Source organism: Ochotona princeps, chromosome X (genome assembly GCF_030435755.1).
Source record: "Ochotona princeps isolate mOchPri1 chromosome X, mOchPri1.hap1, whole genome shotgun sequence".
Lineage (NCBI taxonomy): Eukaryota > Metazoa > Chordata > Mammalia > Lagomorpha > Ochotonidae > Ochotona > Ochotona princeps.
In genome coordinates this window covers 91,839,295-91,983,473 of record NC_080865.1, presented here as the reverse complement: position 1 = coordinate 91,983,473, position 144,179 = coordinate 91,839,295, and the positions used below count along the sequence as shown (strand labels likewise).

At 43.7% G+C, this 144,179-nt stretch overlaps 1 protein-coding gene across 1 annotated transcript; it reads left to right on the top strand.

The window, feature by feature from the left end:
* Positions 1 to 30,735: 30,735 nt before the first annotated feature.
* On the top strand, positions 30,736 to 142,917 carry GPC4 (glypican 4). Its single transcript, XM_058658866.1, has 10 exons — positions 30,736 to 30,975; positions 31,308 to 31,495; positions 105,976 to 106,134; positions 121,511 to 121,902; positions 134,480 to 134,645; positions 139,335 to 139,465; positions 139,555 to 139,701; positions 140,292 to 140,428; positions 141,308 to 141,483; positions 141,570 to 142,917. Exons 2-10 carry the CDS (start codon positions 31,336 to 31,338, stop codon positions 141,770 to 141,772), a joined length of 1,671 nt encoding a protein of 556 aa, XP_058514849.1. The 5' UTR covers positions 30,736 to 30,975; positions 31,308 to 31,335; the 3' UTR covers positions 141,773 to 142,917.
* Positions 142,918 to 144,179: the final 1,262 nt, after the last annotated feature.

Here is a 144,179-nt window from a genome sequence, read left to right as displayed (position 1 = left end):
TCCATCACTTTCTGCTTTATAATAAGAAGAAAAGTAAAAAATACTAAGCCGGGCCAGGTGCGGTGGCCTAGCAGCTAAAGTCCTCGCCTTGAACGTGCCAGGATCCCATCTGGACGCCGGTTTTAATCCCGGCAGGTCCACTTCCCATTCAGCTCCCTGCTTGTGGCCTGGGAAAGCAGGCTCCTGGCTTTCAATCAGCTCAGCACCGGCCATTGCAGTCACTTGGGGAGTGAACCATCGGATAGAAGATCTTCCTCTCTGTCTCTCCTCCTCTCTGTATATCGGACTTGCAGTAAATAAGTAAATCTTTAAAAAAAAATATTAAGACTTGTGAATTATTGTATACTTGCTCCATACAAAACATTTGACCCACACAGTCACATTTAATATACCTTCTTTTTAAAAGATGTATTTATTTTTATTGGAAAGTCAGATTTATAGAGAGGAGATATAGAGAGGAAGATCTTCCCTTCACTGATTCACTCCTCAAGTGGCCCCAATGGCTGGAGCTGAACTGATCCAAAGTCAGGAGCCAGGAACTTCCTCCAGGTCTCCCACACAAGTGCAAGGTCTAAAGGCATTGGGCCATCCTCGACTGCTTTCCCAGGCCACAAGCAGGGAGCTGGATAGGAAGTGGGGCAACCAGGACATGAACTGGCACCCGTATGGGATCCTGGCACATGCAAGGTGAGGACTTTAGTCACTAGGCTACTGTGCTGGGACCTTTATACATCTTCAAATGAAACATCTTTTAAAAATTTAGAAAATGTTTCAAAAATTAGAGAATGTATTTTTAAAAATGATGCATAGAGTTCAACTTTTCTTTTTTGTTTTTCTTTTCTTTCCTTTTTTTTTTTTTTTTTGCACCAAAATAAAGTGATCTCCATTTCTTTTTCCCAGGAACTATTTGAAGCATACTTACACCTTGATATTCTAATAGAAAGGACTATTCATTGTATGTGTGTGTGTGTTTTTAACATTTATTTTTCTTGGAAAGGCAGATTTACAGAGAGAAGAAGAGACAGGGAGAAATATCGTCCATCTGCTGATTCACTTTCCAAAGGCCACAAGAGCTGGAGCTGAGCCAATCTGAAGCCAGGAGCCAGGAGTGCCTTCCAAGTCCCTCACACAACTGCAGGATCCTAAGCACTTTGGCAATCCTATGCTGCTTTCCCAGGCCACAAGTAGGGAGCTGGATGGGAAACGGAGCAGCCTGGATGCAAACCGATGTCCATATTTGATGCTGCTGCCCCTTGCAGGTGGAAAATTAGCCAGCTGAGTCACTAGCCCAGGGACTGTTACTTTTACTGTAGATGAACACAAGGCAATTGGAGGTCATTTGATTCAGAAGCATTAATGTGAGAAATAAAAAGGCATTCTCTCATTTCCCATGTTAATGATGAAAACCTTAAAGATCTGTGTCCAGGTTGGAGCTCCTCTGTGGTGTGGTGAAAATAAATGTGAACAGGTCTCAGGAAAAAATTCTGACCTTCCTTCCCCTCCCCCCCAAAAAAGCAGAGAGAGAGAGAGAGAGAGAGAGAGAGAGAGAGAGAGAGAAACCCATCCAATGATTGAAAAGCTCCCAATATATGGATGAGGTCCTGTTAGAAGACTTGCCACCATAGCCTCATGCTGTTAGGCAGTAACCTATTTTTGTAAAATATTTATTGTATTTATTGAATGAAGAGAGAGAGAGATTTTCTATCTCCTGAATTACTCCCCAGATAACTATAATGGCTAAAACTGGGCCATCTGCAGCCAGGTACCTGGAGCTCCATCCGGGTCTCCCACGTGGGTAGTGTGGGTGGCGTGGGTGGCAGGAGCCCAAATATTTGCGCCATCTCCTGCTGCCTTTCCAGGTGTATTAGCAGGGAACTGAAGGGAAGAGGAGCAGTTTGGAATGGAATGGATGCTCCTATGAGATGCATAGCAGGCAGTGGCTTAACAGCTGCCGCACAGCACAGACCCTAGCGCAGTATTCAAAGCAATGTGCAGAGCAACAGAAGCTGAGAAGCTTGATGGTTTTGGAAATTTTAGCAGTCTGGAAAGTCCATCAGGGTAAACTCATGAACGGAAGTACCATTTGTCATCTCTGCATTATGAGTGTACTTCAAAGCATCCACTGAAACCAGAATGAAACAGTAAGTTTATTTTGGGTACTAAAGAGTTTTGAAATTCAGCTCCAGCTTTTCCTAAGAGAAACTTTGCATGAACATTTTCAAGAACCCATGTATGTTCAAGATACCTTCCCTCTTCACCACGGCCACTGATGGAAGGCTCTGGTTTTTATTCACACTTTACATTTGAGGCAATTGAAGCCAAGTGAGAGTCAATAACTTTCTCAAGATCCTGTGCGGACAAACCAGCGGAGCAAGAATGCAAAGACAAGCTGATCCCATTCCAAAGCTAGAAGTCTTCCATTCAATCACATTGCCCTTTAGCAGTTGATGGGTGCGCGTGCCTGTGCGCGCACATAAACACACACACACACACACACACACACACACACACACACAACCATGGAACACAACCCTCAGTCTTGTCCACCAAGCCCCAGGCCAAATGCTGTGTGTCACTGGATGAGCCACAACCACAGACTACACCAGGAATGCTGGGCAGCCCCACCCAGCCATCACCCCAGTGAAAGAGCCAGGGGTTGTCCAGCCTTGGGCCAGTGCTCAGTCAGCCACACTGTCTCAGGTAAGACTCCTGTGCTCACTCTTCTCCCAGGGCCTCTGCAGCCTGGGGCCCCCAGCTCCTAGCCACAAACAGGAACAATAGGCCAGTGGCTTCCCTGGTCCCACCACCAGGCACGGGGGAAGAAGCTGCTGGAGCCTGTGAGGCTGGGTCAGCCCTGAGCCTGGGGCCTGTTGGGGCTGGAGGCCTCCTCTCCGCCTCTTGACCTGTCTCCCTGTCTTTAGCCTGGTGGCAAGGGAAGCTCCCTCCAGTGCAGACTCAGGCCTCCAGAAATCCACATGGCCCAGGGGTGCTGGCGGCTGTGCTGGGACTGGCTAGGAAGCTGGGGCTGGCCTGATAGGCATCCAGCAGGTGCATGGAGGATGGTACAGCCAGAAGAGAGGGGCCCCGATGGTACTGCTTCTCCTTATGCAGAGTGGGTCATAAGGGTGCAACTGGGAGTGTACAGGGGCCTGCTTTCTGGAATCTCAAAGCCCAGTAAGGTGGTTTGTCTGTTTCTCACACCCAGATGTGTGTGCGCGCACACACACACACACACACACACATTTTAAGGAGCAGGCCAAAAAAGTGCTATAAATAAAATTTGAGAACATGAGTGGGAGGAATAAACTGAAGAATTTCCCTGGGAGGGATGCAAGGCACTGACTCCTTGCGAACAGCTTCACTCTGACAACTCACAAGTGTTCTATTACTCCCAAATGGGGCCAGATGCATTGATTGTTGCTTTGCTCAGGCTTTTTCTTCTCCCTCCTTGTCAATACATGTGTTAAAGATGGGATAAACATTATCGCTTTACAGGATAAGGCTAACAGAACAAGATCCTAGTCTCGGTAGGTATGGTGGGAACAGGAGCTGCTCAGTTCCCTGTTTCCAGGTAGCCTTTGCATGCAGCCAGCCAGGCCTCTTGGCTTTGCACCCAGGGCCTCCATCCTCTCACTTCCCTTATCTCTGTTTTCATTCAGCCTCCACACAGAAATATCCCACTGTCCTTCCTCTGCCTGTTCCTCAATGTTCCTCAGCCTCCAGACCTTGGTTCAAGGGCTTCTTTTTATCTGGTACCTGTTGTGAATACTTCTTGCGGTCAGGCATCACCTGATCATGACCTCTAACTCTCGAAACACAACACCCACTGACTGCCTTGAGAGTTAACATTTAGGGCCCTGTCAACAAGTGGATGCCCAGGAAGGAAGGATAGGCCAGGATTGTGGCTTATTCCTTGCTTATAGTATGCTTGACCTCAGATTTCCCCTACCCACCCCACCCAAGCTTCCAAAACTGACAACGAACGGAGTATTTGGTATAGTGGTTGAGATCATGTATCAGAATGCCTGGGTTCTAATCCTGGTGCTGTTCCAAATTTCAGTTTCCTGCCAAATTAGTCTCTGGGAGACACTCAAGAACTTGGGCCCCTGCTACCCACATGGAGGCCCCATTGGAATCCAGGTTCCTAAAAAAAAAAAAAAGAAAAGAAAAGAAAGAAAGAAAGAAATCCAGGTTCCTGGTTCTTCAGTCATCAGAAGTAGATAGAAGATTTTTCTGTCTCTCCTTTTCAAATAAAATAAATACATAAATACATTTTCTAAAAGCAGAAGAGTTTCCCAGGAGGTGGTGTTTGCTATGATAGCCGAATATACGATTTATAACTACCAGGGTAATTCTTGTACAAGTTCATTCAGTTCTTTTGAAAAAAGATTTATCTGAAAGAGTGACACAGAGGGGAGAATCAAAAAGAGTGATCTTCCATCTGCTGGTTTATACCCCAAATGCCCACAATATCAAGTTCTGGCCCAGGCCAAAGCCAGGAGTCAAAAATTCCATCCTGGTGTCCTTCAAGAGTGGTAGGAGGACTTGGGCCTTCATTTACACATTCTGAATGCCAGGATAAGTACTCCCAAATGGCGCCTGAACAAGATAGCTATAGAGGCGGAAAAAAAAAAAAAAAAAAAGAGGAACAGAGGGAAGAGCCACCAACTGCCTGTTACAATTACAATGCTTAACAAGAGTAGCAGAACCTGCGGATTGACTATTGTTTACTTCATGCTATACTTTCCGTTAAAAAAGAGTGATAAGCAGGAACATGCACTTTAATTGAGTTTTCAAAGAGAACATACACTTTGTGCGTTTGCTGTTCCAATGATGTCAGCAAGCCAGCAAAAATTAACCAGTAATTCAGGGTCTTATGTGACTGTGATCTATCATGGTTTGGATATCTCCCGAAGGCTCATGTATTAAAGTCTCGATTATGGTGTCTGAGAGGTGAACCTGGTTGAAGATCCTTAGATCATTGCAGACATGCCCTCAGAAGGCAGTCATTGCAGAAAGATTGGTCATAGAAACAAGCTCAGCCCATCCTTTCTTTTTCTGCTTCCTGGCTTGTCATGTGACCTTCCCTCTACACCGATGCCAGACTAACGGAACAATTCAATCTTGGACTGTGAACCTCCAATACAATGAAATGATATAAACCTCCTCGCATCCTAAGTAGTTTTTCTCAGGTATTATGTGCCACATAGAAAGAAAAGGAAAGGGACAAGACTGTGATTATAGGCCAATGCTAAATCTAGAGGTACAAGTGGGAGCCTCTTGATTGGATGGGACCTCATATTTCTGTGACAATAGCAGCCTCTTGGATCATTTATAACTTGTGTCATGATCACAATTTTGATCTGCATTCACTTTCTTCAGCAATTATTTATAAAGCAGGTATGTTTAAAAAGAGTACTAGAAACATCCCTTATATTTGAAGTAATCATTTTGGGGTAGGGAATGATTTGAAAAAGCAATTTATCTGTCCGTGGAATCTTTATTATTTCATTTGCACATTCAACTAGTCCAGAGGTCTTAGAAAAATAGGCATAATAGCAATGTTGAAAATTTGACCCTACATTGTAACTAGAATAAATTATTTGGTCAGTGAAATGTATTCCTAAGTTACTATAGAATTTGAAAGGAACTCTCTGGATGGAATAATGTATTTTAGAAAAAAAAATTTCTACCATTTGGGTCATGACTCTATAACATGGGAATGCTTCTACTCAATGAGAAAGCATATAAATCATAATTAAAACATATTTGTAACCCTGAGATGGTGGTAAATGGACAAATTCCAATTGCTACATTTCTAAAGGTCCCAAGGGCAAAGGAAAATGATCCTGCAATCCATGAAGTGGCTTTCCAAGATTGTGTTTAGGGCAAGTGGTACAAACAGGAATGCACATTTTAAGCAACTGTAGCAAAATTTGCAGTCATACTTTTTACCACAAGTTAACATTTTATTGGTGTCCTAATGAGTTGATTCTGGAACATACCATAGGAAGGTTGACTGAAGTTCTTTAGAAAGTATTGCCTGCCATTTGATTCATACCATAAACCTATCTCAAAAGATAATATAAAATAATATCTACCTCTTATTTTTCCACATTTGCAAGTCCTTCTCCTGTGCCTCCTTCAGTAAGGCTTTGAAAGGGGCATGATGAGAAAGGTCCATTCAACAATTGGCTCTTTGAAGTGGGGTGTAAAGCTCAGTGTTTAGCTGCAGCACCCACAAAATGATTATTTTTACTCTCCAAAGTATTTAGTTCTGAATGCCCAGGATTTTTTTTTTTTTTTTTTGATAGCAAGATGTTAGTTTCTGAGTTACCTGAAAGTCTGAGACCTACTGACCATTTTCAATGGGTTGCCTTGAAGAAGTTAAAATCTTGCATTGTTTTAGGAGCATCCCTAACTGAGGGGCTACTCCAAATACATATCTACTGTTTGTGTAAATATTAGCCACCTTATCGTCTGCCACTTGACAAGCCCAATGATGGCAATCAGTTCTGTTTCTTGGGCTGATTTTGCAGTCAGAAGGGATAGCTTTTTATGATTCTGTTAAAGTGACAACTGCATATCCTGCATTGTATTTGCAGAAGCCATCCCTTAAATGGACCCATAAACCAAACAACATCTATATTATTTTTTCTGGGGAGGTGAGTTGGTCATTCAAGGTAGCCCAGTCATGAGACTTCTTATAAAAGGATGATGGCAGGAGAGTGTTCACATTAAACTTGTTAAGGTGAGCAATGGTCAAATAGGGTGAGAGAATTCAAGCAGGACTTCATATGATGGATGCAAGGCTACTGAAAGAGAGGAGTTTAGCATGATGAGGGATGAGAAGAGTTCCCCTAAAAAATGAGACAATAAATGGTAAGAGGAAAGCATATAACAATTTCTTCAACGACCTCGAGGAGGTGAGCTAACACTGTGTTCTTACAAGGTGTCAATCCCTTAATCACAACATCTAATTGTTGACTATACTATCTCATAGGTATAGTTAGTCTGTCTATTCTATTTAACTTGCATTTATTTACTTTCATTTTGTTGAAAAGAAAGAGATCTTCCATCTGCAGGTACTTTCCAAATGCTTGCAAAAGACAGGGCTAGGCCACACTGAAGTTGACAACCAGGGTTTCAGTCAGGACCTCGCGTGTGGGTGTCCGGAGCTTAAGTAGGTGTGTTGTATCCTAGGGTACACATTAGTAGGAAGCTGAAATCAGCAGCAGAGCTGACACTTGACCCCAGGCACTCTGATAGGGGAAGCAGTCTTCCCAAACATCATTCTAATTGCTGCTCCATACACCTGTCCTGGGCTCTGTTTTTGAGTTGGGATTCCTGAAGCATTTCTTTGCCTTTATACATAAATAAGAAAAAATCAAAATTATAATTATGATATCCCAGTGCTGTGGCATTCATCATTTTCTTTTATGATTTAGTTTTTTAGAACTTACTTATTTTACTTATTTCTGGGAGACATAGCAGGGGGAAGAGGGGAGATATAGAGAGATCTCCTATCCTTGGCTTCATTCTCCCAATGCCTGAAACAGCCAGGGCTGGGTCAAGATAAAGCCAAGAGCCAGAAACTCAATTAGGGTTTCCCACATGGGTGGCAATGTCCCAACCACTTGAGCCATAACTTGCTGTCCCCCAGGATGCTAGCAGAAAGCTGGGATTGAGAACACAGCCAGCACTTGATCCCAGTCACTATGATATGGGATATGGCTCTTTCAAGCCTTGTCTTAATCACTAGGCAAAACAATTGCCCCACTTTTGTGATTTTTTATACCGGACTGTGCAAAGGACCATGTAATGGAATCAGGTTGATCTTTCTTTAGGAAAACATATATATGGTGAAATATGAGAGAAAAATGAACTCTGGGTGTTGTAACATCCAATCACTTCTAGAAATACTTGATGTTGGAACCTGTGTTGTGCAGCAGATTGCTTGTAATGCTGGCAGCCTATAGCAAAGTGCTGCTTCTAGTCTTGGATACTCTTCTTCTGATCCAACTTCCTGCTAGAGCACCCGGGAAAGCAGCAGAGGATGGTCTAAGTAAATTGGATTTCTGGCTCCTGGCTTTTGCCTGTTCTAGTCTTGGATGTTGTAGCCATTTGGGTTGTGAATCAAGAACCAATGTGGGGCCTGACCTGGTGGCCTAGTGGATAAAGTCCTCACCTTGAACACACTTGGATCCCATATGGTCGCTGGTTCTTATCCCAGCAGGTTCACTTCCCATCCAGCTCCCTGCTTGTGGCCTGGGAAAGCAGTTGAGCACGGCCCAAAGCCTTGGAACCCAGCACTTGCATGGGAGACCTGGAGGAAGCTCCTGGCTCCTGGCTTTGGATTGGCGCAGCACCGGCCATTGCAGTCACTTGGGGAGTGAACCATTGGACGGAAGATCTTCCTCTCTGTCTCTCCTCCTCTGTGTATATCTGACTTTGCAATAAAAATAAATAAAACCTAAAAAATAGAATGCTTAAAATCTAAAAAACAAATGAAAAAAAAACAATGTGTTACAAGATATTACTCTCTTTTCTCTCTTTATCACTGTTTCAAGTAAATGTTTTTTTTTGAAGATTTATTTCTTTTTATTGGGAAGGCAGATTTTACATAGAGAAGGAGAGACACAGACAAAGATCTTCCATTTGCTGGTTCACTCCCCAAGTTGTTGGAATGGCCAGAGCTGAGTCGACCCAAAACCAGGAGCCAAGAGCCTCTCCCGGGTCTCCCACGCAGGTGCAGATACCAAGGCTTTAGGCCATCCTCGACTGCTTTCCCAGGCCACAAGCAGGGAGCTGGATGGGAAGTGGAGCAGCTGGGTCATGAATTGGTGCCCCTATGGGGTCCTGGCTCTTGTAAGGTAGGGATTAGGTAGTTGAGCATCAGGCCCTCAAATAAATCTTTTAAAAATACTTAAGTTGTATTTTTAAAGAATGCTCAGGAAAGGCCAAAATACCCTTGATCTAGCTTGGATTTATTATTAGTCCTGCCTCTGAAATTAAAGTTTCTAGATGTTTCGGTAGCCTAGTGCCTAAAGTCCTCACCTTGCGTGCGCCAGGATCCCATATAAGCACCAGTTCCAATCCTGGCAGCCCCGTTTCCCATCCAGTTCCCTGCATGTGGCCTGGGAAAGCAGTCAAGGATGGACCAAGACCTTGGGACCCTGTGCCTGTGTGGGAGACCCAAAAGAAGCTCTAGGCTCCTGGCTTTGGATTGACTCAGCTCTGGTCATTGCAGCTATTTGGGGAGTGAATCATCAGAAGAGCTTCCTCTCTGTCTTTCCTCCTCTTTGTAAATCTGACTTTGCAATAAAAATAAATAAATCTTTTTTTAAAGAGTGAGGTTTATTCTTATAGACCATGTGCTTCTTTAAAGAAAATGATGTAAAAGAGCATGCTGTCGCCTTAGAAAGCTTTTAGTTCCAGAGGACTTATAAAAAGACCATATATGTGTTGAATAAGTATAGATCCCCTTGGGAAACTTGAATCTGCTAAATCAGATTTTAGTATCTGAGAAAAATAAGTAGGGTTTCAGTGTAGCCCTGAGGCATTATACTCCAAGTATACTGGCAGTTGCTTCAAGGAAATGCAAACAATTTTGGGTATTAGAGCCCAGTGGAACACTAAAAAAAAGCATTACTAAGGTTGATAAATGTGAATGCTTTACTTGCACTGAGAATAGCTGATAAAAGTTTATAGAGTTGAAAACTACAACATGTCCAGGACTTATGACATTGTCAATTGCACTGAGATCTTGAATAAAATTCCAGGCCTTTCCATTTGGTTTCCTGACTTGTATGACAAGAGCATTATAAGTGCTATTACAAGAAATGATTATGCTTTCTGTATACAGCCTTTTATTATCGATCTGATTCCTTCCATAACTTCTGGTTTTAGAGGATGTTGTTTTATGTTTGGCAGGGATTTAGATGGATCTACTTCAACATTAAAAGGGGTTGCTGAGAGGGAGTATGGTTCCAAAGTCGGTAGATGATGGAGATAACAAAGGATTTGGCAGTGAAGTATGAATATCATTCATTAAATCTGGATTGAAGAGATTTCATTGGAATTGAATATGTACCATTTTCATTTCAACTTGTGCTTTTTCTTTTTCCTTCAGTCTCATATGTGAAGTATTTTCTCCCTTTTGAGAGAAATAAATGTAGGTGTCACAGATTTTTGTTTTTAGATTCCATTTATATGACATTCAGGAGAGCTGATCAAGAATGTCATAGATTTTCATAAAAGTCTCTACCAAGAAGATATGTATAGGGATTGAAGGAAAGACCATTCACACTTCTAGCTGCAATTAAGAAGCTTGAAATCTGTATAGTCTTGTTACTCTAACGAAGTGGCAATTTCACTCAGTGGAGTTGAGAGAAGAGAAAGTGCCATGAGTATTAACAAGGCCACGAGTCTGTTCTCCATATATATAATCTGCTGTTTCACGTAAGGTATTACCCGGGAGAAATGGAAAGGTGCCCTTGACCTTCTGAGGGTAGCTCTAATCCTCTTTCAGTTTTTCCTATTATTGTTGAAACTTCCCTTTAACCCCTCTTCAAATGGCCGGCTTTTAGAATAACAGCTAATTCCCTAATTTTCAGAAGGGTCAAGTTGTTTTTTCCTTATTAAAGAAGTTGGTTTGTGCCAAGAGGCCTAGTCCAGCTAGTTAGCTGATGAAGCTGTAGATTCATTATTTTAGCAGCCTTGCTTTTCCTTTCTGCTGGAGAGTCCTTGAAAGTCAATCAGTCAGATTTAAAAGGTCATACATTTGGTCACCCAATTAGGTGGGTGCCTTTTGACTAAAATGACCAATTCATCATCTAATCCACTTAGGAAGTTAGTGTTTGGAAGAGTATCATTTTGATGATTTTGAAAACTGGCTTCAGCCATTCCAGATTATTATTGGAAAGTTTTGTCAAAACCTTCATAATCATCAAGGATGGATTTGTCTGGATTTTGTTTATGCTGTTGGACTTTATTCCAATCTCCCATCCTTTGAGAAATTTGAAGTATGTCATCCTAAAGGCCCTTTGCCACATGGTGAGCATCAGGCTGATTTGCTTCAGTCACTTTGCCAGACCCTCTAATGGATTATTCCAATTGTCCTTCTTTATTCATTTTTTAATCTCTTCCCTCAGATACTAACATATGGACCAGCTGATAAATGTTAGAGAACCCTAGCTTGCACCACTAGTTGCATCAGAGAAATTCTTAACCATACTTTCAAGCTCAAATTTGGTCAAGTTCAAATTTTGTCAGTAGAGGACAAAACAAGGCAGGTTCCCTTCTCCCTGTGATTCGAATTTACAGATGGGAGCAGCTAGGCTAGCCATCTTGCTCAGCCAGCTTGAAGTAGATTGGGTTTTCTCTATTGGAGAAGGACTAAGAGGAGAATAAAAAGCTGCGCACAGGAGTTTTAAGATGAATATATGCTGAAGGAGCTGTTAGGGAAGAAATAGGAAAAAAGGTAGAGACAACCCAGGCTTCTGAAGCCTTCATTGACTCTGAGATAAGCTCAAGGTATCATTTAAATAGCATTTCCATTCAGTTTGGTTTTCCAATCATGCATGCAGATATAGCAGCTTTGGAATTTCCAAAGATCCCCATTTTCACCATTGTAACTTCACGTCACCCCAGATCATATGAGTCCATTTTCCTAAATGTCAACAAGGTAAAGTTCCATAGGCGTGACACACAAATCCAGCTAGAGGGTCTGTGGGGTGCGGCTGTTTGTCCCCAAGGAGAAGGCTCAGCTTTTTGATAGGCAGTTTCTCATCCTTTAGGGTCCTAGACAACACTATGTGTCGGGTTGGGTGTGACACTTATGAGTGACATTTCTCAAGGTGTCACCTTTGTGTTGACTCTGCCCTCACGTGGCTTGGGATTCTCTGAGTGCCTTTAGCAGCAGAGCATGCACAGTGCCAAGGGACAGACTTTGGTATGAATCGTTCAGCTGAACGCAGATCCCTGACAGGAGCTTCTTAAGGAAAATCTTGGAAGGCCACCGCATGTGCCACCAAGTGCTCATGACACCTCCGCTGAGTCCTGGTCAGTTACAGCAGCCGTCCATGATAGAAAAAGCAGCGTCTATTTTTGTTTTCCTCTGTAGTGAGACTCACCCTTATTTGTTTCATTGGCATCAGACTAAGAGGACAGGTCACCATCCAATATTTGAAATCACAAGACAAAAAGAGTAGCTGCAGGAACAAGTACTTATACTATTTAAAATTTATTTATTTAATAGTTTATTTTGGCAGGGGTTGGGGGTAGAGAGCTTTCATCCCCTGGTTCCTTCCTCAAATGGCTGTAAGGTCAAAGCCAGGAAATGAGCACTTAATCCAGGTCTCCCACATGAGTGGCATGAAACCAACTTGAGCCATCACGACTGCCTCAAAGGATCTGCATTAGCAGAATGCTGGAATCAGGAGCTAGAGCCAGGAGTTGAAATGTCGCACTTCAATGTAAGATGCAGATGTTCTAACAGATGTCTTAACTACTAAGCAAAATAAACCACCCCGTATAAACACACACACACACACACACATTGTAACAATAAATTGGCCAAACTTAAAACCTTAGAACCCTTGCCAGCAAGTAGACCTGTGCCTTATCTGAGATGCAAAGCTTTTTCACATCAAATCAGAAAAGCAATACTAGGTCTCCCATCAAAGGCAAAGGCAGAAATCTATTCTACAAGGAAGTGAGAGAAATGGCACAATTAAATTCTAGTCTCAATCCCAAAAGCTGGAAGGTTTCAGGATCTTGTGAAAACTCACCCTAACCTCAAACCCCTCTAAGTCAGAGATGGTGACAGATGCTGTGCTGCTACAAAGAATCTAATTCGGAGAGATTCCAGGAATAAGACCAAATCCTCTGAAAGTGCCTTCATGGTTGTCAACAATACCAACCCAGAAAGGAAATGCAGGCACACCAAATATGAGCATAGAAGACTTTATTCAGGCCAAAGTAAGGATGGCCACTTGGAGACACATATTTGGGTTGGCCAGACTATGTGCTTCATAGTGGCAGCTGAGGAGTTTGAAAATATAGGGGGAAAAGGGAGGGATAGGAACTGAATTATGACTTGTTATGATTGAATTGGTTAACAAGAATAGCAAAAGCTGCTGATTGTCTATTGCTAACCTCATGCTCCACATTCCATCAAGAAATAGCAATAAACATCAGCATGAACTTTACTTGAGTTACTTAAGGGAGTGTATGCTTAGCATCAGTAGCTCACTGTCCAAATAGTGTCAGTTGGTTGGCAAGACTGAATGAATACTTTACAGTCTGACATGAATAAGGTAATTTCATTTTGCCCTGGCTTTAAATACTGTTTTGGAGAATAACACATGAGCCAGCTCCATAGATCCAGATCGTTCAGCTCTTGCTTCAAAAAAAGTTGTTATTTGTTTATTTTCATTTTATTTGTAAGACAGAGACAAGGAAATAGGGAAAAAGAGATCTTCTAGCTGCTGATTCATTCTCCAAATGCCTATAACAGCCAGGCCTGGTTTAGGCCGAAGTCAGGAGCTCAGAACTCAATGCAAGTATCCCATGTGGAAGTACTAAGTATTCAGCTAGCAAGCGTTCCTTCCCAGGGTTCATGTTAGCAAGAAACTGGATCAGAAACAGAGCCTGAACGTGAGCAAGGTGCTATGATAGGGGGTTGGCGGTGTCTCAAACTAAATATTTTTTTTTAAGATTTATTTATTTTTGTTGGAAAAGCAGATTAGAGAGGAGAGACAGAAAAGGATCTTCCATCTGCTAGTTCACTCCCCAAGTGGCCACAACGGCTGGAAGTGAGCTGATCCAAATCCAAGAACCAGGAGCCTCTTCCTGGTCTCCCATGCAGGTGCTGGGTCCCAAGGCTTTGAGCCATCCTCAATTACTTTCCTAGGCCATAGACAGGGATGTGGAAGGAAAGTAGAGCAGCTGAGATACAAGCCGATGCCCATATGGACTGCTCACACTTGCAGGTGGAAGTTTAATTAGCCTGTTGAGCTACCACGTCAGCCCTCCAAGCTGAATCTTATTTGCGACAACAAATGCCTGCTCCCACTTTTATCTCTTACATTCTACAAGCCTTGGAAATAAATACACATAGAGGTTGCTAGAAAGTTGAGAGACCTTCTAGTTGGGCATCCACAAATTAGAAATAAAAGAGCCTGTGGAAAAAAGATTGGTTCTGGAAGGCTCAGAAGAACTCTTAGAGAATCTGCTAAATAATATTTTTGTCTGCTGTTTGTAAATGTGATTTGCTTTGAAACCATCTGTTAGGCAGGCCTTTGGCGAGAGCTGAGAAGTCTTGAAATCTGTGAAAATGAGTATATTTTTATAACTACCAAAGCAATGTTTTAATGGGTCCCTGCTGTACGGTGTCCAGTGCACCCTTTTAATTGTCAAGCAAGATTTGCAATGGCATTCCAAGTGGCAGCGTGGTGGTGCACATGGAGGGTATGGCACTGGGTGAGAGGCACCCAGGAGTTGCCAGGCAGGTAGTGGGGCCATGTCTCTACCTGGGTGTGGGGTGGCATCAGAGTTTCCACAGCTGATCCTTTAGCTGAGGGAAGCAGCCATTCTCCAGGGAGAGCAGAGGTTGGCGTTAGCCACTTCTCATTTCTCCCTACTGAGCTAGCTTTGTGGCAGTCGGGATTGGGCATCACTGCCAGTTTAGCAATTCAACCTTCACAGCATTTGTGTTTTCATCACTATCTTCAGTCCCTTGTGGGTAGTCTTACTGACATAGTCGTGCCCAAGACATTGAAATTATTGGCAGCAGCCACACCAGCGATTGCACTAAGAAAATTTGAAAATCATAGATGTTATAAAATGAAATGCAATAAAAAAGAAAATCATTAGAAAGTCTTCCTTGTGTTGTATGGAAGAGGTAGACAGAAAGCAAAACTCTTGTCTCCAGACACCTGTAAAACTATTGCCTGGGGACCTGGTGCAATGGTGAATTCTCCCCCTACAAGTGCTGGGATTCCATATGGTGCCAGTTTGTGTCCTGGCCGCTCCTCTTCCTATCCAGCTCCCTGCTTATGGCCTGGGAAAGCAATAGAGGATTGCTCAAAGCCTTGGGACCCTGTACCTGTGTGGGAGACCGAGAAGAAGCTCCTGGCTCCTGGCTTCAGATCGGCTCAGCTCTAGCCGTTGTGGCCACTTGGGGAGTGAACCAGCAGATGGAAGATCCTTTTCTGTCTCCCCTTCTCTGTATATTTTTCTTTCCAACAAAAATAAATAAATCTTAAAAAAAAAATGATTCGGGCCGACATGGTAGCCTAGTGGCTAAAGTCCTTGCCTTGCATGCTCCAGGATCCCACATGGGCGCCGGTTCATGTCCCAGCTGCTCCTCTTTCCATCCAGTTTCCTGCTTGTGCCCTGGGAAAGCAGTAGAGGATGTCCCAAAGCCTTGTTATCCTGCACCTGTGTGGGAGACCCGGAGCAGCTCGGGCTTCCTGGCTTCAAATCAGCTCAGCTCCAGCGATTGTGGCCATTTAGAGAGTGAACCACCGGATGGAGGATCATTCTCTTTCCTTCTCTCAGTGAATCTGATCTGCCTTTCCAATAAAAACTTGCCCCCATGTTTAAAAATCTTTTTCAAAAGACTAGTGACTGATGTTGCATGCATAGTGTTGTGGGTCACATGTTTTCTGCGCCTAGGAAATTTACCAGTTTCTTGAGGGCCAGGATCGTGTTTAGTGCAGCAATTGAGTGTCAGAACTGGAGGGAATTCCAGAGCTCAAACTGCCAGAGATGACAAAACTGGGGAAAACAAAGAGGTAAATGGATTGGCAATATGACACAGCCAATTAATTTACCATTTGGCAAGCCTGAATCCCATATCAGAGGACCAGCCCTTGCTACTCCACTTCTGATCCAGATCCCTAGTAATGTGTTAAGTGAAATAAGTCACACACAAAAGGCCAGTATTGAGTGAAATCTAGTGGCCTAGCGGCTAAAGCCCTCGCCTTGAACGCCCCAGGATCCCATATGGGCGCCGGTTCTAGTCCCAGCAGCTCCACTTCCCATCCAGATCCCTGATTGTGGCCTGGGAAGGCAGTTGAGGACGACCCAAAGCTTTGGGACCCTGCACCCGCGTGGGAGACCCGGAAGAGGTTCCAGGTTCCTGGCTTCGGATCGGCGCGCACTGGCCCGTTGCGGCTCACTTGGGGAGTGGACCATCGGATGGAAGATCTTCCTCTCTGTCTCTCCTCCTCTGTATATCTGACTTTGTAATAAAAATAATAAAATCTTAAAAAAAAAATAAAACATCTATTGTATAGGCTACTTATTAGAAACAGGATGTAGATTTGAAGTTAGCCAGAGTTGATAGGATAGTGACACAGGGAGGTTTTGCTTAATGAGTATAAAATTTCTGTTTGGGGTGAGGAAAAAGGTTGCAGACTAATTAGAGAGAGGATTTGTACAACATTGTGAATGTCTTAAATTCCCCTTAAATTGTCCACTTTAAATTAGTTAACTCTTCATGTCCAAAGGAAGAAAGGAAGGATGAAAATGTTTCATTCAATACGTTAACTCGAGGTCTAGGCCATGGCTGGCTGTTGGTTGTCCAAAACCAAACAGGATCTCACTGGGATGCACATAAAGTAGTCTCCATTGGCCGTGGTGTCCCCACCCACAGCCTTAGTTACCCACGGTTACCTGCAGCCTAAAAATATTAACTGGAGAATTTCAGAAGGAAGTGATTCATGAGCTTTGAATTGTGAGCTGGTCTAAGGTTCATATAAGCTCTGTGCTCCACAGTAGTTAATCTGAAAACCAAGGTGGCTATTAAGTGACTCTCAGGCGGGTAACATGCACAGGGTGAACACTTTGGACAAGGGATGGTTCACACCCCAGAATGGATGGAGCAGAATAGCAATGATGTCATTGCTCTCTTCAAAATGGCTGACTGAGCATCAGTGGAGGTCAGCAGCAGCCTAGCTATAATGCCTAAGCTATTCACTTCATCTCATCATGGGGGCATTTTATTATCGTACCATGTGGCTTTTTCTCATCTTACATCAACACACATAAAAAAGAATGAGTGTGCAAAAAAAGGATGAGTGTGATACAATAAGATATTTAGAAAGAGATCATATTCGCAAACCTTTTATGTAGTATATTGTTATAATGATTGCCTTTTACTATTAGTCATTACTAATTTATTTCTATGCCTAATTTGTTAATTCAGCTGTATCATGTCTATGTATGGATAGGAATAGCACAATTTATTATACAGGGTACAGTACGACCCATGGTTGCAGGCATCCACTGGGAATCTTGAACTTCTCCTCCATGGGATAAGTGAAGCCTATAGCAGTGTTACACTGAAAGCACGGTGGTCACAGCCTAGGTTTTAGTGTTAGAACTGGGCACAACTCTCAGCTCTTATGTTGGTTTTCTGAGTGTTCTAGGGTAATTTAATGTCTATGATTCTTAGTTTTCTTTAAGTGTGAATTTAGAATTTACTCAGGGAGTTGCACAAAATGAAATAAAAACGCAGAACTCCATCAGTAATACTATCATCTATGGCTAGGAAGCAACCTGAAAAAAAAAAAGGAACCATTTTTGTGTTGGCCCTTTAAAGTACCACAGCTGGTGGGCATTCGGTTCAGGGGTTCAGATACTCTTTGCTATGCCCACATTCTACATGGGGGCCTGACAGGTACCAGGACTGCTCCAAATTCCAAGTTCGTGTCCCAGCTGCTCCACTTCCCACCCAGCTCTCTGCTTGTAGCCTGGGAAAGCAGTAGAGGATGACCCAAAGCCTGGGGTCCCTGCATCCACGTGGGAGACCAGGAAGAGGGTCCCAGCTTCAGATCTGCGCAGCTCTGACCTTTGTGGTCAAGGGGGAGTGAATCAGAACAGAAGATCTTTGTGCCTCTCCCTCCATGAATCTGCCTTTCCAGAAACATTTTTTTAAATCTTAGAAAAAAAAATGAAATAAAATAACATAAAAGTTTTTATTTTTTGCTTTCTTTCTAAGCTAGCTGAGAATCCACTATCACCATGAAGACACAGTAACTATCCAACCCGAAGGTTTTCTAGCAAGCAAATGGTTGCTGATGGCCTTCACTCTGGGAAGGCAGCAGGCCCTAAGACTGAAATTTGGAAGAAACTACCAAAAAAAAAAAGTACAAGACCATACCAGATGTCATCCTCGCATTTACATTCAGAACCCCTTCTGCTGGTGATAAGACAACTGGCTTTGGCAAGATTTATGATTCTTTGGATTATACCAAAAAAAAAAAAAAACCCAGACATAGACTTGAAAGATATGGCATGTAGCAGAAGAGAAAGGCCTCAAACCAACAGGGAAAAGAATGGAAGACTAGGACGAACAGTCAGAGGCCAGCAAGGGCAATGCTGGCCCGGAAAACAGGACTAAGGGCTCTGCAATGACTTCATCAGCAGTGATCCTGGGAGTCTTTACAAGAGGATTAATGAAGTAGAGAAATGTCCAAATTCTATGTACATAGTTTTAGAGGGTTAACATCACACATCTTTACTATAAAATATAGGAAAATTCCCAAATTATGTAACCCATGAATTACATTATTATAAATTATACAAGGATGTTTATGGATATGTATGTATACACTATTCATAACTTTTCTCCTCAAAAATTCATGGTTGTGGTTCTTTGTACCTCCCCTCTCATTTAATATTAAGCTATAATATGTATATGTTAATGAATAAACCTGAAGGGATGAGCTTTCTTTTTTGTGAAATTTTCTTTTTAATATTTTATTTATTTTTGTTAGAAAGGCAGATAAGATTTATGGAGAGAAGGAGAGACACAGAGAAAGAGCTTCCATCTGCTGGTTTATTCCTCCAGCTGAGATGATCCAAAGCCAGGAGCCTCTTCCAGGTCTCCATGCAGGTACAGGGTTCCAAGATTGTGGGCTGTCCTTGACTGCTTTCCCAGGCCACAAGCAGGGAGCTGGATGAAGAGTGGAGCAGCTGGGATATGAACCTGTGCCTGTATGGGATCCTGGCACTTGCAAGGTGAGGATTTAGCCATTGAGTCATTGTTCCAATCCCTTGGTAAAGATTTTTATTTGCAAGGCAGAGTTACAGAAAGAGAACGAGAGACAGAGATCTTCCATCCCCTGTTAACTCCCCAAATGTTATCCATGGCCAGCCCTAGGCCAGGTAAAAACCAGCAGCCTGGAACTTTATCCAGGCTTGCCATGTGAGTGGCAGGGGCTCAAGCACTTGGACAACCTTCTGCTTCTTTCCCAGGCATGTTAATATGAAACTGGATGGGAAGAGCAGCAACAAGTTCTGGAACTGGCATCCACATGGATGTCAGCATGGCAGGAGGTGGCCCAGCCTGCTCTGCCACAACGCTGGCCCCCACATATCTTGAAGAAGACAGACAGAGAGAGAGAGAGAGAGAGAGAGAGAGAGAGAGAGAAAGTGGGGCAGCTGACACTTGAATCAAAACTCGTAAGGAATGCTGGTGTTGCAGTGGTAGCTTAATCCACTGTACCACAATGTTGACCACTGAAGTGATGGGTTTTAACAAAAATATACACCCAGGTACTCACCACCTGCATCAAGGTATAGAATATTTCTAGCATCTCAGATGTTTTTCTAACACTTCTCTCTTCAAAGTAACCAAAATCTTAACTAAGAACAGCAAACTTTTGGGCCCAGCGTGGTGGCCTGGTGGCTAAAGTCCTTGCCTTGAGCGTGCCAGGATCCCATAGGGGCACTGATTCTAATCCTGGTGGTCCTGCTTCCCATTCAGCTTCCTGCTTGTGTCCTAGAAGAGCAGTCCAGGACAGCCCAAGGTCCTGGGACCCTGAACTTTTGTGGGAGACCCGGAGGAGGCTCCGGGCTCCTAGCTTTGGATTGGCTCAGCTCCAGCCATTGTGGCCACTTGGGGAGTGAACCAGCAGATGGAGGATCTTTCTGTCTCTCCTGCTCTCTGTACATCTGACTTTCTAATAAAAACAAAATCAATCTTTAAGAAAAACGGTTTTCTTGGTGCTGGTTTGAGCTATTTCCTTCCCTTGATCATGGAGAAAGTCTGGGAACAAAAGCAGGATTTTCTTCTAGCCATGGGACTGGCAGATCCAGGGAAAGCCCCTCCACTCCTGCCACTTTGTGTACACCCTCCCCAGCCTCACACACGCTGCAATCAGGGCCCCCGTACTCCGTCTAAGAGCTATTAAGAAAATGGTAGTTAGAATTCTCAGGGATAGCAAGCCGGGCTGGGGGTAAGTTTGTATACGTCAGCGGAGTGCGACACAGGAGAAGGCTCCTCCCCTCCCCGGTTCTGCATGCGCAGCCTGGACGTGGCTACCTGCTTAGAATATCCGCGCAGCTTTCATAGTTTCCTTGCTCATTGAATGAGTGATGATCATAGCAGCAGAACAGCAGCAGATCCACAGACAGGGCCCATCCGTGATTAGAAAATGACAAATGTCACACTACGTCTGACCCTCCCTCCAGCTCTTTATAGCTGCCCTATCTCTTTGGAATAAAAATGCCTACTCCCTGCCGGGTCTTCTTAAAAAATACACATTGTCTCTCCACATAAAGGCAAGGATGATGGTGCTATGGAGATGGACAAGAGGAAGAAAAAGAGGGTGGGAGATGTTGAGAGAGAGAGCCAGAGGGAGCGAGAGAGAACAAGGTTGAAGGAAAGTCCAGCAACCTGCTGGAGTAAATTGGCACTTCGCCAGGAAGTTTCTTGCGGCTGTTGCAAATGCTCTGTTGCTTTTTAACTGGGCCTTGGCTTTTGTAGCTGTTTCCTAATCGTCACCGAAGGGCAGGCAGCAGGTTTCATAATGTTCGGGGCAGAGCTGGGGGAGGGTGCCCTTCAACTCTCAGAGCCCTGGGAGAGTGAAAAGGTTGTCCAATAATTGGTCCGTTTTTTCTAAATGAGGCACAGGATGTGCAGGGAACAGCACTATGCAGCACCTGTCTTCAGGGTGCTCCTGCCATCCCAGCCCGGATGCGCCTGATACCGGGAGGTGGGGATTCTCAGATGAAATCCTAGGGGGTAGCAGCATGGTTGGTGAAAGGGGTGGCTACTGCAGCTGCTCTAGGCTGACCTTGTGCTTGCTTCTGACCATTCGGATTGTCTCAGCTCCAGAGTCTTGCACAAAAAAGGAAAGGTCAAGGTTGAAGTGGATTGACTAAATGAGTGCCAAGACCCCCTCCAGATCACACATTCCTGAAGCCTCTGCTATTGGCTTCCTCGCCTCTACACTCTGTTTTACAAGTGTGATTTTTCTCAGCAGCTGGATGAGTAATAATGTTTGAAAAATGAATTTTCCAGGGCCAAGTGAGATGGCTCAATCGACTAACCTCCCCCCTTCCAGCCCCGCAAGAGCCAGGATCCCATGTAGGCACCAGTTCATGTCCCAGCTGCTTCACTCCCTATCCGGCTCCCTGCTTGTGGCCTGGGAAAGCAGTGGAGGATGGCCCAAAGCCTTGGGACCCTGCACCTGCGTTGGAGATCTGGAAAAAGCTCCTGGCTCCTGGCTTCAGATCAGCTCAGCTCCGGCCGATGTTGTCATTTGGAAAGTGAGCCAGTAGATGGAGGATCTTCCTCTCTGTCTCTCCTCCTCTGTCTCTCCTCCTCTCTGTAAATCTGCCTTTTCAATAAAAATGAATGAATCTTTAAAAATGATAAAGAATAAAAATGAATAGTCCAGAAATCCTTTCAAAATCTAAGGACTATATTAGGGTATTAGTGTTTTTATTTAATCAAAAGGTGATGTGTCCAGCACAGAAGCCTAGCAGCTGGGATCTTTGAGATACATGTGCAAGGATCCCATATGGGTGTCGGTTCATGTGCCGGCAGCCTTGCTTCCCATCCAGCTCCCTGCTTGTGACCTGGGAAAGCAGTCCAGGACAGCCTACAGCCTTGGGACCCTGCAACCATGTGGGAGACCCAAAAGAAGCTCCTGGCTCCTGGCTTTCGATTGGCTCAGTTCTGGCTGCTTGGGGAGTGAATAAGCAGACGGAGGATCTTCCTCTCTGTCTCATTCTCTCTGTGTATCTGGCTTTGCAATAAAAACAAATACATCTTTAAAATAAAAAGGCTATGGGGAAATAATTTGCATCCTACCGATGAATCATTTATGACACAGTGGGCAATTAGAGAGGGACCTCATTGTGCATCACATTGAAACGCACCTCTTACGTGGAGAGCTGCAGATCAAATTGTGTGCGAGAAGCTAGCAACAATGAGGATTGATGTTGACCATTTTGGCATCACATGGAAGTGTATTCACCAAAATTAGAAATGCTTTAGGTCCGTAAAGGTGGCCTAGTGGCTAAACTATTCACCTAGAACGCACCTGGATCCCATAAGGGCCCTGGTTCTAATCTCAGCGGCCCTGCTTCCCATCCAGCTTCCTGCTTGTAGCCTGGGAAAGCAGTCCAGGATAGTCCATAAGCCTTGGGACCCTGCACCTGTGTGGGAGACCCGGAAGAGGCTCCCGGCTCCTGGCTTCTGATTATTTCAGCTCCAGCCATTGTGGCCAATTGGGGAATCATCAGACGGAAGATCTTCCTCTCTGTCTCTCCTCTTCTCTATATATCTGACTTTCCAATAAAAATAAATAAATATTAAAAAAAGAAAAGAAATATTCTATTACGGGCTTGGCACAGTAGCCTGGTGGCTAAAGTCTTTGCCTTGCATGAGCCAAGATCCCATATGGGCGCTGGTACATATCCCACCTGCTCTACTTCTCTTCCAGCTCCCTGCTTGTGGCCTGGGAAAGCAGTCAAGGACAGCCCAAAGTCTTGGGACCCTGCACCCCTGTGAGAGACCCAGAAGAAGCCCCTGGTTCCTGGCTTTGGATTGGCACAGCACCAGCCATTGTGGCCACTTGGGGAGTGAACCAGCAGATGGAAGATCTTCCTCTCTGTATTTCCCTCTCTTTGTAAACACCTGGCTTTCTAATAAAAATAAACCTTAAAAAATTTTATCAGACTGTAAGGGCTTAAGTGCCAAAAAATACCAACCAGCTCTGTTTCTACATGGCTGTTTTCCTTTGTTCTCCTATGAGCATGGACTGTGAGATGCTACATACCTCATGCAAACTTTGCCTCAGTTTTGATACATGAGACTGTCAAGGCTGGTAGACATGTGGTTACTGCAGTAACAATGACCCTGTTACTCTTTGGGCCTCAGTTGTCAGGAAAATGGGAGTCATAGCAAATACCGTCCCTGTAATGCAATGGCCATACTGCAGCAAAGTAACTCAGATCCTGCTCCACTGCTCAAAAGCATATCCTTCAGTGCCAACTATGAACCAATACAGTGTAATTAACACACTGATATACAACATTATTAGACTAATATACTAGCATACTAAATAGCATTCCAGTGTGGGCGGGGCTGGGTCTGAGAAAACTGTGAAGTATGTGGAATTTATAACTACTAGAATATTGACATATTTACAGAGCCCCCATTTTTAGGTTCCATAAGAGAAGGTGCCTTGTTTTATTCATAACTGTATAGCCAAAGCGCACAGAGTGCTGATCATTAGAACAAATGCTTATTGGGCCCGGCGGCGTGGCCTAGCAGCTAAAGTCCTTACCTTGAACGCCCCGGGATCTCATATGCACACTGGTTCTAATCCTGGCAGCCCCACTTCCCATCCAGCTCCCTGATTGTGACCTGGGAAAGCAGTTGAGGACGGCCCAAAGCCTTGGGACCCTGCACCCACATGGGAGACCTGGAAGAGCTCCTGGCTCCTAGCTTTGGATTGGCGCAGCTCTGGTCATTGCAGTCACTTGGGGAGTGAATCTTCAGACAGAAGATCTTCCTCTCTGTCTCTCCTCCTCTCTATATATCTGACTTTCCAATAAAAATAAATAAATCTTTTCTAAAAATATATTTATTTTTATTTGAAAGTCAGATTTTTATAGCGAGAGGAGAGATGAGAGAAAGGTCTTTAATATGCTGGTTTATTCCCCAGCAGGCTGCAGTGGCTGGAGCTCAGCTGATCCAAAACTGGACCATGGGCTTCTTCCCAGTCTTCCTGTGGATGCAGAGGCCCAAGGACAGGTAAATATTTTCTACTCCATGCGTGGTACTACACGCACAAAAATGAATTGGACAGGCTCTAGGCCACAAAGGATTGTCTTTTTAAAAATCTATTTTATTCATTTGAGATACAGCATCACACACACATACCCCCGGTGGGAGGGGGGTTGTTGGAATGCTTTTTAAAGAATTTTTTTAAAAATCTATTATTTATTTGAAAGACACATAGATTTCCCATCTGCTGATTCATTACTCAAAAGCCAAGGCTGAGCCAGGCTCACATCAAGAGCCTGGAACTCAACTCGGGCTTGGACCATCACCTGCTGCTTCCCAGGGTACACATTAGAACGCAGCCTTAATCAGCAAAGCCAGCTTGCCTGTTTCCCATGCTAGCTCAAATGCTGGCTGCCTGGCCCAGGAATGCTTTGCATGTATGTTCTTTTCTCTAACCCTGGCAGTGGAAGTATAACATCTGAGAGGCTCAGGGAGGGTAAGTTATTTATCTAAGGACACACAGACAAGAAACACCAGGCTTCAACTCTTAGTTGGCCTGATCCCAAGGCTTCTTTTGCTGGACAACAGTGATGTTTTTCTTCTTCTTTCTTTTATTCATTTAGGTTTTGTTCTTCCTATGGAATCCCAGGATGAAGAAGTAACAGGTTCTCATCACTTTTCTGAAAATACTGTAGTGGCCTAACTTGACTCTCTTTAGTCTATGCCTCTCTACCTCACCTGCACAGATCACTCATTCTAAGGCACTGCCTTTATCTTCTCACTCTCTGCTGACAAATATTTAGTGCTTATAGGATCAGGAGAATAGTGACCCCAGGTTAATGGGCCCCCATTATCTGGCAACTTATTTCCTGATAGTCTCCTAGATAAATCTGTGCTCAATCAAGATAATGTTCTACTGCCTCTATATCCTTATCCTATCTTTTTGCCTAAGTGATTCCTTCCCACCCCACGTAGCCCAAAGGAAAACCTATTTTCTCTCCTCCTTATCCACTAACCTTGTGCTCTGCTACCCAAATTTTGCCGGACACACGCTGGGCTTAAAATATAGCAAAAAGGTAACCAAGTCATTGAACTTTGACTCAGAGGACTTCAATGTAAAATTCTCAATGTGCTCCATCATCCATACATCTGGGGAACTTTCCAATATTTGAAAATATTTATATATTATCTAATATACACGAAGGGCATCTTTCAACTCTACAGTATAGAATAAATACCAGTTATTGTTGTAACATTATCTTCCTAAGGAAGACCTTTTAAAATCGGAATGTAACACTTGCAAATGATGCTACAGGGAGACTGACCTTGTGACCATTCCTGGGTAGAGGGGTAGAGAGACACGATAGAGACCAGAAGACCTGTTAGATAGCTAAATCAGGCAAGAACTATTAGATAGTTAAGTTCAGGAAAGAGGTGAGAAAACTGGAGAAGGGTTAATGGCCGTGGAAAGGAAGAGAAGCCACAATACCCCAAGTAATTAATGAAGAGAGAGAAAGTGGGCAACCACTGTGCTGGGAAAATAGTTGACAGCCCTGGCACAAACAAGACAATGTGACACTGAGGTTTCATCTGTGAACATGGATGAGCTCTCTGTGGGACAAGGAAAGAAAGGGCAAACTCTACACAAGAGAGAAAGAATAGGGAAGGAAAATGTGCAATTGGGAGCCAGGTACAGCCTACACACATTAGCAACCATGAGGTGGCTGATCCTTTAATTACCAGTAACAATTTCCAGAATGCCCAAGAGGAGATCAGTCATCATGAAACAAAGATTGAATTGAGAGCTGTATCACCTTATGTGCCATCTTGGCCAGAGCCTTTTCTTCATGGCTCTGATTTGGCAGGAAGGAGAAATTGTCAAAGGAGAAATGAGGAGCAAAGGGTGAGTTCTGGGCTGTAGACTGGCTGAGTGTATCGGACAAACTTGTAAGAGGTCTGGTGTAGCTGCTAACATTTCAGAACCAAGAAGGCTCAAGTACAAACTGGAAGAGGCTTCTGAAAGTTCCTGGAAACGTTTATATAGAAAAAAATAGAGCTGGCACCATGGATCAACAGGTCAATCCTCTCTCTGCAAGTGCCAGCATTGCACATGGGCACTGGTTCATATCCTGGCTGTTCCATTTCTCTTCCAGCTCCCTGCCTGTGGACCCTGCACCCATGTGGGAGACCCAGAAGAGGCTCCTGGCTCCTGGCTCCTGGCTCCTGGCTTCGGATCATCTCAGCTCTGGCCGTTTGGGCCATTTGGGGAGTGAACCAGCAGATGGAACATCTTTCCCTTTCTGTGTCTCCTTCTCTCTGTAAATCTGTCTTTTGAATAAAAATAAATGAATCCTAAAAATTAATTAATTAATTAATAAAACCACAATGCATGGATTTCAAAATGTTTGTGACAATATAAGCTTACACTTAATTCCATTTTCCATGAACTGTTCGAAGCACCCTAGCATGGGTCTTCTGTTCCCCAGAGGAACTTCCCCACTAATAATGAACCTGACTCCAGCAGGCACTAGGCATGCAAATAGAAATAAAACTTGAACTCTTTTTCAGGGTTGGGCTGTAAGTCCTCTTAAAGGAAGCTGGGCCTCTGTGGGAGAGTAAAGTGTGGTTGTTATTTCGTATTGAGAGTGCTTTGGAAGCCCAGAAGCAGGACACACTAGCTCTGCTTGGGGGAATCCGGGAAGGCTTTCCAGAGGTAGCATTACAGTTGAGTCATGAAGGTAGGAGTGTGAAGTTCAAGGAACGACAGGGTAAAGAAAGGCTATTTCTCACAGGGGCAGGGTAAGGTTACCAGGAACCCATGACATGATAGAGAACAAGGTTCTTGTTAGACCAGAGCATGGAGTATATGATCAGGCAACTAAGAAAGCTGGTAGCGTTGACTATAGCCCAATAGCAAAGATTCAGAGCTACTGAATGACTTGGGAATTGATCTGTAAAGCAGTGGGGAACTACAGGAGGCAGGTGGCAGGGTTAAGCAAGGGAGGGGTATTTTTCAGAGGATGTTGTCAAATGGTCACGTTGATGGCTATGTAGGGGATGGGAGAGAATGGAGGATCGCAGGCCAATACCTTATCCTGAGGAAGGACTCCACTTTCTAGTCCTGTATGTGGTCACGAAGGTGGCCACCCAGAAGGCCAACAGAAGTGTCCCCAAAGCTGAAAGAGAAGATTTGACTCAATCACATGTTTTAACTTAAAGGACAGTGGCACATGAATGCCCACAAGCAAATGCTTCCCTCACCCAGTGCCACAGGAAACTTCTCCTGGGAAAACTATGCTCTAAGCACATTCCATGTGAGCACAGCTCTTGGTACACAACACTGCACATTCCTCCCGGCATGCACATCTCGTCTGCCTCTAGGACTGAGCAGCAGCTGGCACATAGTATGTGTTGAATGAACATTTATGCATCCAAAGCAGAGACACTTTCACAGCATCTGGGCAGGTCCATAGTACCTTGCTAACCAAAAGCACCCCTGAGATTTCAGTCTTGCTTCAAGGTCTTCAAGCATACTGCCAGCTGTAAACAAGCCATATAACCTTGTAGATGTGGTTTGCTTATCAAGAACAACATGGACTTCTAAAGCTATTAAGCACTTTGCAAACTTTCAAGTGCTCCCTGACCAAAACGTGATGTATCTGTACAGTGTATACGTGCTGCCAAAATGAGCACATGTATCTGTACAATAGAGTATGCAATTTGGCCACCAAAAAGGAATCAGGTAGTGCCAGACGCAACAGCAGGGATGCACCTTGAAAACATAATGCTAAGTTAAAGCAGCCAGTCTCCAAGTCCCCAGATTATATGCTTCCATCTATATGAAATGTCCAGAATAGGCAAATCCACAGGGAAGAGTATGAATTTTGAGTGCTTAATGGTATCATGATGTCATTATGGGGGGCAGTTGTACAGCATCCTGACTAGATTCAGTGCCACTGAACCACTGAATCTGAAATGGCTAACATGGTAAACTTTCTGTGTGTGTATTTTAGGCATATTGGCTCAACTGGCTAATCCTCTACCTCCAAGCACTGCCATTCCATATGGGTGCTGGTTCAAGTCCCAGCTGCTACACTTCCCATACAGTTCTTGCTTGTGGCCTGGGAAGGCAGAGGAAGATGGCTCAATGTTTTTGGACCCTGCACCCACGTGGGAAACCTGGAAGAAGCTCCTGGTTCCTGGCTTCTGGCTTTGGATAGGCTCAGCTCTGACCCTTGTGGGCATTTGGGGAGTGAACCAGCAGATGGAAGATCTTTCTCTTTGTCTCTCCTTCTCTCTGTAAATCTGGCTTTTCAATAACAATAAATAATTCTTTTAAAAAGAGAAAGATAAAACAACAACACCTACCAACCAACCAACCAACCAACAACCTGTGTTATATGAGAGCTAATGAGCCTGAGAAGTCATTGATTCTTGCATTCCCCACAGAAGCTTCCAATTCCGTGTTCGGCATTTGGAGGGCTCAAAAGGAGTGGGTGCAAGTTCCTCCCCAGGTCCTCTACATGCGAAGATGCACACCCCTTCCAGAGCCACAGACCCCGGGTGGGGGCAGGGCAAAGAAAGAAGGAGCTAGGGGCCATCTGAAAAGCTTCCCTTCTGGATGCTATTTGTTTTGTAGATTGCCAGTTGTTCGCCCTGTTTGTATTTAAATGAAAGGAGGCTTTGAAGTAGGAGCTGCCTCTGAGCAGGGCTTGGGGTTCCTGCCTCCTACGGTAAGGTTCAGACTTGTTTGGATCTGTTTGTAGCCAGAGGTTACTGTTTCTGGTGGAAAAGACTCGAGTTTTGGTTAATAATACATTAAGAGGAAGAGCAGGAGTGAACTGGCGTGGGGGTGTTGAAAATGAGTTTCCCCTGGACTTGTCAGGAGCTCCAGCTTTCTGATCTCTTCTTGCTTAGTAGTATCATTTGTTCACTTATGGTCACTAGGCTTCATCGTACTGTTAATGGCAGTTGCATCTCAGATACTCTCCTGCATAAAGAACACCTCGAACTAAACACAGCCATCAATGAGAGCTTAGCGCCCAGGGATCAACCCTAGAAATACCCTGAAGACCTTTGATGGTTATCAGTGTAGGGAAAGTCTTGGCCATTGAAAGTGGCTTGAAAATGGCAGGAAGTTCAATTGTAGTTTAGTTTGGATACTTTGAAAACACTGCTCTCCTAGTTTCAGAGTTCAATGTGCTGCCAGCCCACAGAAATTGGAAGTTCCAGTCTGAGACTGGTCGCAATGTGTTTATACCGATGGTCTCCAAGAGTCAATAAAATGTAGAAGAGCCTGCAGCAGGCATTCCAAACAGCTACAGCGGGTTTCTCTGCTTCTCCTAGCCAACCATGTCAACGTGGTTTACAAGCAACAGTGGAGGAAGTCGCCACAAACCCTCCGAGGGCGATAATTGTAATGATGGTTCATATCTTCACCCTATGTAATTTTATGGGAATTGAGAGTCTAGCCAAATAATAAGTTCCAGCTCTTTTTATCTGCCCAGTTCCCAGCACACTCCCGAGGTGTCTGAGGCGCTTCTCACCCTCACCTCTGCAAGCAGACTGCAACAATAACAACGGTAATGACAAGTTCCCAATCTGCGCAGTTCCCTTCATTAAAGGAGCCCAGGCAGCTTCAAAAACATTCATTAATGGAATCTGACAAAGCTTGCAAGGTGGGAAGGCTCACCCATTCCCAGTTTTCTGGTGGATAAGTGGAGACTGAGTCCCAGAAGGGTATCCATCTCTCTCCAGAAGCTTGGCGGGAGGGGGTGTCCTGGGTTACCAGCTGGGGAGTCAGGGCTCACGTTCCCAACCCGTCCCACCAAGTCAGGCGTGATGTTTAGTGAGTTGCTGGGCCTCAGTTCCCCTAACGGCCAAAGGAGGGGTGGAGCCCGATGGTCGGCTAGGTCTGCCATAGTTAACCATGACTCTGTCCCACGCCCTCACATCCCAGGAGTTACTGCTAGCCTTGTTGCAGAACCGGTGGCAGGATGAAGCTTGGAGTGTTGAGTGGGAGGAGGGTCAGGGTGGAGAGGAGTCCCGGACCAGTCGGTGCGAACCTTTGGGAGGTCAGCACGTCTGGCAAAGGCCAGGTGAGGCTCTTAGGGCCACAGCTGGGAGTGCCCCTGTTGCCTGCGGCGAAACAATGCCAGTAATGTGAGAGCTCTCCCCGCCCAGCCCCGGAGTCGGGCGGTTGGGAGCATCCCCCCTCCCCCCCACTCCCCCTCCCCCCCGCCACGCAGGGAATGGAAGCGGGCGGGCAGGTATCGCGGCGGAGAGCTCCGCGCCGCCGCTGACTCGCGCACAGCCAGTCAGGTGGCCGCCCGCAGAAGGCTTAATCGCTCAGACGTGGGCTTCGGGACAAATCCCAGGCCGCCTGATTCCCTGTGACTTGGGGTTTCTTCAGCGCCGAGAAATTGGCCTTTCCTCTTTGGGTGGGGGGCGGCGGGCAGGTTCCCCCGCCTCCCAGAAGGAGGGGAGGAAGGAGGAGTCCGACGGGGCGTGTCACGGCGAGGGAGCGCCGCACGCCTGGTGCGGGCCCCCCCACCCCTAGGAAGTGGATCTGGCCGCTCCGGATCCAGCCCGGTTTCCAGGTTTTCTCCCGGCCCGGCCCTGCGTGCTCCCGCCCGTCTCGGGCTCCCCCACCCCGCCCCCCTCGTGCCGCCCGCCCCCTCCCCACCCCCTCTAGTGCCTCCCGCTTGGCCAAGTTTGCCGAGCTTTGCCGCGCCAGCCGGCCAGTCAATCAGCGGCAGAGCTGAGAAGGGTACAGCCGTGCGGCCGAGGGCAGAGTCGAGCCAGGCAAGCGGACCCAGCGCGGGGCAGCTCCAGCAACTCGCAGCGAGCGGCCACCGCCGCCCACACCCTCCGCGGGTTCTGCCACCTTTCCTCATTCCTCGCACCCTACGCTGCCGGCCGGCTAGCCAGCTCGCCAGGTTCGCTGCCCCGCTGAGCCCAAAGGTCACCAGCCCTTGCCTCTGCTCCCCTGGGCCGCGCGCCGCTCCACGCCCTCCTCCCTCCTCTCTCCTCCTCCTGCCCCGACTGCGCGCCTGGCACCGGGAACCGTTGCCTGACGCGAGGCCCAGCTCCACTTTAAGCCCCGCGTCTCCTCCTCCTGCTTTCCTCTTCCTCCTCCACCACTACCAACTCCAACTCCTACTCCTTCGCTTTCTCGCTCCACTCGCGAGCCTCCCCCCACCCCGACGTGGTGCCCCTTGGCCCGCGACACCCAGCGCCGCTTTCCGTCCCATCTCCTCCTGTCCTAAAGGTGGAACGCGTCTACCCCGGCCCGCAGCATGGCACGGTTCGGCTTGCCCGCGCTTCTCTGCCTCCTGACCGCTCTCAGCACCCCGCTGCTGGCTACCGAGCTCAAGTCGAAAAGTTGTTCGGAAGTGCGACGTCTCTACGTGTCCAAGGGCTTCAACAAGAACGATGCCCCCCTCCACGAGATCAACGGTAGGTGGGAACCCCGGGCAGGCGAGCGCTCCGGAAAAGGGGCCGAAGCGCGCCCGGCCGCCCCCTGCGCGCGCCGCTCGCAGGTAGCTGAGAGGAAGAAACGGAAAGGCCGGTAGAGTGAGAGCGAGCCTGCGGGGCGCGGAACGTGCCATGCGGGCGCCGCGGCCACCCCCCATTCCCGGGCACTGCGAGTCGGGGGGACCTGTGGTTTTTCTTAAACCGGTGCCACTCCCGCTCTCTGCCGCTCCCCCACCCCTCCACACCAGTCTCAGGGTCCCGGGGAGCTCCTGAGGACTGACTCCAGCGCACAAAGTGCATGTCACCGGCTTCCTCGCCTTTTCCGGGTTAAGCTTCCTGGGCTCCCCGCTTTTGTTGTGTGGGTGACAAGAGATTGGGTATGGGGTACTGGTGGAGAGAATGTTCTGCGAGTTTGCCAGATTGCGGGAGGTTGGGGGGGTGGTGGCGCAAAACGTGCAAGTGGAATCGATGTTTCATTGATGTTCTTTTAAAACCCTCTCCCCGCCTCTCTTCTGCCGCTGACACGGATTAGGAGTTTGAGTAGCTGCAACGGCTTTAGAAGTCGCCGTTAAAAAGCAGACTCCCCCTCCTTTCCACTCCTCCATACCCTGACTTTTGGGAATTCTCGGGCTTTCCGGAAGGTGTTGGACAAGAAGGACACCCCTTCTCCCTTTCTTCTTTTTCTCACCTCATTTTAAGGGTTAATTGCACATTCAATTGCAGACCTTTGAAAGGACTGATTACAGGAAACCTGAAGCTGTGTTTGGGGATGGTTATGCAAATGGCAGTTTAGCTTGTGAAAAAAGTTGGGCCAGCTTTTCGGAGCTGGGGGTTAGCGGGTTGTTGTTGGTGGTGGTTGTGGTGCTGTGTGTGTGTGTGTGTGTGTGTGTGTGTGTGTGCGCGCGCGCGCGCGCGCTTACGTGCGCGCTTTGTGTGTGATGTATTTGCAAAAGCCCTTCGGCGGAGCGCTGGGGAAGCTGCTGAGCCTGCGGCGCCCTGCAGCCCTCCCCAGAGGCAGTGCCCAGGCGGGTCCCAGCTCCGGGCCATGCTCACTGGTTCGCTCTCCAGCCACTAACTGTTGAGCGCAGCCTCATGGGCCGCGCGGGTGCCCGAGGAGGTGCAGGTACCCTACTCACCCCGGGGGCTCAGAAAAAAACCAGGACTGCAGCTGGCTGCTGGCCAGCAAAACCTAACGGAGGAGTGAGCGAGTCGAGAGCCCAGAGGGCCAAGCCTCCATTCCGAACCTTTCATGGAAGTGTGCAGAGCATGCCTCTGCCTCGCCATGCCTGGTCGCCCGGGTGGGGCAGGTAGGGGCTGGCTGGCTGGCTGGCTGGCTGGCAGGCAGGCAGCCAGCCAGCCAGCCAGCCAGGCAAGGAAATACTGTAATTTCAACCAAGCAACTTCCAATGACTTGGGAAGACTTGGGAGTCATTTTGGGGGGAAGGGCTATTAATAACCTGGGAGATTAAGTGCTGTCATCAATTACATATAAATTACAAAGGTAATTGAGGGAAGTTGCTGGGCACTTTGTGCGAGTGCAACTGGCATCTGTCTAGAAATAGAACCGAAGAAGTTGGAGCAGCCCAGGAGCTCACTGCCCCTTGGTGGTTAGCATGTTACTGGCACACTCCTGGATCAAAGGCCGCTTGCCCTTCAGCCGCCTGTCTTCTGGGGGAGCTCTAGTAGGTCCTCGGAGTGGCAGGGGCTTACTGGTGGTAGAGTCCTGAAAAGTGCTCTTTTCCTTCCTCTTCCCTCCTGCCCCACTATAAAAAAGTGAAGTGAACTAGCAGCCACCCAAGCTTAGGAACTCTGCAGGTCAGAGCCAGAGCGGGCAGGGGTGTTCATGACCTGCATAGTGTTTGGGCCTGACCTTAGCAGAACTGCCTGGTTCAAGTTGTGGCTCTCACATGCCTATGGGATGGGTAGATGCAGGTGTGCTTTCACTAGGACGGTGGAAGCTCCAGCAAGCGCGCTGGGCCTTTAGAGGAGCTGTGAGAGCTTTCAGGGAGTGCTTTGTGAAGCGGCCCTCCTCTTGGGGTTTCTCCCACTGGCCAGGTGTCTTCCCCAGTCAGCATCTTTCTGAAGAAGAGGCTTGACGGGTGTTCAGCGACTCCTTCCAGGTGGACGCTTTGGTTGTCCCCAGAAAGCACCTGAGGGATATTTTTTGCCTAAATGTCTAGCAGGACACTTCTCCCCTCCAAAAAGACAGGAGAGTTGTTAGTGACTAGAACCAGGAAATGGAAGCTAATGTGCTCCCACCCAAAACATTTTCTTCTTTTTGTCTTGTCCTTCATCTCCCTCCCGGGCTGCTGCTTTTATTTCCCCTTTTCAATGACCTACTGGACTGCATTCTCCCGAGGAACAAAGGAAGTGCCTTTTGAGCTGGAATCCTTGGAAGACCACCAAGGACTTTAGCTCATGCAGTGCAATTTCGCACCACTTTCAACAATAACAAAAATGCATGACTGAATGGCTCAAAAATGTGGAGTGTTAGAGGCATTCATTTGAGTCTAGGACACTGTCAGAACACAGACGGACCCAAGTAAATACCTTTAGACGGCAAGGATAGAAGCAGGGGTAATCTTTCCCATCACTTTGGCCACTGTGGATGCTTCCATTGGCTTTAGCTTTCTCCTCTGGGCTTACTGTCAGATGATTTCAGTCATTTTGTCATGGGGTGATGGTGAGGCATAGTCAATCAGTGAATGACAGGGATTCAGCTTAGGTCAGAATGAATGAATTGTCAGGTGTTTTCTTTGGAGGTCAGGGGTAGGAGAGGACTGATCTTTATTCAGTCCAAAAAGAAAAAAAAAAAAACCCACCACACAACCAGCATTGTTTTCCAAGCAAAGATACAATGTCTGGGTGTATAGCTCATTGAGTCCTAGGCTTAGTCCAAGTTTAAGGTTTTATTCCTGATGTCCTTGCACTTGCCTTCTGATAGTCTTGAAAAGAAGCACCACGTGTTCTGAAGGAGGGTCTAGCTTACTAAATAGCAATTAGGAGAATTTGATGTGCTTCTCGTGGTGCTGAAGAGTGTATCATGCTGACAGGGCTTACAACGGAGGTCCTGCACCACCTAGGCTCTTGACTTTCCAAATAATGGGAAGCCAAAAGGCCGTGAGTAAAGGAGAGCTTCAACGGGAAGGGCATATTTTCATTTACTTTCAATGGCTATAGCATTCTGAGCGTTGGCATCGCTGAGAGGTAGGAAGAAGGGCAGGAAGGGTCCCTGTCTGGTTAGTAGTGAGATAAGCCAGACACCTACATAATTGGAATACAACATGGGGCATGATAAGCACCACAGGAGTGACAGAGATAAGAGAGTTCTAAGGGAGAAATGTTTGGGGACTGGAAAATGAACTATGTCATTCATAAAAATAACCACTAATGATCATTTACATAATCTAGCCATTTTCATTGTGCCTCCCTTAATAAAGACAGAGGATAAAGGACATGTGACAGTTGGCATTTCTTAAGAAGACACTCTTTACTGAAATTAACTGTAAGAGTGAGGCATTGGTTAGAAATGTTCCTGAGCTTGTCAGAGGTCCCTTTCACAATGATAGTGAACTACACTAAGAACTGTATCCCGTAGTGATTTTTGGCATTTTTGAGTTTTTTCCCCACTTATATTCACGAGTCACACACCTGTGAGCATGTGCCCACACACACTTGTGCACACACATCCATATCTATATCAAAGGAGGCTGTGAATCACATAAGTTATATTAGGATTACATGGAAAGAGTGTGTTCATGTGTGTTGGAGAGAGAATAGTACTCTTCCTTTCTGAAACATTCTTGATTATTGTGTGTAAGACACGCAGCACAGTCTTCAAGATTCCGATTCTTCATTCCCTACTTTTTGAGAACGAGTTGGCATTTTCCAATAAACTTGTAATCTCCTGTTTTGTTGGAGGTCTCATTGAGGCCCAGGGCCTGTCACTACAGAAATTGTCCCAAGTAGTCACCGAAACTATCTCTTAGATATGCTCAAAAAATAACTCGGTTCTTTTTTTTTTCAGGCTCAATTTCTACTTGGAACATATACATATAAAATGTTTGATTCAGCGTAATTATTATTTTCATTCTTTATTTGATTCGCATGAGGTTGCATGTAATTTCAGGATTAGCTGGTGACTAGACTAAGGAATGAAAAAGGAACATTTTTTGCTAACTGTACAAGGGCAACAACATCAGTGTTAATCTGAGTCGGTTGGAAGTCTGTCTTCTGGTTCCCTGAACCTTAACTGTTTTGTTACTGAAGTTGGTTCCCTTTCATCACGGTCCTTCCAAAAGTTCTTTGAAGAATGGAATTAAAAGGCAAAGCTATCTGGTCCAAAAATCTCAAAATCCTCATGTAGTTTTTTCATAACTGGCATTTCCCACAAATAATTTTGAAGGCCCCTTGTATGTGCACAAAAAAAATATGTAACCCTAACTCTCATGTAAAGAGCTAGTAGCTATTTCTGGACTTCTGCTAAGGAATTTATATGCTTTATTATTGAAAGTTCACAACAACTATAGGAAGTTGGAAGGAAGTTAGAATTAACATCCTCTACCACATTTTGACAAGTAGATTTCCAAAGAATTGGGAATTACATATCTTCACTCCTATAGCTAGTGAACTGCAGAGGTGGGATTTGAACCCAAGTGCTATGTGGTAGATATTAAAAGAAGTAAGTACCTTGTCTATTCTCATAGATTACCTTCATTTAACTAGCAGGAGACTGATAGAACAACACTGTTCTATGTGGTAGAGAGGGTGCTAGCACATCTTGGGCAGGGCTCTGTGGAACCAAGACATAAACCAATAGTGCTAACGGTGGATGGGATATAAATTGTATTTGCTGGACTGTGGGGGAGATAGTCAGGGTTCTGGAGGAAGAGAATGTGGTCAGTCTAGTTGTTTTAGGGAGTTCAGGATCAGTGAGGCAAGAGATCATGGCAGGGGGGAGATCTGTTTCAAACAGCTCCTTACCAGTTTGCTGTCCTCGTGGGCGTTGCCCACCCAGTTGCATACTGAACATCACCAGCTTAAGCCCATCACGTAGCTGCTTTGGATGGAGGCATCCTTCTGATTGAGCTTCACTGGGCTGCCAGGATGTCAGAAAAAGTGTGGAGTCCCTCCTGAACACTCTCATGGAGTCCCTTCTGAACGCTGTAGGCTTCTGTGCTCTGCAGCCTTTGTACAAAACTAACCACCTTGTATTCTAGTTGCCTGTGTGTGGCAGCGCTGTGGCAGTCTGAGGACAGAGGGCAGCTCCTGCCAGTTTCTGTGCTGACAGTACCAAGTCCAGTAACAACACTGAATGTTAAACAAATGGGTGATGATTATTGATTATTCTGAGGCATAGAGCAGACGTCTCCAAGATTTGTATCCTCTCCTTCCCTCCTCAAGTACATGGTTTGGATATGTATTTGAATTGTATTCACTGTCGGACCACCAGTGCTCTTAAGGACTTATACTGTCTAGATGATAGATAGTCAAACTGTGGTCTGTTGATTTCTCAGCAACTTCCTGGACCCAAACACTTGGAAACCAAATAAATTCAGAGTATGTCTCCATGATATGTTGCTATAACTTGATGAATATCTTTATTCTTGGAGATTGTACTTGTCCCTGCAACTTCATCAATGACCGAACCAATAAGAAATTTTCAGAAAGAATCATAGTTCTGTTTTTCTGCATGGTTTCAGACATGGAATACCAATTAAGCAATCAAGAGCCAATTTAGAAGTGTAATTGACCATATTAACGGTACCATCAGAGAAGGTATATTTAAAAAAACAAACCCTTAGACTTATCTATCTTTATTTAAGAGAGTTACAGAGAGAGAGAGGGAGGGGAAGAAAGGAGAGGGATATATCTTCCATTCACTGATTCACTTCGCAAATAGCTGCAGTGGCCAAAGCTGGGCTGGTCGAAAGCCAGGAATCGGATGTTTCTGGGTCTCACATGTGGGTACAGGGCTCAAGCACTTGAGCCATCCTCCACTGTTTTCCTAGGCCATTAGCAGGGATCTGGATCAGAAGTGGAACAGTTGGGACTAGAACCAGTGTCCAGATGGGATACTGGTGCCACAGGCAGAGGATTAACTTGCTCTGCCACCAAGCCAGCTGTCTTTTAAATAGCAACAATAACAATGAGGAAAAACCATGAAGTTTATTGTCTTTATTCTGCAGAGAACACAAGCTTAAGGATAGCAGAACAGAAGAAATACAATGAAAATATAAAGAGGTAGGAACTGGCATTTTCAATTCCACTTGGTTAAACATCTGTTGCTTACTATAGAGAACATGAAAGTGCAGAAAATTCATGAAGCGATTCCATCCTGGAGGTAATTTGAAATATTATATTTAAGTTCTGATGCATTTAATTCAGCAATCTGGTGGGAAAGAAAAATCAAAGAGCTCCATCAGCCAGGTATTCAACTTTTGAAAAAGAAACACTAAACAAATGTTAGAAATTAGAGGAAAAAATTGAATGGAAGAGTTAAAAAAGTCAATAACCTCCAGGAAGCCTGGAAACTATGTAAAAACATCTTATTGGAAGCCCAGATAAATGTGTGCCAGACATCAAAAAGACCAGCTGTTTGGGGAAAGAAAAAAAAAAAAAAGAACCCAGCATGACTAACTGGCAGAGTAAAAGAGGCTGGTTGGGGGTGGGGGCAAGTATCCTTCACAAAATGGAAAGAGTTTAAACCAGGAGAGGAGGAGAGGGAAGTCGGCTAGGTATGGCAAGGTAGGTACCAACTAGAAAGTGGGTTGAAAGACTGGGAGGTGAGCCACAGAAGGGATTTCAAGATTCATTTATTTTTATTGGAAAGGCAGATATACAGAGAGGAGAAACAGGAAGATCTTCCATCCGATGATTCACTCCCCAAGCGGCCGCAATGGTCAGAGCCTCTTCCGGGTCTCCCACACGGGTGCAGGGTCCCAAGGCTTTGAGCCATCCTCAACTGCTTTCCAAGGCCACGAGCAGGGAACTGGATGGGAAGTGGGGCTGCTGGGATTAGTACCGGCGCCCATATGGGATCCTGGTGCTAGGCTACTGCACCAGCCCCACAGAAAGAATTTGAAAGAGTGCTCATGTGATGATGATGGAGGACGTTATAGGCTGAATCCAGCCTATCAGGAAAAGCTGTGTGTCTATAAGAGGCACCGTGGCCGGTTAATCTCCCTGGAGTCTCTGCAAGAGAATAAGCATGTAGACGCAGGGATCCAGACCTGCATAGGTTAGGTGTTCAAAATTTAACGCAGTGACATTCCAAAGCAAAGTGTATTCAGAAACTGCGTTAGCTTTGGTCTTGGGTGAGGATGTTGGTTTACTGAGGATAGAAAATGATTGAGGGAGAGAGAAGAAATTGACCTGTCCCTGGTGGAATGGTTAGCCTGGAGAAGGACATGGTTTTTTGGAACCAGTAGGTTCTAGCCCAACACTGTGACAAATTAGTTGTCTGATAGGTTTGATTTTTTTCAAATATTTATTTTTTAAAGGGTATTTTTTTTAAAGATTTATTTATTTTATTACGAAGTCAGATATATAGAGAGGAGGAGAGACAGAGGAAGATCTTCCGTCCGATGATTCACTCCCCAAGTGAGCCGCAACGGGCTGGTGTGCGCCGATCCGATGCCGGGAACCAGGAACCTCTTCCTGGTCTTCCACGTGGGTTCAGGGTCCCAAAACTTTGGGCCGTCCTCGACTGCTTTCCCAGGCCACAAGCAGGGAGCTGGATGGGAAGTGGAGCTGCCAGGATTAGAACCGGTGCCCATATGGGATCCTGGGGCGTTCAAGGCAAGGACTTTAGCTGCTAGGCCACGCTGCCGGGCCCCAAATATTTATTTTTAATGAGAAGACCCATCCATTGGTTCAGTCTCCAATTAGACACAATGGCTAGAGATGAGCTGATCTGAAGTCAGGAGCCAGGAGCTTCTTCCAGGTCTCCTACGTGAGTGCAGGGTCCCAAGGCTTTCATTCACCCTGTATTGCTTTCCCAGGCCACAAGCAGGGAGCTGGTTGCATGCAAGAGGAGAACTTTAGCCACTAAGGCTACTGTGCTGAGCCTGCTAGGTTGGCTTTCAAGAGAAAGTTCTCTGAAAGTTGTGGGGAAATGTTTTAAAATCAAGAAACAGATATAAGCCACAACCAGTGATGGTTGCCTGCTAGTAGACATTAGGGCAAGGATCTTGAGGATACTTTGGGGAGAATGAGAAAGGAATCCAGTCTTGCAGCAATTTATTGATTGTCAGTACACCAGGTGATATTTCTAGCCTTTTTTCTCTTTATTGGTCAATTAATAATAATAACAAAACCCCTCTTCATCCCTTACTTTAATGTCCGCTTTGCCATGTGTTTATTCTCTTCAAGTGTCTTATCAAGAAATAGAAGTACAGTAAATCCCTAGGCTTGTGGCTGGCACAGCCATCCAGAACACAGCTGGGAATGTGAAAGTAAGCGGACGAGCTCAATGATGGAAACAGCTGTCAGAAAGCCCATGCGTTCTACTTGCAGAAAAGGCCTTCAGAGATTTATCACCAGCAATCATGGAAAAGCTTCTATATCCAGAGCGGTGTGCTAGGTGCCGGGATATTCCAAGGGGTGCAGAACAGGCATGGAACTTTGGAGAAGCTCATGTTCAAATTAGGTAGATAGGGATTTATGTATGATAGACCACCTTGGTGATCCCAGTACAGTGGTGGCGCTTTGAAAGTTGTAGGGCCTATTAGAAAGGAGTACTTTCAGGTACACATTTGTAGCCCTTGAGGGACTGGCATAGCTCAGAAAACTACTAAGTCACTGTGTTTAGTTTTTGTTTTGTTTTTTGCTATGTTTGCATTTAAAAATTTGGTACGTTTAGAAAGGTCCACTGAAAGTATCTGCACTGTGCAGACTTCCCTGCAATGGGGGATGTCTAGTTGACTTAACTCCTTTGCTTGTTGAGAGCTCCCAGTCCCAGCAGTGCTGTATTCGTGTCACTTTGTCTTTTGGCTACAAATAAAAATAGGTTGATGACTATAGTATTAATTCCATGGCTTATTCATTTGCAGTTTTCAATTTGTGACTATTTTTGTTATTGTTGTTCCTTTGCCCATCCTACTAAGCGTTCTAGAACATCCCATTCCGCATTCTACTCAGCTTGGGAACTTGGAATTCTGACCCCAAAGTCCCAAGACGTGAGAGAGCTGGTTCCCAGTTAGGGATGGTGGGTCTACCGCATGTTTGTGTATTGGTTTCTCCTTTAAACATTTGCCACGATAAGTCAATGTGTAATCCTAGGAAAGGAAACATTTCAGGATGGCAGCTCTGAGTGTGAAGTTTGAACCTTGAAAATAGTAAAAGCCTTTTGTATGCTGTTATGCCCAATGTGTGAGGCAAGGTCTCTGTGGTTCCCATCACTGCCCTGGCCCGAGGCAGGCTTGAGAAATGTGATTCACAAGCAGATTTAAGTATGATTCGTTTGAAAAGATTTATTTTTATTGGAAAGGGAGATTTAAGAGAGATACAGAAAGATCTTCTGTCCACTGATTCACCCCTCAGATGACCCCAATAGCAGGAGCTGAGCAAATCCAAAGCCAGGAGCCAGGAGCAGCTTCTGGGTCTCCCGTATGGGTACAGGGTCCCAAGGCTTTAGGTTGTCCTTGGCTGCTTTCCCAGGCCACAGACAGGGAGCTGGATGGGAAGTGGAACAACCAGGACACGAACCAGCATCCATATGGGATCTTGGCAATTGCAAGGTGAGGATTTAGGCACTGAGCTATTGTGCTGGGGCCCCCATATATTGAAATCCTAACCTGCAAGGTAATGAATGGGTATTGGGAGGTAAGGCTTTTGTAATGAGAGCACTTCTGAGTGTGTGAGTTCTTTTATAGATGAGGCCTGGAGAGAGCCCTTTGCTAGCCTACCAAGCAAAGTTCCAGTGGGAAAGTGGTACTGTGTGAGGTAGTATGCTTTCACTCAAGAACAGCACCAAAAACTGGGTGCCCCAGACTCCAGAAGTGTGAGAAGTAATTTCTGTACCATATAATCCACCAAGCCATATGGTATTTTATGATCTCAGTTTGCATGGACACAGACAATTTTTCTGAACAGTCCTAGATAGATGGCCCAGGAAGAATGGGGAAAGGAAAGGCGTTTTTTTCTTTTTTCCCTCTTAGCCTAGAATGTGCTGCTCCTGCTGCTTGCTGCTTGCTTCTGTTTGGCTTATGCAGGTGCAAGCTCAGGATTGCATTTTTTAAAAAAAATCCTGATAGATAAGTGGTTGTTTCTTACTGATCGTCTCTTCCAGACATGAACATGAACTTTGAGAAAAGAGGCCCCCGTTTGCTCCTGGTGGTCCTTTCCACCTCTCCCAGGGGCTCTCGCCTCTGGTAGAGCCCTGCTGGGTGCCTGCTTCCTTACCCGCCCTTTTCCGGTCAGTCCCCTCTCCTCACAGTCTGTCTGCCAAATTCAGCTTCTGTCTGCCTTCAGCAACAGAGTACAAGTACTTTTTTCTGGCCTGCAGAAGTTTCCTTCATTCACCAGGCCCTTGACATTGGCCTCCCAGCAAGCAGCTCTGGACTATTGTGTTCCCTTCAGTTGTTTCTCCGCTACCACACATTTGTGTCCATTGAGTTTTCCGTCTGGCATTTGGTTCGAGATGAAAACAAAGGCCCGTGTCCTTGTGCACTGCACTGTGAAGCATGTGGTTAGCAGTTACTACTTGCAGTGGTCCATTCTGAGTGGGAGTATCATTTTTCTTGGCAGTCACTTCACAGAAAGTCTTGGTTTGGTTTTTTTTATTTTTTTATTTTTTTAATTTTTTTTTTTTTTGATGCCAGAATAAGCAGTCATTACATTCCTTACAATTTATAGTCAAATTATTATCTACTATTGTTAAAATTGACTTAATTATAGAATATTTCCCCATGTTAAGACTTTCAAAAACAAAACAAGGCAACTTTTTTCAACAGCGTGTTTAGAAGCAGCCTTTACAAAGCGCCTCTGCCCTCACCACCGTGATGTTGGAGGTCAAGGTGAGGATTGGCTCATTGTATGAGTGGGGAGGGGATTTCCTCCTCTCCCCCAGGAATGACATGAGCTCCCTTTAACCTGAATTTGAACTACATGCCCCTAGCTGGGTGCTTGGTTAATGTTCAGCCCTTGTTTACCCCAGTGTGGAACTAACTTCTCTTTCTGCCCCTTCAGGTCCAGTGGGCCTAGATGCTCCCTTGGGAAATTTTCTGGTGGGGGACAATTGATCGTTAAGCAGTCATGACAAATCTTGGAAGACTCTAATGCTCTTCAAGTTGAAAGGCAAGTGAAGAAATCTCAGCCCTCCACAAAGAAGGGACTGCACTGGGTTTTCTTGGAGTTTGGAATAAAGTTTGAGGAGATGTTTCAGCTGAGACCTATCTTAGCATCTCTGCCTTTGAGCTCTGCTTTCAGGCTGTGTCTAGAACCTGTCATCTCCCTGTCATCCAGCCATGCTCACCTTTAGCCTGTATTTCTGCAGTTACCTCTAACTGGTCTCTCTACTCCAGCTCTCCGCACCCTAACGCTCTGATTGTATCACTTCTGCCCCACATGCTCCAGCGGCTCCCTCAGGCCACCCAGTGTGAAAGGCGAAGCTTGTGAAGCCTTAACAACCTGTGCCCATTGGCTCTCTTGTGGGCCTGTCCACCTGATTGTCTCTCTTCCTGGTCATTCTGTCTACCTTGCTGTAACCATGTTGGTCCGTCTGTGTCCTGAGGCATCCCTGGCAGGTGCCTTATTCCCAGCACCCAGGACACCCTGCAACCTCACAGCCACACAGTTCATTCCCTTCCATGTTTGCAAGGCTTTGATTGCCTATCAGTTCAGCTGAGGGGCTCTTGACCCCTCCCCCACCAGCATGCACAGGACTGTATTTTGTCTTCCTCGGTTAATACCATGAGACCCGGAGGCAGGGCTTGGCTTCTTTTGTTTTGCTCCTCCATCCTCGATGTCTGGCACATGGCTTGAGTTTCGCACTTATCTGTTGACTAATGATTGTATAATTACCCCTTGCAAATAGGATGCTCTTCATTAGGAGCAAACTTTTAGAATGTAGAGTGGACTCTGGGGGATTGTAAGTGTGAACATCTCAGTCTCCGCTCGTAAAAATGGGCTGCCTAGGCTAAAGATTCATTCATTCATTCATTCATTTATTTAACAGATATTAACTGAGTACCTATTCATTGCCCAGCACTGGGGATAAAGCTATGGCAGAAAAAAGAAAACAAACAAGGCTCGGGTTAGACCTCGCACTCATGGAGTTCACAGACTAAATAGGGAGACAGACAGCTACTCAGTGATTCAAGAGTAAGTTCAGATGCGATAACTAACTCTAAGCAGAAGCCCTTCATCTTGGGTATGGGGTAGGAGCAGGCTGAGCAGGGCAAAGCCTAATTCTCTGGAACATTTTGACCCATGAGGTCCTTCTCATTTCCCAGAAGTAAGTGCTTTTTTATCCTATCACAAGTGCCCGCTGTTCTCCAACAGCAGTGGGTTCTGAGGCAAATTCTGGAGTACCTGTTCAAGCAGTGTCAGGGAAATGGATCTGCTATTGAGGCTTGTCACATGGGGCGCTCTTCTCTGGTGCATGCTCTGACTATCATTTTAGGGTTAAGCTTACGTGGGCACCGCAAAAGGCCAAGGTGAACTCTTGTGTTTCTGGCTGTGGTTGTTTCCTGTTGTGCACTGCAGGGGTAGTGGATTGGATTCTAAGGCCTTGAGGGTTTTGTGAAAATGTCAGGGTCCACTTTCATTCCCACAAAGACCTGGAACAGTACTGGTCATCTGATGGGAACACCAACATGAAGCCCTCTGGCCCATCAGTGATGGTCACAGTGGAACTCTGCCTTTTCAACTGGCGATAGCATCCCTGAGCCATTATGAATGCTGGCCTAGTGTGTACGTGGCCTGAAGGAGGAGAGGAGGGCTGGCCAGGTCGTAGCCTGAGTGAGAAGTGGTCCAGCAGGATGGCTATGCAGCCACCTTGGCTTACTCCCCGTTTCAACAATAACAATAGCAACAACAACAACAACAAATCAGAGTTTCAGATGAATATTATGGACCAAACAGGGCCCTCTCATGGGTTAGGTTGTTCAGCTGCTTGGAGTCTTCATGAGGAACACTGACATCAGCTGGTATACCTGGCTGTTCTACACAGAGGCCAATGAGTAGCTTTCAGATCCCCGTCTTGCCCATGTTTCCTGATTACAAAGAAGTATTTGAAGCCATCTTTTTTTTTAGATTTGTTGTATTATTGCAAAGACAGATATATAGAGATATATATAGAGAGAAGATACAGAGAGGAACATCCTCCATCCGATGATTCACTCCCAAAGCGGCTGCAATGACCAGAGCTGAGCCAATTCGAAGCCAGGAGCCCGGAACTTCCTCTGGGTCTCCCACGTGGGTGCAGGATCCCAAGGCCTTGGGCAGTGCTCCACTGCTTTCCCAGGCCACAGGCAGGCAACTGGATGGGAAGTGGAGCTGCCAGGATTAGAACTGGCACCCATATGCGATCCTGGTGCATTCAAGGCAAGGACTTTAGCTGCTAGGCCACCTGTCCTGATCCAAAGGGCGAACTGCATGACAATGACAAAAGCTGAAGTCCCAAGCTGTCTCTTTTTAGTGCATTGTAGTAAAGTGGGTGCATAATTTGTGAGTTCCAATCATTTTTATTTATTTATTTATTTTTATTAAGGCATATCTACAGAGAGAAGGGGAGACAAAGATCTTTCGTCCACTGTTTCACTCCCCAAGTAGCCACAATAGACTGAGCTGAACCAATCCGAAAGCCAGGAGCCGGAAGCCAGGTCTGGATCCTCTTCCAGGTCTCCCATGCTGTGGCAGGGTCCCAAAACACTGAACCATCCTCTGCTACCTTCCCACGCCAGTAAGCAGGGAGCTGGATGGAAAGTAGAGCAACCAGGACATGAACTAGTGCCATATGGGATCCCAGCTCTTGCAGGTGGAGATTAGCTAATTGAACCATTGAGCTGGGCCCTGTGCGATCCAACTCTTTTTTTTTCTTAAGATTTATCTTTTTTTATTGGAAAGGCAAATATACAGAGAGGAATGGCTGGAGCTGAGCCAATCTGAAGCCAGGAGCTTCTTCTGTGTCTCCCATGTGGGTGCAGGGTCCCAAAGCTTTGGGCTGTCCTGGACTGCTTTCCCAGGCGACAAGCAGGGAGCTGGATGGGAAGCGGGGCCCGTATGGGAACCAGCGTGTTCAAGGCGAGGACTTTCACCGCTGCACTATTGCTCCAGGCCCGCTATCCAACTCTTGAAAGACTAAGGTATAAGTACTATAGTTTTGCTGTAAGAATCGGTTACAGAATTAAAAATAGAAATGTTTGTTTTTCATCTCATCATTCATGAGGGTGGTACCGTGTAAAAGCAAGCTATGGTGTGGTTTAAGCTGTGTGAAGTCATGATAGGGCAAATGAGTCCTTACCATCTAGGCTTAGCTTTTGGTCTAGGGGAAGGTGATTAATTGTCTCTAATTTTGTTTGTAAAACAGATGCAACCTATAGCATCTTCACTGGTATCCTCGTAGTGTTTCTCTTAGAGCTGTGAGATTTTCTTGGTGGATTCGAAGCTCGGGAATGAAGTCAAATTCGGAGGTTCTGGGGAAGGATCATGTTTATCCCTACTGGATCTCTCATAAAAGGATTTGCTAAGCAAGTATCTACATAAATATTAAGAGATAGTAGGTGATGTTTAAAAATCTACATAGGTCAGGGAAGAGACCATTTCCAAACATATTAGGAGCTACCATTTGGATCGAGACTGATTATGTTCACTGCAAAAATAATTGGTAAAGTATATCCCTAAGTTGCTTTAGTTGCCAATGCTTCCTGGGCCCACTTTGTGTTTGAAAGTGATCAGTGTGAGTGTCTTTAAAAAATACTGTATTTCAGCCCATATTCCTTGCAGTGAGTCACATTTACAGAAGGCATTTCTGTAATTGACCATATTAACATGGGAGACTAATGGCAGTGCTACTGTTAGGCTAGGATATTTGTTTTCCTTTTCAAAGTCCCAGCAGCTGTTGTATCCTCATTTTTGCAGAAAGCAAAAACAACAATAACAACAACATGGAGATGTGTTTGTAATGTGAGAGGAAGGCAAGCTGATTACTAAGAATAAGGGGAAGTGATTGCTGTTGGCACAGTTACTAATTTCAGAAATGTCTTTGGATCTGTTCTATATGCTTGAGTGTTATGCCAGTGCTTTGTGGCTTCCTGGGGTGACATTTTTAAAAAAATGTAGATTTAGAGCTTGCGCTTTGCCAAGTGTAAAATGCCTCAAGTATTTGTTCTTAATTGGTCATAGAGCAATTTTTCACTGTTTTTGACAGTTACTAGATGTAATCAAAAAGTTGCATTAGACCTTGAACTTTCATAAGTTCTGTAGTATCGTTAGTAAGTAATACATGCGCTTGTTGAATACAGGTTGATCATAACTGCAGTTTCCCAGGGGTCATTAACCTTCTTTGTTGAATTATGTGAGGCATTTTATGAAATGAGCATTTTGGTCATGAGTGTCATGATAAAGAATAGCAAAGAATTTTTGTAAATGTCGTAAGATGTTGGAGATTGCTTCAAATACCATGTAGCTTAAGGTTTGTTGGTTGTAGTGCATTGTGTCCACTGAAGCAGTTGACTTGGCGCTTCTGGGCTTTTTTTAATTGAATACTTTACTGTAACTTTGGCCCAGCCTTTCTCATCTCATCTCTCCCTTCACTTCCTCTCCAAATATTTGTTTTCTTTTAATCAGTCTATATTGATACTGTTTTCCCATTTAAAAAAACAAGAAGAGACTAACATGATTTCATCAGCCCTCTAATTGCTTTCCTAATGGAAATTCGTTAGTTCTTCCAACATCAGGGGTGTAATTTTAAAAGGAACTGGTAACTGATTCTTGAACCATATGTCTTTAATTTTTGAAAATCCAGCAGGGGCCTGAAACTTAAAAAAAAATAACTTCCTTCCAAGGTTTAAAAATATGAATTTAATAATAGTCTGAATCCCCCTACAAAATTATTTATATTCATTTGGGTTCCTACAATCACAGTAATCAATTCAATTAGAATAGATACCATTTAGTAAGTGCTCACCATGGCCCTACTTTAGTGCACTATGGGGCATAATCCACTTACTGTAAACAGAAAGTAAGCAGAAAGAGGACGAAGTACAAAATCTTGAATGGGAATAAAGAATTTTGAAACGGGAGCCTTGGGTTTCCAAGGCAGCTGATGTTAAACATAACACCCAAATGGTTATGCTTTTCTTTTGTTTGTTTATTTTGTTTATCTGATAAAAAGAAACAACAGTTCTTCAGGCGAGATATTTTCTTGCTGTTGCTACACGTTGAGAATTTGTTACGTAGTTCTTACGTAAAAGACACTACAAATGTGGTTTCATGTCACCAGATCTTCTATAGAAGTTCTGTAAAGCCTAAGGAAACCACATTCAAGAAATCTGAGTCAGGTTCATGGAACTGGCTGTTTCCTTTGGGGGTTCAAGTTCACATCTCTCTGAGTCGGAGTTCTCATAAGTGGTTACCAACAGTGTGCTAACTGCAAGTGTAGCCACCTGGCACCAGCCAGAAACTCACAGGGAATTGAGAGTGTGTGCTAAAGCCACTTGAGATCTTGGCATTGAATTAATTTGGGAGGTCAAGATCTTCTTGAGCTTTTACCTCCCCCCTCCCGCCTTGATTAATAACTGCTTGCTGTCAGGACTTTGCACTTGGCATTGAGAGTTGTCACGGTGTCATTTGGCTTCCAGAGATTGTGGTTTATGGTAGGTGAAATGTTTTCCAACTGAAAAGATTATATAATAGTAGTAAAGACGAATTTGCTTATCCTTTGCATGTTCATATTTGCATACATGTATGCATAGATTTTTAAAAATAGTATATCTTTTAGTTCTATTTTCTGCAAACTTTTTGAAACACCCTTGCAGTATTTTCTGTTCTTTAAGTGATGGTACATTCTGCTTGGTAAATCTGTTATTTTTATCATGACAAAAATGATAAAGGTGCTTCTATAGTTGAATACAATTAAAATTTTTAAATCTCCATATAATATTCCTCATATTTAATATGCAGTAATCTATTCTGTGCTACATTTGGATGTTTCGATTGTGTCTGATGCTTTCGATGTGTGTTTGCATGTGTGTTTGGTTTTATATTGGAACACAGCAATGCTCATCTTCGTTTCTGTATGTCTTCTGTTAAGTAACTTTCTTAAGTTCAGTTTTCTGATGGATGTCTTCCCTTTGTTTTTCTCACTTTTAGTAGCTATGAAAGAAAGCAGTTTTCCGCTTGTTTTTTCGAGTCCAGCCGGATGGCAGAACAAGGCAGGCTCCTTGCATTGCAGGTGTAAGAGGGAAGAGATCAAGAGGGAAAGGAAGTTGAACCCAGGGAGTGAGCTCAGGGAGTTCAGGTTGGCTTTGGTTTTCTTCCCCAGCTCTTCACAGCTCACCCTCTCCGAGTCCTCTCCAAAAACCTGCATCTACTTTGGTTTCTAAAAATCTAATTAAGGAAGTCCCAGAAAGAACTCGCATGTTGGCTGGTGGGAAGCAGATTAATGCTAGAGGCAGGTCTGCATTAATAACTTGAAGGGAATTCTTTTTTTTTTTTTTTGATGCTTCTCTCTTGTGATTGGAGGAGGGGTTCTCACGTGTCTGTCTCACTTGAAAAACAGAACAAAGTTGGAGAGGGGGGAACCCAAACAAATCCCTTCTTAAAACAGTTGTCATGTGAACAGAGCCTCCTAGAAATCAGTGCCATTGTTTCTAAAAGCAGGAACTCATCATCATCACCCTCCATTCTCCCCCTCCTCTGCCACTGTGACGATGATTCTCTATTAGTTGTGAAATGACTTAATTCATCCTCTGATTCTTTATTGAAACTCACTTGGCTTTGCCTAGTGTCTGTCTCTGGTCATTGGCTTCCATGGTGCTTCTGCTTCAAGCTTTGTGATCGGGAGCGTACAGTCTTGCCTTTTAAATTGTCTGCTTCATTTTTTTTTTTCCTTTCAACAAGTTCTGGAAGGAAATCTTCCAAAGGCTTCTTTCCAGTATCAGTTTTTGGAAAGATCCCTGGCTGCTATAGTTTGATAAGTGACTGGCCAAAGAGGTGCTTGAAAGGAGGTGGAGCCCAGAAGTGGAGAGAAGGGTTACATTGCTTCCTGGGCCGGTAAATGGCAAGTGGTTATTGTTCTCTCCTTTACCTCCAAGGGATCTGGAAAGAAGAAGGCCTGTGGTTGGAAGACGGTTGAATCTTTTTAGGCACAATTTTTGGGTCTTTCCTTTTGGGGCTGGGGGCTGGGGTTCCCCCCCCCACCTGAATCTCCCCCCGCCACACTCACTCTCCTACTGTGGAAATAGAATTAGGACATGCAAGACACAGCTGTGTAAATGCATTTCCTTTAATGAACACAAATGCTAAACAAATCCTTCAAGAGGAAAGTGTGCCACTGAGTCCCAGATAGTCTGGCTACTCTGATGGTCACAAGGGGGGACCCTGGTGTTCAGGGACATGGGCCAAGCGTCCTGAGCTGCCTGCTGTAGTTGATACCGCCTCGTTGGCAACTCAGCGGATTACCTGCTGATGCTGCTGGTTCTCTTTCTTGAATGTGGCCTTCACTAGTCTTAGCCTTCGGTTGTGAGACATGTACTCCCCCACCCCTGCCCTCTTTCTCTCATTCATTGCATCACTTCCTGAAATGTCAACACAGGGCTCCTTGTGGAACCCAGATATCCTGATATAGGACAGGTGTGTCTGTTTTCATTAGAAACTCAGACTTTATAGAGAAAGGGAAGAGGCACACACAGGATTTATCAGATGGTTTCAAGGACTTGGGCCATCCTCTGCTGCCTTCCCAGCTGTCAGCATGGAGGTGGAGAGCTGGATGGGAAGAGGAACAGCTGGGGCTCAAACCGGTACCCACATGGGGTGCTGGCATTGCAAGTGGATCTCCACGCCGGCCCCTATATATGGATGTGTCTTAAGCGGTGACTTAGGTGTGAATGGTTTGAAGTCTTCTCTGCTGCCTTCCCGTCTCTGTCGCCTTGGCTGTCTGTGATCTCAGCTGCTCAGTCTTGTTAGCGCCGCGCAGCTTAACAGATAAGAAAACTCCAGGTGGCTCGCTGCGAAGAAGACTAGCTTTATTTTCTGATTCCGGCCCCCTCCCTCTCTTCATGAAGTGCTTTTTTTTTTTTTTGGTTGGTATTGTTGAATACAGTATATTTAGTGGATTAAAGCCTGTTAATAATTAAGAACAATATGTTAAGGTTCCAATCGATTTAAGAAACTGAACCAACAGAAAGGAGGGAGGCAACAACAATAGAGAACTAAAAGGCTTTGAGACTCAGGCTGTTCTTCTCCAGGCCCTCTTTTTTTCATGCTTTGTCCCAGGCTACAAGTGGCCTCTTGGGGAGGAAAGGAAGCGATGGGCAAGGGTCTGAGCAGGGAGCAGCAGTCCACGCTGCCTCTTCCCTTTGTGGTAGAATGTTGGAACAAAGACTGCTGGGAAGCAGAGCCATCTGCTGAGGCGGGAAAGCTCTGTCCTGCAGGGGTGCCCATGGCCTGGTGTGCTAGGAATTCACTGCGTCTGACAGAGCCCATTCTGAGCTCCTAAGTGAAGGTGCAGTGACAATGGTAAGTATTTGATCAGTTTCCAGAAACATGACCATAAACAGCTTTTCAGTCTTTTTTTTTTGAAGCAATTTTTAGATGATGCTTCTTGCTAGTTTGAAGTTACACATTTCAGGCCCAGTGCAATGGCTCAATGGGCCCCTCCTCCCCCTGCAAGCACCAGAATCTCATATGAGTACTGGTTTCTGTCCTGGCTGTTCCAGTTCCCTTCCAGCTCCCTGCTTGTGTCCTGGGAAGGCAGTGGAGGATGGCCCAGAGCCTTGGGACCCTGCTCCCACCGGTGGCCATTGTGGCCAATTGGGCAGCGCTCCAGTGGATGGAAAATCTCTGTCTCTCCTTCTCTTCTGTAAATTCGCATTTCCAATAAAAATATATAATTATTTTTAAAGTTACACAGTTCAGTATTTAGGTAGACCGTCTAGGCTGATCTTTTTTTCCTGTTCTCAGCATGGGCACATGGTTCTAGCTGCAAAGCTAGTGTGGTCACGCAGGAGCAAGAGCCTTAAACCAGGGGTCAGGGAGCCTGGACACTCGTCCCTGCCTGGCCCCTGACCAGCTGCGAGGCAGACATCTAACAAGTTAGTGACTCAAGGCCTTGTTTGTGTCATTCCTGTTGAGGAGGCTACTGAGTTTGCTGAACACCGAGATCCTTGCCAACCCTGAGAAGTGTGTGTTTCACCAAAAATGTGTTGAGCTGATGAGATGATCAGTGAATGTAAGAAGCCTAGGAAGCAAGCCTTTTTCTCATTGCATATGTATTCTTGGATACAATCAAACCTTGAACTGAGCAGTTCTGGGTAGCTGAGCTTTCTGAATGGTTTTTGTCTCCTTCCACGCCGTCAGCTGTCATTGGGCCATGCTGTTAGCATGCTGCTTTTTCGCAGCTCCTGGCCTGCCTTCTGGGCTGCTTCTCTTGTGGTCTTCCAACTTATCAAAACTCAGTGCCCACTTGGATGTGCATAAATTGGGATCCCACCTAATCAGAGCCTTTAGGGGCATGTTTTTAGGTTCTAATGGGTTACTAGGTCTCCTCTTGTCTTAGGCTACACATTAAAGTAGTTGATATGCAAATTCCTTAGGCTAGATGCGTAAGGTGATGAGAAAGAGGCAAGGCATGACTTAGATGGCTTAGACTGAGGGAGTGGCTGGAGAGGTGCAATGTGTGTGTCAGAAGAGGCCACTTTTCTGAAAGATTTATTTGTTTCTGGGCCCAGCAACGTAGCCTAGTGGCTGAAGTCCTCGCCTTGAATGCACCGGGATCCCATATGGGCGCCAGTTCTAATCCCGGCAGCTCCACTTCCCATCCAGCTCCCTGCTTGTGGCCTGGGAAAGCAGTCGAGGACAGCCCAAAGCCTTGGGACCCTGCACCCACATGGGAGACCGGAAGAGGTTCCTAGTTCCTGGCTTCAGATTGGCGCAGTACCAGCCATTTCGGTCACTTGGGGAGTGAATCATCGGACAGAAGATCTTCCTCTCTGTCTCTCCTCCTCTCTGTACATCTGACTTTGTAATAAAAATAAATAAATCTTTTAAAAAATGTCAGATATACAGAGAGGAGGAGAAACAGAGGAGTAGAAACAGAGAGAAAGATCTTCCATCCAATGATTCACTCCCCAAGTGGCTGCAATGGGAATCTGAAGCCAATCCGAAGCCAATCCAAAGTCAGGAGCCTGGAGCTTCCTCCGGGTCTCCCACACGTGTGCAGGGTCCCAAGGCTTTGGGCTGTCCTCCACTGCTTTTCCCAGGCCACAAACAGGGTGCTCGATGGGGGCAGGGCTGCTGGGATTAGAACAGGCGCCCATATGGGTGGGATCCCAGCATGTTCATGGTGAGGACTTTAGCCACTAGGCTACCACACTGGGCCCGAGACCACCTATTTTTAAAGGATCAACAGAAAACCACTTGAGGTGAGAGAGCTGGGATGTAGCTGGAGTCAGATCCATAGCTGAGAAGGGGAGTTTGGGTGTGCCTCTGCTTGCAGTTGGGTGTTTGAAATATGAAATGCCTCAGCTGGTGTGTGCCTGTATATGGTCTGCTTGTCCGGAGCTTGGAGTGTTGTCCATGAGCGTGTGAAAGGCCCTGGAGCCCTTGATGTCCTGGTCTCGGGGCACACTTGCCTAGCGCAAGCTTGAAGCTGCTTCTTCCTTCCTTTGTAATGTCAAATGTCCAGGCATTATCATCCAGTTATGTTCTCCTACTGCAAACTTGCTTTAAGTTGCTGTTAACAGGGAATAATCCTTAGGTTCAGAATAGTTTTTTTTTAGGCAGCTGATTGCAGTGTCACCCGAAAGCTCTGGTGCTGGCCACTGGGTGCTGCAGTGGCTTTCTCTCCTCCTGCTTTGACCTTTCCAGCTTTATGTCTTCTTTGTCTCATGACCTGCCCTCTATATGTAGCCAAAGCCGACCACTCAATGTGGTAAATAGCTGGGAAATGTCCCCCTGCTGCAGGGCCTTTGCATACCTGTTGTTTTCTGCCGACATCTCCCCCTTCCTACTTCTGCTTCCCTGGAATTCTGCTCACTCTCGGAGACCCATGCTTTCCCTACCCTATTAGCATTTTGTTAGAAATGAAGAAAATGCCAAAAGGAGTAGACATGTCGAAAGCTAATTGTTCATTTTTGTTCCCTAAGTGTTTACTCAACATCCTTTTTTTTGGAGATTTATTTATTTTATAGGAAAGGCATATTTACAGAGAGAAGGAGATACAGAGAGCAGGGTCTTCCCTCTGTTGATTCACTCCCCAAGCGGCCACAATGGCCAGTGCTCAGCCAATCTGAAGCCAGGAGCTGCTTCTGTGTCTCCCACCCATGCGGGTTGCAGGGTCACAAGGCTTTGCACTGTGCTTGACTACTTTCCCAGGTCACAGGGGGGAGTTGGAAGAGAAGTGGAGTTTCCAGAACATGAACTTGTGCCCAGATAGAATCCTGGCACATGTAAAGTGAAGACTTTAGGCACTAGGCTAACGCATCAGGCCTAATTTATTTATTTTTATTGGAAAGGCAGATATACAAAGAAAAGGAAAAACATGTAGTCCGTTCTCTGGTTCAATCCCCAAATAGCTACAATGGCCAGAACTAAGCTGATCTGAAGCCAGGAGCCTCCTGTAGATCTTCCATGTGGGTATAGGATCCCAAGGACTTGGGCCATTCTCTGCTCCTTTACATGAACATAAGTAGGGAGTTGGATAGGAAGTGAAGCAGCCAGGATGTGAACCAGCACGCATATGGGATGCTGGCACTTACAGGTGGATGTAACATCTTCTATGTGCCCAACTAAGTGTCTATTATGTGGGGTATACAAGTGAATAAGACAGGTGCAGTTCAGGTTCTCAAGGGAACCTTGAATTTACCTTATATATTAAACCTAGCTATTGGTTTTATTACCCTATAGGGATATAAGCTCCTTGAAATTGGGTGTCATGTCTTATTCAGCTTTATAATCCTGCAGCATGCCTTGCATACAGTACAGGGGTTCAACACATGTTTATGAATTTGGTTTGAAAAACATCCCGCTTTTTAAAAATTTTAAGATTTATTTTTATTTGAAAGGCAAGTTACAGAGAAAGAGAGATCTTATCTGTTGGTTCATTCCCCAAATAGCCACAATGGCCAGAGTTGGGCAAGCCAGGACCTAGGAGATCCCTCTGGGTCTCCCATGTGAATGCCATGGCCCAAAGACTTGGCTTGTCCTTCACTGTTTTCTCACACCATAGGCAGGGAACTAGATCAGAAGTGGAGCAGCCAGGACATATGGGATGCTGGAGTTGCAAGTGGGAGCTTTGCAAGCTACACTGCAGCATCAGGCTCAAGATTTAGTTGTTTATTTGAAAGACAAAGTCCTCTGGTTTGCTCTCTCAAGGGCTGCAATGGCTGTGTCTGGGGCCAGACACAAAGCCAGAAACTTTGAACTTCTACTTAGGTCTTCCACATGAGTGCAGGGCCCCAAGCTCTTGGCTTACATTCTGTTGCTTTCCTGGAAGTATTAGCAGGCAGGTTGATCAGCAGTAGAGCAGCCAGGACTCAAACCAGGGTTCCTACAGGATGCCAACATCACAGGCAGAGGCTGAACCTACCATGCTACAACGCAAGACCAATGTTGTTTCTTTTCCATTAATAAAAAGCTTCCATCCCCTGAAGCCCATTCCAAAGCATCCTTGGTGTAGTGCTTTGATCTAACAGCAGTGGGGATGTCAGACTTTGAAGCATGTTCTTTCTCCAGTATCAAGTGGGCTAAAAATGCAGAGGGTTAAGACGTGTCAGTCATGAGTGCAGGAAGAGCTTTTTTTTCACCCCATAGGAAAGAAGGAAGGACTCGTGCCCATTTGTGCTCCTGGGTGAGTACACATTCCAGCCAGGCACTTCTGGTTAGGGCTGCAATTACTAAAGTGCCATTAGCAAGAAACCCGTGGCCTCTGTTGAAAAAATTTGATGTCATCGGTAGCATAGCAAGTTGAAGGCTTGCCTCAGGAAGGCCTTGGCTTTTAGACCACACAGATGTTGGATATGAGGGGGGAACAATGGCTGATCATCTAGCTCTTCAGCATAAGTCTGACATGAAAATAATGTAACTTGGATGCGTAGTGTTGGACACTGAGGTAGTTGCTGGGGACCCGCAGCCCGAGCGTGCAGCACAAGTCCCCCACACCGTGTGATTAATAACCAGCAAACACTGCACAGTAAAATGACAAAATTAAATCCAGCTCTCCTTTACAGGAAACCCTGCATCTAGTACAAATTATAGACTTATTAGGTTTATCTGGAGATGCTTGTCTTTAAGTGCTGTGTAATTATGCCTAACCCTTTCAGGAAAGAATTTGAGAATAATATTTTAAACCCATAAGCTGTAATTCACTACTAAGGTGGAAATCTCATCGAGTCTTCCATGTACTTTTTTTTTTTTCTAAAAAGTTGTTGAAAAATTAACATTCTTTTACCAGAACTGCTTCCAGTTCTCTACTATTTCCATTGCTAGCAAGACACCTGTAAACTGGAAGGAACTAATCTCGCTGCAGAATGCGTTGGGACAGCCATTCGCAGCATATAATTGGAACATACTGCTATCTTCCACACAGCATCACTATGGTAACAAAAATACTGGGAGACCAGGGTGGAAGCTCCTGGGCCACACCAGGGATAACTGCAGACCTTCATCTGTAACGCCGCTATCCTCTTGTGTTGCAAGGCCGAGTACGATTTAATGGTTGGTTGTGAGAATAGAGTGTAGAACGGTACAGCCCTGCATAAGTCAGGGTCAGTTTGACCAGCCTGCTCATTCGAGATGCAGGTTGCCCTTCTGGATGCAGTGAAGATTGCCTCTCCTGCTGACATCAACATGCTGGGTTACAAGACATTGTGGAAGTTAACCTCAGAAGAAGTGCCTGGGGGCCTTCTCGCTGTGGCCCCCTTCAAGTTTGAAGACTGAGGCTGGTCTTTCATGGGTTTGAGAATCATCTCTGAATCCAAAAGCACCCAGTCGATTAACATATGGCTGTTTCCTTTTCTTCTGAAAACAAATTCTGCATACAAAAACTAAAACTGCACTCGAAATTGGGGGTAGTCCTTTGTATTCAGAGAATAGGTACTTTTACTTCAAGTGTGTCAGAGCAAATTAGGACTATTAATGCTTTAACAGCACTGCTAGTTATTAAACTGGCCCTGGGGAAAAAAAAAGGGAGGCAAGGGGGAATCTGAATAGACAGATCTCTGACTTAATAGCCACCTCTCAGGTTGTTCTTTAGTCTCCGAGAATATGCACCTGCCGCCTATTTCCGTTAATGTCAGTAGGAGCTAGCTGTGTATCGTACGTAATATAGACTCATCAGGGTCTTTATTACTGTTCTTTGAAAGGGAATAAAATCATGTCCCTTTCATTCTCTGTGAAATGTTACGTGTTAAAATTAAGAGTCGCTGAACGTTGGCCCAATTACTTTCCTGATAAAGTTTCCTGATAATGTGCCAAGAGTAATTTTAATTTAAACAGGTGAATATGTATTCTTCGTTTAACTACCCCTCTCTTCCAGTTGTGGCCCTGGTAGATGAGCTGGAAGAACTGCTTAGAGTTTTCAGTGCTTTATCTGTAAGAGTTAGATGGACTCCAGTGCTACTGCTGTTATGTTGGACCCCGCCCCTTCACAGGAAATTGCCCAAAGCAGGTCTCAGCACCCTTGGGGAAGCCGTATTCTAGCTCCTGTCCTCTGCCAAACTGGTCTTTAGAGAATGTCTTCATTTTCGTATTAACCTAGTATATATCTATATTAACATGTCTATCATATACATACATTATAAACTAATATATCTATATTAATATGCATGTGTGTATGTTAAGTGGCTTGCATTTTAACTATTGGAATGCCTGTTCTGGATTAAACTTTAGGCCCTAAGCTTTAAAAGCTTTATGTTCAGTGAATCTCCTGTCAGTTTCACAGTCATCTCAGAAAAGCTCTGACATTAATCTTCATTTTTGTAAAAGCAGACATTGAGCTGTTTTTTTTTTCTTCTTTTTTTTTCTTTTTTTTTTTTTACTGTAAAATGGGATAATGCCTTCAAGGATGACTGTGAAGCGAAAATGAGAATATACGTGAGGGTACTTTAAGAGCTGAATGAGCATGAGGCATGGCTGATGAGTATGGTGGCAGCTACTTCTGCTCTCGTGACAAATACTTTCGAGTAAAAATAGAAAGCCAAATTTGCCCGATCATTTGAAGTTGAACACCTGAGTTCTTGCGGATTTTGGACTTGTCTCCTAAGACCATCTAGATTGCAAACCCCTTGATTCTGCTTTCTCTTTCTCCCCCACGTGCCACCCAGTCTGTATATATATGACTTGCAGTTGTTACTGCTGGGTACTTTGTTGGCAAGCAATCCTTGAACCAAATCTGTCCTGCAAGACACATCAGTACTGCACATCGGTACTTTTACTTGGTTTGCCCAGTTAGAAAGGTACACAGAAATGGGGATGAGACCTCCTATACTCTTGCACACATCAATTCCTTATAATGAGAATGCATTTTATTATTATTGTCTAAAGCAGCTGTGCATTCACTGTGATTGCCATGGCCTGTGATTTATGGCAGTTCCACAGTGCTTCCAGAAGGAATCCTCACGAGTCATGCTTTGCAGCAGGGTTAGAAACTCTGTAGATAGCACCGTAGTTTGTCTGCTGGGCTATGGTGCCAGGCCCCACAGTGCTAATTTCTTTAGAATACTTTTTTTAAAAAAAAGATTTATTTTATTTTTATTGCAAAGGTAGAGATACAGAGAGGAGGAGAGACAGAGAGGAAAATTTCCCATCCCATGATTCACTCCCCAAGTGACAGCAACGGCCGGTGCTGTGCCTATCCAAAGTCAGGAGCCAGGAACTTCTTTTAGGTCTCCCACACAGGTGCAGGGTCCCAAGGCTTTGGGCCGTCCTCGACTGCTTTCCCAGGCCACAAGCAGGGAGCTGGATGGGAAGCAGGGCTGGTGGGATTAGAATCAGTGCCCATATGGGATCCTGGTGCATGCAAGGCAAGGACTTCAGCTGCTAGGCCACTGCGCCAGGTCGTCTTTAGAATAATTTTACATTCATGTAAAATTGGGTGGAAAGAAAGTACCCAAATAACCTCCGCTCATGTGAACACTCCCTGCCCCCTCATCCCCCAAGAGTGGTATACTTGTTGTAGTTGATAAGCTGACCTTGAGTTAAGTGACCCAAAGTTCATATTTGACAGGAAAGCTCACTCTCTGTGTGATATGTTGTATAGCTTTAGAAAAATGTGCAGTGATATATACCTGCCATTACAGTATAATGCAGACCTCAAAGTTTATCTCACACCGTCCTTGGAAACCACTGATGTTTCTTACTATCTCTAATGTCTTGCCTTTTGCAGAATGTGATTTAGTTAAAACCCTAGAAGATGCAGCCTTTTCTGATTGGATTCTGTCACTTGGTAATGTGCATTGACATTTCCTTCATTCCTTTTCATAGTTTGACAGCTCATTTTTTAGCACTACATAATATTCCATTGTTTGCACGTGTCACAGTTTATCCAGTTACCTATTGAAGGACATCTTGATTGCTTCCAATTTTGGGCAGTGATGAATGAGTTGGTATAAACATACATGTGCAGGACCATGTGAGTCTTCAACTCATTTGGATAAATACCAGGGAACATGATTGCTGAATTGTGAGGGTATGTTTAATTTTGTAAGAAACTGCCCAGCTGTCATCCAAAGTGGCTATGTTGTTTTACATTTCCATCAGCAGCCAGTGTTCCTGTTGGCCTACACCCTTGCCAGCATTTGGCGTTGTCATGGTTTGGGTTTGGGCCATTCTAATAGGTATGAGGTGATGTCTCATTATTTTGATTTGTCGTTCCCCAAAGGCATGATGTTGAGCACCTTTTCATATTCTTTGCCATCTGTCTGCATTTTCACTGCTGAGGTGTCTGCTCAGAACTTCTACCCATTTTTTTAAAAAAATGCTGTCATTTTCTTGGTTGGTCTTGGTTAGACATTCCACTTAGATTTGTAGGCTTAAGTGAACTTAGATATGTAGTCTTAAGTGAAGTTGTTCCTGGTGTATATCTCCTTGAGCTTGCTGAAGGACTTGGCTTTCTGAATGTGGTTCTGCTGAAAGGCCACGAAACAAGTTAGTGAGACAAACTAAGTGTGCACTTGCCAGTTAAGATGACTGAATGTACAAACCTTTCAGGAAATGCAGGCAGCTGCTCTGACACCCCACATTTCCTCTGAAAAAGAACCAGTCTGGCAAAATTGTGCGGTTAAGCCAAGGGGCTCAAAGGAAAATTGGGGTCAGGGAACAACATGAGACAACTTCACAAAAATAAGGACCTAAGCAGTATAGCCTTTCTGTTTCACGTGTGGCTTAAGAAATACACAGCTAGTTCTTTCTGTATGATACTTTACCCTGAAAACGTGAAGCTTATTATGCACCAGACAGGGGAACGTTTGCAGTGCAGTGGAGGACAGCATTATCTCAAACTAGATGGAAATTTGGCACACACTCTGCATGTGGAAGTGGCTCCTACCACCCAGTGAAAACTAGGGAGCTGCTGGCTGTTTAATGTGTTTGGTGTCTCCTGCATGGCCCAGCACAGCTGGTTGCAGTTTTCTGCATTCACCTCATGCATAAGGGAACGTGAAATTCACATTATGCTCATGATGCTTTCCTAATAGCTCAATCACACTGAAACAAATTCCTGGCTAAGCCACAGAACCAGAACCCACGAGCATGTGCAAAAATCAGGACAAGGGGCAGGCCTGGTGGGAGCTTTTGGGGATCACTCTGACTAGGCCAAAGCTCCCGCCAATGTGCATGAGTGCTGGGGCTTGTGGGCTGGACTAGACCAGAGCACCTGCCACTTCATGTGCCGTGGGGCTGGGGCGGAACTTGCATTCACAGTATGTGTGTTGGCTGCTGTGGGTGATGACTGAACCTGCTGACACTACAGTTATTTATGTCTTTTTTTTAAAAGATTTATTTTTATTGAAAACGCAGATATACAGAAAAGAGGAGAGACAGAGAGAGGAAGATCTTCCGTTAAGTGCCATATTGCTTCCTGAGAATTGCTGGTATGAATTGAAGCGCTGGGCCACACTGAGCGACGGAACGCTCACAGGGAGCCAGCCTGCCTAGGGTTGGCTTTGTCCTTGTGCCCTCGAGTGGACTGTCTTTATAGAGTAGTTAAGCACAGCTGGCAAGCAGGTCTTCTTGCCAGTCTAAGGCATGGATCTTAGTAGGGCCATAGTCAGCTGTGTTCGTGCCTTCTCTCTCTCTGCATTACCCCTTATGGGTTAGAGAAAGAAGTCGTCTTTTGCTGGGGAGGCTTTTGGTCATGTTAGAGCTACATTTCCAAAAGGAAAACCACATCACATATAAATACACAGACCGGTGCTCCCACAACAGTACCACCAGGCTGCCCTTCTGTTTTAGGAAATCAACACTTTATTTTCAGTTTTGAGGAAGGGTGTCTTGGCATAAAAGTGCTCTGCTCTATGTATGTCATTTTCTATAATCCCCCTAACTAAAGCCACTTTGAATTCAGAGTGGCTCTGTTTTTTTTTTCTTTCTTTTTAAAAAATTGTATTCATTTTTCTGTCAGGTAACTTTTCAGATGGCCAGAACTGACAGTTCTGGGCTAGGTTAAAGCCAGGAGTCAGGAACTCCATCTTGGTGTTGCACATAGGTGACAGAGATCCAAGCACTTGGACCATTGTCCCCTACCTCTTAAGCAGGATCAGAAGTAGATATGCCAGGACACAAACTGGCACTCCACTGTAGGACACAGGCTTGCCAAACAGTTTTGACCTGAGATTAACAATATGTCCACCCATGCTATTATTCAAAAAGCTGTAGATTTTTCCATAGTTTTCCTGAGAGATCTGTAGACTTACAAATTTCTTGCATTCAATAGTTGTGTGGAGGGCCCGGCACGGAGGCCTAGCAGCTAAAGTCCTCGCCTTGCATGCACCAAGATCCCATATGGGTGCCGGTTTTAATCCTGGCGGCTCCACTTCCCATCCAGCTCCCTGCTTGTGGCCTGGGAAAGCAGTCGAGGACGGCCCAAAGTCTTGGGACCCTGCACCAGCGTGGGGACCTGGAAGTAGTTCCTGGCTCCTGACGTTGGATAGGCACAACACTGGCCATTGAGGTCACTTGGGGAGTGAATCATGGGACGGAGGATCTACCTGTCTGTCTCTCCTCCTCTCTGTATATCGGACTTTGCAATAAAAATAAATCTTTAAAAAAATAATTGTGTGGAATGTATGGAACTATAGTGATGAATCAGGAGTGGGACTTTGATATTAGGGTCTTACACTGCTGCTCAATTTCCAATCCAGCTCCCTGCTAATGACCCAGGCAAAGCAATCGAAGGTTTGGGTTCCTGCCATTCACATGTGACACTAGTGGTGCTCCTGGATCCTGGATTCCACCTGGCTTGGCCCAGGCCATTGCGGCCATTTTTGGGAATGAAGCAGTGGATGGAAAATCGCGTGCTGTCTCTCCCTCTCTCTGTATTGCTGAGTTTCAAATACTTTTAAAAAAGACTTTAAGATTTATTTTTATTGGACAGGCATATACAGAAAGGAGGAGATGCAGAGAGGGAGATCTTCTGTCCGATGATTCACTCCCCAAGTGGCCACAGTGACCAGAGCTGAGCTGATCCAAAGCCAGGAGCTTCTGGGTCTTCCACGAGGGTGCAGGGTGCTTTAGACCATCCTCGATTGCTTTCTCGGGCTGCCATCAGGGAGCTGGATGGGAAGCGGGGCCACTGGATTTAAAACCGGCACCCATATGGGATCCTGGCACGTTCAAGGTAAGGACTTTAGCTGCTAGGCCACCACGCTGGGCCCTCAAATAATGTTTTTTTAAATAGTTTTATAAAGAAAATGCAGAATTCTGGTCTCCAGGTCAAAGCAGTGGTGTTTTCCTGGATTGCTTAATTTCTCCGTTGTTGAAACCCACTGTACTCTACAGAAATGTCCCCATTTCAGGTGCAGAGTAGGAGATGATGTTTGCTTAGAGAGCAAGGGCAGTGGTTTTCTTTTTTAGCTGTTTTTTTCCTGAATATTTCCTCTGTGATTTTTGTGGGTTATGTCTCACAATCCTCACAGTGACAATGCCCTCCACTGATTTTGTTCATTTAAAGGGAATGGAGACATCTGTAACTTGCACAGGCTCAATCAGCATATGGTTTAAACCCAGGCCTTTTTAAAAAAGATTTTATTTATTTGAAAGTGTTAGAAAGAGAGAGAGATCTTCCATTCCGTAGTTCATTCCCTAAATGGCTACAGGAGCTAGGGCTGGGCCAGCCTTAAACCAGGAGCCTGGAACTCCGTGTGGGTCTCCCACATGGGTGCTATAGCCCAAAGACTTGGGCCATCTTCTGTTGCTTTCCCAACTGCATTAGCAGAAAGTTGGATCAGAAATGGAGTAGCCAGAACTGAATCGGTGCCCATATGGGACGCCAATATTGCAGTTGGTAGCTCAGCAGCCTGTTGCTCAGTAACGCCCCCAACACAGGTCTTTCTGTCTTTAGCTATTTTTTTTAACTGTGGTAAAATTTATGTAAGATAAAACTTGTCATTTTTACAAGTATAAATAATACAGTGCAGTTATTTAGTACAATGATAATATTTTATAATCATCACAACTTTTTAGTTATGAAGCATTTTGATCACTTCAAAAGTAAAACCTTCTTTTTTAAAAGATGTCTTTTTATTTATTTTATAGGCCTGGTTATGGAGAGAAAAAAGGAGAGGGAGAGAGTGATAAGTCCATCTTCCACCTGCTGATTCACTCCCCAATTGGCCAGGACAGCTAGGGCTTGACCATGCTGAAGCCAAGAGTCTGGAATCCATCCAGGTCTCTCACATGGGTGGCAAGCGCCCAAGTAATTGGACCATCTTCCACTACTTTTTCACATTCATTAACAGGGAGCTAGATCAGAAACGGAACTGCTGGGATTCACTCCAATGTAGGATGCTAACATGGCAGATGGCACCTTAACTTAATGTCCCATAATGCTGGCCTCAAAAGTAAAGTTTTCTATCTGTTACGATACCAGCTTCTCATTCTTCCAATCCCCTGCCCCCTTGCAGCCACTAATCTGCTTGCTGCCTCTCCAGATCTACCTATTGTGGATATTTCAGACAAACAAATCGTATTCTGTATGCCCTTTGGTGTCTGGCTTCTTTCACATAGCAGGAGGGTTTGAGCTTTATCCCTGCTCTTCCATCTCTCAGCACTTTATTCTTGTCATGGCTGTACAGCATTCAGTTGTAGGTACATACCACAACTGGATCACTCATTCTTCTGTTGGTGGACATGTGGGTTGTTTCTACTTTTTGGCTATTGTGAGCAGTAATGTTACTGTGAACACATGTGTACAAGTTTGTTTGAACACCTGTTTTCAGTCTATGTTTAACCTTTTAAAGAAGTGCCAAAGCATTTTTTCCCAGTGGCTGTGCCATTTTACAATTCCCACAAATATAAGTGTATGTGGTGAATCCAGGTCTTGTTGACTCAAAAACTGTGCTTTCGTGCTTAGATCATACTATCTACTTAGAGTTCCAGGCCTTTGCTCTGCCCTTGCCATGCCTTGACTGTATTCAATGATAGAATCATGTTTCAGGATATTGGTGATGTGACTTTTTGGCTTGGGGAACAGATGTCAGAGATTGGTCAAAAGACAGCCTCTTTCTCTGTGTCGTGTCACGTAGTGGTTATGAGAAAGTTATGGAGCCAATAAGGTATGTGCCAATTCTATGAAATGTCCAGCATAGGAAAATCTATGGAAAGAACAAATAGGATTAGTGGCTGCCTAGGATTTAGAGTAGACAGTTAAGTTATAGAATTTCTTATCTGTGACATTGAAAATGTTTTAAGATTTGTTGTGATGATTAGGTCTGTCAATACATGAAAAAGCATTCTATGGTATACTTTAAATAAATGAATCATATGGTTTGTGAATTGTCTCACTGTAGCACTTTAATCTTTTTGAAAGATTTGTTTATTTTTTTGAAGATTTATTTATTTTTATTGGAAAGGCAGATATACAGAGAGGAGGAGAGACAGAGAGGAAGATTTTCTGTCTGATGGTTCACTCCCCAAGCTGCCACAACGGCTGGAACTGAGCCAGTCCGAAGCCAAGAGCCAGGAACTTCCTCTTCCAGGTCTCCCACGCTGGTGCAGGGTCCCAAAGCTTTGGGCCGTCCTCAATTACTCTACCAGGCCACAAGCAGAAAGCTGGATGGGAAGCGGGGCCCATATGGGATCCTGGCACGTTCAAAGTGAGGACTTTCACTGCTGCGTTATCGTGCCGGACCCAAGATTTTTTTATTTTTATGGGAAAGTCAGACATACAGAATGGAGGAGAGACAGGGAGGAAGATCTTCTGTTCATTGATTCACTCCCAAAGTGGCTGCAAATGCCGGAGCTGAGCCAATTAGAAGCTGGGAACCCGGAGCTGCTTCTGGGTCTCCCACATGGGTGCAGGGTCCCAAGGCTTTGGGCCATCCTGGACTGCTTTCCCAGGCCACAAGCAGGGAGCTGGATGGGACGGCAGCCGTATGAGATCACTGTGCGTGCAAGGCAAGGACTTTAGTTACTAGGCTACCATACATGCCAGGCCCAACACTTTAATTTTTATACTGCATATTCATTTTTTAATTGAAGGGTGGAGTTGGGATAAGGATCGATCATTCTTTAATGTTCTAATTCACTTTCTAAATACTTAGAATAGCCAGGGCTGGAATGTAGGCTCAAACGAAGCATCCAGGACCTCCATCCATGTCTCCTGCATGGGATGCAGGGACCCAAGAACTTGAGGCAGATGCTGCCTTTGAAGATGCATTGGCAAGGGACCTGGATCATAGGCGGGGAAGTCTGGACAAGGCTCGAGCACTCCAAATGCAAGATGTAGGGTGTTCCAAGTGGCAACTAAACTGTGCTATGGTGTCCTCTTCCTGGTGCATTCCAAAAGGTATAGACTTAGGGTGGGACCTGTGGCATAGTGCGTTAAAGCATTGCTTATAGCACATGTAGCACTGACATCCCATAAGGGCACTGGTTTGAGTCCCTGCTGCTCCACTGTCAGTCCAGCTTCCTGCGGATGTGCCTGATAAAGCAGTAGAATATGACCTGTGTCCTTGGGCCCCTGCACTCACGTTGGACACCTGGAAGAAGTTCCCGGCTGATGGCTGTGATCTGGCTCAGCCCTTGCCATTTGGGAAGCGAGCCCGTGGATGGCAGATCTTTGCCTGTCTGTGTGTGTAATTCTGTCTTTCAAATAAATCAAATCAATTTTTGTTTTTAAATGTAGACTCTAGGGCATGACTGCCACTTCAGCTCTGAACTTGGTCAAGTTTCTCATCTCTGCTGTCCTTATCAAAAGGGGAGGGACAAAAATATTTTTGAACATCAAGGAAGCAAATTTAGATCACATAATGTCTGCCATGACACCTGGCATGTAACAAGTGCTCAGTGCATGTTGCTGATTCTTAGTACTTGCACCATAAAATATTTTTTGAAGTCCCAGCTGATTGTTGGTATTTATGATAGGGCCACGAAGACAGGAAATAGCTAGAATTCCTCTTCAAATTTAAATTCTTGGTTCAGTTCTCCTGCCAGGGGAAATGAACAATGCAGTGTGATGTAATGAGGCAATCATTTGTGTAGTAATGGGAGATGAGGTTGTATGGGAAGGGGTGTTGGCTACACCTAAGGCTAGGAAAACAATATTGGTGCTGTTGTGAGAGAGGAAATTGTATTAAGAAGGCTGCTCTGCCCTCACTGGCAACAGATGTTGGGAGGTCTCGGGTTCTGGGCTCCAGGGCCTCTGACCCTCCTTGAAATGCTCTCCAGTTCCTTTGGAGGTCATGATCTCACAGTTGGAGCCCTGGTGTAGATTAGCTTCATTGGAAATGTTTTCCTAGCTCTGTGTTCCTAATGCCTGCCATCCCGAAGATCTGATGGAACTAGAGTTAGCAAAGAAAGCAGCTAGTTCTGCCAAGGGAAGGGAAGAAAAGGTCGGGAAGGGACAGAAGGCACAGGAAGTGTAAAAGGCACAGTGACTGAAGTGAAACACACCACTTGGCTGATTGCTCTTAGCTTGATGTTCCTGTGGCGGAGGCAAGTGTCGGCACTATTGGCTGCTTCTGTGTTGCAGGTACCAAGCGTTGGCGTGTCTGCCTGGTGTCTCCCTGTCAGTGTCCTGAAGTGAAAAGGAGACACAAGGAAAGGCAGCAAGCCTGCCTGCTCCTGGTTCCTGGGGGAGACCAAACCAAAGCAAACCCATTGCAGGTCGTGAGGGATCTTGCTGGAAGCAAGCTCGCAAGTGTAAGTGGGCAGGGCTGTGAAGCGAGAAAGCGACTGCATGAAAGCGCCCAGGCACGGTGGCTCATGATTTGTTTTCACAGAGCACTTTGCTGCCCTGTCCACTCATCCTTGCTCTGACTTGCTGGCATGCATGAACTGATTCTGTCCTTATCATTGGGGATACCCAGTTGCCAGCGTGTTGAGCTGTTTGTCGCCCTAGTGAGTGGTTCCCCAGCATTAATGTCTGCCTCTGCAGTGAGAACTTGCACTGGATTCCAACAGTGCTTCCGTCAGCTGAGACTGTGCATGTGCAAACGTGTGTATAGGAGCACACACATGTGAGCAGCACATGTTGCCCAGCCGAACCACGTCAATAGTGGAGAATTGCTGGAAGCCTGACAGGATGGAGACAGCAGCGCTGGGGTTTTGGGGAGTGAGCAAACCTCGAGTGGCTTGGGTGGCTTGCTCGGCTTGCTTGCCCGCCAGCCCAGTGCCTCCCTCCACCCCCCTCCACCCCGAAGTCGAGCTCACAGACTCTTCTTGGCTTTGAGCCAGTGGCGAACTGGGAGCCTGTGACTTTGAGACATGGCCCTTTTCGGTTGTCTTTGTTTAGAAAAAAAGTTTCATCCTGGCTCTCTTGGGTGGCTGCGGGGGGGATTAGGAGAGCCCGGGGAGACTTGGCTATAGGACAGCTCTCAGAGCTGTGCTGGGGAATGTGAAGAGGGCCTGTTGTGCTCTGTCTTACTTCAAGGTACATTTTTTTCCTACTCCTGTGCTAAACAAGTTTTTACTATTGCAGACCCAGTGGTGGAATCCTCTGGTGTGCTTTGGTGATTCAGCAGCCACAGACAGGATCAGACCAGTATCTAGACCAATCAAACGTTTCAGGGACTGTTGAAATGGACTGTAGGAAGCGAGGTTGAAATCTCCATGCTTCTGTATCCCCACCACTGCACTTAGAGCTACGACTTGTTTTCCTAGGCTAGCATTTCTCATACTTAAGAAAGGGGGTTTGTCAGTGGCTGGCAGAGCCTGAGAAATGGATGGCTGAATAGCCAAAGGCCTTGATCTTCCCCAAGCATGTGTCGTCCCTTTTGAAAAATGTGACTCGTACTTGTAGTTTTTTCAGTGTAGTGTCACTAAGAAATAGAAATTGCCTCAGTTGTGAAGTAGTTTTCCTATTCACATTGCATTTTAAAAAACATTGATGGGTTTTATTTTTAAAGAAAATGCTATTGCATGATGGTAAATAAACTGTGTTCAAGAATCTGATTGTAATAGATGAATGAATGTGTGTTTGCCTTTTCCAAGAACTGCCTTTATCCAGGATCTTGTAACCAGATTTCTGTCAGTACTTTGTGGGGTGGGGGTAAGGGAGCTCTTCTGTGAATTCCTTCCATTAGAATTATTTCCCGGGCCCAGTGCAGTAACCCAGCGGCTGAAGTCCTCACCTTACTCTCGCTGGGATCCCATATGGGTACCAGTTCTAATCCCCGCAGCCCCGCTTCACAATCAGCTCTCTGCTTGTGGCCTGGGAAAGAGGACGGCCCAAAGCCTTGACCTTGAACCCATGTGGGAGACCTGGAAGAAACTCCTGGTTCATGGCTTCAGATCAGTTAACTCCGGCTGTTGTGGTCACTTGGGGAGTGAATCAACGGACGGAAGACCTTCCACTCAGTCTCTCCTCCTCTCTGTATATCTGACTTTCCAAGGAAAATAAAATAAATCTTCAAAAAATTATTTCCCAGAGGATACATCAACAAGTCACAAAGCTGTAGCCTGCTACATATACACACACTGAGGGCGTGGAGTTAAGTTTCTGTAATCTCACAATACACAAATGTTGGCAGAATTTCAGTGATTGTATTAATCCTGTGAGATACTTTGTCATGTATGATAGATGATATTTACAAAGGGGGCTCTGAAATGGTCTGAGGCTTTGAAGATGCTTTATTATGCAGTATGTGGAAGTGGAAATGTTTATATTACTTGTTTTAGACTTTATTGGCCAACCAGGCAGCAAAAAATATACAGTCTCCTAATAGACTGAACCAATTTCATAACAAATCTGAAGGCTCCTGGGGAGTTTTTCCAGCCTAAAGCAACAAGACTTTGTCAAAGACTTCACCACGGTTTGAAAACTCAGCGGATACTGCAAGAGCCTGGAGACTAGTCATGTGAGATACGGCTCCCCCTACCCCCCACCTGCTCATTGCCTTTCTGAGTGAATTTCTATATCGTGGATTCAGAATGGAATATGATAGCCCTGCCATGGTGAGCTCTTGGTTCTTTAAGGACTTCACTTGATTAAGCAGAGAGGATTTGAGTCTAATTAGGAATCACATTGCGTTTGAAGACTGGGAAGTGGAAGCCCCAGAAGGGTCACTGATTTGTGCTTGGGGTCATGGAGTCGGATGGACTCGCTGGGCCCAGTTTCCTCTCAGCGTGTGTCAGACTTGGAACCCGTTGCATCTGCCCCTTTCCCCTGTCCCCTCCAGCCTGCCCTTCTGCTTGGAGATGTTCAAGCTTTGCAAGATTTCCATAATTACAGAAGCCCTTGGGTCTCTCTGGCCCTGCTTTTCATCACTTTACACAGCTCCCTTTTCTTCCTTCCTCACCTTCCATCTCTGATCTGTTTTTCTCCATTGAGCTTCTTTTCTTTTGTGTGTGTTTTAGTTTAAAGGAATTTACTAATATACCGGATTCTCATGGACAGAGCAAATGCATAAATGTGATGACAGAATTCCCATATTGTGATATTAACACAAGGAGAACAGATTCCATGTAGTTCCCAGGATTCCCATGCTTCCCTTCTTTTTTCATCTTTGGTAGATCTTTTATTCACGGTGTCCATGAGTTTTAGCATAACATGGTGATCTAAGCACATAGGGTTTGCTGTTTGTTTGTATAAAGAGTAGGGCTTGGTCTCTTTCCTTGGCTCTGCAAGGTGTTTGTCTTGGTTTCCCAAGCCCACCCGTTTGATGCCAAACACATACAGCCTGGGCAGTATCTGTGTTTGTGTCTTTTTCCAGATACGTTGATAGATAATTTATATTCTATGGAAATCACGTTATATTAAAGGGGACAATTGAATGAGTTGTAGTATATTTCCAGACTTGTATAGTCACCACAACAGTCTAGTCTAGAATGTTCCTATCACCTGAAAAAGAAATCTTAATTGTGAGTTTTTGAGGCAGTGGTAGAATTGGGATACCCACATTCTATACTGGAGGGCTTATGTTAAAGTTGTGTCTCTTTTCTTGATTCCAGCTTCCTGTTAAGATGCATTCTAGGATGCAGCAGGTGATGGTCCAAATAGTTGTATCCTTGCCACCCACATGGGAGACCCACATGGAGTCTTCCGGCTTTGGCCTGGTCCAGCCCCAGCTATTGTAGGCACTTGGGAAGTGAACCAGCAGATGGAATACCAGTCTCCCTCTCCTCTCTCTTTCTCTCTCATAAATAAAATCAAATGGGTAAAAATTTACAGAAAGAAGCCCCAAACCTTTTAGCAGTCACCCCTCATGTCTAATGTAATCTGAGGCTAGAGATTGATGTTTTAAGAGAGCTCAGATGAGGTACAGTGACTTCCCTTATCATAAAAAGAATCGGTGGACTCCTCTTGCCCAACTTGACAGTGGTCTGCTGGATTTTGTCCATTCTCTTCCATCAGATTGCCATGTCACTAACTACTATCTCAGAGTCAGATAAGCTTAGAGCAAGGTTTTCTCTGTATCTTCATTGCTGTTCTTGTGACTCCAGATGGGAACCAGAGAACGAGCCTCTCATTGAACTCCTTTTGTATGTGTTTTTGTGATCCTGTCTTGCCTACCCTTGGCTCCAAAGCTTTGTTGATCATAACTCCCAGACTGGAATCTTTCTCAAAAGGCAGGACTTTCATATTTAAATAAAATCATTGCATTTTATTTATGCAAGCCACATAGATATTTATGCTCATTGAATGAGGCAACTAATGTCCTAATATTAATGATGATTCAATTCCCATCCCTCTTTGCCATATTAGTCACTGTTAACTAGCCTATTTAGACTCGTGTGTGTGTGTGTTTTAATAACTCCTCCATAGACTTGTTTTCGGGGGATTTTTTTTTTCACCAAGTGTAGGTGAAGCCGATCCTCACGACAAATTCTGAGTTTGTGTCACTTCATGTGTTTAACAGATAGTGCCTTGTGTTTTATTTCTTGCTTTGTGAGTCTTAATTCCTGTCCAGGAAGAAAACAATAGACTTCATTGTTTAACTTTTAAGGGGACAGATATGTTTCAAGAACATTTTTAAAGCAATGTTTCCTATAGAAAAACAATACTCCTAGGAGCTGTTTTGAATCTTGTTAGCCCTTTTCTTTCTCTGAAATATTTGATAAGGAGGGCACACCTGTGGTGCAGTACTTAGCATCCTTCTGATTGCCATTAGCAGTAGGCCTGGCTTAGAAGTTGAGGAAGCATCCATAAAATAGTCATGGAGATACTCGAGGAGTTCAGGGCAGTTTGAGGCTCAGCACCATGTTCACATCCCTCTGGTATCAGCAGGAATTCGTAAGTGAAAGCCATAGGGTCACATGGCTGCATGAAAAGCCACATGCCAAGGAGTAGGATACTGACAATGGCTTTGAACTTTCAGAGCTTGCTATCTCAAATATTCTGGCAACTTTGAGAAAGTGATAAGCAGGAAGTGCAGCAGTTCTTAAAAGACATGTGCTTGCTCTTAAACAAATGCCCCAAATGTTCCTAATTTGTACCAGAGACCTTATCAAAGAGCTTTGCAAAACTTCCAGTTGGGCAATTATGAGTATTAGTTGAGCTTAACCTCTGAGTCATAGGGTGGGGAGTGCAGAATTATCATTTCATTTAATTTTCAGCCACCAAGACAGGTGGACTTTCCCAGTAGCAGACAGTATGCAAATGTGAAAGGAGGTGATAAGACCGGGCAGGGAGTTTGAAGGGGCTTTGTCTTTTCTGGACTGGCATGAGAGTCTCTCCAAGCATACCGCAGCATGGACCACAATGGCCTGAGCTGAGCCAAGCTGAAGCCAGCAGCCAGGAGATTCTTTCAGTCACCTATGTGGGTGTAGGGGCCCAGGGACTTGGGCTATTCTCTCCTGTTTTCCTCGGCCATATCAGGGAATTGGATGCAAGTGGAGCAGCTGGGACTAGAACCAGTTTCTTTATGGGTTGCTGGCACTGGGAGGTAGAGGATCAGCCTGTTGAGTCACCACACTGGCCCCTGCTGGCTTTTATTAGATGACATTGTTTAGATTGCAGAACCTGAACATATATTTCAGGATCAGGACTGGAGTGAGCAAGCTGCTACTGTTTTCCCCAAAGATGCTACTGATCTGTATAAAGCAGAAGATCTTATAGTACTAGGGTAAGTGAGGGTTTAGTCAGAGAGCAATAACCAGTTTGTCTCAGTATAACAAAGGACATGTTGGTACTTAGCAGTTTGTAGTGCTACACTGTCATGTGTGTTCCACCACTCTTGACAGCGTTCTGGAAGGCTAGCTCTTGCAGCTAGTACTACGCTAGAAGTCAACAACTAAACTATGGCTTTTAGTGAACTGTTGTTAACTTTGCCACAGTTTTCAATTATGTTTATGTTTGAACAGGAAAGCAGTGCTTCTTAACTTCCCCCTAATGGTGTCGTAGAACATTGAATAGGAATTTGCTTGAAGTAAATACTAATTGTGTGTATCTCTGTGTGTGTGTGTGTGTGTGTGTGTGTGTGTGTGTGTGTAGATGTATGTACACACAGCAATTAAATCAGGATGTCATAGTTTGATGAATATTTCAAATGTTTTTGTGAAGGTTTCAGAACACTCGTGAAACAAGAGCATTAAGGATTGCTTGTCATAGCTAATAAAGTTCACTTGGATCTCACTTAATTTTTCTGCTTCACTTCACAAAGTAATTGAAACTTCCTTTTTGCTCTGAGCTTCCCTCCCTCTTCCCAAGTTACAGTCTTAAAAGAACATCTCTTTGGGTTAGCAATTCGGTGGATTTTTTTTTCACCAAGTGTAGAACTGGGTCCTCAAATAGTGATTGAGCTCGTAGTGGTCATCTGGTACTTGGAAGGGAAATTAGTTTTAAGTTTCTGTCAGTAGCTGCTGGAGGTCAAAGAGCATCCAATGAGCAAAAAAGGATTCTTAACAATTGGAGCATTTCAGGCATCTCATGTGGAAGCCTGGAAATGCGACCGAGTTTGAGATCAGAGATGATGGAGCTGTCACTGAGCCATAGACAGGACAAACCACGTTCAGACTTCAAAATCCAGGTCCGAATTGTGTAGTATAGAAGCCAAGCATTGTAGGAGATTATCCAAAATGATGAAATTTTCCAGTGTACCCATGATGATTGCTGCTTTGAGTGCTTTTCCTGATAATTGCTTCTCCTCATCGGATCAAACAATCCTACCCTGGAAGTCTTGCAAAATAATTCACCCTTCTCCTCCCTCTCAATCTCCCTCCCTGCTTCTCCTCCTCCTCCCCCCTTTTTCTTGCTTCTCCTCCTCCCCCTCTTCCTCCTCTCCTCTCCTTCTTCCCTCCAGCCATGTTTTGTGGGGGGTTACCAGTGAAAGACAAAATAGATTGTTGACTTTTGCCATAAGATTTTTCCGGACCAATGTTCTGACGTGAACAGAAACCTCAGATTGCATATCTTTGACTCCCAGGGTAAAAAGCTTATTTTTGGAGCAATGTGGGTGGGTTTTGAGGAACTCTTCTGTTTTTATTTTGAAGCACTTGGTAAGGAGACACTTGACTTTGAAATTTTATTTTCATATATACTAGCTTGAGACAACTGACTTCCTGCCTCCACTCAATCTACCTTGTCAACTTTCATTTTTAACTAAGCAATCAACTAGTTGACATAACTTCTTATTTTAAAGACAATCATATGGGAATGATTTAGTCACTGGCTTTTTTTTTATCAAGTTGAGTGTTAATTATTTTGATCTGCCTCTTGAATGGCGGCTTGTTAATAGTAATATTAGTCACAGCTGGTCTGGGAGTGCTCCCCTCCACAGCCCTTGGTTCAGTGCTTCATAGGTCACTAGACAATTTTCTGAAGAAAATGATTTATTTAAATCCTAATCCTCAACCTCTTCCCTCCTCCAATCTCTCAGGATAATTAAAAGTCCAGTATGACCTTCGCTCATTACTTGCTGTCCAAGAATCTCGTATCCTGTGGGGAAAGCTTTCTAAATTTTGCAAGATTTAACTGAATTTAAATTCTTTTCAAGAATAGCACCACGAGCTGAGTGGCTGCATAACTCACCGTGCCAAATGAAGTATTTTTGAAGTATTTTACCATTATGGAATAGGTTTGTATGTCACTCTTTGTCAAATACAGCATAATACTGAATTCAGATTCTTGACTTGGTTCTCATTGCGTAATGGGCAGAAGTGCAGGGTCATTGAAGACAGATTCCATCAGTGGTAATGGCATTGTGAGAAATGTAACTCAACAGAGGTATAAGAAAAATGGGTACCAGGGCAGAAGCCCCACAGGGTAGAAAGGATCTAAACCTCACTGAGGAAAGGCACATGTAACACATGGATTAGTTTTTAAGGGACTCCAGTTTTTGAGAAGGAATATAGCTGCAGGAATTGAAGCACTTGTACATTCTAACAAGCATTAAATGAATTGTATGACAGGGAAAATCAAAGGAAATCAAACATTACTTATTAGAATTAGGATAAATAATGACTCAATTTTAAATAATAATAAATCATTTCCTAATTTTAAATAAAATGATTTCCTAATATTATGTATTAGAAGTTAGTGTAAATTAAGGCGTCTGCCATGATTACTTTTTTTAGATTTTTTAAAATTTTTATTGGAAAGGCAGTTTTACAGAGAGACTATACAGAAGGAGATCTTCCATCTCTGGTTCACTCCCCAAATGGCTGCAACAGCTGGAGCTGAGCTGATCCTAAGGCAGGAACTGGGAGTTTCCTCAGGGTCTCTCACACAGCTGTAGGATCCCAAAATTGGGCCATCCTCTACTGCCTTCCCAGGCCACAAGCAGGGAGCTGGAAGGGAAGTGGAGCAGCTAGGAAATGAACCAGTACCCATATGGCGCATGCAATGTGAGGATTTAGCCACTAGGCTCCCGCACCATGCCCTGCCATGATTACTCTTTTTTTATTAATTACTTTTTTTATTAATTACTCACCATCACAGGATGGTAAGCTGCTGATTGCGATGCAGGCATCTCATTGGTACCGTTGCTTGAGTCCTGTATGCTCTGCTTCCAGCTCTGTCTTAACACACCTGGAAAAGCAGTGGACGGTGGCCTTTGTTTTTGAGCCTCTGCCACCCAGGTGGGAGACCAGAATGGAGTTCCAGGCTTCTGGCTTGGGCCTAGCTAATTCCTGGCCATTGTGGCTGCTTGAGGAGTGAGCAGCCTGTCAGTCTGCCTTTCAAATAAAAACAAAGCTTTTTAAAAAAGTTAATGGAAAAAATGGAATTGGACAATTGAATGTATGTATTTCCCATGAACTTTTTGAAGATACCCTTGAACAGTTTTAGCAACACTGATCCAAAATCTGAAAATGCTCCCAAATCCAAAAGTCTTGAGTGGTGACATGAGATCCTAAGTGAACAATTCAGTACCCACCCTCATCTGTCCGATCATAGTCAAAGCCCAGGTACCCTAAAGCTGTTATATAAAACTGCCTTCAGGCTATGTGCATAATAAGCCTTACATGCAATTTGCTTTTCAATTGGATCTCATCCTCATGATATCTCATTAGGTACTTGAAGATACTAAACATCTGAAATATGCAGTACCTTTGGTCCCAAGCATTTTGGATGAAGGATCCTCTAGTTGTATCCTGATGCCTAAGAAGAACCACACAGAATAGAATTGACTTCAGGGCCCTGCACGGTGGCCTACCAGCTAAAGTCCTCACCTTGCATGTGCCAGGATCCCTATTTGGGTGCTGGTTCTAATCCCAGCAGCCCCGCTGCCCATCCAGCTCCCTGCTTGTGGCCTGGGAAAGCAGTCAAGGACGGCCCAAAGCCTTGGGACCCTGTACCTGTGTGGGAGACCCGGAAGAGGTTCCTGACTCCTGGCTTTTGATCAGCTCAGCTCCAGCTGTTGCATTCACCTGGGGAGTGAATCAATGGACAGAAGATCTTCCTCTCTGTCGCTTCTCCTTCTGTATATCTGACTTTGCAATAAAAATAAAATAAAAAAAGAAAAGAATCGAGTTCACTCTTGATAGCATGTCAAGCCATCTTTATTAACCTCACCCACCACTGTACTGGCTGTATGTACGGATGCAGTAAGAGGGCCTTGTGCTCTAGGAGGGATTTGGTGCGTGAACTACCAGATAACTGCCCCCCTTAGTGTATTGTTCTGGTGTGAAAGTTGGCTGCACAATGCATAAATGCCTTCCTCTAGGACCTATTGATTTCATGTTTGGGGTTTTGATGTAACCGATTAAACAAATCTTCTCTGTGAAATCTCTTCCCAGGGAGCCACCAAAGCATCCAAGAAGCACTGCGGTCCACTTTCTAAGTGCTTTTTTTTTTTTTGAACTGGTTACTGAGTGCTCTCCGCTATTGTATGAATTACACTTTTGTGTCCAGTGATCAAAGATCATCAGTCTAGGCAGCACCCTAATTCACAGGTTGTAAAGAACTGTCCAGATAGCGCCGAGTAGGTGTTCTGGAATTAGATTTATGTGTTTATTCCAATGGCATATGCTGTAGTGGACTTGGAGATGTGAGATGGACTCCTCGACTGTCTTGGATGACCTTGGCTAAGTCGCTTAATCCCTCCGTGCCTTCGGTCCCTTTTCTACTTTCTGAGGCTTAACAAGGCCGCAGAAACTCTCTCCTGGGGTTACAAAAGTGAATTGCTGGCTTCCTAGAGATGTATGTACTCAGTCACCCTTGTATCTGTCTCACTTGAAAAAATCAGGGAGGTCACGGAGGGCTTTACTAGTGCCTGCAGCTTCAGCCTTTGCTGTGAGCATAATAGGCCTCAGAGCGCGAGCGTGTTCTTTGGCAAGAAAATGCACCCGAAGTGTAGTGGGAGGGAAGAAGGCCTCCTCCTGGCTGGAGCTGGCCAACCCGCAGGCCAGCAGGGTTATTTTTAGTTTCAGGGGCACTAGGGTGGGTCAGCTCCCTTTCCAGGGCAGTGTTTTAAACCAGGGCCTTGAGTGGCAGGGCCCTCTGGGAAAAGCTTAAGTCAGGGCCAGATGGAATCTGAGTCGAGCCTTGGCTGGGTGTAGTACAGTTTAGTTATCTGGGCACTGGTGGACAGTTCAGTTCAATTGCTTATTTACCAGTATGGTATCGCAATTGGGCAAATACAAAACAAATGGATATATAGGAGAACAAGCATATACATATGTTCTCACAGATGAACTGCGTAACAGAGGCTAGCTGGCCAGGAAGTGAAGATACATTGTAGTATGCATTTCTACTTCCAGTGGAACAGTGAGATACATACAGTTGAAATAAATGAAGCTAGATTTTCTACCTTTGTCTATACCCACAATGCCATGGTGCAAAATGTTGAGCTTGTAATTACTGGAGGATTATACTGCTGTAATAATATGAGAGAAGGACAGTGGGAGGGAAAGGAGGCAGAACAATAATAATAACAATAAAAAGATAACTAGATTGCCTAGAAGTTGATTATATTTATTTATTTGAAAGGCAGAGTTACAGAGAAAGAAGGGAGAAATGGAAAGAGAAATCTTCCATCTGCTGGTTTACTCCCCAAATGGCCACACCAGCTGGGGTTGCGTTAGGCTGAAGCCAGAATCTGGAACTCAATCTGCCTCTCCCACACGGATGGCAGGGTTCAAGTACTTGAGATTATCTCCTGCTGCTTTCCCAGGGTGCAGTAGCAAGGAGCTGGAATGCAAGTGGGACAGTCAAGACAGTTGTGGGCAGCCATTCCCTATGGGATTCTAGCATTGTGGGTGACAACTTAACCCACTTGTGATCACAGTGCTGACCTTGGTGAATGCATCTAAGCATGGAACCTTGTGCTGTAGTTTATGGATCAAGGGTTTCAGATGTAGACAATTACAGTAACATGAACAGATTATATTATTGTGGTTAGCATCCTCTTTCAGTGGTTATTGGTTAGGGATTTGTTTCCATGATCGACTGCAAATAATTTCCTCTAGAGTACTGCATTAAGTAAAAAGTTCGAGACCTAGCACAGTTCATTCAAGCTGGCAGTTTGATGGGGAAATTGGGACCCTAAAAGAGAAGTATTTTGCTTGTATACAACTTGCACAGTTGGTCCTTTAGAGTTACTTCTGACAGTGCCCCGGGAAATAGGTTTTGATTTCATTCGTGGCTGTTTTTCAGTCCTTTACCCTTTACTAGAATGGAGTAAGTTTACTTTGGCTTCCAAAGCAAAAGCAGTGTGCGGAGGGAGCCCTGTTTATTAGCAAAGAAATGCCCTATCCTCCCACTAGCCTCAGCAAGCCTCCCACCTTGTAGACATTACAGCACAAAAACTCTGCTGGTTCCCATCTTCCAGTAAGCACAGATTGCAGTATTCTACTGACCCAGCCCATGGAGTTGGACATCACCCTAGTCTCCGAACTGATAAACGGACAGTCACCACTCTGCCTGTCACTAAAGGGAAAATGTAGTACTCACCGATGAACCTGGAAAGGCAGGACAAAAGAGTCAGGGACAGAGAAACAAAAGTATACGGTGGAAGGAATGGGAAATAATCAGAAGATGTTCCAGGAAACCTCCAAGGACTTACAGTGGATTAAAAAATAAGTCAAGTGCAAGTCTGAAGGTTCTTCCCAGCCCTCACATGCATCTTTTTGAGAATAACTCTGCCAGGTACTTTGGGCTCTGAGGATGCTCTGGTGAAGTAACAAGCCCTTGGCTGCAGGGGAGCACCCAGAAGGCTGATTTGGGAATGTGATGGTGCTATCATTCTGCCCTCCCAGCAGAAGGCTCCTGGAAGACCCTGAGATCCAGACTCTTGGCAATATGGAACAGTGGAACACGTGGGAATGTTGCAGGCCAGAGGGGAACCAAAAAAATCACTTTTTCAAACTGAGGTCATTGAAACCCAAAGAGGGAATGATGAGAATGGCACAGAATTGTGCAGTCCCACTAGCAGTCCCTTTGAGGACTAAGGATTCTTCGATTCTTTGCTGTGGTCCTTTGAATGATACAGTACGATGTTGCGTTCCTTCTTTGGGCATCAGTGATATATCTGGTTCCTAATCATTCCGGTCTTTTTTCCTGAAGTACCGTAGCCCTTTTAGAGTTGAGAGAGCACTTTTTATACCACCAGCATTTCATGAACTGATGCGTGTTCCATTCCCTTACAATCTCCAGGCACGGTTGGCTGCAGTTGATCCCAGCCTTTGATGAGAGCAGGCCTTGGTGTGCCCTGAGACACATGAGGCAGTGTGCAGAAAGGACTTGGCAGACCTACACATGCATAGACTTCTGGCAACATCTTGAAGATCCACAGGCTGACAAGCACTGAACTCAAACCATTGAAACCATGTGTGTGCTTTTATATGATAACATTTGGAGCTTTACTCTTGGAACTTGATAGTATGGTCTGAGGAGCTTTTATATTTGAATCACCTCAGTGTGTACCTGAGCCATGCCTTGGTTACACAGTTTTGACCTCTGAAATGCATGAAGCTACTCAGGGATTTGAGAAAACTGTGCTGATAGCTTGGAAACAGTTTGAAGGGTTTATTAATGTGCCGCGTGCCGTATGGTAGCCTCTATTTCCTGCTCTGAGCAGTTGCTTATTAACATTTCACAATCAAGTCATTTGCCATTGCTGCTCATCCTAAAAAGTATGCCCTCTAACCGAACATGCAGCACAGGGTGTTGCCCCACCGTTTGGCAGACGAGCGTGTGGACAGCTGCAACTGTTTAGGAAAAATGAATAATGCAGAAAACCATGCATATTCGCAGTTTTTTTTAAACAAACTGGTTTCCTTTTCTACAAAAAATCCCCACCCCCACAAGAATAAAAGGACTTTGCAGGTTGGGAAGATCTTTGAAAATGAATTCATCTTACACCTGAGGTGTTGCAGAGTTCCTAGGATATTAGTCTCTGAGAAGACTTCCCCGTCAATGTATGCAGTAACTCAACGCGAATCTCGTAAGCCAAGTAGCCAGGTGTGAAATTAAAGAGGATTGCCAATATTAGTTTTGACTGGGAAGTTTATGAAGACAGTGTCATAATTTGTAAAGGCAGGTGGGAAGGAGTGGATTAGAGAGGTGACCCACAGGAGATTTCAAACTCCCAAACACTGAGAATGTACTTATTTTGCCTTTGCCATTTGGCACCATGCCTCCTGGCAGAGAGGCTACTTGGGCCCTCTGTGTTGAGTGACTGAAGGAAGAAGAGAAGGCTAGTGGAGTTAATGCATAGAGCCAGCACGGTAGTAAGCAAAAAGCAGGTGAAAAAAAGGATGAAGTTTTAAAAATCAGACAGAAATCACAGGGTGTGTCTGTTGGCAAGTACCAGAATTGCGGCTGAAATGAAATAAGACATTAAGAAATAAGGACATTTGGGAGGTTACTTTAAAAGAAAGAAAGAAAAAAGAATGACTGACTTGGCATTGGGGCTAAAATTCCACAGCTGTAATCAGGGGAAATGCTCTGCCCAGGAGCCCAAGTAATGAATAAGAAGAATTTTCAGAGTGGAGAGAAATCAACCAGCTCCGTGACTCTCCCCAAGAAAGGCCAATTTCTGCCTTCCAGCATCCTTTGACAAGAATGACATTTCATCCACCCATGCCAGGTTCCTAAAATAAGTTGATAATGTTTGCAGTCCCTGTATTAGTAGACTGTCTGGATATAGAATTAGACTGCTTTAAAGTTCTTAGTTACTAGGAAGCACATTTTTAAGCAGTGTTCGGAACACTGGATATTCTTAGATTTTCTGTGGCATTTATGTCAAGATTATATTTGGAATAATTTGTTGTGTTCTGATTCTGAGAGTTGATTATGTGTTCTCTTTACCTTTTCTGAAAGATGTAATTCACATGAAAGTTATTAATGGAGCTATATACTTCATATTTGCTGTTTTATTCCATTTTTACAATTATGTGTGTAGTGAAGTTCCAAATACTCTCTCTAAATTTTAGCTTGAAAACAGGAAGCGGTGGCTAAATTTAAGTGTGTTTGTCTTATTTGTGGGATTAAAACCCTTGTTTTGGAGTCTGTTTTGTTTTGGTCATCGCTCCCAGTTTAAATGTCATTACTGTTTCAGTCAGCTTGTCGAGCCAAATGACTTGTGTTAAGCTCATATCTGAGGAAGCCCTGAAGGAGTTCTTTACTCCAACATAAATGGCCGTGGATAGCATTTCTTCAGAAAAGCACAGCATGGGCTTTGGGGGCCTTGTGATTCAGCAATTAAGTGTATTCCCAAGAGGACTGAAACCCTTTTGGAGGTAGGGAATAAATTCAGTCTTTGGATAGTCTCAAGGATTTTAAAGAGCTTTCTCTAACAGTGTTTGTATTCTAGCATCAGAATAAAAAGGGAAATTATATCATGGAAAAGCATGTCCATTTTAGCATTATTTGCAGTTGCTGAAACAATATGCATCAATCAGCTGGCGAATGGCTAAAGCAAGCAAGGTAGATCCCATGCAGTGGAATGTTATACAGCTATGAAAAGGGATGAAGTGTTACACTATGAATGAACTTTCAAAACAATGCTGAGTAAACAAAGTGAATGACAGAATACTACCCATTGTATGGTTCTATTTGTAAGGCATGTCTAGAATAATTGTTCCATAGAGAGAGTTTGCCTAGAGCTGGTATGTATGTGTGGTAGGGAGAACGCGTGATGGCTGATGGTATGAAATGTTTTTGAAGGCTAGTGGAAGTGTCCTGGGTGTAGATGGTAGTGACAAGCCCAACCATGTGGATGTTTAAAATTCACTTAAATGAGTGAATTGTATGACAGTGAGTTCTGTTATAACTATGAGGGAAAATGTCTGGGGTGAGGCATAAGCAACATGTCTAATAGCATGTCTAATAGCACTATTAAGAAAAGATTTATTTTTTAATCGGAAAGGCATATTTATAGAGAGAAGGAGATAGAGAAAGATCTTCTGTCTGCTGATTCACTCCCCAGTTGCCTGCAAAAGCTGGAGTTGAGCTGATCTGAAACCAGGAGCCAGGAGCTTCTTCTAGGCCTTCCACATGGGGGTGCAGGGTCCCAGGGCTTTGGGCCATCCTCTACTGCTGCTTTTCCAGGCCACAGACATGTAACTGGATGAGAAATAGAGCACCCAGGATATGAACCAGTGCCCATATGAGATCCCAGGGCATACAAAGCATGGATTTAGCCATTAAGCTATTGCACTGGGCCTGGATTTACAGGACTGTCAATGGCAAATGAACATCAGGGTTTTCATTGTTGGTGAGGGATGGAAAATATTACAGGTGTGACCATAGGCTTAGTAGGGTTCTCCTCCTGTGTTTTATTGAACAACCTCAGAGAAGTTAAGTTATATTTGTAAGATCTTCCTATCCTGGTCTCTAAACTGAGAGAATTGGATTTCAAGATTTCTAGGAGCTTCAGTTCTAGGTGGTCTGCCATCCTGGCTAACAAAGTGATCACTGGCTTAGAGGCAGCCTTGATGCCCTGTCTCCAACGCCAGGGGATGAAGATAGTGTTGGAAGATGAGGGCTTACTCAAAACTGTGGCTCCTTTGCATTGAGATGGTAGGCAGAAGGAGGAGAGCAAAAAGAAGCTCCATGCTTTGAGATAGAAACGACCCTTTTCTTCAGACCATTCAGTGCGGTTAGTTCCTCTGGCTGAAGCAGGAAAGCTGCTCAGGACAGCTAAGCCAGGCCTTTCCACCACGGCGCTCCCAGCTCCCTGTGAGAACAGGGAACCATCATCTCCATAGGTTTTCCCGGAAGGGACAGCACTGCTGGCCCCTGTTCTACAAGGAGCCTGCCTTACCTGTTTCGTGGAGTGAGAGGCGGCAGCTGGAGTGGCTCTGGAACCCCCTTTCAAGGACCACGGCAGTACCTCTTCATCATTCAGAAGGCAAATAAGGAGTTTACAAGCTTTCACTGAAAAGTCAGCATTGTGTAGGTTTTCATGAAATAATTATTGTGTGCTATCACAGAGGCTTGTTTTCAAGAGCGCTCTCACAAGGGGATGTTTGTTCTTTCCCGAAAGGCTGGCAGTGTTGTAAGCTTTTCATCCCTTCTTTAGCAAGGCATTACTCTGGTGCTTTTAGTGTCTGATCCTGCTAAGAAGTCGGAAATGCTAAGAAGGCATTGTTCTGAAGGAAAGATCTCCAAATATCATGGTTAAGTGCCATCTATGACCACACACGTCTGCTCATAAAATGCCTTATGAGGCTTGGGAGCAGCAATGGGCTTACAGTTCAGTTTTGCAGCCAAAGCCATTGAAAATCGTCAAACCATTTTCAACTTGTTCTCTGAAATATGGAACATCTGTGTTACGTCTGTGTTACACAGGATACAGAGACGGCATGTGACATTTATTGCTTTGGCAATTTTAGGAATGGAAGTAACCCACCTGTTTTTCTCTGCCTCTTTCCTCCTATTGCTGACTGCGTTCTTCAAAAGTTTTTGTTCTCACTGATATATTTAATATCTTGGGGGATCTTGTTCTTACTCCAAACCCGGTCTCATCACCTTTTCTCTTGTGGAAGGAGCGCAAGTTGCAGGCACACTGCCTTACAGGAAATCAAAGGGTGTAATTTACGCAGTTCTGTGTTCCAGAAACTGTCATTTTGACCTTCAGGTTTCGTTTCCTGCGCATTTAATGCATCCTGCAGCCAAGACCCTCCATGGTGCTTTGCTGGTGTGTGCAGCGGCTTGTCCTAAGGCATGTGCTTTGAGAGCTGGCTCTGCGTAAGCATCTTGTTTTCTGTTTTCTTCTCTTGGGTGCTCCAGATCTGTTCACTTTGCCAAGTTCAAGCTGTCCTGAGAGAAATGAAAAATGGTGTGAAGTGTACTTAGCAAGTTTCTCTTCCAAAAATTGGAACTGTATTTAAAGGCATGAGTAAGCCGATTCTAAGAAATCAACTGCCTTTTTATGTTTACTTAACTCTTTTCTTCAGAATCTTCTGGGATTAATATTTTCAGCAATGCAAATCAGCTGTTTGATGCCGTTTAAGAAGATAACAGGCTCGCCACATGGTTTGGCATCATGTCTCTGCTGTGGGGGCCACACCCGTGTGGGTGGAACATGAATATTTCCTGTTGGAACACTTCTCAGCTTGTAAATGTCTACTAAGCAGACCAGTTTTCCTTAATAAATTGCCCCATAGACAATTCCAGAACCTTCGTGAATCTTCCGTTTGCATACTGTAGCAACAGTTGACTTTTTCTACTTGTGACTATAAAATAAGGTACAGGCTGGAATTGTGGCATGGCTGGCAAGGCTGCTATCTGCAGCGCCCACATCCCAACTCGGAGTCCTGGTTGCTTCATTTCTCATTCAGCTTCTTACTAATGTGACTAGATAAGCAATGGAATGCGGCCCAAGTCCTTGGGTCCCTATAACCTCATGGGAGACCCAGAAGGTCTGGGCTCCTGTCTTTGGCCTGGCACAGCCCTGGCTATGAGTGAACCAGTGAATGGAAGATTTTCTTTCTATCCCTCTCCCAATTCTGACTTTCAGATAAGTCTTCGTTATCTTGCTTTATCTAAATAGGAAATATTTTGAATAAGAGTTGTCCAAATAATTACCTATTCTCATATCTAACTTCTACAAATGTGTTAAGCATTTCAATGAAAATACTTCGTAAGTATCTTTTCCTTTGTCTTCTTGAACTGAGGAATACCACCCACAAGTGGTTAAGGAGGACCCAAGATCATTATGAAAATCAGTACATGGTGTTGTAGTGATATCCTTAGGGCTGTTTGTAGTTAGAACTATCCGCCCCTAAGCTAAATAGCCCCAGACTGTTCTGGCTGCTGTGACTTCTGCCTTCCTTTTCAGCTGTCATTTCTGTTGTCATTGATTTGGGTTCACTCTTTGTCCCTTTTTACCCAGGGCAGAACTGAATGTCTAGAAATCAGAAGTGGAGTTTGTTAAATATGCGGCTGGAGTATTTGTGTGCAAAATAAAGGCCAGGTCCCAGAGGGTGGCCCCGGTCTTCTACAGCACAATTCACAGACTGCATGTTTCTTTTCACTTTGGGGGACCGGAGGTGGGGTACAGAAGGAGAAGACTAAAGTCTCCCTTGCTTATTGGGCTGTCCCAAAATTTGAGGTGATTTTTTTAAAAGCAGTTTTAAAGCTCCCCATATGACTTGAAAATCATATTTGCTTCTTCCCATGTTAAACGTTAATTTATCTCATGTGTCTCCCCTGTTTTCCTGAAAGGATCTCCCTTTTAGATCTGACTGCTGAATTTTCCTTCCTTCCGTTGCATCATTTCAGATTCAAAGGCAATTCACAGTGACATGGGTACATGATAGAAGTTTCTTTTGTGTTTTTAGTACCCTTCATGAATTATTTCCTCAAGGTCACCTTTATTTGTTAGCTTCTCCTTGGGCCACTTAGCCCATGAGCTCCGATTTATGAAGCTGAACATGATTTTGCCCGTTTGCCAAACTGATTTCCCCTTTCCCACCATATGTGTCGTTTCCATAAATGTGCTGTGATTTCACCTTTGTTGTAAAGTTGGTCAGCCTGCCTGACACAGAAATGAATCTAACTGGTCTCTGCTTCCCTTGAACCCCTTACGATGAATAGGAATCACATTGACAAGCACCAGTCTCATGGGCACAGTAACTGTAAGGGCAGCCTACACACGTTGGCCGAAACAATTTCACCCTTGAGTTACTTTAGAACTGGTTGGTGGATAGCATCTGGTCCCAGTGATTTATCAGCTTCTGGTTTGTTGGTGAGATGCACAGCCTCATGTTTACCACTATTTGATCTAGTACCTCTGACCTGCTGAGTTCAGTGTTCTGGTTTCGGGAATGCAAAGCTCCTTAGAAGACAAAGAATCCATTTAGTCTAGCCCATCTCCTTTTGAGCTCTGTGACTGTGATGGAGTGGTTTCTCTAAATGGCTTCCTCCTTTTCATAGAGCAAAAGAGATTTACTGTTGCCTTTCCAATGTCTTACAAGTCGCTCCTGCCTAATGTGTATATTACATTTAATCTGCTATGCCTTCTGGGATTTCCTCTAGTCCTAATCTGGACTAGCTTTTGATTTTACTGAAGATATCTTCATTTCTTTTTTATCCAGATTGAGTTCTTGCCAGCATACAGCGATCAAAACTAAACATTTGGGACCACTTGTGCTGAGGTAGCAATAGACACCTCACCACCACCACCACCACCAAACTGGTCACCCAGCATCTTGAATAGAGCTTACTTTTTTTGAATGCTTCCTTTCTCCCTCAGTCGTGCTCTAGTTTTGTCACAGCTTCTTTTTTTAAAATAGAAAAAAAAAAAACCAAGTAAGAAGGTTTATGCTTTTTTCCACCTCTCCCATCAGGTTTCCTAATTTAGTAGTGCTGTGATAGCCAATTACACACTTGTTTATCATTACCTGGTACCCTAAATTTTCTTATAGACTATTTAGCATTAAGTCCAGAGTGTCTTCTGGTATACCTATTCTTTCGTTCTCCCACCCACTTCCTTAAGTTCTGGAAATACTTGTTCAGGAAGCAATCCTTGTGCATTTCTCTAAAGCCTGCCTGTACATCTTGGCAGGTAGGTGCTAGGCTGATGATTTTCTCCCATATTTCTAGTCTATGAGTCTTTGGCACAAATGTAATGGGACCGAAATCCATGTTATTGGTCTAAAACCGAATAGACAAAGGACTATTTGACAGAAATGTTTAAGACGTAAAGAGAGTATAAGGAAGTGATCGGGTGATAAACGGACAGACGCTTGTGAGGTCGATACACTGTCATCAACAACATAAAAAAAATCAGCACGTAAATGCATTGCAATTGTGCAGGGAGCTGTCATTTCTATCTTTGTTCCTCTTTCCTTTGATGTGATAGGGAACAAACTCCCTTCATCTCAGGGTCAGGTTGTTATTTGGGGGATAGGGTTATTTGACATACATTTATCCTTAGACAGTGTGCATTTCAGAATCACCTGCCTTTATTTCGTAGAGCATCATGATCTTTCAACAAGACGATTGGCTATTAGGAGGTAAGTAATCCTATATCAGATCAGTGCAGGAGACAGTACTGGGCACACGTGTTTGACAAAATAGTTTTCAGTAAGGAAATAAAATAAAACAGTGCAAAGTTTGGACTTTTGTGCAGGAGTGCAGGATTTCTGGAGTATGTAAATGAACATAGCTTGTATTTTGAAATACTGATACTGATGCAAAGCTGTTTTTGCCAAATATTAGGTCAGACTGTATAAACTGCTACTATCAGACCCTCTTGGCCTACTATAATAGCAATTCAGTATGTATTTTGTCTCGATCCTCAGAGCTCGTAACAGAGCTATTTCAGAATGAAAGAACATTCCCTAACTTGTAATTCTACAGTGGGATTTGCAAATAGAACCTGACTTTTCCCTCCATCAAGAGACAGTTTCCTAAGATGACTACTACTGCTAGTATTACTACTACTACCAATGATATCAAGAACTAATCACTCAAATAGTTAAGCATTCCTGAATCTTGAAGCATAGAAAGCATTCTTTCAGAAATAAGGTCACTTCAAAAAATTTATGTAAAGTGGAATGAAAAGGTAAGTTTATTTTGGTGCACAAATATTCCATGAACAAATTTTTAAAAACATATATCTCTGTGCACTTTTTGAAGATGAGTAGCACCAAGTTTTGCATTCTCTAACAACCTGAGCCTTCCTTTTTTGAATTACAATTCATTAGGGAAACAAAAAGAATTTTGGGTTTAGTATGCTATCCTGGGACTACCGAATGTTCAAGGTTTTGTTTTGTTTTAATGTATTTCATTTGTTTAAAAGACAAAGTGACAGGGAGGGAGAGCAAGATCAAATCTATTGATTCCCCACCATCTGCATGGGAGACCCTGCTAAAGCTCCTGGCTCCTGGTTTCACCTTGGCTCAACTCTAGCCTTTGTGGCTATTTGGGGGAGTAAAGCAGTAGCTGGAAGCTCTGTTTCTGTATATTCTCCTCTCTGTGACTCTGTTTTCCAAATACTTCCTTAACAATTTTGTGGAATAATGTTCCATTTTGATCTATACCACATTTTATTTTTCTGTTCACATGTCCTTGGCTATCTTGGTTGATTCTGTATCAAGTTGGTATAAATTGTGATCATAATTATTTTTCTTAACATAGACTCATTTTATAATAGTCACTCAGATTATTTCTCTTAAGTTTGCAGCCACAAATTATGGAATTAGGAGAGTTCATCTCACAGTAATTTTAACAGTGTCATTTTATCAGTCTGTTCCTCCCACTTACTTACCCACATCTATTAACACATTAGAACAAATGAAAATTCAGCCTTAGTGTCACTGGATATCTTGTCTGGTGTTTGTGTAGCTTGACATTGAGTTATGGTTCTTTCTCAAATTCGTTGAATTCTAGTATAATTGAACTTAGCCATAATTTGGGATTAAAGTGATTGGTCTTCATATTGGCGAGTATTTGCTACCGTATGTTTAGAAATGTTCATGGAAAGAAGCATTGCCATGTTTTACTGAATTCAATCCTGATTTCCACTGTTTTTTTTTTTTTTTTTTTTTTTGCCAAAACCGATGCTTATAATACTGGACATTGATTTTTATATCAGCTTTGGGAGTGGCCTTTCCCCACCACCCCCCTTATTGAATTTGATTCCAAAATGGGATTTAGTGGATGTGCTTGTGTAATATTGAATAAAACATGAGCCTATGCTGTTTTGACTCAATTAAAACATGAAGTGAGCTACATATTTTGAAAAATGTGAACTCAACAGTTTAAAAAGACGAACAAAGTGGGCTGTTCTCTGCTCTTTCATACATCTAGTTACTCATTTAAGTAAACTACAGTGTTTGTGAATTCAAACAGATAAGCACAATGCTGCCAAGTATTTGAAACAAGACCAACATTTCATTCAGTTTGTCATTTGTTCTCATCCTTGAAGGCAGTTTTGAAAAATTGCCCTTTGATTCTTTCCTCTGGGATCCGGAAGAACTAGAAGCTGGTATAAATACGCCTGCATTTGCAATGAGAAGGTTACTTTATTTTTTCTTTTTTTCCTTTGAAGTAGCTTTAGTGTACTCTTAAAATATATCCTGAACCACATTCCATTATTTCTTCCCACGTAGGATAAAACCTCTTCAAGGATAGGAGCTGAAAACAAGTGCATTAAACTGACTTATTCTTTTCTGGCAGGTCCTGCTACAAAATTGGGTCCTTGAATTTTCCAGATGAGGTTGTATTTATTGCTCTTCTTCTCTATGAAGGGCCATTTTAATAATTTTTGCTATCACATCAAAGACTTTTCCTGATAATTATAGTCAGTAATTGCGGTAGTAATGCTGTATGCCATCCACAGGCTTCTGTGTAATGGAAACTAGGGAGAAAAACATGTCCATCTACTTCTGGGTGGTTAATGTGTAACCCGAGGCCCTGGTACCAAATCGCGACAAGCCATCCGCTGTAGGTGCTCCTGCTCCTTCATCCTGGGCCATACACTACCTTCATTTCTGTTTCTGGTCCTGGGTCCATGTCTTTTGATTGCGTCTCTCTGACTCCTGCACTCTATCTCCCATTTTCTTCCCCCCAGCTCCTGGCCTATTACTCATTTGGAAGGAGCTGATGAGCATTGATGGTAGGCTACAATCTGGGAACAGAGAAGTAATTGGAACTTCTGGGGACCCAGACATTTGATCAAATTAACTACTTTGAGAATGAGCAGCTGGCTCATACCCAGTTTTGTAAGGCCATAGAAAGCTGTCTAACTTGGATACCACATCTCAAGGTTTGTCTATGCTCAGATTTTGAACTGTAGATGCCTCTCTTAGTTCCTGAAATGGACAACACTAATCTGTAGTGACCCGTATTGCCCCACCGAAGCAATCTTTAATTTTTTGTAGAGGCTCAGATTAGTGGTCCACCTCCCCCTCCTTTTTCAAGTTAAAAAAAATATTCACCTGAGATTTGGAGTTATAGAAGGGGAGAGAGAACTTATATCCACTGTTTTATTCACCAAATGGCTACAATGGCTACAATGGCTGGAGCTCTGCCAGACTGAATGTGGCAGGCCAGAGTTTCTAACAGGTCTCCCACATTGATGCAGGGTTTCAAGCACTTGGATCATCCAAACTCATTAGCAGGAAGCTACATCAGATGTGGAGCAGCTGTGTCTTGAACCAGTCTTACACCATAAGACTGGCCCCATCCACTCTCTTTAACCCTGCACAAAGCAAAGATGCTTCACTTGGTAACTCGTTCATTCTTGGTTAACTGAATGTTCTGCAGTACAGAAACACCTCCAACATAGATTCAGAGACATATCTGGTGACTTACAAAAGAAGTCTTTTCTGTTGTCTTTGCCATCTATTTTCCATCATTTCCTAAGGAAATAAATTGTTTCACATCTGGATAAGTAAGCAAGTTACCACTTTAATGTCCAAGATACAGCTTATGATTTTTCTCTGTCCATGGTACTTAAGAAACCAAAGGAAAGTGACAGGAATGGACTAATCAGTACTTTACTGGTGACATCAAGCACCTTTCAGTTGAAGTTTTGCAGAGCTGAGACACAGGAGCTATCTGCTGTATTGCAGTTGCTTTGCTGTTTGCTATGTCAGTTACCTGAGGCTCCTGTGCTGAGGAGGTCAGCTGTAAAGATTGAATGGAGCCAGCCAGTGACACATTGATCATCCACATGGAAACATAGAGAAGTTCTCCAGCACATGTACCAGATGAAGGGCCTTCCACAAATCAAAGCATCAACACTGTCCAAAATAGTCTTTAAAATTAATTGTAACATTTTAAATAACTTCTGATTTATCAAACCAAATTAAGTGAAATAGCATTTGCAAGAGGTCTTTGTCCTGTGAATTTTGATTTGCTGATTAAGAAAAGTGGCAGGACTGTGTGCAATAGCCTAGTGGATAAATCCTTACCTTGCATCTGGGCACTGATTCGTGTCCCAGCTGCTCCACTTCCCATCTGGCTCCCTGCTGGCAAAAGCAGTAGAGGACAGCCCAAAGCGTTGGGATGCTGTACCCACATGAGAGACCTGGAACAAGCTTCTGGCTCCTGTTTTCAGATCAGCTCAGCTCTGGCCATTGTGGCCACTTGGAGAGTGAACCAGTGGATGGAACATCTTTCTTCCTGTCTCTCCTTCTCTCTGTAAATCTGCCTTTCCAATAAAAATAAATACATTTTTAAGTGGCAGACAGATCCTTTGGGAGTTTGCCCAATCATCTGCTCCACCCCTACAGCCCATACTGACTTCCCGGATGACATGATTCAGTCCTGACCAATGACTTTTGTAATTTTGGACAGTACTCCCACTTCTCCAAATGGACAGAATGTATCTGGCAATAAATACATTCTGCTTTGTCTACACACCTCCTTATGGCACAGCCCTTCAAGTCCCACCATGAGATAGGCATGTGTTGGGTGAATTTGGCTAATATGGAGTGACCTCTCTTCCCACCTTTTGGCTTGTGTTGTTCCAAGGTAAAATCAGGGGCTCTCAGTGATTCGATTGTTGAGTAGCAGAAATTATTGCAGCAGAGGGAAGGAGGGAAAATTGTAGAACAACAACGAAGCACATGTCTATTCATCTTGTAATGTTCCAGAAGTTAGAGGCCGAGCCTTTTGTATTTTCTGAACTGATGAATGGCATCTGGCTCATCAGAAGCACTCGATAAATACTGCATTAAGCAGCAGCAATGTTTTTGTGTTGCCCAATCGGGTCAAAGGTTAGTTTGGAAAAAAGTGAATCTAATTCTTTGACTTAGACTGGGGGAAAAAGTTAGGGCAGAGTTCCTTTCCCAGATAATTTCTCTCAGGGTGGACTAGATGAAGTAACTATGTCAAGACATGTTGAATACACTGAATGCTCAGATCTCAATGAAGACAACAACTGTAATTAATCAACAGGTCTGAGGCTAATGTGAGCGTCAGTGGGAATGAACCAATTTAATGACAACTCTGTCCATTTCTGTCTTTTTGCCTTTCAAATAAATAATTATTTTTTTAAAAAATCTGAATAACATGATTCCTATCACATAGCATACTATTTAAAGATATTGCATGGCCAATTAGAAGGGCAGAGGAACTCAGTTTTGGAAAACAAGGGGGAGTGTGAGGAGGGCTCTACCCCTCTCCCATAGTCAAGTTCATAAGATTTTTTTTTTGTCTCATGTCGTAAAATTAACTCCTGTTTCACTGCGGCTCATGTCATGTCTCTGGGAACCAAGATTAATCAAAGAGTCCCTCAGTGCTTGTCTGTATTAGAATAAGCTGTGACTTGCTGTGACCTTTAACAAGAATTTTATGCAAGTGGATTTCAAAGGATGTAATTAAGCATAAACATAGAAACTGTAAATGTTTCTTTCCCTTCCTTGTTCTGACAATTGCTTGGTTAGACTTTCAAGGAGCCATTTGTATGGCTTGAACTCTGATGTTCTGGGATCATTTTTTTCCCCCTGGATGTGAGAAACAGGACTCTGCTGTCATTTGGTGTAAAATCTTTCTACATGGCCATCTGGGGAAATACAATCCTCCTCTAGTATATATGTATTTTTCTGGGTGGCCGGCTTACGCAAAGCTTTCTCACCTGATATATCTTGTGGTATAATAAGAAGGGGAAGAGGGATTTTGACTTTGCTGCTGCCTGAGCTGAAAGCAATTAGTAAAAACAGGAAAGGAATTGAATAGTAAGTTTTCATGACCCACAGAAGCCATGAATGTTTATCAAATGAAAAGCATTCATCATCCTGTTACAGCAAGTATCTGATAGGCGCTTCACCACCTACAGTTGCATTTTCTTGCTCATTCGCAGGAAGCTCAGAGTATCTGAGGATGGCCCTCCTGGGGGCTGCTTTAGAAAGCTGTAGTGGGGTCAGTGCCTCCACTTGCAGCACCAGCATCCCAGATGGGTCCCTTCCATGTTCCTACTGTTAAACTTATGAGCCAACTTCCTTCTAATGCACCTGGGAGAACAGCAAAAGGTGCCCCAAGTGCTTGGGATTCTGGCTTTGGGCCCAGCTCTGAACATTGTGCTCATTTGGGAAGTGAAGCAGCTGATGGAAGATGTCTGTCCTTTTCTCTGTGATTCAAAAACAAACAAATCTTTTACAAAATTTAAAATAAACAAAAAAAACTCACAAAAGGCTAATATTCAATAAGAAAAAATTGGAAACAAAGGAAAATCGCTTGCTTTTAGAGATCCATTAACTTCCTGTGGAGCAAGAAATTTGTGAGTACGACATTTTCTTGGGGATACCTTCCTCCTCTTGCTTTCTCTGAGATTTTCTGTGTTTGCACCGGAGAACCCTCTAGGAGTCAGGGGCCATCACCAGGGATGGAAAGAAAGGACAGCCCTCCCCCACCTTGAGAGCATGGTCTGAGCATCCATCTTGCACTGCCAGGGTTTATGATGTATGCCTTGGGGATGGAAACATCAGAAGGACTGTTGGGTGCCCAGAGGGAAAAAGTCACTTGAAAGTGATGTTTCCTCTCCGGATTGCTTTTTATTGGTGGCCAAACATATAGCTGAGGCCACAGCAGCCAGGAGCAACTCTGCAAATCTTACTCTCTATACTCTCTTTCTAATTGAGGAGAAAATCTGAGATAAAGGGATGCTTGGGGATATGAAAGAATTCAGGAGGAAAACACCAATGATTTCGAGGAGAGTTGTGGAGTTTCATAGGTATTATGTAACATACATCATCAGTTTGTTTTTGTTTTTGTTGTTGTTGTTTGTATTTTGTTTTTCCTGCAAGGTGCTTAAATTTTATATGTGGCTGCTTCAACTTGTTTGTAAATCCCTGGAGGCTTTGGGGATCATTTATCCAACCCTGAGGATTCTGTTAAATCAGGAACTCAACAAAAGTCATAAATTAATACGTAAGACAAACTCGCATGGTGCTGTGAAGGTATGCACTCCTGAATCATTCTTTGACGAGAATGGATTTTTGTCCTGCGTGCCTGTCACTGTCCTTTATCTGTCTCGCAGAGGCCCCTGGCACATTTCACTGAGCCTTTGATTAGCATTGACTGCTAAGGAAGTATTTCCCAGAGCTGAGAATTGCTAAGCAGTTTGGGGTTAATCGTCAGTGTCACTCTACCTGTTCAGTCCTTAAGGTAGTGATTGTACATGTACAGAGTAGATGCACTCACTTGCTAGCTGCTCAGAAGTGATAGTAACAAAAGGTCATGGTGTGCCTTGGAGGCCATTCCATATGGTTTCGGGGCCTTATTTAGTGTGCAGTTAAAACGGAGAGCTAAGACAGTGCTTAATTTGCTTACCATTTCAAAAGCAGCAAGATGCTCAGCTTGGTGTCTACCTGGAGTAGAGTTTAAAGCTGCTGCAAGCTTGCTTACATGGAGCTTGAAAGTAGTGACCCCAACTCTTCCCAGTATACCCGCACCATGTTATTCTTAGAAAAAAATTATGCGAGTGATTTTTGAATTGTGTGTCTTTCCATTTGGGTTTCTCTATCCTACCTCGAAGGATTAGCGGACCTAAAAATAATTGGCAGTCTCAAGACCTCCAGAGCTATATTTTGGCAAGGTTTTTGCAAAATGCTAACTAGCTGTGTTTCTCCTACTACTGATGAGTAGGTAATCTCAAATCATACACCTGCATAATGACTATAATTTATATGCTTTATTATTGAGCTTTAGGTCAAATGACTTCAGGCTCACCATGTGTGTTAGCGCATTATATGCAGTAATTTCACTCCTTTTGGGAAGGGGAGAGGATAGCTTGATGTGTACATCCCCTACCCCCTGGGTTTATTAAAACCCTTTAGAGATTTTCTTTCTTTGTTCCCATGAAGGAGGACATTGTATATTCCTCACGGGGGTTCTTGGGCAGCTTGGGGGGCTGCAGTTATATAGTAACCTGTATTTTAGCTCACTTTGTGGTTATGTGTATTTAGGTTGGAGAAATGAACAGAAACTCTTTCGGTAATGCTTTTGACCAACAGCAAGGAATTGTTTTACTTTCGGAACAAATAAAAATTAGAAAAAGGGTAAAGTAGCAATTGAGGGATTAGGAAAATTGCCCCAGCAAATAATAGCTTAATGTAGCTCCCCAATATTAGCATTATGTCATGTATTTATTTATTTTTAAACATGGTATAAATGCCATCTCTCCATGTATTCCTTTTACTTTGATAGCTGAAACTAGCTCTGTTTATTTATTTTTAATAGTTCACATGTTTTTCCCCCAAAGATTGATTTAGTTGAAAGGCAGAGTGATAGACAAAGAGGGGAAGAGAGGAAGAGATAGAGAGAAAGGGAGAAAGGGATCTTCCATTCACTGGTTTCCTACCCAATGCATGCAACATACAGGGTTGGATCAGGTGATGGCCAAGAGCCAGAAACTCCATCTGGGTCTCCCACATGGCTAGCAGGTGCTTGAGCCAAATTCTATTGCTTTCTCAGGTGAATTAGCAGGGAGATGGATGGGAAGCAGAACAGCCAGGTGCTGAACCAGTACTCTGATGTGTGATGTGGCCATCTCAAATAGTGGCTTAACTTGCTACACCACATTGCTCATTCTAGTATGTCTTCTAAATTTTGTTTTCATTTTTTTTTTACTTTGTTTGTAAGAGTAATAGAAGGAGGTCTTCCATCTGTTGGTCCAATCCCCAAAAGCTGGCAACAGCTTCAGCTGCAGCAGACTGACGTCAGAAGCCTACAATCCGATCGAGCTCTCTCCCATAGGATTGATAGGGACCCAAGTACCTAAAGTATCACCTGTCACTTCTGAAGGAACGCATCAGCAGGAAGCTGGATTGGAAGCAGAGCCAGGCCTCCAATCTGGAGTGGACACATCCCAATTGGCATTGTATATGCTGTGCTGAATGTGTGCACACAGTGTTATTTGCAGAATCCATTTTGTACATTAATAGAAGAGTTTCAGATTTACAGAAACTGAAAGGACGTCGTAGAATTTTCTGTATTCCACCCCCTGAATTGCTTATTACTAATATCTTACTTTAGTTTGCTGTATTTATCACAGTTGATGAATTAGTCTTAATGCATTTAAGTATTAAGAACCTCCTTTATTATGATCTCCTTATTTGTTTTTTCAATAATTGTTTTTTTTTTTGGGGGGTGCAACTGTTTTATTGAGACAAATTCATGTTACAAGTGATTTGGCCACTGCAATTTCACTGTATTTACTATGCTCAGAAAATTTTCACTCTGACCTGTACTGTCATGGGCTGCCAACAATCTGCTGTGTCTATAGGCTTTTGTGACTGACTCCTCTCATGTAGCAGGACTCTTAAGATTTCATCAGCTTTGGTAGCCTGTATCAGAATTTCAGTCCTCCTTATAGTTAAATAATATCCTGTTATGAAGAAATTCATCTATTTTTTATTGTTGCTTATTTGAAAGGCTCAGAGGCAGTGAAAGAATGGGTGTGTACGAGAGAGAGGGAGAGAGTAAGCTTCTATCCACTGGTTTCCTCTTCCATGGCCACAAAGAATAGGGCTGAAACAGGCCAAAGCCTAAAGCCAGGAAGTCCATCTGGGTCTCTCATGTGATTGGCAGTGAGTACTTGGGTCGTCTGCTGCCTTCCTAGGCTCATTAGCAAGAAACTTGATCTAAAGTGAAGCATCTGAGCCATTGCTGTTTGATGGCTCTTTAACTGTCTGTACTTGGTGGCTATCTTTCACCAGCATAAAGGCATGCCACTCAACTCTTGGTTAGTGTGCTCTCTGATCTCTAAATTCCACTTCCTATCAAAACTCTTCCTGCACCAACTGGAAGAGAGAAAACACTGTTCTGACCCAGTTTCTGGGCCTTGTAAAAGTTGTCAGAAATGTCTCTTCTTGCAACGCTTCATTTAGTAGCTTATTAGAGTATTACTGATGTTTTGTTTTGTAGTGGCACTGTTTTATGTAATGCTTCTCTATTTACACGGGGCTTTTAAAAACAGATTATTTATTTATTTATTTATTTATTTATTTATTTATTATTTGAAAGAGTGAGGGAGACATAGAATTTCCCCAAATGGCCACACTGGTCGGAGTGTGACCAGAGTGAAGCTGAGAGGTGGAACTCCATCTGAATTTCCTACATAGGGTGCAGGGACTCAAGTGCTTGACTCATCGTATGTTGCTTTCCCATGCACATTGGTAGAGATCTGAAGTGGAGTGGTCAGGATTCAAACCTGCAGCTCATGGGAATGTGGTATTGCAGGTATTAGCTTAACTCAATGTACCATGATACCAGCTCTGACGGAGGTTTGAACCTCCAGTGAATCATGCAAAGCTAACCCTCAAACTTCTATTCCTTCAGCTTTCATACCCCTCAAGTTCATTATCACTGAAAAACCAAAGATCTGGATAGTGTTCAGGAATTAGAAACTTCCTAAATGGACACTATGGCCAGAGCTGTGCTGTTCCAAAGCCAGGATCCAGGAGCTTCTTTCGGATCTCCCACATGGGTGCAAGAGCCCAAGGACTTGAACCTGCCTTCACTGGTTTCCCACATCACAAGCAGGCAGCTGAACAACAAGTGAATCAGCTGGAACACAAACCAGCACCCAAATGGGAATCCTGCACTACAGACAGACGATTCACCTGCTTAACCATTGAACAAGTGCTAAGAAGCATTGTAAAGGTATAGGTGAATCTAATATATTTTTTAAGAATTATTTTAGTTGGAAAGTCAGATATACAGAGAGGAGGAAAGACAGAGAGGAAGATCTTCCATCTATTGATTCACTCCCCAACTGGCCACAATTGTCGGAGCTGAGCAGATCCAAAGCCAGGAGCCAGGAGTTGCTTCTGGGTCTCCCACATGGATGCAGGGTCCCAAGGCTTTGGGCCATCTTTGACTGCTATCCTAGGCCACAAGCAGAGAGCTGGATGGGAAGTGGGGCTGCTGGGATTAGAACCAGCGACCGTATGGGATCCTGGCATGTGCAAGGTGAGGACTTTAGCCCCTGTGCTACCACGCGGGGGCCAGGTGAATCTAACCTAATGGTGACCACTCTGAGGGCTGTCCGAGGAAGCCAGCCACCATAAATAACATTTTTGTGTGTGTGTGGGAAACTGAGAGTAAGTGAACATTAGTGATAGCCCATTTGTACATCCCAGCCAATCTTGGAAAGAGTAGCAAACAAAATGTTCACCCCAGAGCTTTGTTAAAGGATGGAATAGATTCCTCACATCCAGTGCCTACTATGTAGATTGATTGCTGATTTGAAGTGCTTTTAGAAAAAAAAAAAAAACACTACACACTCAAACGGAATTGAGGAGTAATTTAGTGTGATTATGTTTTTTCAGCTTTGAAAATGAAGGCATTAATAATAAAACAAACAAAATTACATAGAGCTGATATGATTGAAAAAAATTTGGCTCTTTTGATTGATTTTTTTTGTTTTGTTTTTGTTTTTAATGCCATAGAGTCAAGCATTTTAAAAGCATGCTTCATTGCCTCCCATATAATCGCCCTACAACAGGGCTGGGAAATTTTTCTATTGAGGGCCACAGACCTAGAACGAAAAAATCTGATCAAGGGCCCTTTACAGAAAGTAACTTAATTTAGGTGCTTCCTTAATAATTGTTTTTATTGGAAAGTCAGATATACAGAGAGGAGGAGAGACAGAGAGGAAGATCTTCCATCTGCTGATTCACTCCAAAGCGGCCGCAATTGCTGGAGCTGAGCTGAGCTGAGCTGAGCTGAGCAGAAGCCAGGAACCAGGAACCTTTTTTGGGTCTCCCACGCAGGTGCAGGGTCCCAAAGCTTTGGGCCGTCCTCAACTGCTTTCCCAGGCCACAAGCAGGGAGCTGGATAGGAAGCGGGGCTGCTAGGATTAGAACCAGTGACTATATAGGATCCCGGTGCATGCTAGGCGAGGACTTAAGCCACTAGTTACTGCTCCAGGCCCTCACCTGCTGTTTAAAATTGTGAACAAGGAACTCATCATAAGTTCAACAAATAAAGAAAACCTCTGCATCTTCATATTACATACAGTTAAAGCCATGGGGTGGGATCAAAAAGAGCAATGATGGGCAGAAGGAAAAGTGGGAATCAGCAGAGTTGTGAGGAACTGGAAGAGAGTCATGGACAAGCATATCTGTAGGTATGCCAAGAACCACGGTAGCTAGAGTCTCACAGGGAAACGGAGATGAATGACAATTCTAGGTCATAACCTACTATTCCCTGAGCTATTGGGTTCGGTAGTTAGGTGCTCTTCAGGGCTCAAAGTGTTTCCTAACTGTAGGTACACATCTGAATCATCCAAGGCCTCTTTAAAAACGTGCCACCCGACAGTGGCTCACTCTCTCTCTCTCTTGACTGCTGTTGATAATAGTTCTAATGGAAATCATGGTATCAGTGTCAAATAGCACCACATTTAGAAAGGAGATGTCCAGAATGAAAATTCTCATCCGGACATAACATTTTTAAAAAGATTTATTTTATTTTATTGGAAGATCAAATTTACAGAGAGAAGGAAGAGAGAGATAGAGAAAGAGAGAGAATCTTTTGTCCACTGATTCACTCCCCAAGTGGCTACAACGGCCAGAGCTGAGCTGAGCCAAGCTGAGCTGAAGTCAGGAGCGAGGAGCTTTTTCTGGGTTCTTCCACGCAAGCACAGTGTCCCAAGGCTTTGATCCGTCCTCAGTTGCTTTCCCAGGCCACAACCAGGGAGCTGGAAGGGAAGTAGAACAGCCAGGACACTAACCAGCGCCCACATGGAATCCTGGTTCGTGCAAGGCTAAGACTTTAGTGACTAGGCTACCGGGCTGAGCCCTAGACGTAGTATTTTGGAAGCACTTTATGATACAAAATACAAGCTATTTTTAAAGATTTATTTATTTTTATTACAAAGTCAGATATACAGAGAGCAGGAGAGACAGAGAGGAAGATCTTCCGTCCGATGATTCACTCCACAAGTGAGCACAATGGTCAGTGCTGCGCCGATCCGAAGCCAGGAACCTGGAGCTTCTTCTGGGTCTCCCACACGGATGCAGTGTCCCAAAGCATTGGGCTGTCCTCAACTACTTTCCCAGGCCACAAGCAGAGATGGGATCCTGGCACATTCAAGGCGAGGACTTTAGCCGCTAGGTCACACCGCCAGGCCCCAAGATATCTTTCCTTTTGAAAATATCACTAATATAAAGAGAACAGATTTTATGTATTTCATGGAATTCTGCGAAGATGACCATACTTCCATTCCCATTTCCCACACTCAGTTCCCCTCCCCTATCCTTCCTTTATTTTTTTTCAAAAACATAATTTTAGTACACTGTACAGTCACAAGCTAAATACACTAGTAATCATTCTTTCAACAAATAGGAGGCTAGTGTTTAGCTGATTCTAGTCCTGGCTGTTCCACCTGCAATTCAGCTACGTGTCAGTGAGCCTGGGAAAGCAGCGAAGATGGCCCAAGTTGTCAGCCTGGCCAGCCCTGGCCATTGCAGCAGATTCGGAGAGTGGACCGGCAGATGGAAGATGTCTGTCTTCTCTATTTCTGCCCTACAGAGAAGATAGTTTGGGTAAACATAAAATATGAAAATCACAGTTCCTCAAGAGTGGAAGCAGCAGCTTCAAAATGAAATTACAGGATATTTTTCCTTTCTATACATTTATATTGTCTTCTATATTAACTAGTAAACATGTGATGCTTGGCTTTTTGTTCAGTTTTTTCAGTGAGCTAATGGTTCCCAGTGGCATGCAGGATTTCAGTCTGTTTTATGGCTCAGTAGTATTCCACAGTGTATGTTAATACCTCATTTTCTTTATCCAGTCAGCAGTTAATGAACATGTAAGTTGATTCCATGTCTTAGCTATTGTGAATTGAGCTGCAATAAACATGGGGGTGCAAATAATGACGATGTCTTGGATTTCAAAATAAACTCATCTTGGGGGAGCTTAAAATAGAAGTTGTCAAGTTTCTTAGAAATCAAGACTGTGATTCCAGTTTCAAATCACACCCACCCTGGCCTCCTTTTCCTCCCCATACTTCTCAGCAGCACTAACCAATTATGGCACTGAATCGCTCTTCCCCTATGGATATCTTGGGGCTAATTCCCAAGTGTGTATTTAACTGCATTAAGTTCAGGCCTTTTGGCAAGAATGAAATGGGAATTGAGTAACTGATACAGTCAGGGCCCTGTTGTATGTTGCAGTGGGAACTTTACGCTGAAAGAAAGTAAGCCTGGCCAGAGAAAATATTAGCAAATGTCTACTGTGCTGTTGTCAGTCAAGACAAACCTTGCACCATGACACAGAGTCCTCCTGGAAATAATGAAGAAGGAAGTTCTCCCTGAGGTCCTGCCTAGGGTCCCAGATAGTATTGAGATAGATGGTGGGCCCTGCTTGGCACAGTGTTGGGAGCGTTGTATCCTTTCAGCAGAGAGCTTATTCATTTTCTTTTTCTCTCTTTTTATTTAAAGATTTATTCATTTTATTACAGCCAGATATACACGGGCCGATGCGCGCCGATCCAAAGCCGGAAACCTGGAACCTCTTCCGGGTCTCCCACGTGGGTGCAGTCCTCAACTGCTTTCCCAGGCCACAAGCAGGGAGCTGGATGGGAAGTGGAGCTGCCGGGATTAGAACTGGTGCCCATATGGGATCCCGGGGCTTTCAAGGCGAGGACTTTAGCTGCTAGGCCACGCCGCCGGGCCCGAGCTTATTCATTTTCAAAGGAAGTTTTCCCTTGTGTCAGATTCTTCTGGGTAGGTTTCAACCGCTCGACTCCAGCACCTTCCTCAATGGGGACAGTTCATTCTTCCTGCTCTGCTCTGGGGTGTGCATACATGCCTGCATGCTGACTTGTCCTGGTGCGTGGAAGAAGAAGGAAAAGGGATCATCCAATAAGGTCTCCTTTGTCATGTGTGTGGATCCTGTGAAGGTCACATGAGCATCAATTATTTTACAAACTCAGGAATTGTTTTTGCTTGGGAACCTCAAAGCATATCACCATAGAGTCTTGAAAAATCATCCAGTACTGTTACAGATTTTAACACTCTGGCGATATTACAAAAGAACCCACTCTATCTGGAATGATCAACATCGTTAGTCTTACGTATAAGTTGTCGTTCTGTGCATTTCGGTTAATTTTGTGCCTGGGAGTCTGATTATGCTGTGGATTATTAATAAAACTGGAGCCCTTGTACTGTCTGGTGTCCCTCATTGTTTCAGATATTAAGACTGTAATGGGGAAAGCCATCAAGCCTGAAATCAGGAGATGAGTGATATCTCTCTGGTAATTATAGGTCCCAGCACGAGAAAGGCCCGCTGCGAGAACTTGTTAAGCCAGTAGGGAAGGAGTTTTGTTTTGGGGTAACAAAAGCGTTTCGATAAAGCTGAGTCTTAACAACCTTTCTCCTCTCACTAATGAGATCTGAGATACTCTGCAACTTCACAGCCCTGTGCTACATGCTCATGCCCTTTTCCAAAAAATGCTTTTCTTCTTGTTGTTGGTTTATTTTGTTGTTGTTAGTAGAATTTTTTGATCAAGCTTTTCAAAAATTCATAAGCAGCTTTTAGCCATCTCTGGACATGGAAGTCACTTGAATATTCCCGTTTTATGCTATATCTACCCCTCCCCCACTTTTTCCTGGCAGTAACGCTCTCTAGTTTTTAATTGCCACAAGGGAAGAATGATGGGAAATATGCATGATTGGTTGCCTATGTGCAGATGTCAAGCTAGTGTTAGGCGCTAAATAGCCAAGTTCATTTTATATATAATGCGCTGCCACCCCACAGTTCCTTTACTATCCCTGTTAGATGAAAACCCATTTCCCATATGTACATGCCCCAGAAGCAGCGGGGGCTAGCTCCTGGTCATTTCCCACGATGAGTGTGGGCTCGGAGATTGGCTCTTCCTTTGCCAGCCCTTTGTTTCTTGAATGTACTCGGCCCCCTGCCAGGTTCAGGAATGGAATCATTCCTGCATGGCTGATTCTTTCCAGACCAAAGTGAATGTGAATCCTTATAAACATGGGTACAGAATTAAGCCACACCCATCATTTTATAGTAACCAAAGCAATAGGTCCTGGTGCAGGTGATTTTTGAATAGTACACATCTTCCTGGTGGTAAATGCCGTTCTTTTTAAAATTTCATTTTATTATTATTTTTAAATTTTTATTGGAAAGTCAGATTTACATATATAAGGAGAGACAGAGAGAAAGATCTTCCATCTGCTGGTTCACTCCCCAAATGGCCACAATGGCTAGAGCTGAGCTGATCCGAAGCCAGGAGCCATGAGCTTCTTCCGGGTCTCCCACGTGAGTGCAGGGTCCAGAGGCCTTGGGCCATCCTCGACTGTTTTCCCAGGCCACAGGAAGGGAGCTGGATGGGAAGTAGAGCAGCCAGCTACCAAAGGGGTTCCCAGTACATGCAAGACATGGGTTTAATCACCGAGTCATCATGCCAAGGCCAGCACTGTCTTTTAAGGTACCATTTTTGTTCCACTGCAGAGAAAGAAGAGAGGAGTCTCCAGGGATTCCAGAACTAACACTTTGATGCCCTGAGCTCTGTACTGCAAGAAAAATGCAGAAAGAGATACTTCATGGGTCGGGCTGCTCTGGAGTGATGATGACTTTGACATTTCCTTTGACTTGTAAGGCTACTTAAAGGTTACATACATTGGCAGCCATTAGTCTATATTGGGATGGCCAGCTATGCTGTTGACTCGCACAGTGGATGTTGTCTCTGACATCTACATAAAAACAAATGTCAGCAAATGTCAAGATGGAGGCTCGCATTGCACTGCCCACTCTGTTGTTTATCATGGGTTGAGATCATCTAACCTAAACTCCCCTAGCCTCCTCAGCACAAATCTAGGCTGAGCATCTGTTTTAAAGATTTATTTTGTTTTTATTGGAAAGTCAGATTTAAGAGAGGAGGAGGAGAGACAGAGAGGAAGATCTTCCATCTGCTGATTTATTCCCCAAGTGGCTGCAATGGCTGGAGCTGAGCCAATCCAAAGCCAAGAGCCAGGAGCTCCTTCCTGGTCTCCCACATGGATGCAGGGTCCCAAGGCTTTGGGCCATCTTCAACTGCTCTCCCAGGCCACAAGCAGGGAGCTAGGTGGAAAGCAGGGCCATAGAACCAGCACCCATATGGGATCCTGGTGTATGCAAGGCGAGGACTTTAACTGCTAGGCTACCTTGCCAGGCCCTAGGCTGAGCATTTGACTCAGTGGTTAATACATGACATAGAATGCTCATATCAAATACTCAAGTGCCCGGGGTTGAGGCCTGCTTGGGGATCCAGCTTGTCACTACTGCACATCCTGGGATTGTGCTCATGTGCTCATGGCTCAAACATTCCAAGTACTTCTAATTCCTGGCCCCAGGCTTCAGCCTGGCCCAGTGCTGGCTCTTGTAAACATTGTGGAGTCATCCACTGAATGGAAGATCTCTCTTTCCATCTAGCACTCACTGTTTTTAAATAAATTTTAAAAAGAAGAAATACGCCAATTATCTTTACTTCCCCAATGTAACAATTTCTCATGGATATGCCTCATTTTTGATTGTCACTTATAAAGGCACTTGAAAAAGACTCATGAATAATGGAAGTAAAAGATTAGCTTATTTTGGGTGCAGAGCATTTTTGAAATTTATACAGGCTTGAATTTTCTGAAATAACCTTCTGTGGGGGAAAGCCTTTCTTGTATAAATTTCTAAATCCAGAAAATCTGTTTCACTTGCATGGCTTACATAGTATATCCCGGAGAATCTCAGGGAATTCATAAAGAAGACCTCAGTTGGTATAGAATGCTGCTCCTTTTATTGGCCATTTCATTCATCCTGTGGTTTTGCCATCTGCTTTGTTAGCATGTTTTTTTTAAATTTTTACTTTTGATGATTTTTATATAGTTGACTAGGATGGGAATGATCAAGAGTTACTTGAAAGTGGGTGGAATTGTTGTTTTCCTTTGTCTTTTACCTGGGGCCAGGGGGGACATGAGTGGTGACAAGCCACAGCCAAACTCCCAATAGCCTGAGTACCCGAGGATGGGGAGCAGCCAGCAAATATCAACCCAGGTCCATGATGAGAATCATGCTCCAAGGCGTCTACTTAAGTCATTTCAATGTTTCTCAAATGCTGACACTCTCGCCAAGGATGGGGAATCCAAGGATGGGAAAATTCTTCCAATGTCCATCAGCTGACATATTTGACCTGGAGTCTCCATTTGCCCATTGGGATAGTTGACCAATTTGTTCTGCTCTCCTTTCTCTGATATGGTACCAGATGTCCTCTGCAGGTCCCAATGGGCTTCTATATCCTCTGTGTGCATCTGGGCCTGCCATTCACTGCTCTGTCTTTTCCACTGAGGAGGACTACCTGGGGCTTACGGCCCTGACACCCATTGTGCAGGTGGACCCAAGGACCCTGGCCAGGCAACCTGGGCCCCACCAGGCTCCATACCCCTGGGTGTCATGGACCCAGCCTCCCTCCCTGCCTCTACATATCTTTAGAGGGAAAAAAAATAAAATAAGCTAGGCAACTATGCTGGCACACTTGTATCATTAACAGAGATTTGGCATTAACCTGGTTCAGGATGCCTGCCAGCTATTATTACTGCTTTTCTCCCAGCAGTGCAACATTTGCCTAGGTACAGTGCAACCTAGGCTGTTGCCCACATCTGGCATTGTTAGCAGGTTCTTTTGGCTTAGGGAGGAGAGAAGCCAAGAAGAGAATCTACATGTGTTTAGGTTCCATGAAACTTTTTAGGTAGACACAATACCGGATCCTTGTAAGGGTGCTCATAGTGTGAGATAAAACAGTACATGGGCACCTTCTGGCCTTGATGATTGATGACAGAGGTTGACTGTCCTCCTTTTCATCTTGCAGGTGATCATTTGAAGATCTGTCCCCAGGGTTCTACCTGCTGCTCTCAGGAGATGGAGGAGAAGTACAGCATACAGAGTAAAGATGATTTCAAAAGTGTGGTGAGCGAACAGTGCAATCACTTGCAGGCCGTCTTCGCTTCCCGATACAAGAAATTTGATGGTATGTTATTCAAGTCACCTTTCAGGGCTGATGGTTTCAGTTTGTACACTGCCTGTTTTAGAGCGCCTCGGTTCCCTTTGTGCTTGTCCCCCAGGCCAAGTTAGTCCTCCAATCCCATGGCTAGAATCCTCCCTGGAGTCTGTATGCTAGACATTAGGGGAAGTATGGTCACAAGGAACAAAACATAGTCTGGTTAAGTTTAAATACTTTCATTTCTTTTCTTTTTTTTTCTTTTTTTTTTTTAACTTTCATTTATTTTCATGGGTGAACACTGAGGAGTATTGTTGACATAACTCACTATGGGGGGTGGGGAAAGAAAGACTTCGTGATACAAAGCAGGCATCTGAAGCTGGTCTTAGTCAAAATAACCCTAGAGACCCTTGCCCATGCTGGAGTTCAAATTTCTAAGTAGCTCCCCAAGGATAGCTGCAATTCCTACATCACGGACAGGACGATACCTCTCCCCGAGAGTGCTCACTCAGCCAGGACCCCGAAGTGGCTGTTGGGCGTCATGGCCTTTGTGAAGCCGAGCTGTAGCTGCCTTTCCCTTGTAGCCAGGGCTTGAGTGCCATGTTTGCATAGAAAGCTGTAGCAGATCCCACTGTGTTTCTCACATCCACACTTTCCTTTAATAGCGAACAAATCACCAAAATGTGTTAAATAAGTGGCCCTTCAATCCGTTATGGAGATGGTGTTAGAAGTGACAGACTTCGGGGAATCAGAATAGAGGATCTAAGATTGTTTTCTCTGATGCTATTCTCTCAGCATGAAGATTGATGTGTAATGGATTTAATTTTGATAGGAATGATTTGTTTTATGCCTGTTTTAAAGGCCATTCTAATTACATAGTACCTTTGATGCACGCTTTTCTTGACATGAGTGGCAAAGAAGTACAAGGCAAGTTTTCTAGATGTGAAATGTCTTTGAGTATTTCTGCCAAGGGCTTGTTACCATGGTGAGAAGTTAGACTAAATTAGATTTGATATTGCTGATAAGTCAGTCCTCAGCTATAGAACAGGATGTCTTTCAAATGTTGGCTTTCATATTTTTATTCCACACAACTGATTTAATAAGTGGTAGTTACGTTTCCAGGCTAGACCACAAAAGCAAATTGAGTCTCTAATGCACTTGAACTAAAACACCGTATTTTTTTTTCTAGATACTTTGTGTGGAAAAAAATGCATTTAATCTTAATTCTATCTCCATTTGCTGGCTGCCTAGGAATAATTTACGCATCCTTCTGTCTTCCTCATGGTCTCTTATTCCCTAAACATACAGTGTAAGTTTTTCTGGGATTTAACAGTATATGAGCACCTTGTGAGAGTGAGTGCTACTGGAAAATACATTATTAGAGCATCCTTGCCTCTTGACCACTAAATTAAGGTTACTTTCCAAAGTATGACAGTTCTCTCCATTATATTGTCTCCCTTTCAAGATAATAAACTGATGATATTCTGTTCCTTTGAGGGGAGCACATAGATGGCCATCTTTCTAATCTTGAGATGTTAATTTGTTTTGTTCATGAAGATTTATTTATTTTTATTGGAAAGGTAGATCAGATTTATAGAGAGAAGGAGAAACAGAGAGAAATATCTTCTGTCCACTGGTTCACTACCCAAGTGGCTGCAAAGGCCAGAGCTGAGACTATCTGAAGTCAAGAGCCAAGAGCTTTTTCTGGGTCTCCCATGCAGGTGCAGGGTCCCAAGGCTTTGCACCATCCTTCACTGCTTTCCCAGGCTACAAGCAGCGAGCTGGAAAGGAAGTGGAGCATTTGGGACTTGAACCAACCCACATATGGGATCCTGGATCTTGGAGGATGAGGGTTGAAGTTTAAAAAGCATAACTTGAGGACTTTGTGATAGAATGTTGAAGGGGAAACCATTCTGCTACTTAGAAATGATTCTTTTGTTAGTCACACAATGGGGCAGAAATAAAGTTGTTTCCCAGCTCTAAAGCCATCTTCTCCAAGTCTCACCACTGTTTTGTTATGAGTGTCTTCCTGGAGTGTGGCCCACAACCATTGTCTCTGGGCCTGCTGCTTAACTTACTCTTTCGAAACCCTCTTCGAGGGCCTTGTGTGGTGGCCTAGCAGCTAAAGTCCTCACCTTGAATATGCCGGCATCCCATATGGGCACAAGTCCTAATCCCAGCAGCCCCACTTCTAATCCAGCTCCCTGCTTGTGGCCTGGGAAAGCAGTCGAGGATGGCCCAAGGACTTGGGACCCTGCACCCGCGTGGGAGACCTGGAGGAGGTTCCTGGCTCCTGGCTTTGGGTTGGCACAGCATTGGCTGTTGTGGTCACTTGGAGAGTAAATCAGAAGAAGGAAGATCTTCCTCTCTGTCTCTCCTCCTCTCTGTATATCTGACTTTGTAATGAAAATAAAATAAATCTTAAAAAAAAACCCTTTTCACTCCTCTTAGTTTTATAGCACAACTCCTCTGACTCTAATGTGTAGGCTTTTTTTTTTAACCATGTAGAAAAACTCACAGTGTTAGTGTTGCCTTTAATTTAAGAAAAAAAACAAGGGACTGAAAACTAGTCTCTCCTGCCCTTTACATCCACATAATGTGTGAATACTATGCCTGAATTATTTCAAGTCTTCTCAGGAAAAATTATGCGTCTCGAGTTTTTGTCTTCTAGTTTCAAATTAAAATATGGCATGGTCAATGAAGTCACTGAGCAAATTTTTTTTTTTGAAAGGGTAGTAGTGTGGCCTAGAGATCAGAACAGAGCCAAAATACCCTGTACATTTTTCTCCAAGTTAGGTCTTCTGAAACAATGAAATAATATTATAATAGTAAAACCTCAGTTAACTGGTGCCAGCAAACCATAATTCTGTAATGTGTGCTGCATTGCTTGATTGATTTTCAGGTATTTTTAAAAACATTTATTTATGGGGCTGGTGCTGTTTGCCAACTGCAGCCCCACATATGGACTTCTCCTGGTAATGTGCATGGAAAAGCAGCAGAGGATAGCTCAAGTGCTTGGGATACTCTGTACTTATGTGGGAGACCTACAGAATCTCCAGTCTCCTAGCTTTGGACCAGCCCAGCACCAGTAATTGCATCCATTTGAGGCTTAAACTAGTGGATGTAGGGTGTGTGTGTGTGTGTGTGTGTGTGTGTGTGTGTTTGTTTCTTTCTGATTGTCTTCCTCTCTGTCTCTCGTAATTCTTCCAGCCACTAGATTATTACCACTAAGCCCATACTAGCCAGGGCTTGGTCAGGCTGAAGCTAGTAGCCAGGAACTCCATCCAGGTCTCCCATACAGTTGGCAGGGACACGAGTATTTCAATCATCATTTGCTGTTTCCCAGACACATTAGCAGGAAGATGGATTTAGTGTGTGGTAGGTAAAACTGGCACTCTGTATGGGATGTAGGCATCCTAAGTGGTGATGTAACCCACTAAGTGCCTGTCCATTATTTTATATATATATATACTTTTTTATTATAGATATATACTTTTTTGTTTTAGTTGAAATAGAGACTTCCTTTCTGATGACTTACAGGCAAGGCCAGGCAGAAATCAGGGGCAGCAAACTCAGATCTGGGTCTCCATGAGAATGGTAAAAACCCACTTACTTGTGCCATCAGCAGCTCAAAGGCCACTAGAATTTGGGCGCCAGGTGTTTAGATATGTCATTAGATGTGTGATTCTGGCATCCCAAGTGGTGTCTAAGTGCTGCACCAGACTGATGTGTTTTTCACATGGGTAACTAGGACCTGCCATTCTAAAAGCCTAAGGATCCAGGGATGTTGAGTAAATACCATAGAGGAATGTTAACTCAGAACCCAAAGGTGGGAAATTACCCTGCCTATTGCAAAAGCCAGCCCGTATGCTGTTGTTCTAACTCATACCAGTTGTTGACTTTGTTTCATGGCTTCTCAATTATGGAAATGTATAGTGATGGAGTACTGGGGTCTATCATATACAGATGTGGGGATATAATGCAACATGCATCCCTGCTTCCAGACAAAAGATGGGTTCCCAATGAAACTGTTGGACATGTGTAGACAATGGGATGCTGGACTGTCGGACATTGTACCAACAACGTCGGGGTACACTTAAATAAGACACTGATGGAATTATGATTCCTTATGAGACTGATAGAGTTAAGATTCCTTGTGAAGGACTACACACCATTGTAGTAAAATGGGAAAAATCTTTTGGGAGGTGGGAGTTTAGGGGGAATCCCAGTGTATACGAATTGTACTACATAATTCAAAATTCAAAATAAAAATAGATTTAAAAAAGCCGGCATGTAAACTCCGTGACTTTGGTGTGAATGAAAGAGAGGATAGCAGAGCAAGTAACAGGATGGCAACTGGGAGAGCAAGACAGGGCAGCTAGTTTGCACAGTGGAAGCTGGAGACACCTAGTGAGGACGCAGCAGGACACAGCAACACAGGGGGCCAGGGCACTGCAATGAATTACCTTTTGTCATTTTTTTAAAAAGATGTATTTATTTCTATTGGAAAGGCAGAAGGCAGAGAGAAGGAGAGACAGAGAAAAAGATCTTCCATCAACTGATTCATTCCACAAATGGCTACAATTTGAGCTGAGCTGATAGGAAGCCAGAAGTCTGGAGCTTTTTCTAGTCTCTCCCACGCTGGTTCAGGGTCCCAAGACCTTGGAGCACCCTTTACTGCTTTTCCAGACCAAAAGCAGGGACCTGGTTGCAAAGTGGAGCAGCGGGGATATGAAATGGTGCCCCGGTGGGATCCCAGTGCGTGCAAAGGCCAGGATTTGGCCACTAAGCCATCACACAGGGCTTACCTTTTGCTATTTGTTGCATAGGTTCAAGCTGTGACCCTGACTCCAGACAACCCCTGGTATCACCCAAGCATGCCTGTGAGATTTTATTTGTTTGTAACCCTGTACATAAAAATAGAGTCCAGGGGCTTGTACGGTTAATAACCTCTGTCACTAGAAGTTATCCCATCATTTCAGTTTTTCATCATTTTGCCTTGATTGCCAATCGGAGTTCTAGTGGCAGCCTGGTGTTTTTGGAGTCATTGGAGCTGAGTGGTGAATCCCTTCTTGATCTCCAAAATCTTCTTTTGTTTGTTTTATACTGTGATTTTATATTTTGTGGACATCTCAAGGGTTTGTACAGTGTGTGATGTGTAGTTTTTATGTTCTAAACATGTGTGCTTGCGTGTATGTGAGTACGTGTGTGTGCACTTAGATCTGGGTGGAGTTCAAGAGAGCAATTGCTTTGACAGCATCTCATGCAAAAGAATCCTTGGGTTTCGCAGGTTCAAATATGTCACTATGAGTTTTTAGAATTTGCTTCTGTACTTGTCTGTCTACTATGTAACTCAGGAGGTTCCCATGCTGGAGGTAGAGTCTGAGCATAGGAGTGACACAGCTAGCTGCTCCCCCTCTTGGCCAGTTCTGGGATTTTTTTTTTTTTTTTTTTTTTTTTGGTAGTAAAGCTGCTAATTAACATAGTTGAATCAGTTGTCTCATGAATATGCTAATCAGGCAGTTCAGAGGGGTTGTGAAGAATTGCTTGGCAAAGGGAATAGCAATAGTAGAACTGGGGCATAATTTGTGTTTGGGGACTACAGCATAAAGACAACCCCCCTCTCCCATGCTTGGTGTTTTATGAGAAATGCTTGGATTTTGAAGAAGCATTAGCAGAAGAAAAAAATATATAATACAGTAGGATGATTAGAGCTGCCATAATAAATATACGTAAAAATGATGTTGTAGCTATGTAGAAATACTATTGTTAAAAAATTCCTTGAATCATTATTTGCAGATTAAAGGAAATCTGGATAGATTGTTTGATGCTACTCTGTCGGGAGCGATCATTTATCATTTTTGGAGCAGGTTCAACAACTTTGGAGGTACTTCGGAGGTACCCTGAGGTATCGCCCTGCTTCTGCATTGAGCCTACTGTGACCTGATGCAATTAACTAGGTCTCAGTTTTCCCATCCATGAAATGAGGGGCTTGTGCTGAATGCTCTCTGAAAACCCTTTGAGTTCGGAAAATTCTGTGAATCTTTTAAAACATGTGACAAGCCCAGCTGCCTCACTAAATGGTCTTACACGATGTTAATTAGCTGTCTGTATGGTACCCTCTATTTTCCTCCTATCATTTCTTCACTCTCAGCTACTCTCGCTGGGTCTTTGAAAATCCTCCCAGGAGCCTGTAGCTTGTTAAACTGGAATAATAGTAGAAATTTTCCGAATTAGCTTAAAGTGCACATAAAAGAAATAATTGTCCCTGCTATCTGCGTGGCTGTGTAAACTAGAGTGCCGCCCTTCACTGAAGCCCTGCAGCACCCCCCCCCCCATTTGCTGTCATCGCACTGAAGCACAGGACATGAAGTGCTGTTCCTTCTCAGTTGAATCAGTGTTTTAATCACTGACCACAATGGCTTCTTGAAGCCGCTGAGAACAGGAGAGTGGAGGCTAAGTTCAACACACTGAAGACCCGTGTGGACAACTCAGCTTCCTGACTGTTCACGAAAAGGTCATTGCTGCAATTTTCCAAGGAGCCCACCATCACCCCCACCCCCGCCCTTAACATTTTTTTTTTTTACTCACATAAAGCTATTCCTTTTATTCGTTTATTTTTTTCACTTGACTTGAAGGGCGGAGAGAGAGAGAGACATATCTGCCATCTAGTGACTCCCTCCTCCAGGGCTGTTTCTGTGACAGTTCGAAGCCAGGAGCTGGGAAGTTGATCCGGGTCTCCCACGTGGGTGACAGGAACCCAAGTATTTGGGCTACTAACTGCCGCCTCCCAGGAAGCTGGGGGACAAGCTGAGGCAGGACTGGAACCCAGGCATGCATGTGTGAGCTGCCAGCCTCCCGAGAGCATCTGAACTGCTGTGCCCAACACCTGCTCCTATCTCAAGATTGGAACAGGGCAGCATCTCACAGGTTGACTAGGTGCAGAAATACAGCAAATGACCTGAGTCTTGGCCCTCCTGAAAATGCCCCTGTCAGGTCGTGTTAATAGTCCTAGATTTATTTGGAAAGCACTACCGTTCTGTGCCGTGCAGTCCTGTTGCCCTGTGAAAGTATCTAAAAGGTCAGATACTTTCGCTTATTTCTTGTTTAATCTCTCTGTGACCCTTGACTGAGCCACAGCCTGAGTGCTTACAGTAACCAAATTGGGAGCTGCGACAAAACACTTTGGTCTGTTGATGTTTTCTGTCTTTTGAGTTGTGATCTGAAGCGTGACCCATTGTGGTTATCGTTGGTTGCCTCACAGGATTGAAAGTGTTCATGCAGCTTCCATAGCACCCAAGGCTCAGATACAGAGAGGAGGAGATACTGAGAGGAAAATCTTCCATCCGTTGATTCACACCCAGAATCAACTCCCATTGATTCACTCCGCAACGGCCAGAGCTGAGCTGAGCTGAGCCAGTCTGAAGCCAGGAGCCTCTTTTGGCTCTCCCACGTGGGTGCAGGGTCCCAAGGCTTTGGGCAGTCCTTGACTGCTTTCCTAGGTCACAAGCAGGGAGCTGGATGGGAAGTGGGGCTGCCAGAATTAGAACCTGTGCCCATATGGGATCCCAGCACGTGCAAGGTGAGGACTTTAGCAGCTAGGCTACCACACCAGGCCCAGGGGCCAAGGCTCATAGACTCCCTGAAGCCTTTGCTTTGACTTTGGCTGAAGGTGTGACATCAGCAGGCAGTGGTTGATATGTTGGCTGGCAAGTGTACACAAGCAGGAGGGCTTTGGATCCAGTGCTTTGCACCAGTTCTGTTCGGCTTGGCAGCTTTGGGATGGTGGTATTCACCCCCACCTGCCACGTGCCTTGTCTGTACAGGTTATGAAAATGGCTCTTTGGGTCCATCACCAACTGCTGCTGATTGACAGGCTTCTTGAGCTGGTTTGACTTAAGCCCTTTCAAATTCATTTTCCATGCCCATCTCCTCACCACATCTCTCAACAATGTGAACAGAGCCATGAGAACTCTGGTCATGAAGATGACACACAAAGCAGGAGTGTTCCACAGCCACATTGTTTTTGGAGGTCACTTTAGCAGAGTGTCAGAAGTTTCAGATAAGCTCATGTGTATCCCAAGGAAAGAAAAAGCTAATGTAAAAGTTCATGGTGAATGTTAATGTGGTGATCATCACAGCTTTTTTTTTTATAGTAGTGAAATATTGGAAATAAGCCCAAATGTCCCTCAGAGATTACATTATGATCTGTGCATAGTGTGTTATAATTTGCAGTCATTAAAACTGCTGTATCTGTGGTTGGCATAGTAGTACACCCTTGGAAAAAATTACAAATAGTTCAAATAGTTGTATCCCTGCCACCTAGTTGAGACACCTGGGTTGTGTTCTGTGCTCCTGGCACTGGCCCTGGTCATAGGCATTATATGGATAGGAGGAGTGAACCAGAACATCAACATCAACAATGATGGCTTACAAATGGAATAACTGGAACTGGAGCCAGGCCCAAAAGGATGTCCTAGGTGTGATGTTAACTGCTTTTCCACACACTAGTCCCAGATATTTTATGCTGATGATCACTGGAGGAACACCTTGGTGATTTTTTGCTCTTTTATTATTAAATATCCCAGTGCACTCTAAATAATTTGGGAAAGTTTGCAAAATACATTGAAGCCTGCAGCAATTAAACTGAATGAAGGGAATAAATAAAGATACCTTGAAAGAATGAAGAAGTGTTACTTTTCTGATTTGTTGTCACTGACAATTCAGTGAAACAAAATTGAGAAATGTTTCTGTTTGGTTTTGTTTTGCTTTGCTTTGTTTTAAATCGCCCTGTATTCCCATCACCAAATCATCACCGTTGTATTTACCTCCTCTTTTTGGAGTGCATAGATAATACATATATGCTCATTGGAAATGGACTGATCATGCTATTGTGTGTCCTGATTTTTTGCTTGACATTAGATCATGAGTAGATAGCAGGGTAATTTTAAAAGGTTGTTGAAATGGAATAAAAAAAGAACACGTATTTTGTTGCAAACAGTTTTGAACTCCAGTGTTTTTCCTAATACCCATTTTCTATGACGTTTTGGAAGACTCTTCAGAGACTGCCTTAAGGCTGTATTGAAAGCCATATGGTACCTCTCTTACTGGTCCCCATAGAGGTTAGTGTGTGCAACACTTGAAATGGCCTATGCACCTTCCTAGCTTATTTACACATAACCTTTGCATTCTCTGCACACTGATGAATGCCCCCTCCCCCCCCATGGGGCCATGCTGAAGTCAGTTGTCTAGCCAGTTAGTGCTGGGCATGTCGTTAGTAGAAAAGGCATGGGCCTTAGCCAGAAGAACCTTTCCATCTCAACCCAAGACAGTGGGCTTGTGGGATGAACATTTTAATTGTTCCCTAGGAGCCTTTACATTCAAAATGTGTTCACTAACAAAGAGTTTATTTTACCTAGGCAAAAATCCCATAGCACTCTTAAATATGCCAGCACCACTTACCAGGATTACAACTGGCTCTTCGCCTGTCTGCTTAGGAGTAACCTATCAAGTTGTTCTCCACTGATCAACATGAGTTTAGTAGAGGACCTTTTGACATAGCATGCCCTAGAAAGCACTCTTGAAGGGAGAAATTATGCCATAGAGAGCAATATGCCTGTTGTAAACTAACAGAGACTAACCAGCCAGTGAGACAGCAAGCCAGAGAATGGGTTAGGCAGAAAGCAAGGCTTCAGTTTGTTAGTGATGCTGGCTTGATTCTCTTACATTTGTAGATGATTGCGTTTGATGTTCAGGAAATACTCATCTCCATGAAGGAGTGGTTGGCTGGAGGTAGCTCCTCCAGTTTTCCTGACAGCTTCAACAGTATGATTTGTAGTATTTACAAAGAGACTTCTTTCCTCAGGAATTTTGTTGATGTGGTAACTTCATGTTTGCATGCCACTGCAGAGCTGTGAAATACAGCATGTATAGTAAAGAGGAAATTAATCCTTATATGTAAAAGGCAGCTTCCTATTAATATAAACACAAGGTGATAATTTATTGCACCAAGCAAATGGATTGAAAAGAAAGGGCTTCCAGTCTCTTAAGGTCATGGGTTAATTCTAGAATGCATTCTAGCTCATTAATCAATAGCTGGTCAAGTGTTTATAAAGGAGTAACTAATAGCATTTAATAGCAAACCTGGAGGTCTTTTGACCTGTTGCAAGAATTTTGAATGTTTATTTGTCGCAAGACAAGTGCCTGGGATGGAAGTTCCAGAAGTACATGATGTTCTTCTTCAATTTTTAAGACAGGCTATTTACATAGAAAACTTTTATATGGAAAAGTTTTGCCTTTTCACGCTACTCTTTGCCATGCTAAATTGCTCCTCCATTCAGAATAATGAAATTTTAGAGCTGGCAAGTATTTAGAATCCCCCAGCTTAATGCTTGTGCTGAACCAGCTTGTAGCCAAAAAGGTCGTATGCAAATGAAATAATTGGAGGGAGAAGGGAGGGAATGAATTGCCTGCTGATTAATTCTGAGTTTTGATAGGTGTGCAATGTATTTGACAGTGTTTTAGCATAATGTAAACTTTTCACTCAGTAGCCGCCCCCCAGCCTCCTGAAAGTTCTGGGACATTCGCGGCCTTGGAAGGTAGAGCCATTAAGCGTCTCCCTTTGGATAAACACCTCCCAGTTTTATAAAGCCTTGCGCCTTCTCAGCCCATGTGCAGCAGCTCCAACTTCTTGTATACTTCCTCAGACTTTACCAGGAAAGAGAAAAAAAAAAACCAGTCTGTAAAAGTTTTAAGTTACCATGGAGATAAAACTTACCAGGGTGACAGATATATCACCTCTCATATTCCCGAGAGTGGTTACTTAATTGAGTATCCACTCTGTCCCGGGTATTCTCTGCATGAGCTGAGTGGTGAGAGCTCCATTTTAGCAATGGAACAACAGAGGCTCCCTAGGGGTTAGGCCTTTTGCCCAACCGCAAGGTCGCACAGCTCTCTGAAGGACCTGCGGTTTTCTCAGCCTTTGGTGCTGTTTCAGACTCGGGCTGTGCTACAGTGTTTACTTGCCTCTTGTACTAAGTGCCCTTTCGTGAGCGAGCTCGAGGAGTGCTGGCTTCTTGATCCTCAGAACATGTGTACCTTAAGACTCCAAACTGAAAATTGCAGGCGAATTAAACCTGACTGCCAGATGCTTATCAGCCACCTCCTCTTTGACTTTCCTTAGAACCCCAAGAGTGTCGCTTAAAGCCAACTCCCCGAGCAGCATTTTTCATGAACACAAGTACTTGCTACAAGGGTGATCTAACTTCCAATTAACGTGGCTTCTGACCATGGTAGAATTCTGCTTTATGCTGCTCTCGGCTGATTCTCTCTTAGCTACCCAGTGTGTTATAATTGGTTGTAGTCATAGTGATTATGAAGGATGATTGCTGGGTGTCTTGGCCTAAACAGCTCTTCTTTAGCAGTTCAGATCTGACCCTGATCCTGAGTTCTGAGAATAATGATGGGAGTGGGGAATGGAGATGAGTGTTGTAGCAATTAATGAAGTTGCTATTGATGGCTGTAGAGTGGGACCTGAATGTCTAATTTGTGCTCCATTCCTCTTTGTAGAAGGAAATGTCATGGGGAAGAAAGGGGAAGGGCGGGGTGCAGAAGAATTATGAAGAACATATGGGAGCCGCTAGTTTTAACAGGACACACAGATGAAAAATGTTTTTTTTTCCTAATAGCAAATTATTATGCTTTCATTGATATTGTATCCAATTGATATGGATTTTAGAATTTATTATCTGCTATTCTTACTAGTTCCTAGAGCGGCAATATAGGTAAAATAGTACTGTTTAACATAAGACTAATGAAAAATGAATTTAAGTCTCCTTTGAGCTTTGTTCTGTTGACCCCCATAGGAGAGGCAGAGCTTGCTATATGAATTAAAGATTAAGTCTTATAGATTTCTGTGAAAACCTCTAGTATACTCATAAAATCATGTATGGAGAATAGTGACAAAACAAAGGTGAACTGGATGAAAGAAATTTGTATTTCTAGAACTTTTCATGATAGCTTCATTGTTGAAGAGGAATGATTCAACTATATGCTTTGATTTGAACCTGTAATGGCCACTCAATATATAATTGTCAAATTGCATAGCCATTTGGAGAGATTAAATTGTGAGCCTTTCGCTTCTTATATCACTTCTGTAGAATTGCATAAGCATTTCTTGGCCGTGTACGTACTCAAGTGGTCTTTGTATTTGTCACTTACATGGCAAATGAAAGCAGTTTTCAATGTATAATGGAAAGGAGATAAATTTTCGGAGAGATGAAATGAATTAGGACTTCATATATATAACACCAAGCTTAATCTCTTTAAAGTACAAGCTAATGTGTATGCGCATGCACACACACACACACACACACACACAATTTCCTAGGCAGAATGGAAGCCATGGAACCAAAATTTCATAGTGGTGTTGGACAAGGAGCATGTCAGCTCTGGCCAAGGTGGCCACTTGGGCAGTGAATCAGCAGACAGAAGATCTTCCTCTCTGTCTCTCCTATTCTCTGTATATCTGACTTTACAATAAAAATAAAATAAATCTTTTTTAAAAAAAAAATTAACTCACTAAGTAAATGTGAAAGCCTATGGTCTAACAATTCGCAACATTCAGTATCTTATGTGTGCCAATTGTATGAGCAACAAAGTAACCCTTTATGGGAAAGAACCCATGATTGTGAGAGTTATCTGCCGCAAAATACTGGGCATGTAAGAGCACAACCTTCCAGCAGCCTTTATGCCACTGGTGTATGGTGTGCAGGAGCTATGTGTGGTGGATGCTAACCAGGAAAGTGTGGTTTGGGACACGAACCAGACAATGTTTAAGATTCCTCTCTTCCTGAGACTCCCCAGCTTTGAATTCTAGAAGACAGGTGGCATACATGTAATCATCTGTCTTAACCTTAGTTGTGGCACTTCACGCAAGAAAATCTGACTGCAAGACTCCATTAACAGTCACTCCTCAAAATGTTAGTTTTCTAAAATGCAGTTCCTGGAGAAGACATATCCCCCAAATTAAAACATTTGCATTTGTCCTGAGTGTTGTACAGTCAGCACAGCCCCTGAGCTGCTGGTGGTTGTTAATGACAGAGGAGAGGTGGAGTTTCAGCACTCAGAAGTTCAGGGCGCTGCAGGATTACAGATGGTTGCGCTCCCCAGTCCACCCTACTGGCATTTCAGAGTCAGTGGATTTGGGCTGAAGCTGAGAACTTGGACTTGCAGCAAGTGCCCAAGTGATGCCAGGGTGTGCTGTCCTTGGCCCACACTTTGAGAACCACTTAGTGGGGATTTGGGGAAGAATAAAAAGTTAAAGTTGTAACGTATACTAAAGGACTATACTATTGTACGTGGGAAAGGAAAATGGAGGGAAAAGGGAGGAAAAGGGATTAATCCATATCTATAAAATGTATTATTGAAAACAATAAGAAAAAAATTGAAGTCTACTCTGGTAGCTAATTTCCCATACAGTCCCTCAGCTCTTGATGAACATTGTGTCCTGTCACTTTCAGGGGAAAGAGCTCAGGTAAAAATGCAGTTGCAATGCACATGAGCGAGCTGCCTGCTTGTTTACACTGCAGGGGGAATCCATTCTCCTTTCTCCGGGGAAAAAAGCGCAGCTAATCAAAGACAAGCAATAGTACACAGACATGTCTCAAGAATTTGGGGGAAAAATGGGATGAAAAGATAAGCTTCTTTTTGGTGCAAAAAACCACAGCCATGCATAGTTTGCTTTTGTTTGTTTGTATTAATGATAGTTTCCAAGACTTGTGTGAAGACCATTTTTATACATGGATTTCAAAAGTTCTTTACATTGAAGTAAACTTATCTTTCAATTCCATTTTCCATGAACTTCTCAAAGTGTCTTTTTAAAAAAAAATGGATAACAGGACAAGGAGAAAGGCCACACAAAAATCGCACTTCACATTGACAAGCTGGAAGGAACCATAAAGGACTAGCTTTTTACCTCAGCCCAGAGAAGCACCACGTCATGGGTTGGGGAAGCAAAGATTATTCATAGAAATTTTCTTGGCATGTAACGAAAGACGCACATGCCTATCTCCCTCCCACAGGCTTCCATTGACTCGACCAGATTTTTTTTGGGGGGGGAGGGGAAACTATTTGCAATTAGTTGTCAGTCTCTGATTTGCCCACCCAGTGTGAGAAGAGAATGGTTTTGTAGCTTTTGCGTTTTGATAAGCTCGCCAAAGTTCTGGCTTTGAAGTAGGCATTATATTTTCTTTCTGTTCCGTGTTCACTTCGAGGCAGTCTCCTATTTGATGTGGTCCTTTAATTTTGTTTTGGTATTTCTTATATTTCCTGCTTATAAACTTGGTATCAGGAGGTGTTTGTTTTTATACCACGCAAGAGCTTCTTGAAGAATGAATAATGTTACAGATACACTGGGGGCCTCTCTTTTCATGGGACTTCCTGAGAAAACCTTCAGGAGAAAGCTAACTTGCCTTGCCATTTGTACAAAAAAGATTAAAATCTTTCACACTTAGTTAGTGATGATGTGGGTTCCAAAAAGGCTGGTCTAAAATAACTCTGTCTTCTCATTTGTGTTTTTCAATGATTTCTCCATGTTGTCTTATGCGTAAAAGGGATAGGTGAGTCCATTAAGCATTTATATCCCGCATCCACTCGCCCTCCTTTCCCACCCCATCCTCCACCACATACATGTATAGCATCCTACATTTTACTGTATAAATCCTTTAGGAACCTGAGGTCAGCCTCATAGCCCCATTTGTACTGATGCCTGAGAACTTATTTTCAGAAAACGTAGGTGCCTGTTTGTAGGGGTGTTTCATTATGTTTTGTTGCCTCGAGCATTTTCCACACATGCCATGTAGATAAATAAGGAGAAAAGCAAAAACAAATCATGGTCAAGTAAAAACTTTTGAAAACATCTGTCCTGGTCTTAGGTTACAATTAAGGAGTATGATTAAATTTGGTTTTGATTCTTGCAGTTAGAGTTTCTGGAAAATCTCAAGATGGGCAGTTCTTGGGACTGGTTTGGTCTGATTCACCTTGGGGCCAGTTTAGGATGTGTGATGGAAAATGAACGTGTGCTGTGCTAACTTCTGCAAAGCTGTTTGTTTAGAATTAGGATTTGTTATTTGTCTCTTCTTTTAGACATAGATGTGTAGATGACTTTGTGACATGTTTTCTTGCATTCACAAATGATCTGAGATGCCAGATTACCCCAAAGTAAATAACCCCAAATATAAGCATGTTTTCCATTTCAGTTGTGAAGAGTAAACCCCCTTCCCCACCATACAACACACACTCCACATTTTTCAATTTACCTGGAAAGAACTGCATTATTTACTTACTAAAATACTCTTTTCTTCATTCTTCTTTTTTCTCTTCTTTGTTTGCTTGGTTTTGTTTTTAGAATTCTTCAAAGAGCTCCTTGAAAATGCTGAGAAATCCCTGAATGATATGTTTGTGAAGACATATGGCCGCTTATACATGCAAAACTCGGAGCTATTTAAAGATCTCTTTGTGGAGCTGAAGCGCTACTACGTGGTGGGGAACGTGAACCTGGAAGAAATGCTAAATGACTTCTGGGCTCGCCTTCTGGAGCGCATGTTCCGCCTGGTGAACTCGCAGTACCACTTCACAGATGAGTACCTGGAGTGTGTGAGCAAGTACACTGAGCAGCTGAAGCCCTTTGGAGATGTGCCTCGGAAACTGAAACTGCAGGTCACCCGAGCATTCGTGGCGGCACGCACTTTTGCTCAAGGCTTAGCAGTGGCGAGAGATGTAGTGGGCAAAGTCTCCGTGGTAAGTGCTCGCTGCATTCTGTGTGTGTACTTGTGTGGTGTTTCCTCTGAAGCGAACGTTGGGAAGAGGCAGTATTCACGGAACTCACTTGCATTTGTGCTCCGTTTCACATGTGTCTTCCCCCTCACATTTTGTCCTTACACGTGTATATGTACAGTTTAGAATCACTCAAGAATTCTGCGATGAACAGCATTATAAATCACTATTTCCAGTACTTTCCTTGGTAGTCATTGTTTCAAGGCAGATATATGATCCATCTGGAATCTTGATTTTAAAATGGATTCAGTGCCTCCACACTGTTTTGTAACTCTTAACTCCATTTCCCATTTAGCAAGGGAGACATGAGGGGATTTCAAAAATTCATGCAAATCTGCATTAGCTTTTATTCATTCATTCTTTCATTCATTCATTCACTTATTGATTGAAAAGGCAGAGAAACTGGCTCACTCCTGAAAGGCCCAAGCCAGCCACTGGAAATCCAATCCAGGTCTCTCAAGTGGATGCAAGGGGTCTACTATTTGAACCGTTACTCGCTGATTCCCAATATCTGTAATCAGCAGTTAACTGGAAAGGGGCGTGGAGCTGCGTCTGCCATGCAAGGTCTCCTATATATAGGAGATAGGGATTACAAGTAGCATTTTTTTAAAAGATTTATTTTATTTTTGCTTGAAACTCAGATAAACAGAGAGGAGCAGAGACAGAGAGGAAGATCCTCCATTTGCTGATGCATGCCCCAGCTGGCACCAATCTGAAGCCAGGAACCCGGAAACTTATTCCAGGTCTCCCATGCGGGTGCAGGGTCTCAAGGCTTTGCGCTGTCATTGACTGCTTTCCCAGGCCACAAGCTGGGAGCTGGATGGGAAGCGAGACCACTGGGATTAGAACCGGCACCCGTATGGGATCCTGGCGGTGTGTATAAGGAGAGGACTTTAGCGACTAGGCTACCATGCCAGGGCCCCACAAGTAGCATCTTAACTGTTGTTCCAAACACCTGTTATTTTGCATTATGTTTATTAAGTTTCTGGAAACTTTAGTATCTTCCTTGTATAGCTGCAGGCTATCCTTTTGGTTGTTTCATGTGAGTGTGGGTGAGCCTATGAGTTCTAGTCTTAGAAAAAAACTTTGACACCCTTGAGCATGGTGTCCCGGGACTGGGATGGGGGGGGCAGTCTTTTATAAGACACAGTTTTCTATGATAATTAATGTAAACCCTACTGCTCTTGATGCTGACTTTGTTTATAAAAATTGTAAAACCTAAGCAGGAGGTGATGAAATGAACTCATTTGTTTGTTTGGTTTTTATTTGCAATTGAAGTGTGTCCCTTGGAGCCATCTGAGGAGCTGCCTGGGGGTGGGGAGAAGGGAAGAGGAATCTTACAGTGGGTGAGACTGCGCTGGTGCCTTTAGCTTCTGCTTCCTCCACAAAGGCTTCATTTGTCTTGATTTATGCAGAGGGCCTGAGCAAGAGTTCAAGAGGAACTAGGTTTTACTGCTCTAGCAGTTTCCCACACCCTCATGATGTGAGCAGGCTTATTTAGTGCCCTCCCCACCACCTCAGCCCTTCCATGTCTGTATACCAGGGAAGAAAAAGAAATGTTGGGCAGGACTGGGCCAAGCTCAAGCCAACAGCCATGTGCTTCATCCTACATGGCTTAAGGACTTGGGCCATCTTCTACAGCATTTCCAGTGCAGTAGTGCAGGGAGCTTGAATCCATGCCCATATGGAATAGTAACACTGCTGGTGGTGGCTTTAATCACTGTGCCAACCTTGGACAATAGCTTCTGTTTAGCCCACTTGATGGTTTTGAGGACTAGAGGAATGATCAACTAAAACAGCACAGGAACGCTCAAGTTGCCATCTTCAGGGAGTTCGTGTACAGTTCGGATGACCTCATAAGTGATTGTGTAAATCAGGCAGTACATATTAATGTTGCACCCAGACAGCAGGCATCAGCAATTGTTAATAAACTATCAGAACTATTCTGGGCAGGCTGCAAGGTTGGTTGGAGAAGCAATTGATATTCGTCAGGGAGAAGATAAGGATTCTATACAAGTATGCTATGAAAAAGAGGTACTTCTATGATTTTCATGTTAGAATTGCATGACAAGAAGGGTTACTTGATGGGTTGCATTCATTACTGCAGAATTGTTTATTCTCTGCAGGTCATGAACTGTCAGAAAACAATTTTTCTAATATGGTTTTGTTTATTCTTTTTCTTCCTGATAATTTAATTATTAATTGCAAATATTTGTTGCAGTATATGAGGGTAGGTGAGGGTAAGGGGGAGATGTTTGATCCTTGATCTTCTGCCAATCCAAGCCAGTCTTGTTAATCTTGGAGATACTTACATTGGGTCCCTAAAATATTGCATAGCTAATTTTTTATCAAATTCATTTGCGGGGTAGTTCACCTGACGTATTAGAGAAAGACAAAGCAAGCGTTTGAAAGGTGGCTCCTTTATCCTCCTCTAATTCTGAGTTCCGGTGATAATCCTTTTGAAAAAGGTCCCCACAGGTGACACAGCCTCAGTTTCTAAGGTTCAAGTCACTTTAGACAAGCGAGATTCCTGGAACCCTCCGACTTAGGATCAGGGAGGATGACTGAAACAAGGAAGTGATTTAGACAAGACATAGAGGTTAGACCATTGGAAGCAAGAAGGCTTGCCTTTGTTGCCATCGCCTTACTTTATCTCCCAGCATGGGGGCGGGGCAGAGCAGTTCTAGCTTCACTGTACTGCATTCTCAACATTGTTCTCAGAATTAACTGTGGAAAATCAGCAACCTAAATGTGATATTTAAGAGTCAGGCACCCTCATTTACACAGTAAGGAGCATATAATATAATGTAAAGTGGGCACAAATACAATCTAATGTTGATTTTGGTGGGAATTTGTGTTAAAAGCAAAGATGTGTTAAGTTCTTGCAGAAAGCTGCTTTCCAGATATAACCTAACCCTCAGGATTGTGTGTGTGTGTGTGTAAAATCGATCTCTATTCTGGGGCAGATATTTTTAACGATTATTAAGCTGCTTGAGTCACAATTTACAGGACAGTAGTGTAGGAAAGACAACAAGTGATCTGGTATCAAAACCATGTTTCAAATTGAGCATGTTGGGTCTGGCACAATAGCCTAGACTTGCATGAGCCAGGATCCCATATGGCTGCTGTTTCGTATCCTGACTGCTCCACTTCCCATCCAGCTCTCTGCTTGTGGCCTGGGAAAGCAGTGGAGGATGGCCCAAAGCATGGAGACCCAGAAGAGGCTCCTGGCTTCAGATTGGCTCAGCTCTGGCCATTTGGCCACTTGGGGAGTGAACCAGCGGATGGAAGATATTTCTCCCTGTTTCTACTTCTCTCTGTAAATCTGACTTTCCAATGAAAATGAAGTAGTAAAACTAAAAAAAAATTTAAAAAGAAAATGAGTTAGTAAATCTTAAAAAGAAATTAAACATGTTGACAAATCTATGAGTTTGGGTACTCAAAACAATGTGGTTTTTATACCTATGGGTTGCCACCCCTCCTAATACCTGCCCCTGTGCTGGAACAAGGACAGCCCAAGCAGTGAACATATCTTCTTTGGGTGCTCAATAAAATTAATTGCCTTGGACTTGAAAAAAGACATCTCAGAGTATGGAGCATATTTCCTCATTGAAGAGAGCCAGTACACTCACTCAGTCTACAAAGAGGGCCTTTAAAGTCAAGTTCGAAGTACATCTAGGTCTCAGGGATGATTGCGTGACTCAGTCAGGGATGTTCCCACTTTCTCTTTTATGAGTGGCTGCCCTGCTCTTCTAGCTTGCTTTCGCAACGGACAAGATGGGATGCAGTTGGAAGCTGAGCAGTGGTTTGATCACAGTAAGCCTTTGAAAAGCTATTAGCACCAGCAAGCGGAACTGACTTCCCAAGAAAGGCACTTCTTAGCTGAACTAGACTTGCCTGGCTTGAGTTTTTTGGAACCCCAAAAGCCAGTGATTTCAACTTTGTTTGTTGAGCTTCACAACTTCATAAAAGCCCTCTTAACTAGTAACAGCTGGTGCAAGAATACCCTGGTGCTACATATCTTTGTATTACTTATTCCGTCTTTATTTGTCATGGTTCATGATACATTTCTTATTTACCTGCTTGTAGCAGCACTTTTGCCTGGAAGGGCAAATCTGTTGTGGTCTTTCAGAAATGCACAAGTGGTTACATGCACCATGAAAATTAATAGCTCCTATGCCAAAGAGAGTTGCATTCTCATGGTTTCAATTAACACTGACATAATGGGACTACGTCTACACCCCCACCCTGAACTGCACAGGCTATAATTAGAAATCATTGCCTTAACATTGTGATGTCTAAATGACTGTCCTGCCTTGAAAACAATTTCTGTTGCTCCCCCTTCATTTCTGTGTGTCATGCCCCAGCACTTACAAGACTACTAAAAATTATTTTGCCAGTTCTCCCACATGCAATGTTTAAAAGCAGTTCATCCAAAAAAGCTTTTAAGAAGCAACATGCCAATATTAATATTATTCTCCACTCACAATTTTAAAGAATAGAATGGTAAAGGAGAAGGTGGGTCCAGAAGCTATAGAAGGATGGGCATACATAGTAGGTACGTAGGAGATGTCAAAGGCTGCATGAATTGAAATTATGTACTCAAAAGAAAATTCAGGCTTTTATTCAGAGGGGCTTAATAGGAGAGGTCTTTGAAATGTTTATAGAAAGCATGTATTATCAAACTGCATGCATTCAAAAACATGTAGTATAATATTTAATCGATATCTTTTAATCAGTGTGTGTGTGAGAGAGAGGGAACTTGACAAAATACTCTCATCCAATATTGCTTTAAATTCTATGTCCTGACCCTAATGGTTTTAAAAACAAGACATACTTTCAAGTATTTCTGTAGGTTGAATTCCATCCTACAGCATTTCTGTCAGTATTTCTGAACGAATCCTAGCTTATCCTACATGTCTTGTCATGCCTTTGAAATTCTGTTATCAGAAGAAAACGTTGGAGTCTTCTCATCCTTTGTGTATGAGTATTGAATTCAACATTAGTTAGGAAATTATTGAATAAACTTTTGTCATATCTCCACAGCAAGTGTCGGTGTCCTATCTCTGACCACAAATTTGGGGAATATTTTCCATTCTTTTTATTGAGTGCTTATGTTACCAAGCAACAGATAAAAATCTAGACTTTTCTGTTTGGTACTCTCGGCTGGGGGAAAAAAAAGCTGCAACAAATGTATTTTAGAAGCTGGAATAAACTAAAATCATGTTGACTGCCATCGCTGTAATGTGGCTTAAGGCTCATTCTGAATTACTGAAATGAAATCCAGGCTGCGTGAAGACTTCTCCAGCATTTTTCTTTTTTCAGGCTGCTTGCAGTAGTTTTTAATGTGGTGTTTGGAAAATGCAGGTTATTGGGTAGAAAGCCTGAATGTGTATTCAAAGAGGCTTTTCTGCAAGACTTTTTCTGCGAAGGCTTTTAATGCAAGACATGGCATGCAGATGTCCTGTGGAATGTATATCCTAAGGAAAGCAGCCATGAGGCGAGTTTGAAAAGTCTTAAATAAGTTAAAAGGGATATGAAGAGTCTTCCTACAGTGACTTTTACACCAAACATAGACTGGATCCTAAAATCTGAAATTTGAAGCCACCCCTTAGAGTTACCTTAACGTCTTAGAAAGACCTTGCTGAATGAGGAAGGATTTTATATAAAGCTTAGAAATTATTAATGAAACGTTGTTAAGGGTTGGTAATTCAGACTGATACTGATATTTTTGTTGACACAGAGTCCTTCAGTCTAGAGGAGGATGGCCCTGTTCCATCATCCCTAACCTTCATCAAACAAATCCAACATTCTCATTCTTGGCATAAATAACATTGACACCCATTTCTTCGATAAGTCATGCTCCCCTTTCTAGTAAGAATTGGTCATCTCTGTGACATTTTTGTTGTAGTACTTGCAAAATTTTAAGACTTTGGCTTAAAAGTACTTCTTTCTGTTGTTTTTATTCCAGTAAACTCTTCTATCTATATGTCCAGCATTGAAATTGAAAGAGAAATTTATTTTTGTACAAAAATGATTGAAATCTATGTGTGGAGTGCTTAAAAAGTTCATACAAGATACATAATATGAAGAAACTATACATTTACTTAAAACCTTTTCACTTAGCTCTTTAATTCCATTTGTTTGAAATATTTATTATCATTTTATGATATAGTTCTATAAACCTTGAGATTTTCCCTCCCCACCCCCACTGAGTTCCCCTATATTATTACTATAGTATAGTTCTTCATACACAGTCATATGTCCATCATTGCAGGCATGGACAATGGCAGAGAGTCCAGCATCCTATTGTCAAGATATAGTAAACAGTTTCATTGTAAGTCCATCTTTGTCTGGAAGTAGAGATGCATACTACATTATATCCTCACATCTGGATATGATAGTCTCCATTACACAGTTACCATACATCCCCCTAAATGAAAAGCCACAATACAAAATCAACAGCAGGAAGAAAAATAGAAGTTTACAATATCATTAAATTCTCCAGAGGTCTTGATAGTTCAACAGTCCTGAATTGCTGTTGATCCTACCACTGCAATCACGATGAAATCTCTCCAGAATCCACTGGCTCACGGTCCACATTAGAGTCTCCATCTGCCCAGATATTCACTACCAACACTTGGTTGGAGTAGTTGATCAATTTGTTCTATCCTCCATATTCTGCCATGGTACCAGGTGTCCTATGGAGGCTCCAATGTACTGCCGTATTCTCCATGTGCATTTGGATATGCTGTCCACTGCTCTGTCTAAGCCACTGAGGATGCCCAGCTCTGACACATGCACTCCACGGTTAGACCATGGAACCTGCAGTTCTCTCCATGGTTGTTGGGGTTCTGAGTCCAGTGGTTCAGCTGGTAGGGAATTGCCAAAGAAACTTCATCTAAGGCCATTTTTGAAGTACTCTTACATCTATAGTAAAACTTAATTTGTAAATTAGGAATAGTAAGAGATGACTAAGAATAACAAAAAATAAACTAGGAAAAGGGAAACAATATGGTAATCCAATTGTTGGTGTTATTATTCTTGCACTTTGTCACCATCATTACATGAGGTATAGGTTATTTGAACACATGCACAATAGCATGGCAGTCACAGTCCACCCAAGTAATCAGGGTGGCTGCTGAGTAGCTGATGGAATAGTAATAGACAGCGTGGAAATACTGGACAACGTTTGATTTATTGTCCTGGATTGGAACTCTGGTTGGCTACAGTTAACAGAAACCTAGGATAATGGGGACTCTTGTGGGTTTTTCTCCCAGATACCTGTAGCAAATTATACATAATGCTGAATCAGTAAGTCACTAATTGTTTTATCAAACAACAGTCTTCCTGAGTGTCTAGTGCGATGCTGGCCTTGGAAGAACTCTTGCATGCTGATGTCTAACCTCCAGCATAAAATCGAGCTACTTCAGGCAGTAGACTTTGAAAACTACAAACTGGCCTCAGCAGACATCTAGCCCCATAGCTCAGTGTTCTGTGTGTAGGGATGCCATTCTGTGTGTAGGGAGGTAAGAAGAAGGACCAGAACCATGTGCTACCCTTAAGGAAGTCAAGTGCACATATTTTAGACCCACACTGATGGATTTACATCTTTACTGTTTTACTGAAAGCCTTTATGCAAGTCCCTTCATCTCTGGGCATGTTTCCTCATCTGTCAGATGCGATGCTCATATCTTGCGTGATCAAGGCTCAGTATATGTAAAGAACTCAGGGCAGAGCTGAACATATATTAAACACTGTATGTACATGGAGCTTACAGATCATTACAGCCTATCAGCAGGAATGGCTTATAGAATAGAATATTGTTCTCTTTGGAATCCCAACAGTAAGGCTCTGGTGACTATGATACTGTAAGAACCAATTATGTACTTTTCTCTCTGAGACCATTAAACCAATGTTTGTGTTCAAAGAGGAAAGGAAAGCGTATACAGGCACTCCCATCCCCCACACCCTTTTATATTCTATCTTAATATGATATTGAGAAATAATGAAAATGTGACTTTTTGAAAAGCAGTCATCATGCCCACTCCACTCCTATCCACCTGGACTGATCAGATTCTTCTAAATAAAAGAACAGCCATCAAATATTAGTGCAGAACAATCACCAGAAGTAATAAATTGAGCATTTTAAGTGGTATGCCATACCATGGAGAACAAATATATAACCGAGGATCAAAGGAAAACTTTGGTATATAGCTAGCCCACTTTGTGAATTGCCTTGTGACATGATCTACCACTTGGGCTTTGGTCTTCCAGAAGAAATCTACGTGGTTAAGGTTTTGGTGACTCAAAAGAAGTAACTGATTTTTATAGCCACTAAAAGGTAGAATGTGAATGAACTTGAATTTGTGTTTAAAAATGAAAGGTCCAGAATGAAGAACGATTTAGCCAACTGTTGCATTTGCTTGTGAGTTTAACATGTGTCCCTGGTAGTGTGGAGGAAACACTGGGAACTTTTGAAGGAGGCCTAGCATTGCTTGATGTTTTGCTGTTGGGAGCAAGGCTGTCCTTGGGTCAGGAGAGCAGAGTGTAGAGTAGGTCCTGGGCATCTTCAGTCTATTCTCCAGAGTTTGGTTAGGTCAGTGATAGTGGGACCCCCAAACCTGTGAGATTCTAGCATTGTTGACACCTCTCCTGGGCTGCTGAGGCACTGCGGGGATTCCTGTCTGTCTCTGTACAGACTGCATACATAAAAAATTTACCATTTTTTCTACTAAGGTCTCATTACACACAAGGAATTTGCTTTGCAGATTCTGAGTTCCCTTCCTATGAAATGATGCGTGGTAGTCTGATGAGTGGCTGGGCAATGTAAGACAGATTTATGTCCAACTTTGGTATTTCACATGTGTCTTTTCATCCCGCTGTTCTTACTGTTCCTGCATCTCTTAAGTCCCTAGCATTTTGCACAGTGTTTCCCTAACATGCTATAGCTGCGTTCCTTGTGATCATTTTACTTGTTGTACAACACATCATGTGCAGAGCCCAAGTCAGTACTTAGCCAAAGAATGAAATGGAAAACTCTGCCAAACCAAGCTTCATAATCTTTTCAAGCAATATTCTGTGTCATTTAGTTTGGTTTCTGTAACACTTGAACCTCCATCACCATGTTATTGGAGAGAGTACTACAAGGTCCACTGCACACATAATAGGGCTTGCTGTTGAACTAAGAATACAATGAATTTCTTGCTAGAGTTATTAAAGAAAAGATAAGAAAGGTTTTATTTGGCAAAGGAACCTTCCTTTTTGAAGGCTTACTTGGAAGGCAGAGTGACATGGAAGGAGGGAGAGAGGGAGGAAGGTTTTTCATCCACTGATTCTCTCCTCAGATGGGTACAGCAGATGGGCCGGGCCAGAAGGAAACCAGGAAGTGGCAAATCAGTTTGGGTCTGGTGGCAAAAAAAATTCAAGATTTGGTCCATCTTTTGCTACCTCCTGGGGTGTGAATTAGCAGGAAGCTGGTATCTCATGTGTAACCTGAACTTGAAACCAAGCAGTCCAACATGGCATGTGGGCTTCCACAGCAGCATCTTAAACAGTGCACCAAATGCCCATGCCAATCTTCTTACCCCTTAAACATGACACTAGAACTTGAGGATCTCTAAGGTGCCCTTCCAGTTCTGAGGTTCCCATTTTCCTAGGATGTTGGGTTACTTCGCATCTCCATGCCTGTAGGCTCATTTGTAAAATGAGTGGTGGGCCAGTATCAAAAGCTCTATAATGATCTGTGACTTTAAAGGAGTGCTCTTTTAGCTATCCTGGAGGGCCATTCCTCCAGAGTACTGGTGAGCCAAGCTTTGACTGTACATTAATACATAGTTAGTAGAACTAATTTAATGCCTAGAAAACATTTGGGATTGGTTAAATCAGTGGAAAAATCCTAATCCTTCGTTGAGAATGTTGACTTTAGTGGATACGATTACCATCTTGTTGTTGCATGCTTTTAGGCTAGAGTTGTTTGGGATGAGAGAGAGAAAATGCACACAAATGCATCAGAGAGGAGTCTGACCGTGTTGAGTTCTTCTCCTGACTGCACTAATCCACTGTTCCTGTTCCTAAGGGAACTGTTGATAAGTGGTATCCAGAGTAACACTCCAAGGCAGGTGAAGGTCATTGCCAGGCTGTCCCACATGCCAGCATCTATTCCTTGTGGTGTTTGCTTCGAAATTTTAAGTTTGCAGAACTGGTTAGTACTGCTAGAGAGGAATGCACTAATCCTCTGATACTGAGGAAGGTAGGGCAGACAGAATGAGAAGACAGGAACTTTTAATGAGCCACCATGCTTCTTTCTAATCATGGATGGAAATGAGTGACAAGATATAATCAGTGCTTCTGCACCCAAAGCAAGTCCACAGTATTGAGCCACAAAGATGAAAATAGGTCATATTTCTCTGCACAGGACACATAGCCTACTCTGACTTTAGGCTGTTGTCATCCTTGCTACTTCCCTTCCTCATAGGCTTTTTTTGTTAAGGGTCTATGTATTTATTTGAAGGGCAGCATTAGAGAGAGGCCTTCTTTTGGTTCATTCCCTAAGTGACCACAATGGCTGGAGCTGAGCCAGTCCAAAGGCAGGAGCGAGGAGCTTCATCTGGGTTTCCCACATGAGTGCAATGACTCAAGGATTTGGGACATTTTCTGCTGCTTTCCACAGTGCACCAGCAGAGAACTGGATAGGAAACTGAGCAGCCAGGACTCCAACCAGCACCGGTATGAATTGCCAGACAGACAGGGAGATCTTCCATTCACTAGTTTACTTCCCAAATGCTTGGGACAGCCAGGGTTGGGCCAGGCTGAAGCCAGAAGTCCAGAACTCCATCTGTATCTCTTGAATGAATTGGAAGAGCTTTAGTACTTCGGTTATCACCTGCTAGCTCTCAGGATATATATATATATAACACATATATGCATATCCTGAGTTGTAATTGGGATTGGAATTGGGCCCTCTGAGGTTGGGTGTAGGTGTCTGTTACTTGCTGCGCTGAACACCTACCCCCTTCATGTACTTTTTTTTTTTAAAGATTTTATTATTATTGCTGGCTCTATTATTATTCTGCTGGCTCTGCCTACAAACCTGAGAGGGCCTCCCTAAGAGGCCGTTGAACTTGAACTGGACAAGTGGGATGCTGGACTCTGTATGGTGTAAACTTTTAATTAGGGAATCTCAACGGAACTTGAGCTGTGGTTATGCATCAAGGTGAAGGAATTCATGATGGGGGAAGGGTTTGGGGTGAAGGGGGGGGGGAATCCCAGTACCTATGAAATTGTATCATGCAATGCAATGTAATTAATGAATAAATGAATATTAAAGAAAAAAAATTTAAAAAAAAGATTTTATTATTATTGGAAAGCCGGATATACAGAGGAGGAGAGACAGAGAGGAAGATCTTCCATCCGATGTTTCACTCCCCAAGTGAGCCGCAACGGGCTGGTGTGCGCCGATCCGATGCCGGGAACCAGGAACCTCTTCCAGGTCTCCCACGCAGGTGCAGGGTCCCAAAGCTTTGGGCCGTCCTCAACTGCTTTCCCAGGCCACAAGCAGGGAGCTGGATGGGAAGTGGAGCTGCCGGGATTAGCACCGGCGCCCATATGGGATCCCGGGGCGTTCAAGAAGAGGACTTTAGCCGCTAGGCCACGCCCCCGGGCCCCCCCTTCATGTACTTTTAGCAACTCCGCATGTCCTGCCTTATGGCGTCTCACAGTTTCTGCCTGGTGTTCATACCACACTAAATTCTGGTCCTGTGCACACACCTTTGCCTCAAACAATACTTCCCACAATTGCTCAACCCTATTTTGAGATGCCAGAATATGCCAATCCACTCTGCTATAGTATTGATTTGATTATCCCTGTCTGGGTTGTTCTTCCTCTACTTCTCCAGTTCAATCCAACCCTTTCTCCAAACTCTAACTGTAGTGTCCCCTCTACCATCAAGTGTTCCCGGCTTCAGTCCCTAGAAGTGTTCTAGCTATTCCATGGTTTGACATTCCTCATACTCAACCTTGAAGAATACATCCATTAGTTTTGTTTCTGCCCAGCTCTTGGCACAGAATAAGGGCAGTCATATAATCAGTCAAAGAGAAGATGTGCTTGTGTTCCAGTCTGGCAAAGATAGTGATGCTTGAGGCCACAACAGCTTACCTATGGTTGGCAGGTGAGGGAGCTTCCACTACCATATGTGATAACCTGTTCTGTAAAGTGATTTGTCAGAAGACTTTGCAATAATTGAGTGTGTATATGAGAGAGAGAAAGAGAAATACACCCTGAGAAGTAAGTAAGGAGGAAAAAAAGGTATAAGAGTTTGTATTCTGGTATATTGGGATCTCACTGGCACACACCTTCCCCTTCTCTAAAATCAATCTACTTTACCTCTTCAGGAGGCTGGCTAGGCCTGGTAATCATGATTATTCACAATTCATTGTTAAATGCATGAGCAAGCCTTCAATGTCAACCTGATAGACTTGATTTTCCATGTGTATTTCAGCTCCATCACCACTGTCTTTTTTTTCCCCCATTGCACATTAGGTAAATCCCACAACCCCATGTACCCACGCCCTGTTGAAGATGATCTACTGCCCCCACTGCCGGGGTCTGGTGACCGTGAAGCCCTGTTACAACTACTGCTCGAACATCATGAGAGGCTGTTTGGCCAACCAAGGGGATCTCGATTTGGAGTGGAACAATTTCATAGGTGAGCTCTAGCAGTGAACATATTGGTATTGCTGGAGACAGCTCCACTCCCAGCAACAAGGAATGCTGTAATTGCTCACTGTGAGCTTTCTGTTCATGACATTAGTCATTTAGTGTTTGCAAACCAGCTACTGTTGGCATTTCTGGAGATAATATGCATACAGTGACTAACAAATTTTAAAAACAAGAAAGTGCCTTTTTGATCTTTTTCCCCAAAAGGTCAATTTGAGTTATGCATCTCGGGCTTGGTTCCACGTACAATGAGGAGTACAGCCTTCAGGGAGCTGTGAAAGCAGCTTCAAACATGTTCTATTACTCTGCAACCAAATCTCCCACAGACCAGCCAGATAGCAATCTGTTATGTGGACCAGGTGCAATCCAACTGTGGAAGTTTAGGAATTCTGTTTGTGTAGAGGATTTAGCCAAAGCAGACTGCTCTGGTAAGAATGGAAGGAATTTGGTCCTGATAACTCTAAATATTTCTATGTCTACCACCTAGAAAAACACTACTGGATTTGAGACAGTAGTGTAAATTGACTGGCCAGTTTTGGAGACAGTTAACGATGATGGGGGAGGCAACAACAAATAAAGAATCATATAAATGTCCCACCATCAGCTTCCTTGATGTCTTCTTAGCAAATCTAATTACTTGTGAGACATTAGGGAGCTTCTGGTGCTGAGTGGTCACGGTCCTGTGCTCAGGTACCAACAGTGCACACTGGTTCCCCTTTTCCCCACCCCAGTCACATTTACATAACTGCAAAATTTGAGTGTCTTTATAAGCACCTATTTTTCACTTATTTGTTCATATCATGGGAACATGCATGCAATTTGCTGGACTTTTTTTTTTTTAACACTGATGTGGGGGGGGGGGTGTTGGGGAATGCTTTTTAGTCTGCATGAGAGCTAATTATCATATTAACTCTGTTTGAAAGTGCATCAATAAATTGGCTCCAACAGATTCCTAAGAACATTGACACAGGGGGGGAAAGATGTGAATATTAAGCACTTCAGCACAATTGTAGCCTAAATAGCTCAAAGCTAGAAGACCTGGGGAAAACAAAACAAAACAAAACAAAAAAACCTCTTTTGCGCACAGTAAAGCAGAATCCAACAAAAGAGAAGGCATAAGACCAGCAAAGACACACAGGCACAAATGGCACATCATGCTCCGAATGAAGCCAGGGGAGGAACTGCTGTTCACAATTTCTTTTTCCTGGAAGTAAAAGCTCGTGACATTTCTAGATCAAAACTTGATGTCTGTCTCTGTCTCTGTGTCTCTCTTTAATCCTACCCTTGTCTCCACACCAAATGTCAAGTTTGAAATTCACTTCTGCTAAATAGAGGTTTTATGCAAAGTTGGTGAGCCCTTTAACTTTTGCCTGGGATGTGCTCTCTCTCCAACCAAAATAGTAAAATTTGCCATATCTACCCAAAATGTGATAGTGATGCTGTATTCCAGCTTTGCTACAAAGACATCAGGCATAAAACGCAGAGGGGCATACCCACTGAACTCTTTGTTGTTCATGTTTCCGGCAAAAACTGTCCCTCAAGTCCTCATATTCTTGTCTTAGCATACTAATTTTTCTTATGTATTATTTTTTTCCAGAGTTCACAGGTCCCTGTAAATCAGAACCCTGTTCTGGCTTACTTCATTAGTGTTTGCATCTATTTACTCTGAATCCAGACCTTTAGTTGCTGTTGTTTTTGTTTTGTGTTGTGAAATTACATTTGTTGTCTTGCAAAAACATAATTCAAACCAAATGGTAAGTGATAGGATTTCTGAATCGAATTTCCCCCCAACTATTTTAAACGATACTTTTTGGAGGGAGGAGGTTATATAATTGTAGCAAAACTTCCCTTTTAGCTGGCATGCTATTCTTTATTTCTAGTAAGCTTATATAAAAGACAGGCCATAATGGACATTGTTAATCTGCAGTGCTTTTTCATGAATTTTTCACAAGGGTTTAATTAATCTGCTCTGTGGTTGCAGAATTCAGTCCCAATTTACATGCCTCTGCTGTAGATTCTTTTTTCTCCTCTCTGTCTCTTCCTTTGCAAAGAATTTTTCTTTTTCCCTTTAAATGACTGCAGTTAATGAATGGTCAAGGTCTTTTTTTTTTTTTTTTTTTTTTTTTTTTTTTTGCCCCACTTCTTTAAATCAGTTCTTGGGGTTAAGTCGGGAAACTGCCTTTTGTTCTTCCAGTCAGGTCGTGCGGCTGAAGATGTGGGCTTCTGATTATTGGCGGCACAAAGCAGGAGTCCCTTTCCCTAGTGAGAGGGGAAGGCTTTGTTGCTGTGGGCCATGGGGAGCCATTCAATGCTTAGGATGCTGAGTGCTGGAATCCTGCAGGAGGATGCAGCCTCTACAAGCCAGAGGATGGGTTTTGCAAGTCTGCCTTCTTGCTGCCCAGCCCTGCTTTGTGTCCTCTGAACTGCACCTGCAGACTGCCAGGAATGCTCACCTCTTAGTACAAAGGGAAATCCTGTCCATCTTTATCTGGAGGAATTCAAGGAGTTGAAACACCTTGGAGCTCAGCTTTGTAGGAGAGACCGGGTACATGAAACCTTCAGTTCGAAAACACTTCAAAAAGTTCTCAGAAAAAAGATTATGTTTATGTTTCTGCAAAAATCTTGGAAATCCATGCATAATTTTGTCACAAGCCAAGCTTTCCATGAAGTTTTGTTTTAATCCCTCACATACTTGAATTTCAGAATATTTTTGCATCAAATAAATTTATCTTTTAATTACATTTTTCACACTATGTATTTCTTTCATAAATCAACCTTGCCACCTCCCCCCACTCCCCTCCCCCCCCAAAAAAAGTATCTAGAGAATCTCAAGTTCGATAATCAGGTGCAACTTTTTTCCCATCCCATGCTGTGGCTGCATTAACTTTCATGTGAGTCATCACCAAACCGATTAATGTCACATGTTGCTGCCAATGGGCATTCAGTATTGGGGCCACGGATCGGGACACCAGCCAGTTCCTGGCAGGACACGAGAGCCATTTAAACAGCATGCTAATAATAAGAGGACTAGTGACTTCAGTCGACAAGCAGAAAACCACAACATGCAAGCCAGAATCTTTGGATTTGGCCTAGGGCTTCTTATCAGGAAGAGGAATAATGAGTGATGGCCAGTCAGGATTTGTCCTGGGGTTCTGGGCAGCTTTGACTCCCAGACCAGGGGCTGCAGGCCGAATGCATCTTCAGTCGCATTCTTCAGCCGCGCAACACGCAACGCCATGGCACCGGCCCCAACAAAGGCCCGGCTCCACTCTCCATTCCCAGGCCCTTGTGGATGACGGGCTGGCTCACAGTTTACAAAGACGCCAAACAGCCAGAAGAATCTGGGTTTATGTTTCCTTTCAGGCTTTCCCAAACACATCAGTGATCTGGCCTTTCCTGGCCACTAGGGGAATAAGTAGTTACAAAATGCACTGCTTTTTTCCTGTTTAAACCTCTGCATTTTGGATGTTTATTAACTGTCTATTCACAATATTTTTATTTGGAACAAGCGATTTCTTCTCGGCTTATGAAGGAATGTGCTTTCTCTACATTACAACCCTGATTGCTATGACAATGATGAACACATTGAAGTTGTGCTCCACTTGTTTATAAAAGTCTCCTTATGCTAGCACATCAAAAGCAGTTTTTTCTCTCTTCTAATACAATGGTATATCCATGCTGTCAGCCTTTACTTAGAGGTTAGAAGTGTTGCTTTATTGGTGCTTACCGCAATGCAATCTGAAACTTCATTTGTTATTACTTTCCAAAAAAAATTGCATTGCATCGACATCTATGGGGGGCGGGTTGGTGACACTGGAATTGTAGTTTAGAGAAATGACCCCAAGGTTGCAAATGTTGGGTAGCATTTGTTGTAGGTTGAAGGTGAAAGGTTGATGGCCAAACTGTTTCATTGATATGCTGATGTTCAAACTGTTTTCCCCTGGAAAGTTTAGGTGGATGCTCAGTTGGCATGCAGGAAGTCACTAGTACAGAATGAGGAAGCAAATGACTTGGAAACTTATCATGACCAAATAAATCTTCCTTTTTCTCCTTGGGAATTTTTGTTTTCCAGTTCTTACTGATTTTCCATGATAGGTATCAGGTGTGAGCACCAATTCATAGACACCCAACAAACAAGCAAGAAACAAGTACAGCGTAACTTGTGCAACTTTGTATTCCGTTTGGAAAGTCATCAGGATTCCTAGGAATGCTTTCATATGTCTTTCCCAACCGTGCACGCAGGGACCTGACAGGTCCCATGGGAGAAAACAATGACGGCAAGGAATTGGTAGGCCAGGATTTTAACCCATTTCTATTTTTGACCAAAAAAGTGACCAAAAAGTTGTGGCAAATTCTCTGGGAGAAGTGACATGTTAGACTGCCTCTGGCCTTATCCAGTGACAGCCACTGACGTGAGAAGGAATGGAGGATGTACGCAATGAGAGATTCCCGATTGGGTTTCTGGCTGTAGAACAAAGGCCATTTCACCCTTTAGAGGTCTAAGTGATACCCAGTGACTAGATAGGAAAGGGTGAATTAATTAGGATGCTTGCCTTCCATTCTTCCCCTCGCCGCATCCCACACAGGAAACAGAAGAAAATTGCTAGACTGTTTACCCCAGGCTGAACTCACCATTTCCTTTTCCTGCTGTGTCGTATTTGTCCACACCCCCCATTAGATGCGATGCTCATGGTGGCGGAGAGACTGGAGGGTCCTTTCAACATTGAGTCCGTCATGGACCCCATCGATGTCAAGATCTCCGATGCCATTATGAACATGCAGGAGAACAGTGTGCAGGTGTCACAGAAGGTAATGCAGCCAGACACAGGGAAGGGGAGCCAGAAGCTTCTGCTCCGTCATGTGACTACCCTCACGTGACTGGGCTTACTCTGCTGCAGGTATTCCAGGGCTGTGGACCCCCCAAGCCCCTGCCAGTGGGACGGATTTCTCGTTCCATCTCTGAAAGTACGTTCAGCGCTCGTTTCCGACCCTATCACCCTGAGGAACGCCCGACCACAGCGGCTGGCACCAGTCTGGACCGCCTGGTGAGCACTCTGACAGCATGGCTGTGTTTCAGCACTGAGAACTGAGAATATTTGCTCAAAATGGACGGCTTACAAGCATGGGTCTTTAAGGTGTAACTGTTTTGGTAAATCGGTGTTGCCCGTTTGCTGGTTCAGGAGGTTCTTACCCAAACATGCAAATGGGATACACAGGCTCTTGCCTGAAAACTTTAGTTCCCACTGGGTATTTCCTGAGCATCTACTATGTGCTTATCATGAGGCCAGGAACAGGGTGGCTTGGATATATAGGGTGTGCCTTGGTTTCCCCAAAGGCCCCATCAGAGAGGGAGAAGAACATTTCAAGCTTGCTAGCCTAAAGTGACAGAAGCAGTAGATCCTAAGATGGATGGAGAGTAAGGGGACACAGGCAAGGGACAACAAGTGCACATATTGGAGGACACGTGGAGGAGGGCACCCCAGGGAAATGAAATGGGCTGGGTGGGCCAGAGGACCAGGGACAGGCAGAGTTCTCAGAGTAGATGCTCCAGATAGGCAACAGCTGTCTGAAAGGCACATACACAGGTAGTTTGGTGGTGTTGGCCATGGGTGGTTTAAAATGGTGTCTTCCTTAGGTGACAGACGTCAAGGAGAAACTGAAGCAGGCCAAGAAGTTCTGGTCTTCTCTTCCGAGCAATGTTTGCAATGATGAAAGGATGGCTGCGGGAAATGGCAACGAGGAGGACTGTTGGAATGGCAGAGGCAAAAGCAGGTTTGCTGCCACCAGCGAGCGGGCTTGCTGTGCCTCCCTTTCCAGCTGCCCGGGCGAGTGTTCTCTGCCAACAGTTCAGAGAAATCCTCAGTCCCCAACTACAGATGGAGGTTTTCTAGAATGGGCTTTGCTACAGGAACATGAGCAGGCACCGGAGTTGGCTGGGTCAGGGCTGTGCCTGACAAGAACAGGGCAGGGCTGTTTAAACTACCAGCTATCAGATGTTTGCCTTCCCTTGCCTGATCCCCCTTCCTTTCCCTAGTCAATAACTGATACAGGTATCCATTCTTGAATGAGAGCATTTTACTTTAACCGCCCCCCCACACACACACACAGCTCCACAAAAGGAATGGTTTTCCAAAAACCATGATGGTCAAATGCAAAAATAGGACATATGCCCAGAAGAGGAAAAGATTAGGGTTTGTTAAGAAGTTCAATTAGGGGCTGGCACTGTGGCACAACAGGTTAAGCTACCACCTGTAATGCTGGGATTCTCTATGAGTGCAGGTTCGAGAGCTGGCTGCTCCACTTCAATTCAGTTCCCTTCTAATGGCCTGGGAAGGCAGTAGAAGGTGTGTCAGGTGATTGGTTGGGAGACTGAGAGACCTGGATGAAACCTCTAGCTCCTGGCCTTTGGCTTGGGCCTGGCCCAACTCCAGCCATTTGCAGGAGTGAACAGCAATTGGAAGATTGCTCTCACTCTTTTCTTGCTCACTATCTCTCAGTAACTCTGCCTTCCACATAAATACTTAGATCTCTAAAAGTTTTCCTTGTTTTCCATTTAGTTGTGCCCAGTGGAAAGACTAGAATCCAGCAGAAATCTTGGATGATATTCTCTTACTTTGTGCTTTACCTTAATTGGATTGCTTCTCATTCCAGATACCTGTTTGCAGTGACTGGAAATGGATTAGCCAACCAGGGCAATAACCCAGAGGTCCAGGTTGACACCAGCAAACCAGACATACTGATCCTTCGCCAGATCATGGCTCTTCGGGCTATGACCAGTAAAATGAAGAACGCTTACAATGGGAATGATGTGGACTTCTTTGATATCAGTAAGCATTGGTGGTTTTGATATACAAATTATTCTTGAAGATGAGAACAAGTGGAATGAAATCCTGTTCCTTTTTTTATATAATAGGTGATGAAACTAGTGGCGAAGGAAGTGGGAGTGGATGTGAGTATCAACAGTGTCCGTCGGAGCTTGAGTACAATGCCACCGACCATGCTGGCAAGAGTTCTCACGACAAAGCCGACAGCGCTGGCGCCTGTCCTGGCTCACAGCCCTACCTCCTCACTGTCATCTGCATCTTCTTCCTGGTTGTGCAGAGAGAGTGGAGATAATTTTCACACTTTGAGAAAAAGCGTTCATCATCAGAAAGCTGCAAGGCATCAGTTATCACTTTTCTACCATCCCTAGTGACTTTGCTTTTTACATGAATGGACAACGATGTACAGTTTTTACTGTGTGGCCACTGGTTTTAAAAATGCATTCAGTTTGTGGGTAAAAGGAGATTCGTACGTTCAGTTGGTTCCTGCTTCCCCACAGTCATATTCAACGTGGCTAACAATGTAGGTACAGAACTGTAGTTAGTTATGCATTTGTGATTTTATCCACTATGTTGGTTTGTTCTATTTTCATTTTGTTTGTGGGGTTTTTGTTTCTCCAATTACAGTCTCACCTTGTTTCTTACAAGAAAACCAGGGTCCTTTCTTGGCATGTAACATGTACGTATTTCTGAAATATTAAATAGCTGTACAGAAGCAGGTTTTATTTATCATGTTATCTTATTAAAAGAAAAAGCCCAGCAAGCAGCAAAATTTCCATTTATCCCTGTTATTTTAGTTGCCTTATCTGCATAGAAATGGAGGTGATTTGGGGTTTTATTATAATGATGATTATGATTAAGTTAGGAGAGAATATAAAGGTACAAGGAGTCACTTTGTCAGGATGTGAGCATCAACAAAAGCAGCATGGACTTCATCAGTAGCTGGGGATCAGAAGAGACTGCTGACTGACAGTTGCTGTTGAGTTGAATTCCGTAAGCTGAGATCACACATAGATCTGTTTCTTAAGCCTACTTATAGTTAAGAGTGTAACCCATTTTCAAGATAATTCATGATACAGTCTCACTTGAACGATGAGATGTTCAGGAGGTCTCACTTATCACATGGTCACAGTTGGGCTTGGGGGTGATTTTTGTTTTTATATTTTTTGTAACCAGGCAAATTAACAAGCCAATAATCGAATGCCAGTTTTCACATCTACACTGATCATCTTTTAATTTCTGTCCCAGTGACAGCAGCAAGTGGCCTAGCACCTCATTTGGGTCCCCAAGTTACAGTGGTCCAGATGTCAAGCCCAGCCATAGACAGGGTGACTGTCTTGCGGCTAGCCTGAACTGGGGCTGGGCTCAGGGAATAGCTCTCCATACTCGAGCAAAGGGTTTGGTTTTTGGTTTTTGTTCTCTCTTTCTCTCTCTCTCTCTTTTTCTTTGTTCTTTTTGTCTCAGCATGTATATTTACATATGGTTTTGGATCCCAGATTTTTTTCCTGAAGAAAATATAAGGTATCTAATTTGAGTCTTTTTCTTGCCCTGCTGCTTGGATAGAGCAGGTTCACAGGCATGTGCTACTCATCAGTCAAGAAACCCACTTGGAGGAGAGCTAGGTGTCCAGTTTTTTTCATGTGTCTGCATATGGATTATTATTGTCTTTTTGGAGGTTGATGGTGGGAGTTAGGGGAGAAGGTAGAGCCGAGAAGACTACATCAGAGTGGTGGCGCTTAGCCATGTGGGTGAACTAGCAAATACCATTACCTGCTGTTTCAGGCCAAGAACTGACAGCTGCTTTGGCCCCTTTGCACCCCTTTGCTTGTATCCTTACGAAACGACAACTCATAGAACCATGAGAATGGAACCAATCACTTTAAAAGAGGTTTCCCAAAATGTCTTAAGAGATCCCTAGATTTGCGCAAGTCTCTTCCTGCACTGGACAGACATTGAGATCCCAATACGTTCTACAGAACCAAAGACCCACTGAGAGGTCGTTTGTATTACTGTTCACTCAGTTGTAAGAGTAATTCTCTATTTTTATATTGAAACATATTTGATAGCTCAGGGTCTGCATTTCATTGAACTTTTTACACCAAATTCTGCAGAATGGTCAGAATGGCATATCGGTGGCTGTTGTAAACACAGGCTTAATTTTTATTAGAAGTAGCTAGTTATTTATTAAAGCATGATGTTAATAAAATAGGCATATTCTGGCTGGTGTGTGTGTTTTTTTAAACAAATCGCAGAAGACATCGAATTGAAAAGGCACTCCACTTTATGTATGAGGAAAAATAGATTGTAAATAGCTAAGCTGCTTTGTGAGAACTTGGAAAATGTGCTGATATTTAGTAACTACCTCAGTTGTGAGGAATTTCCTTTTAGCTTAGACTGCTATTACTTTTACTTGGTAGAAATGAATCTGGTCTCCAAAATATGGCTCAAAACGTTATCCCCATAGACCTTGTTAGATTGTTTTTAATTTAAAACCTTGAACTTTGCCCAGCTGTTTTCTTTCAGTCCAGTTCCCTAAACCAATAACATTTTCCGAATTAAATATTCCTGAAGGTTCTCCTGGACTCTTACTGAGTTGTTCTCTCTCTTCACATTTTTTTCTGTTACCCTTTTATTATTTAAATTGTCTCTTCCTTTTGAACTTGAGCTATGAAATAAACAAATCATAGATTTTTCCGTTCAGG

Bases quoted from the DNA above. Each gene is read 5' to 3' on its own strand.
- GPC4 (XM_058658866.1), top strand. From the start codon at position 31,336: ATGGCACGGTTCGGCTTGCCCGCGCTTCTCTGCCTCCTGACCGCTCTC. The intron at 31,496-105,975 runs GTAGGTGGGAAC...TTCATCTTGCAG, and splicing joins CCCCCTCCACGAGATCAACG to GTGATCATTTGAAGATCTGT. The intron at 139,702-140,291 runs GTGAGCACTCTG...TGTCTTCCTTAG, and splicing joins GCACCAGTCTGGACCGCCTG to GTGACAGACGTCAAGGAGAA.